The sequence below is a fragment of the Engystomops pustulosus genome, chromosome 4 (assembly GCF_040894005.1).
Source record: "Engystomops pustulosus chromosome 4, aEngPut4.maternal, whole genome shotgun sequence".
NCBI lineage: Eukaryota > Metazoa > Chordata > Amphibia > Anura > Leptodactylidae > Engystomops > Engystomops pustulosus.
Window position 1 is genome coordinate 215,931,849 of NC_092414.1, and position 116,518 is coordinate 216,048,366.

Genomic DNA, 116,518 nt, shown 5'->3' on the forward strand with positions numbered 1-116,518 from the left:
CAGCAGCAGTGAACAGCCATACATAAAGCTACAGCAGTACAATACAGAGTTACAGGAGTAGTACACCACTATACATGGAGCTACAGTGGCAGTTAATGACCAAACAAGGAGATACAGTCACAGTACACATGGAGTATACATGGAGCAAACAGTGGTCAGGAGGTGCAGTTGCCTGACTGCTTCGTCGAGCAGCCCCACCACCTTGTCAGCATCTTACAAAAGAATAAAAGATGGTTTTCATGCTGAAAGCCAGAGATATGCTAAAAAGACCTATAGGGGATATACATATTACAGAAGAAGGTACTGTTTGCAGGCTTTGAAAAGGTTTGGTGTGGTGACCAATTACCATTAATAAAATGTCCAACTGCAGCTTTCCTCACTAATAAAATGCCCAACTGCAGCCTCCCCTCACTAATAAAATGTCCAACTGCAGCTTCCCTCACTAATAAAATGTTCAACTGCAGCTTCCCTCACTAATAAAATGTCCAACTGCAGCCTCCCCTCACTAATAAAATGTCCAACTGCAGCTTCCCTCACTAATAAAATGTTCAACTGCAGCTTCCCTCACTAATAAAATGTCCAACTGCAGCCTCCCCTCACTAAAAAAAGTTCAACTGCAGCTTCCCTCACTAGTAAAATGTCCAACTGCAGCCACCCCTCACTAATAAAATGTCCAACTGCAGCTTTCCTCACTAATAAAATGTCCAACTGCAACTTCCCCTCACTAATAAAATGTTCAAATGCAGCCTCGCCTCACTAAAAAAAGTTCAACTGCAGCTCCCCTCACTAATAAAATGTCTAACTGCAGCTTCCCTCACTAATAAAATGTCCAACTGCAGCCTCCCCTCACTAATAAAATGTCCAACTGCAGTTTCCCTCACTAGTAAAATGTCCAACTGCAGCCTCCCCTCACTAATAAAATATCCAACTGCAGCTTCCCTCACTAATAAAATGTCCAACTGCAGTTTCCCTCACTAATAAAATGTCCAACTGCAGTTTCCCTCACTAGTAAAATGTCCAACTGCAGCCTCCCCTCACTAGTAAAATGTCCAACTGCAGCCTCCCCTCACTAATAAAATGTCCAACTGCAGCTCCCCTCACTAGTAAAATGTCCAACTGCAGCCTCCCCTCACTAATAAAATGTCTAACTGCAGCTTCCCCTCACTAATAAAATGTCCAACTGTAGCCTCCACTCACTAATAAAATGTCCAACTGTAGCCTCCACTCACTAATAAAATTTTCAACTGCAGCATCCCCTCACTAATAAAATGTCCAACTGCAGCTTCCCCTCACTAATAAAATGTCCAACTGTAGCCTCCGCTCACTAATAAAATGTTCAACTGCAGCCACCATACATTGAGCTACAACCACAGAAAAACCAAACATTGAGCTACAGCAGTAGTACACAGCCATACATTTGTGAGTAGTATTTAATTTTATTAAACCATTTTATGAAGACATTCTACATGATTGGAGTGCGTGTTTCTTCTAGTGGTCCGCTGTGGTGAACGGTGGTAACAATAGGAGGAATGAAATCTGCATCCACGTGGGTCTGAACAGTGGGCTACTCTTAAGGCTTCTTCAAAGAGATACTAATTGGGAATCTTATGGGTTAAACAGTTAACGGAGCATAAAGAAATGAAAAGGATAATTCCGAATTGCTTCTTCACAGAGAATATAAGTATTTACTGCCATGTCAGGTGTGATATCAGATCTGTATTCCTGTCTCTATTTGTGGGGTCTCTATAGGATTAAGAAAGTTTATTAACAGTCACAAGTCATCTGGTCATTTGCATTTGTTTTGGGTTTTTGTTCTACATTTAGTGGTTCTGGTATATATACGGGTTCTAGTCTGTGGCCTATACACAGTAGGTCTGGGCCTGGTCTAGATTTTATAGTTAGACCTTCTGTTCACGGAGCTGAATTAAAGAGGCAAGGTCTTGTGTCTATTAGCTGACAGGCCTGGATTTTATTTTATTTATTATTATTATTATTATTTTTATTATATTAACCTTATATACCAGAGTATAAGCTAAGGCACCTAATTTTACCATAAAAAAACTGGGAAAACTTCTTGACTGGAGTATAAGCCTGGGGTGGGAAATACAGCTGCTACTGGTAAATATTTAATAATAACAAATAAAATAGATACCAGTAACATTAAATTAATCAAGGCATCTGTAGGCAGTGACCTCCCCTCACTAATGAAATGCCCAGCAGCCTCCCCTCATAAATGAAATGTCCAGCAGTCTCCCCTCATTAATGAAATGCCCAGCAGCCTCCCATCACTAATGAAATGCCCAGCAGCCTCCCCTCATTAATGAAATGCCCAGCAGCCTCCCATCACTAATGAAATGCCCAGCAGCCTCCCCTCATAAATGAAATGTCCAGCAGTCTCCCCTCATTAATGAAATGGCCAGCAGCCTCCCATCACTAATGAAATGCCCAGCAGCCTCCCCTCATTAATGAAATGCCCAGCAGCCTCCCATCACTAATGAAATGTCCCCTAGCCTCCCATCACTAATGAAATGCCCAGCAGCCTCCCCTCATTAATGAAATGTCCAGCAGTCTCCCCTCATTAATGAAATGTCCAGCAGTCTCCCCTCATTAATGAAATGCCCAGCAGCCTCCCATCACTAATGAAATTACCAGCAGACTCCCCTCATTAATGAAATGCCCAGCAGCCCCCCTCACTATTGAAATGCCCAGCAACCTACCCTCACTATTGAAATGTCCAGCAGTCTCCCCTCATTAATGAAATGCCTAGCAGCCTCCCCTCATTAATGAAATGCCCAGCAGCCTCCCCTCATTTATTAAATACCCAGCAGCAGCCTCCCCTCATTAAAGGGAATGTCACCACACTAAGACCCACAAGCCCACAAACAGTACCTTTTACTGTAATATGTATGCCCCCATGGAGGTCTTTTTAATATATTTAGAATAAAATAAATCATCTTTTCTTCAGGCAAACCACCTCCTGGCCATTATTTGCTCTGCCAGTTGTCCTAATTGCAATGTTATGCTACTGCTAGCTGAAAATCTGGTGCATGTAAACTAGCGGATGTTCAGTGTGCATGCACAAGATCTCTGTATAGCCGCAGGGTGCCATCACAATAAGAAAGCAGGGTTGGAATGCCAGAAGTAAGGAGTGGGTAGAGCAAACAGTGGTCAGGAGGTGGAGTTGCCTGACTGCTGGCAGAGGTGGACCTCTACCATCCCCGGGCCCGGCTCACTCGAACATAAGCCCATAAGCAACATAAGCAGGGTGGGGCTTTTTCAGCAAAACAAATGTGCTGAAAAAGTTGGCTTATCATTGAGTATATACTGTAATTTAGACTTGTATTTATTTTATATATTTTAATTAAAGATTGTGATATTTGTAATAATTAAGCGCATTTAGTTTAGGTTTTATATTTAGAGGTTCTGGTTTATACTTAAGGCTTTAAAAAGTCCCAATTCCTGGCCTTTTTCTTCTCTACATCACCTCCATGACAAGTGGACGAGACAGGATGAGGAATAAAGTAGGCCGGGAATGAGGTGGAGACATATTTATAGCCTGCGCCAGGCTATAGCTCAATTCTACAGGACCTGGCATAGAATTTATCCAAGCTCACAATGGTACCAAAGACTTTTAGTGCATCGGCACTTGATAAATCCCCCCATGAGTCCAGTCTAGGTTTTACATAATAAGGTCTATATAGCACACACATTCTACACAGAGCTCCCTTGATCAGTCGCTGTCCCCATGGGGCTCACAATCTAATCAACCTACCAGTAAGTTTTAGGAGTGTGGGGAAACCCATACAAACACAGAGAGAACATGCAACATTTTTGCAGATGTTGACCTGGATGGGACTTGAACCCAGGATCCCAGTGCAGCAAGGATGTAGTGCTAACCACTGAGCCACCGTGCTGCCCAACTTTTATAGCTACAGCTTTGGGTTCTGTTTTTAGAAAGTATGATCTAGGTTCTACATTTACAAGTTAAGGCCTAGGATTAAATAGGTCTGGTCAAGTGATTGTGCAACCAACAAGATAATAGTGGAACCCTTGGTCAATAATGGACACTTAGAAGAGACTTTGAGTGGACACCTCCACAGGATCTAAAGCTTTTTGTCCAGGTTGTATCTTTACTCCTTTAAGTACCATGAATATTCTTATAGACTACATTACATTTTCAATTAGTGATTTCCAGTCATCGAAAAAGGCATTTGGGAAATGTTATTACTTTTGCACTTTTCCCTTCGACAAGAACATGACCTCAGGTGTAGAGCAATTCTGGAATATTCCATGGAGGGTTCTCCGGTGGCGGAAGAGGATAAATACATGCACTGGGTTATTCATAGTGGAGATATCGAAAATATGCTACCAGGACATGGAGAATGAGCAGTAGAGCCTAAATGTGCAGGACATTGCTGGTGACCTTGTAAGTAACCCACCGCTGATGTCAGACGAAGACTACTTTTCTCAAAATTGTATTTCAGCTCCATGTGAATAAAAGCCACCAAATACAATATTTTATATAGAAGACATAGATATTATGTTTATTCTTAGCTATATAAATGTGGAATATAGAGATGTTCATTGTAGAGAAGAACATGAAGGTTTTGACCAGGTTCTGTGTATAGACAATACTGTGTATCTTCAACCTGATATTGCTCCACAATCTTCACCTTTTAAGAAGTATTGTATGTGCATAGTATCTTCACAGGTACATTCTCAGCCAACATGCAGAAACTGACCACCTGGCTACTTCTTCAGCTCTTCATCTTCATTACATTGTCCTACAAAGACCCTCGGTGCTCACTGCCAGGGACGGAGCTTGAAGGCATCACACATCCCGGACAAGTCATGATAGGAGCCGTGTTACCACTTTGTGTTACCAGTGGAAGCCATTATGCTTCTTTCCGTGAACAACCACCCCCGACCTTGTGCACAATGTAAGTGACTCTTATGAACGGTAGGTGGATGGATGATGTGGGTGAACAGTAGAGATAGAGGGGCTGATAGCAAATATTAAAATGAGACCATCTCCAACCATAAAAGCTTAGAAATTTTTAGCTTGGTTATCCCAGGGATCTTTTTGTCATCCTTTGATAAACTTTCCATTTATCCTGAGGGTAGGTATCAAACATTAAGAAGGTCATCTTGACTGGTTGAGACTTGAGGAGGTCAGACACTTAAGATAGAAGTTGAATAAATGATTGTCGAATGGTCATTTCCAGGTGTCAATTAAGACGTTATTATACATTTTAGACCAGATTGTCCATCAGAGCCACACAAATTGGGAAAATGTGTTATTTTTATGATACCAGGTGAAGGATGACCAATGTTCATGGGGATTTTTTTGTATAATCTTCAAACCTTCAGGTTTCAATTTGATTATTATAAGCATCTCCAATCTCTAATATTTGCTGTTGAAGAAGTTAACAAGAACCCAGATATTCTCCGCAATATTACATTGGGGTTTCATTGGTTTGATTCCTGTTCTGTGCTCTCAGTAAGTGTCGCAGCTACACTACAAATAATGACCGGTGCCAATGGAGCTATCCCGAATTATCGATGTCACAATGTTCCTCTCAGTGCTTTCATTGGCTATGGCACATCCACACACTCCATATTCATGGGGCATTTCTTAGGACTGTACAGGTATGTTCAGGTGAGGAAAGTGTTACATATATAATCTTTATATTATTATCTATTTTTATATTATCTATATAGGTATCTGTATACAGGTTTGCCGGATAGATTCTACAATGAGGTGATTTTACTTCAAAGTCTCACCTAATACTGGGGCAGATTTACTTACCCGGTCCATTCGCGATCCAGCGGCGCGTTCTCTGCAGTGGATTCGGGTCTTCCGGCGATTCGCTAAGGCAGTTCCTCCGACGTCCACCGCTGCTGCGCTGAAGTCCCCCGAGGTCCGCCGGAGTGCACGATCCTATTCCTGGTGAAGGTAAGCGCGTGTCCGCTGGGTTTTCGTTCAGCCGCGCCCCCCGATTTCAGTCACGTGCACGCTGGCCTCGATGCGCCAAAATCCGATCGCGTGAGCCAAAAACCCAGGGCAGTTCAGGGAAAATCAGCGCAAATCAGAAATATTCGGGTAACACGTCGGGAAAACGCGAATCGGGCCCTTAGTAAATGACCCCCACTGTCTTTCATGCTCCCTCATAGATAATGTAGGAAACCATAAAAGGAGTATTATCTATGTATAGATAGTTGACCACTGAGAAACAGATCCAAAGTTTAATAAACAATACTTACATTCAATTTTAATTTTTTTCATGCTTACTATCTTTGACAATTCATTTTGTCTTTGCTTATCTCCACCATGAATCAGATAAGTCATTTAGCAACAAGTTCCCTCCTTAGCGATCAGATAAAGTTCCCTTCCTTCTTCCGCACTGTGCCCAGTGATACCTATCAGTCCAAGGGCTTGGCCCAGCTGGTACTGCACTTTGGATGGACTTGGGTTGGACTCCTTGCTTCAGACAGTGACTACGGCCAGCAGGGAATTCAGCTTGTCAAACAAGAGATAATTAAGGCTGGAGCGTGTGTGGCTTTCACAGAGTATATTCTCCTAGGACGTGCAGACCGCAATGCTCTGCACATAGTGAGAACCATCAAAGAGTCAACAGCAAAGGTGGTGGTGGTCTTCTCCAGTGGTCTTGATTTATTGACTGTTCTTGATGAGATGTTGAAGCAGAATGTCAAAGGAAAAACATTTGTTGCCAGTGAAGGATGGTCCACGACCACTTTAGAAGCTGTAAGGAAATTTTCCCATCTCCTTTTTGGCACGGTTGGTTTGGCTTTTTACAGTGGGATAATTCCAGGCTTCAAAGAGTTCCTCAACAAAGTCCATCCAGACAATTCCATTGGTGGAAAGTGGGTGAAGATGTTTTGGGAAAAGGCTTTTAGTTGTACTTTTACACAGCAAACAAACAAAACTGACTCATCAGTAACTTCGGGAAATCAGTGCACGGGAGAAGAGAGTCTTGAAAGTGTCCAGAACAGCTACAATGATGTCACCAACATAAGGGTGGCCTACAATATCTACACTGCAGTTCATATTGTATCACAGGCTTTAGAAGATCTGAGAACCTGCAATAAGCAAGACAAGACTTGTGGAAACATTGGACATTTTACCCCATGGCAGGTAATTGCATACATATATTTTACATAATTGTAGAAAATTTCCATAATGTAGATTCGTGTTACTGTTTCCATGCTGTGGCTACACATTACAGTTGTCCTGTGCTGTCTCCCCAGGATCCAAGGCCACTTGAAGAGATTCAAAGGGTCATTGTACCACTTTCTAAAATGTTCCTAGTCTGCTCCAAGTTGGGTCAACAACTCGTTGATATAATGTATAATCTAAGCTGGCAGTGACACAACCAAGTACCATCTGGTGCCATGATAATTAAGCTGGATTTCAGCAGACTTTACTCCCCCAAATTTGGGGAAGCCCTAGTAAAGCAAATTAAGCTCTGGTTGAGCACAGACATGAGCAGACCCTATGGTTGGGTGTGGGTTTCGGCATTTGGACTTAATGGCGGCTGAACAGCCAATCCGTAAAATTGACACCCCTAGAAACCCCCTGGTTATAATTTCTCCGGGGGCCAACCCCTGACAAGTCATACCTTCGCTAGTTACTATCTCCATCAATTGACTGTTTACCAATCTGGCAACATGTGGTGGTTAGTCAGCCACCTCCGACCATCAGGTCCTCTCATCTCTAGTTGAGGATACCCATCATTGGTATCGAGAACTTGTGATTCTATATTGTTATGGTTACTATGGTCCCAGTGGGCAGTCACTCCAACAATAAGACCTGCCCTGCATTGCATAGACAACCCAAGGAAGTTAAAGGGCTCTATAAAATGCTTATTTTTCTCTGTGGTGGCACGGCATAAATTAGGATCTATGTAAATTATGTTGCAGTTAATGTAAAGTGCACTCTTTTCCGTATCTTTACAGCTTGTCCATTACATGAAACATGTTAGAGTAACATTAAGCAATGGAAGACAACTTTACTTCAATGAGAATGGAGATCAGCCTGCAGTCTATGATATTATCAACTGGCAATTGGGCCCAGAAGATACCATACGACAAATGAAGGTTGGCAGCTATGACACCACAGTAGCAACTGATGAAGTCTTCAGTCTTAACTCAAGCATCTTATTATGGGCCTCTGGTGACTCCAAGGTGGGTTCATCATTCAATGATTCACCATGATATTGGTGTTGGCTTACCATATCCTGCATAAGGACATCATCAAAGAAAGATTCTAGATCTGAGATTTATCCTTTGAACCATAGTAAAAGCCAATTTTGTGGAACTGTATTATAAAGTAGGATGCAGGCAGGTGTCCTTAGTGAACACGAGCCTGTGAAAATAGTGGGGTCTTTAAGGCCCTCATATGATGAGTAGATATCCTGTATAGAGTGAGAGGGCCTAGACTGATATCCTTTGATGTGAATATCAGTCTGATGCTTGGATAGTAATTTATAGAATGTGTACATAACTGTGCTCATATATCTCTTTAATGTTTCTCCCTAGGTCCCTCATTCAGCCTGTAGTGATAGCTGTCAACCTGGATTCAGAATCACTACTAGAAAAGGACAACCCAACTGCTGCTACGAATGTGTTGCTTGTCCACCAGGGGAGATCTCTAACCAAACAGGTACATATTGCCTCAACATGACAATATGATATCATAACATGCACAGCAACACGAGGACTCAGGCACTGGAAGGAGTTCACTGAGGCGCCAATGACTTTATACACTAGTATCCTCCTGCTCGCACTCTGAACCACCAGAGATGTTCCTATCAACCACTTGACTGCCAAAAACCACTGGAGGTGTTTTCCTTCACTCACCAACGACCCTAGATCTCCACCTATTAAAAAAGTTAACATGTAGTATTGGAAGTAGAGTCCTAAAATTAATAAACGGTTAGAAGGTCTGGATATGCTGGTGGAAGGGGGTTACTTCCTTTTTGCACCAGGGTAAGGAAGGGCACCTCTGTATATCCAGAAAGAATATCCCTTCAGGAGGTTAAGCAAAAAATAATTTTGGTGACTTATATTTTTGGTCTTTTTTATAGATTCTTTGAATTGCTTCAAGTGTCTTTGGGATCAGTGGCCAAACCTTCAGAAATCAAGGTGTCTAGCGAAAGACATAGAGTATCTCTCCTATGAAGAACCCCTGGGAGCGACTTTAACTGCCTTGAGCGTTGTGTCTTCTCTAGTCCCGATCTTAATTCTTAGAATTTTTGCCCAGTATAAAGTGACACCAATAGTGAAGGCCAATAACTACTCTGTGAGTCGTCTTCTACTGGTGTCCTTAGTCTTGTGTTTTCTCTGTTCTTTGGCTTTTCTTGGCTATCCCCAATTCCAGACATGCCTCTTACGACAAGCGGCATTTGGCATTGTTTTCGCTTTATGTATTTCTTGCATATTAGCTAAAACCATCATGGTTGTCCTTGCATTTATGGCAACCAGGCCAGGCAGCAGCCTGAGGAAATGGACCAGTCCATGGGTTTCATACATAATTATCTTGATATGTTTCTTGATACAATTCATACTTTCTTTAAGCTGTCTGGTCATCTCTCCACCATTGCCGGAATTCGATATTAGGACCAAGCCTGGAGTCATCATTGTTGAATGTAATGAGGGATCTCCATCAGCTTTCTGGGCCATGTTGGGTTATCTCTTTCTTTTGGCCACCATCAGTTTCATTGTTGCCTTCCTGGCTCGGAGACTTCCCAACAGCTTCAATGAAGCCCAGTTCATTACCTTCAGCATGTTGGCCTTCCTCAGCGTCTGGATATCTTATATCCCAGCTTCCCTTAGTGCCCAGGGCAAGTACACAGTGGCCGTGGAGATCTTTGCCATCTTGGCTTCTAGTTGGGCTCTGGTCATCTGTATGTTCTTTCCTAAATGTTTCATCATATTGTTTAGACCTGAGATAAACTCCCGAGAGCATCTAATGAAAAGAGATAGATCACAAACTAAAAAAGTAAACAAATAAATGTAAATATAATAGCAAAAGAGCAAAGTCCAACTGATTACTTCTATATTTGGTAAAGTAATAAAAGTTACTATATTTAATAATGTTGGGTGATGATTTTTCATTCTATATTGTTGACTTTACTCTACATGTTGGATAAAAACCCTTAGAAGATGTCCTGGCAGTAAATTCATATTTTAGCTGAAATGTTGCCTATGAAGACGCGCTCCATCATCGGAAAACATAAAGTAGATGGATGAGTGAGTTGATGTTGGTAAATTTCATTCTTTACCCTGCCCTAGACCACCAAGGATGTTTTCCTTTTTTTTTTTTTTTTTTTTTTTTTATTAAAGATTTTCATTTTTACAAAATACATACTATATTATTCCATTATTAAGATTAACCCCTTAAGGACGCAGCCATTTTGTAGCTTAAGGCTCAGCCCGATTTTCTGGATTCTGACCTGCGTCGCTTTATACGGTTATAACTTTTGAACACTGTTACTTATCAAAGCGATTCTGAGATTGTTTTTTCCCCACATGTTGTACTTCATTTTAGTGGTAAATTTTGGCTGATAAGTGTTGCGTTTATTTACAAAAAAAAAGAAAATATGATAAATTTTTGGAAAAATTTGCCATTTTCGAAATTCAAAATCATTGCGTTTTCAGGCAGATCGATTTACCACCTAAATAAGTTGCTGAATAACATTTCCCATTTGTCTACTTTACATTTTCATAATTTCTGAAATGTCTGGATAATTTATTTTGATGTCACGCGGCTTACAAAAAGAATATCGCTTTTCCGGATTTTCAGAATTGACTATTTTGGGGATAAATACAGTTTGGAATGAAATTTTACATATTTAGCATCAAAACCCCCTATATAACCAACCCATTTTCAAATCTGCACCCCTCAAGCTATCAGAAACAGCTTTTACGAAGATTGTTAACCCCTTCAGATCTTCATAGTAATTGAATCAAAATGGAGGTGAAATTTAGAATGGTCATATTGTTCCCTTATACGTTCATTTAGCCCTAAAATTTACACATTTCCAAAAGATAAAAAGAGAAAACCCACCATACAATTTGTTCTGCAATTTCTCCTGAGTACAAAGACCCCCCACATGTGGCTGTGACTTGTTTTATGGGGGCACAGCGAGGCGCAGAAGGGAAGGAGGGCGCTGCAGCTGCCAGGATTTTAGTTTCCTCATTGGCCCCTTTTGAAGGCTATAAAATTTTCGCTTTTTCGTTATTTGGGCCATGTGACGGCATTTTTTTTGCGGGATGAGATGCTTTTTCCAATGTTACCATTTTGGGGTTTGTATCACCTATTGTTGAAAATTTAGGAACTTTTTTTGAGGACAGGAGTAGAAAAGCATCAATTCTGTACTGGATTTTTTACTTCTTTTTTTTTTGGTGTTCACCGTATATCCTAATAATCCTGTTATCTTTATTCTATGGGTTGATACGATTACGGGGATACCAGACATGAATATATTTTCTTACGTTTTACTAAATTTGTCAAACAAAACCCTAATGTGGGGAAAAATCTATCATTTATGTATTGCCGTCTTCCAAGTGGCATAACTTTGTTACTTTTTTGGCTACGGAGCTGGTTGATGGCTTGTTTTTTGCGGGACATGTTGTACTTTGCACCAGTATCATGTCGCAGTACATATGGTTTTTTGATCACATTTTATAGCATTTTTTGTGGGATTGAAAAGGTAAAAATCATAATTTTTGGAGGGTTTATAACAGTTTTTTTTTACGGCGTTTATCGTGCGGGTTCAATAATGATTTACTTTTATTCTACGGGTTGTTACGGACGCGGTGATACTATATATGTGGGGTTTGTCTTATGATTTAGACTTTTTTTTTGAGTTATATGTCTCTTTATATGTTTTGGGGGTTTGGGGCATTTTTAGTGATTTATAACTTTATTTTTTTATTGAATAACTTTTTTTTTTACTTTTTCACTTTTATACCATGGGACATGAAGAAGTAATCATCTGATTGCTTCTTCATGCTAATATTCTGCAATACTGATGTATTGCAGAGTATTATCAGTGTCAGCCTATGCACTTGCATAGGCTGGCACTGTGCCAGTAAGATGACGTCACAGACGCCATCTTACTGGCAATTCTTGCAGGTAACTCTGGGGTCCAGATCGGACCCCAGAGTTACTATAGCAACGATCGGCGCACCCCGAAAACGGTTCGGGGGGGCCGATCGTGGGGGAAAGATCCCCCAGATACATGTTAGATGCCGCGGTCGCGCTGACCGCGGCATTTAACGGGTTAAGCACCCGCGATCGGAGACAACTCCGATCGCGGGTGTTACACTGGGGTGCCGGCTATCAGTCACAGCCGGCACCCCGTCTTTCCCGATGCCGGTTCGGCTCAGATCTTGAGCTGAACCGGCATCAGCTCAGCGTCCGATATATCGGACGCTGAGCGCTAAGTCACTGAGCTCAGCGTCCGATATATCGGACGCTGAGCGTTAAGAGGTTAAACAAGAGGTAAACAACAATTGCATTTCCATTGTTGCATATCATACTCATTTTATACAATAGTCACTACACCGTGTAAGAGGTAGAAGATGTAAGAGAAAAGAGAAAGAAAGAAAAAGAAAAAAAGAGAATAAATAAATAAATAGATTTGTAATTAACTCACTGGTGTCACCCTCAATATGAGAGAGCTTTTATGCAGTATTCCTATCATAGCCTGGCCATGATTTCCACAGTTCATCTAAATCATTCATCTTTATAATACCTTGTTCCCCAAGGCATTTTTCCATCCTCCATGTGGAATTAACTAAAGAAATCATTTCAGTAATAGTCGGGCTGGTTTCCTCCTTCCATTTTTTAACAAGTATAACTCTAGCTGCTGTCAAGATTTTATTAATAACCCATTTAGATTTATGAATTTTTTTTTTGTAGATCCCTTGACACAATATTCAAAAGTGCCCATTCTGGTGAGAGTCCAACGGAGACCCCTGCTACCAATTCTATGATTTTTCCAACACCCTGCCAGTAGCTGCTTAGCTTGGGGCATGACCACAAAACATGGCACAGGGTAGCTTTTTTTCTACAGCGTCTCCAACATAAATCAGATTGATCAAAAAACATATTAGCAAGCCGTGCAGGAGGAGTATACCATCTCATATGAATCTTGGTTAATATCTCATAATAATTTAAGCATAACGTATTCTTATTAATCTCTCTAGTAGCATTAAGCCAGTCCGCTAACGGAAAAGGTCTCCCTATTTCCTGCTCCCATATAGTCATGTATCCAAGTTTCCCATCACTAGAGGACTCCACAAGTTCTGAATATGCTATTGATATACCACCCTTGTATTTAGCTTTTGATGTCAAAAACCTAAAAAATCTGGATGGATTTAACTCATTAATTCCAATGCACAAAACGTTTCTAACCGATCTTAAGAAGGATTTCAGCCTTGCATACACCATAAATTCTGTGGCTGGAATACCAAATTTTCCCCTTATGAGATCAAACATGCATATACCATCCTCAGTCCAAATATCAGCTAATGTTGAGACCCCCTGCCTTTTCCAGACGTTCAGATTTATATCGATTATACAGGCACTCAGAGTGGTCATTCTCATATCTGATGGTTCAAGTATTAAGTGTTTTTTAATCCTCTGCTGTATTCTACAAAATTTGATCCATACCACAAGCATTAACCTTGTGGTATCGAGAAGCTGGATATAACTTTTCTTTAGATCCAAATTAGTAGCTATGAGCAGATCTTTTAATAACTCATATGACGCAAACTCCGCCTCTATCTGCATCCAGTTTTCCGGAGGGCTCTCTATCCAGCATCTCTTGCAAGCCTCCAAGATTACCGCTTGATGATATATCAATATATTTGGGAGGCCTGCCCCTCCCCACCATCTATTCACATATAGTGTTTGGCTGGAAACTCTTGGAGGCTTGTTATTCCAGACAAACTGGATCAAAATTTTCTTAATTATCTTGAGAGTGGACTCTGGAAATGATAGGGGAATACAACGAAAATAGTATAGTATTGTAGGAAGTAGGTTACTTTTGATGGCACTTATTCTCTCAAGCCATGATAATGAGTTTGGTAGTTTTTTAATCAAAATTTTTAATTTATCTATCAAGTCCGAACTATTCAAATTGATAATTACTTCCAGAGTAGGTCCTAACATAATTCCCAAATACTTTGTACCGTTTTTTGCCCAAGCAAAAGAAAACTTTGAGCTGATTTTTTGTTTAAGATCACTAGTTTCATTTATTAAGAAAATATTACTTTTTGTTTCATTTATTTTATAATAGGATAGACTCGAGTATTTAGTAATAGTTTTCCTTATCTCCTCTAGAGAAGAGAGTGGATCCATACAAGTGATGATTATATCATCAGCATATAGCCCTATCACATGTTCTGAGTCTCTACTTTTGATCCCAGGATGTTTTCCTTACCCCTTTACTGCCCTAGACCACCAGGGATTCTTCCATAATCCTTTTACTGCTTTTGTATATCAGGGATCTTAGCTTTAGCCCTTCACTGCCCAAGAGCACCAGAGTTGTTTTTATTGGCAGGAATATATCACCCATTTGCTAGACCCCTGCTTTAGGCCACCAGGGAGGTTATCGTTAACCCTTTCCTGCCCTAGACCACCAGTGATTTTATGCCTTCAAGCCCCAGGAATGTTACCATGTCATGACTCCTTCACCACCTTATTCCACTTGTAACCCCTTCACTACCCCAGATCACTAGGGTTGTTATCATTACCCTTTTACTGCTGTAGACTACCAGGAAATTTATCAGAACCCTTTTACTGCTTTAGACCACCAGGGACAGTATCATTTACTCTTCAAAGCCAGCTCTAGGCTGTAAGGGGGCACCTACCAGTGATACTTTTCCATGACTTTATTGAGTGAGGAGTAGGCGGTCAACCAAGGCAATCACCAAATGTCTTCACTACTTTATACAGCCAAAGAAATTGGAATAACATCATTGACTTTAATGTTTATTGGGTTTCACTAACCTGTTAGAACTTCCCATGATCAGAAGTGATCATGTTGGCAAGTGGTTTGAAAGAAAAACAATTGAAAACATGGATGTAACCTTCATCTGTCTCTGAGGACCTCATTCTGTCCTCAAGTTGTTGTTTGTCCACCAGGTCCAATCCAGAATCTGCAGCTACTGGGGCCTACCATGTTAAATGTATAATATTTGAGTAGTAGAGTGGTCTATGGGTACCTTCAGGCAGGGAGATATGACTACACTGTACATCTTAACTGTGCTGAGTTTGGTTTTTCTGGGGCCCCATGAAAAGTTATGTATTATGAGATATGGGCTCTTCAGCACAAGTCAGTATACATTTAGCTGCCTCCAAATTTCACTATGGTACCTCAGTTGACTTGTTCTGTATCTGCCTTACCACTGCAGCCTGTTTGGCATACCGATGTCACCTACCAGTCTCAGCTGCGCAGAGCAGTGGCAGAGGCCTCATGGTAGAGCATGAAGCCTAGGTCTTCGTTGTCACAGTTCTTAGGGATGATTGTCAGCGTCTCTTAGGGAAGAGTCTGTGGACCCTCTGGACCACCGCAGGAGGTGATGGTACTAGCCGGCACCCAGGATCGGAGTCTAAGTGGCACCCGGTCTTCGCCAGAGCCTGCCGCAAAGCAGAATGGTCTTGCTGTGGCGGGGTGCCACCAGGTCATTCCACAGGTGCGACTAAGTCCACAGTGGCAGTCAAGGTAGTACGTAGATGCAGGACACAGTCCGAGCCTGGGATGACAGCAGGAAAGCAGCTTGGGAAGATGAGCTAAGCTCACAGCAGGAACGCAGGAGCTGGCACAGGAAACAGGCAGGCAGGGACGGACTGGCACATGGAACAGGAAAGCAGGAAATTGTACACGGAACAGGTAGCCTGGAACGGATGGCAGGAACACAGAGGAACAATGGTAACATTGGAAACACAGAGGAACACTGGAGGGCTTTCACTTAGCAGGAAATGATGCTGAAGATCCGGTGAGGCAGGAAGGGTGCCAGATTATAAGGCCAAGCCGGATTAACCAGCGCCAATCAGGAAGGCTTCCATGGAGTTGCAGCCATGGAAGACCTAGGAGAAGGGACGATGTGGATCATGGCAGGACATAGAAAACCAGATTCTCTTTGTGATGAGCTCCAACCTGAAGAGAAATTGGCTCAGTGCAGTACCGGACTAGTTTGGAAAGGGTCTGACCATCCACAAAAGAGAGGGATAGCGGATTCTTGAGAGGAACCACTGGAATGTGATGCCAGGAGACCAGAGCGGCATCCACAAAATTCCCCGCAGAACCAGAGTCCAGGAGAGAGAGCACTGACACCGAGGAGCACAGGAACCAACAGACATGGAGACACAGCATTAACACCAAGGGAAGTACCTCCCAGAAGCCCAACGTGTTGGGATCTGCTGGACGTGGGAGAACGGACAGGACAAACCCCAATGAAGTGTTCGGGGCTAGCGCAGTACAGGCATGGTCCCTCCCAACGATGTCTGGAATGTTCCTCAACGGAGAGATGAACTCTCTTGACCTGCATGTGTGGCTGGAGACTGAGGCGGCTTTTGAAAAACTGGTGCCAAGTGTGGCCGATGTGGAAGCCAGACTTGAGGTTGCTTGTGGCGCAATTCTCCATCACGTTCCGTGAATTGCAAGTCTATCTGGGTCTCATCCGGGTGAGACCACTCAGAGTAGTTGGCAGATCACGGGCAACCAGTGCGTCTTTCACCTGGGGAGACAGTCCTTGCTTGAAGTTAGCTGACAAGGCCGCATCATTCTAGGAAAACTCAGAGGCTAGAGTGCGAAACTTGACAGCATATTCGCCCACAGAAGAGTCTCCTTGGTGCAGGTTCAGCAGGGCCATTTCAGCTGAGGAGGTACCAGAGGTTTCATCAAATACAGTGCGATATTCAGCCAGAAAGGTGGTATGGGAAACCTTCACTGGGTCGCTCCTGTCCCACAGCAGAGTAGCCCAGGCCAGGGCCTTCCCGGATAGGAGGCTGAGGATGAATGCCACCTTGGAGCGTTCGGTGACAAAGTGAGGCCAAGCCGGATTAACCAGCGCCAATCAGTGGGGCGCTAGCCCCTTAAGTCTTGAAGAGCTGGCGTAAGCACGCCCTAGGAGCGGGTACGAGCATGGCCTAGTTGGACTGGAAGCAGGCTCGTGGACAGTCAAGTCCGGGGGTTGCTTTGCCACACAGAGAGGCACGGGTGTGCCAGCGATCCGCGACAAGGATCCCGGGTGCATCCGTGATTTCCATGCTTCATCTTTACCTTCAACTGTTGTCCCAGGTTGAAGGTACAGTGGAACAGTGTGAAAGACCCAAAATTCCAGGACTATGCTTTTGCATTGTAGCGAAGAAGCCTATAGTTTATGGCCAAGTGTTCATTCCCCCAGAGGAGGGAGCACCATAGGCAGTGGACGTCACTACACAGTTCTCTAGCACAGCTGGGATTCAGCATCTGCACCTAATGATCACAGATCAAACAACTACAATTACTCTACGGAGAATTCACAAGTTAACCCTTACTGGAAACAACACATCTCACTGGAGTCATCCACAAAGTACCCTATGGAGGAGACCTTCAGGAGACCGGGGGTTAATACATGCAGCTACTATATAAAGAGCAGAGAATCTCACATTGTACAGAGGACAACATTGATGAGAAGGTTAGTAGAGAGCATTATGGAGGTCTTGTTTAATGGGCAAAATATATTGATATACTTAATTCAGAAATGATGCTATTGTATCTAATAATTTCATACTTTACCTTTTGTTTTAACATTTTTACTGTTTATTTTATGCAACTTTACATGTCTCCTTTTTCAGGCTATACTACTTCACTCTGTGAACATTTTTTAAAGGTTTTTACAAGAGATAGATAGATAGATAATGTTTGGATGACCTGAAGCCCAGCCTAGTTCAATGTGCATGTGGACTCTCTTCTGCGTAGATAGAGAGATAGATAAAAGATTTTGCATGTTTTTCCGTTTTGGCTCCACATCCATTCTTTTGCATCCCCTTTTTTCAATTTTTTATGTTCACGAACTGAAGGTCTAACACTGGTTAGAAAACGCAACACCTGGTCCCCCGACCCTCCTCAGTAACCTATTACCATATAGACTTGTATTGCCGGCCACAATTCGCATGTTTGAAAAAAATAGGAGAGGTTCTAAAAAATATTTTCACTAAGGATCAGTGGAAAACATCCCAAATGTGAAAACACCCATAGAAAAGAATGACTCAGGAAAGGAGACAATCACTGAATTACAAATGTGAAAAACAATCCCAGTGTTAAAGAGCCGATAGATATATAACAATATACAAGGATAAGGAAAAGAGAGACAGACAGAGACAGACAGACAGAGATATAAATATATTATGTAGATAGATAACGATATACAAGGATAGGGGAAAGGAAGAAAGAGAGAAAGACAGACAGACAGACAGAGACAGACAGACAGAGATATAAATATATTATGTAGATAGATAACAATATACAAGGAGAGGGGAAAGGAAGAAAGAGATAGACAGACAGAGACAGACAGAGACAGACAGAGAAATAAATATATTATGTAGATAGATAACAATATACAAGGAGAGGGGAAAGGAAGAAAGAGATAGACAGACAGAGACAGACAGAGACATACAGAAATATAAATATAATAGGTAGATAGATAATGATATACAAGGATAGGGAAAAGGAAGAAAGAGAGAGAGACAGACAGAGACAGACAGACAGAGATATAAATCTATTATGTAGATGGATAATGATATACAAGGATAGAAAAAAGGAAGAAAGAGAGAGAGAGACAGATACAGTCAGACATAGATATAAATATAATATGTAAATGGATAATGATATACAAGGATAGGGGAAAGGAAGAAAGAGAGAGAGACAGACAGAGACAGACAGACAGACAGAGATATAAATATATTATGTAGATAGATAATGATATGCAAGGATAGGGGAAAGGAAGAAAGAGAGAGAGACAGACAGAGACAGACAGACAGACAGAGATATAAATATATTATGTAGATAGATAATGATATACAAGGATAGTGGAAAGGAAGAAAGAGAGAAAGACAGACAGAGACAGACAGAGATATAAATATATTATGTAGATAGAAAAAGAAATACCCCAGTCTGTAAGGAGCCGAAACGTTGCATTGGACATGCAGTAATAAAAGTACAACATTTTTTTTATATTTTGGGTGCTGCCATTTTCTTTTTGCATGTTGGTGAATGATCGAAGGCCCAATCTATCCCTTGTTTTTTCTGTTGTTTTTGCGCCTTTTCATACTGTTGCACTGTTTTTGCGCCAGTTTTTGCGCCAGTTTCAATCATCATTAGCAACCTGTTCATTTGTTATCCCCAGAAGCAGAGCTCAGCAAACACTGCAGACATTACTTGCAGCCTCTGTTTACAGTTCATGACCTTCTATTTACAAAACATTCTACGGAATCCTCAGCTCAGAGAAGGAGAGAAGAGAAGTTTGTAGGATTTTGCAGATAGTACAGAGAAGTGTCCCCCGTGTATCAGGATGACCACACTGGTGTCTGAGGAGGATACTGGACAGAATTACAGGGGTGCAGCAGGAGATCAGCACTGAAGGATCCCCTCCGGGAGAAGCCCCTGCTGAGGACATCACTGGGTGCAGGGTCACACACCTGGGTGCTGCTGTGGGGGTCATTCTCATGTTGGAGTGTGGGAGAGAGGCAGAGGAGCTTGTAGGAGGATCACATAAGTGACCGAATCTATATTGCGCCTAAAGTAAAGTGATTAATAATAATAAACCATTTATTTATATACCGCACACAGATTACGCAGCGCTGCACAGGGTTTGCCAAATCAGTCCCTGTCCCCATTGGGGCTCACAATCTACTCAACCGACTAGTATGTTTTGGAGTGTGGGAGGAAACCGGAGGACCTGAAGGAAACCCACACAAACACATAGAGAACATACAAACTCTTTGCAGATGTTGACTTGAACCCAGGTTCCCAGCGCTGTAAGCCAGTAATGCTAACCACTGAGCCACCGTGCTGCAAGGCTGTAATGCTAACCACTGAGCCACCCCCTGATTAATAAGAGTCAGAAACTCAACTCATCACAGATGGTTGCAGCTCGTGATAATTCTGGCGCAACAATGCACCAGAATTAAGGCACAACAGCGCAGAACAGTGATACATCCGGCCCCAAGTGTTTAGTCAGGGCTCTGGTCAAAACTACAGTCTGTAAGAGGCTCCTTTATCCCTGCACAATAATAACACGTTGTAGTTATACACAGTAGTAGGTAAGTATCTGTAATATGGGGCTGTAAGAGGATTTATAGGAGAGAGACAGATGATAGGGAGATAAATATGAAAAATGAGTTAGATTTATAGACACTGAAAGTAGATTATACATAGTTAGATGATAGATAATTATGAGAGAGATGGAAGATGATTGATTAATAGATAGATAGGTATAAAATATATACATAAATACATCCTTTTCCCACAAAAGTCCACATACAGGGGGCCCCTTTGGGACAGGGGGTCCAGGACAAATGCCCATTTTGCCACCCCCTAACGCCGGCCCCGATCCTTGTGCTGCTTCACTTTTAATTTTTTTTTTTACATAGATAGCCCACAAAGAACATCCAGATCAGCATCTACCCAATGAAGCGAGGGAGCCAGGCCATAAGAGAGGAGACTTATCTTTTCTCATAGTTTTTCAGCCAGTCTAGTTTTTATTTTGACTTTTTAAAATTTGTCTTAAAGGGGTTGGCATAGTAGTCATGAATATTAGATTAAGGTCAATTGCTCATGGACAATTAGAGATCACATGACCCTCCATCAGCGGCCATTTTATGGTCAGGAATCTCTGGCTGAGGAGGTAAAAGACAGGAGGCTTCACTTCACGTATCAAGAAAGCAGAACTATTAACCCCTTCTGGTCTAAGCCATTTTAGGGCTTTTGGACCAGTCCTGATTGCCCTGTGTCATTATAGGAGGTTATACATTTGTAACGGTTTAACATTTTTTAGATTTTCTTTTTCTCGTCACACATTGTACATCAAAGTAATAGAAACATTTTGATGATATATTATGTGTTTAGTTATAGCAGTAACTAAACTTGAGTAACTTTATAATTAACTTTATTTCCCAAATGTCTGTTTTATATCGGCTCGGGGTTTTTATGCATCCTCACTCTTTTTTAGGTTGAGAATTTTGGGTGCAATTTTTCTTATTTTTATGAAAATCACCAAAACCCTTAGGCACCTGCCCCATAAATTACCCCATTATAGATACTACACCCCTCAATGTGTGCAAAATCAACTTTAGAAGTTTGATGTTTCACTGGGGTTAAAACTAAATGGAGGTGTATTTTACAAGATGTAATTTTTTTTAGACAATATATTCATTTTGGTCAAAAATTAAACCGTCACAAAGTATTAAATGATGAAAAACTCCACAAAGTTTGATACCCAATTTCTCCCGAGTATGAGGTATGAAATTACATATGTGGTGGTGACTACTGTATGGGCGCACGACTGGGCATAGGACAGAAGGAGGGGTCATCCAGAGCAGATCTGCATTGTCACATTTTACAAAATGTTTATTTTTTTTTGTAATTTGGACATATGGGGGATTATTTTTTTCTGGATGAGATCCCCTTTTCAGGTAAATCATTTCCGGTGGGTTCAATGGGTAATAATCAGATTTTAGTAACTCTTCAAGGTGGCATATTTTTCCGCCCATTCACCGTAACATTAAAAATAATGTGTTATCTTTATTCTATGGGTCATCACGATTACGGAGATCCCCCCCCCCCCCATTTATATGACTTTTTTATGGTTAACTTGTTTTGCATAACATAGAACTCATTTTTTGAGAAGTTTGCTTGTTTTTGCATCAGCAAGTACTAATGGGCAGAACAGTTATATATTTTGGTTTACAGAGCTGTTTTAGAGCTTATTTTTTGTGGGACAAGCTGTACTTTTTCTTGGTATCATATCAGGGTATGTCACTTTGTGATCACTTTTTACCCTGTTTGTATGCGGTCAGATGTGTCCGACACTTCTAGAAATGAAAATAAACAGGTTCCAAGCAGCCAAACGAATGGTAAACATTTAAAAAACACATGCGTTTAAAATGGTCCAAGAATGCAACGTGTGGCAGCAACCTGACACACATTACAAAAAACATGAGGTACTGTGGCCACCCCCTTCAAGTGTCATTTCCTTGTGTGAATTAAGGCTTGTGCTTGTTACGCCAGTTTGTTTGGTGCTAGATAGACACATGTGCAACACCCCTGCAGATGCAGAGGGTTAGGTAGGAGTTGCAAAAGTGTCCCTCTCCATGTTAGAAGCTGTAACATGGAGGGCTTTGTAATTGCAGCTGTAGCCACTGCCTGGTAAGGCAAGAGTTAAAAATGTGAAATGCTGTTATCCAATGATATTCTTTATACCATTGTAAAGCAAGCTGGAAGCTGGTTGGAGGGTGCTTCCACCTGACCAGTATAAAAGTCCCTGGTGGGTGGGACCTTACGAGCAGAGTCAGAGACTCCATCTTGGAGCACATGTCAGTTCCAGTAAGCAGAGGAGAGAGCGGCACATGTTTGTGCTTCCACAGCCAGTGTCTTAATACTAGGAAGCAGAATTGTCAAGGCAAGCTGCCTGACACATTAGGGCAAGTCCGAAGACTTAAACCCCAGAGCGGAGGTCCCCAATCTGGTCTCAGCTCCACCTATACCAGCCCAGCCTGAATTTACTAAAAGGCTGAGAGCAACCTTCCTGCGGAAAAGCTATCTCCATCGACCTTCCAGCTTTCTGAATCTACTGCTACCGTTTGGCCGTTGCCTGCTGTTTAAAGTTTATAAGTTGATTTGCTCAACCTTGCTTCCGTTTATAAACAGATATGAGATATGTAAATAGATGAAAGACAGATTTGCCCGGGTACATGTCTCTGTCTTACGTTGTGGATATAAATCCATCATGTAGTATGGTGTCCTTATGGCAGTAATGATATCACTACAGCATATGTTGTCACTCATGGTATGTCCAGGTACCCACTCCATGATGCTCCCACTGCTGCACTGTCTGGTCTGGATCTTCATCCTCACCTCCCTCATCCCAACATCTTATAATGAAGACCAACAATGTGCACTGGAGGTTCTAGGACTGGAGGGGATTCACCAGCCTGGAGATATAGTCATCGGGGCTGTACTTCCGGTCCGCCTGGCAGATACTTTCCCTCAGCTTTCCTTTACTGAAACCCCCCCAAGAACATCCTGTACCACGTAAGTGAAGACTTATCCAATTGTGTGTTTGATCTAAGTTGAGGAATCAGGCGTAGTAGTTATGTCAAAAATGTACATCAGGGAGGCCATGATGTCAGAGTAGTAGATTATGATATGGGCGGTTTAGATTGCTGTCCAGGGCCAAAGGCTCCTAGGGGCACATGTCCATCCAAACCACCAACTATGTTTGCAGAAATGATAGAGGAACCCCAGCCCTGGACTCCTTAGAGTTGCCTGTTGGCCACCGACACGCATGTTTGAAGGAGCACTATAAAGAATCTCTGAAAATGCTCAAATATTCCCTAAATGGCCGAACTCAAAATCGAAAGAAAGGACCCTGAACATCTCAAAGGAAGCTGGTTCTGCTGCCAGAAGTGGAGCTATAAGTGGTGCTGATGTGGTAGTCACTACCAGGCCCTTGAAATATTAAAAACATTAGACTGGAGGATCATGAGATATAATGATTTATTAGAGGTAAATTGGGGCATGTCAATTTGTTATTAGAAGCAGGCATGGAGGTGTTAACTAGTGATAACAATGTGGGTGTTTTTCCATTTTGAAGGCCATTGTGGCTTCTCAGAACACAGACATGTCTATGCTCAGTAGAGACATTAGGAGGTAAGCTCTACTATGTCCACATTGACTAAGTCACTTTATGTCTTCTCAAGGCTCCACTTTGGTTACTTCCAACAGCTCCAAGCCCTCTTTTTTGCCATAGAAGAGATCAACAGAAATGAGAACATCTTACCCAACATAACCCTGGGATATCATTGGTACGATTCTTGTGGGGTCATGCCTGTGAACATGGCCGCCACGTTGCAAGTGTTATCAGGTGACAAGTTGGCCATCCCCAATTATCGATGTCTTCACAACGCTCCTCTAAGTGGATTCATAGGTTCCTCCTCGTCCACATTGTCCATAGCAGTTGGCCATCTCCTGGGGCTCTACAAATACCCACAGGTAAGGGCATGGGGCACGAAGGCCACCTAGATTTCTCTAGTTTTTGGATGACGGTTAATCCCATGATGGACAGGCTACAGCGTATAGTGCTAGGATTTATTACAGTTCATAGATTACACAACCCTAAAGATTTCAAGACCAGTGAACAAATTGGGCATTTACATGTAGGTTAAAGTGGTCTAGGCCATTTAATGCCCCCATCAATAATAGTGTGATACACACAAGAATTACTTCATTTTATTTGGGATTCAGCTCTGATAAGTTACCGTATATATAAGTAGAAGCGGAGGCACCGAATTTTGCCACAAAAAACTGGGAAAACTTATTGACCTGAATATAAGCCTAGGGTGGGAAATGCAGCAACTACTTTTTAATGAAATGTCCAGCCGCAGAGCCCCTTAATGTCCAGCAGCAGAGTCACCCCACCTCAACTTCTAGCAGCAGAGCCCCCCTCCAAAACTTTAAACCCAGTACTTACCTCCAGCACCCACTCCCGGCATCTCCTTTCTTCTCGTGGCTCATCTTCTCCAGCTTTCCAACATTTCGGACAGAGGCGTGTCTATACTCTCTGCTCACGTGTACACACCATAACGTAATCAGGCCGTGACATGCCACGTCATAGTGTGTGGGCAGAGAGCATAGATCTGCCTTTACCAGCACTGCCGGGGGAAGCCTGGGCGGAGGGGAAAAGACAAGCCGCGAGGAGAAGAAGACGCTGAGAGTGAGCACCAGAAGTAAATATAAGTAAATAAAAGGTTTTTTTTATAGACTCAAGTATAAGCCTAGTTGCTTTTTTTTTCAGAAAATTTTTAGTGCTAACAAACTCAGCTTATACTCGTGTATATATACTCACTGTTCCTCTGTGTTAACACATTGAGGTTTTCTGATGCAGTTTTATAGCAGGTGCGGATCCTAATGGGTGGATCCCCATGGAGATGCTGCTCCTCCCCTTATTTTTTGAGTAACTCCCGGTTTGGACATCAAAAACAGCTTTCTTTAAAAAAAAAAAAATTGTTATCTCCACATTCACATTTATCTGCCATATATTTATATTTCTCCAATTCCAATTTATGATTAAAAAAAATCTCCCACTTATAAGATAATTTCCTATAAATGCCGCCATTTTGTCCTTTAAAAACAAGATAGTTGGGCGTGCGCCACAATTCTGTTGGACTTACGAAATGAATGTGGTGCACCGGGCAAATACTCACTGGAATGCCCCTTTAGGTGCACAGTATTGCAAACCAATGCAAACACTTCATAAATGCATGCGCAGTCTACATCAGGACACTGGCACAGACTGCTTAATTAAAGGGGCCCAAAAATTTTAAATTTTTTAGAAAGAGGAACGTTGCAGAGATGAGGATGAAAGAAGGTTCTATCTCAATGACAATGACACTTCCTGTTTCCTTCCTCAGATCAGTTACTATTCCACCAGTTCTCTCCTGAGTGACCGCAGGAAGTTTCCGTCCTTCTTCAGGACTGTTCCCAGTGACATCTTCCAGTCTAAGGGACTCGCGAAGCTCGTGCTACACTTTAACTGGAGATGGGTCGGGCTCCTGGGAGTAGACAATGACTATGGACAGCAGGGAATTCAGCTCGTCAAACAAGAAATTATCAAGTCCGGGGCCTGTGTAGCCTTCACTGAGAGTATTCTGACCAGCAGACCGGACCGGAACGCGGTCCACATAGTAAAGGTGATGAAGGAGTCAACGGCAAGAGTAGTGATCATCTTCGCTACTGGACTCGACCTCATCCCCATCTTGACTGAAATGATGAGGGAGAACATCAAGGATAAGATATTTGTGGCTAGTGAAGGGTGGTCAGTGACTAGTCTACAAACCATGAGGAGTTTTTCACGTCTCTTATTCGGCACAATAGGCTTAGCTTTCTACAATGGGTTAATACCAGGATTTCAAAAATTCCTCAACAATATCCACCCAAACATGACTGTAGGAGGGGGCTTGGTAAGGACATTTTGGGAAGAAGCCTTCAACTGTTCCATGGACGGAAATTTGGAATCGCAAGGAAAGTTTTGCACAGGAGGAGAGAGACTGGACGCTATAAAGAACAGCTACAATGACGTCTCCAATCTAAGGGTTTCTTACAATATCTACACTGCAGTTCATGTTCTGGCCAAAGCAATGACAGATCTTAGAAAATGTCTATCAGGAGAAGGTCCATTTCATCAGGGCAGCTGTACACAAATCCAACATTTCTCTCCATGGCAGGTAAAAATGTTACAGTATACTCTTGTTCCTAGGGGGCAGTATTATAGTAGTTATATTCCTGTACATAGGGGGCAGTATTATAGTAGTTATATTCTTGTACATAGGGGGCAGTATTATAGTAGTTATATTCCTGTACATAGGGGGCAGTATTATAGTAGTTATATTCCTGTACATAGGGGGCAGTATTATAGTAGTTATATTCCTGTACATAGGGGGCAGTATTATAGTAGTTATATTCTTGTACATAGGGGGCAGTATTATAGTAGTTATATTCTTGTACATAGGGGGCAGTATTATAGTAGTTATATTCTTGTACATAGGGGGCAGTATTATAGTAGTTATATTCCTGTTCATAGGGGGGCAGTATTATAGTAGATATATTCTTGTACATAGGGGGCAGTATTATAGTAGTTATAGTCTTGTACATAGGGGAAAGTATTATAGTAGTTATATTCTTGTACATAGGGGGCAGTATTATAGTAGTTATATTCCTGTTCATAGGGGGCAGTATTATAGTAGATATATTCTTGTACATAGGGGGCAGGATTATAGTAGTTATAGTCTTGTACATAGGGGCAGTATTATAGTAGTTATATTCTTGTACATAGGGGGCAGTATTATAGTAGTTATATTCTTGTACATAGGGGGTAGTATTATAGAAGTTATATTCTTGTACATAGGGGGCAGTATTATAGTAGTTATATTCTTGTACATAGGGGTCAGTATTATAGTAGTTATATTCTTGTACATAGGGGGCAGTATTATAGTAGTTATATTCCTGTTCATAGGGGGGCAGTATTATAGTAGATATATTCTTGTACATAGGGGGCAGTATTATAGTAGTTATATTCTTGTACATAGGGGGCAGTATTATAGTAGTTATATTCCTGTTCATAGGGGGGCAGTATTATAGTAGATATATTCTTGTACATAGGGGGCAGTATTATAGTAGTTATAGTCTTGTACATAGGGGCAGCATTATAGTAGTTATAGTCTTGTACATAGGGGGCAGTATTATAGTAGTTATATTCTTGTACATAGGGGGCAGTATTATAGTAGTTATATTCTTGTACATAGGGGGCAGTATTATAGTAGTTATATTCCTGTTCATAGGGGGGCAGTATTATAGTAGATATATTCCTGTACATAGGGGGCAGTATTATAGTAGTTATAGTCTTGTACATAGGGGACAGTATTATAGTAGTTATATTCTTGTACATAGGGGGCAGTATTATAGTAGTTATATTCCTGTTCATAGGGGGGCAGTATTATAGTAGATATATTCTTGTACATAGGGGGCAGTATTATAGTAGTTATAGTCTTGTACATAGGGGCAGTATTATAGTAGTTATATTCTTGTACATAGGGGGCAGTATTATAGTAGTTATATTCTTGTACATAGGGGGCAGTATTATAGTAGTTATATTCTTGTACATAGGGGGCAGTATTATAGTAGCTATATTCCTGTACATAGGGGGCAGATTTATAGTAGATATATTCTTGTACATAGGGGGCAGTATTATAGTAGTTATATTCTTGTACATAAGGGGCAGTATTATAGTAGTTATATTCCTGTTCATAGGGGGGCAGTATTATAGTAGATATATTCTTGTACATAGGGGGCAGTATTATAGTAGTTATAGTCTTGTATATAGGGGCAGCATTATAGTAGTTATATTCTTGTACATAGGGGTCAGTATTCCAGTAGTTATATTCTTGTACATAGGGGTCAGTATTCTAGTAGTTATATTCTTGTACATAGGGGCAGTATTATAGTAGTTATATTCTTGTACATAGGGGGCAGTATTATAATAGTTATATTCCGGTACATAGGGGCAGTATTATAGTAGTTATATTCTTGTACATAGGGGGCAGTATTATAGTAGTTATATTCCTTTACATAGGGGGGCAGTATTATAGTAGTTATAGTCTTGTACATAGGGGGCAGTATTATAGTAGTTATATTCCTGTACATAGGGGGCAGTATTATAGCAGTTATATTCCTGTACATAGGGGGCAGTATTATAGTAGTTATATTCCTGTACAAAGGGGGCAGTATTATAGTAGTTATATTCTTGTACATAGGGGGCAGTATTATAGTAGTTATATTCTTGTACATAGGGGGCAGTATTATAGTAGTTATATTCTTGTACATAGGGGGCAGTATTATAGTAGTTGTATTCTTGTACATAGGGGGCAGTATTATAGTAGTTATATTCTTGTACATAGGGGGCAGTATTATAGTAGTTATATTCCTGTACATAGGGGGCAGTATTATAGTAGTTATATTACTGTACATAGGGGGCAGTATTATAGTAGTTATTTTCTTGTACATATGGGGCAGTATTATAGTAGTTATATTCTTGTACATAGGGAGCAGTATTATAGTAGTTATATTCTTGTACATAGGGGGCAGTATTATAGTAGTTATATTCTTGTACATAGGGGGCAGTATTATAGTAGTTATATTCTTGTACATAGGGGGCAGTATTATAGTAGTGCTATTCTTGTACATAGGGGGCAGTATTATAGTAGTTATATTCTTGTACATAGGGGGCAGTATTATAGTAGTTATATTCTTGTACATAGGGGGCAGTATTATAGTAGTTATATTCTTGTACATAGGGGGCAGTATTATAGTAGTGATATTCTTGTACATAGGGAGCAGTATTATAGTAGTTATATTCTTGTACATAGGGGGCAGTATTATAGTAGTTATATTCTTGTACATAGGGGGCAGTATTATAGTAGTTATATTCTTGAACATAGGGGGCAGTATTATAGTAGTTATATTCTTGTACATAGGGGGCAGTATTATAGTAGTAATATTCTTGTACATAGGGGGCAGTATTATAGTAGTTATATTCTTGTACATAGGGGGCAGTATTATAGTAGTTATATTCTTGTACATAGGGGGCAGTATTATAGTAGTGATATTCTTGTACATAGGGAGCAGTATTATAGTAGTTATATTATTGTACATAGGGGGCAGTATTATAGTAGTTATATTCTTGTACATATGGGGCAGTATTATAGTAGTTATATTCTTGTACATTGGAGGCAGTATTATAGTAGTTATATTCCTGTACATAGGAGGCAGTATTATAGTAGTTATATTCTTGTACATAGGGAGCAGTATTATAGCAGTTATATTCTTGTACATAGGGGGCAGTATTATAGTATTTATATTCTTGTACATAGGGAGCAGTATTATAGTAGTGATATTCTTGTACATAGGGGGAAGTATTATAGTAGTTATATTCCTGTACATAGGGGGCAGTATTATAGTAGTAATATTCTTGTACATAGGGGGCAGTATTATAGTAGTTATATTCTTGCACATAGGGGGCAGTATTATAGTAGTGATATTCTTGTACATAGGGGGCAGTATTATAGTAGTTATATTCTTGTACATAGGGGGCAGTAGTATAGTAGTTATATTCTTGTACATAGGGGGCAGTATTATAGTAGTTATATTCTTGTACATAGGGGGCAGTATTATAGTAGTGATATTCTTGTACATAGGGAGCAGTATTATAGTAGTTATATTCTTGTACATAGGGGGCAGTATTATAGTAGTTATATTCTTGTACATAGGGGGCAGTATTATAGCAGTTATATTCTTGTACATAGGGGGCAGTATTATAGTAGTTATATTCTTGTACATAGGGGGCAGTATTATAGTAGTAATATTCTTGTACATAGGGGGCAGTATTATAGTAGTTATATTCTTGTACATAGGGGGCAGTATTATAGTAGTTACATTCTTGTACATAGGGGGCAGTATTACAGTAGTGATATTCTTGTACATATGGAGCAGTATTATAGTAGTTATATTCTTGTACATAGGGGGCAGTATTATAGTTGTTATATTCTTGTACATATGGGGCAGTATCATAGTAGTTATATTCTTGTACATAGGAGGCAGTATTATAGTAGTTATATTCCTGTACATAGGGGGCAGTATTATAGTAGTTATATTCCTGTACATAGGGGGCAGTATTATAGTAGTTATATTCCTGTACATAGGGGGCAGTATTATAGTAGTTATATTCCTGTACATAGGGAGCAGTATTATAGTAGTTATATTCCTGTACATAGGAGGCAGTATTATAGTAGTTATATTCTTGTACATAGGGGGCAGTATTATAGTAGTTATATTCCTGTACATAGGAGGCAGTATTATAGTAGTTATATTCTTGTACATAGGGGGCAGTATTATAGTAGTTATATTCTTGTACATAGGGGGCAGTATTATATTAGTTATATTCTTGTACATAGGGGGCAGTATTATAGTAGTTATATTCTTGTACATAGGGGGCAGTATTATAGTAGTTATATTCTTGTACATAGGGGGCAGTATTATAGAAGTTATATTCCTGTACATAGGGGGCAGTATTATAGTAGTTATATTCTTGTACATAGGGGGCAGTATTATAGTAGTTATATTCCTGTACATAGGAGGCAGTATTATAGTAGTTATATTCTTGTACATAGGGGGCAGTATTATAGTAGTTATATTCTTGTACATAGGGGGCAGTATTATATTAGTTATATTCTTGTACATAGGGGGCAGTATTATAGTAGCTATATTCCTGTACATAGGAGGCAGTATTATAGTAGTTATATTCCTGTACATAGGGGGCAGTATTATAGTAGTTATATTCCTGTACATAGGGGGCAGTATTATAGTAGTTATATTCTTGTACATAGGAGGCAGGATTATAGTAGTTATATTCTTGTACATAGGGGGCAGTATTATAGTAGTTATATTCCTGTACATAGGGGGCAGTATTATAGTAGTTATATTCTCGTACATAGGGGGCAGTATTATAGTAGTTATATTCCTGTACATAGGGGGCAGTATTATAGCAGTTATATTCCTGTACATAGGGGGCAGTATTATAGTAGTTATATTCTTGTACATAGGGGGCAGTTTTATAGTAGTGATATTCCTGTACATAGGGGGCAGTATTATAGCAGTTATATTCCTGTACATAGGGGGCAGTATTATAGTAGTTATATTCTTGTACATAGGGGGCAGTATTATATTAGTTATATTCTTGTACATAGGGGGCAGTATTATAGTAGCTATATTCCTGTACATAGGAGGCAGTATTATAGTAGTTATATTCCTGTACATAGGGGGCAGTATTATAGTAGTTATATTCCTGTACATAGGGGGCAGTATTATAGTAGTTATATTCTTGTACATAGGAGGCAGGATTATAGTAGTTATATTCTTGTACATAGGGGGCAGTATTATAGTAGTTATATTCCTGTACATAGGGGGCAGTATTATAGTAGTTATATTCTCGTACATAGGGGGCAGTATTATAGTAGTTATATTCCTGTACATAGGGGGCAGTATTATAGCAGTTATATTCCTGTACATAGGGGGCAGTATTATAGTTGTTATATTCTTGTACATAGGGGGCAGTTTTATAGTAGTGATATTCCTGTACATAGGGGGCAGTATTATAGCAGTTATATTCCTGTACATAGGGGGCAGTATTATAGCAGTTATATTCCTGTACATAGGGGGCAGTATTATAGTAGTTATATTCTTGTACATAGGGGGCAGTATTATAGTAGTTATATTCCTGTACATAGGGGGCAGTATTATAGTAGTTATATTCCTGTACATAGGGGGCAGTATTATAGTAGTTATATTCTCGTACATAGGGGGCAGTATTATAGTAGTTATATTCCTGTACATAGGGGGCAGTATTATAGCAGTTATATTCCTGTACATAGGGGGCAGTATTATAGTTGTTATATTCTTGTACATAGGGGGCAGTTTTATAGTAGTGATATTCCTGTACATAGGGGGCAGTATTATAGCAGTTATATTCCTGTACATAGGGGGCAGTATTATAGCAGTTATATTCCTGTACATAGGGGGCAGTATTATAGTAGTTATATTCTTGTACATAGGGGGCAGTATTATAGTAGTTATATTCCTGTACATAGGGGGCAGTATTATAGCAGTTATATTCCTGTACATAGGGGGCAGTATTATAGTAGTTATATTTTTGTACATAGGGGGCAGTATTATAGTAGTTATATTCTTGTACATAGGGGGCAGTTTTATAGTAGTTATATTCTTGTACATATAGTTTTAATCTTGCAAATGGAGGGATGTATTAGAAATTATTTAACTACATAATTGTCTTCTCTCCATAGATACTGTATTATGTGAAGAAGGTGAGAGTCCCACTGAGTAATGAGATGGAACTTTACTTTGATGAGAATGGAGACCCACCTGCGGTTTATGATATTGTAAATTGGCAGCTTAGTGCAGACAACACCATACGTCATGTCAAGGTTGGCAGTTATGACACCACCACATCTTCAGGACAACGTTTTACCATCAATTCAAGTCTACTACTTTGGGCTACAGAAGACAACCAAGTACTATGAGTTATTGATGGATTCCTTCTTTAGTATTTCATTAAGAAATGCCTTAGAGTCTTCTTCATGTTCTCCCCTCTCTATTCTTGTTTTTGATTGATCTGATCTATTCTAATGTCCTTCTGTTGTAGATACCTACATCAGCTTGTACTGAAAGTTGTCCTCCAGGATTTAGGCAAGCATCCATTAGAGGACAACCTGCCTGCTGCTTCCAGTGTGTCCCCTGCCCACAAGGAGAAATCTCCAATCACACAGGTACTAAGGAAGGAACTTCATTCATATTCAAGGATATAGAATATTTCAATATCTAAAGAAACCAAGAAAGTAGATGCTAGAACTTTCCAGAAGTTCCAAACCTTTAGTAGACTACAATTGAGAAGATTTCACATGTTGGGGCAGATTTACTTACCCGGTCCATTCACGATCCAGCGGCGCGTTCTCTGCGGTGGATTCGGGTCCGGCCGGGATTCATTAAGGCAGTTCCTCCGACGTCCACCAGGTGGCGCTGCTGCGCCGAAGTCCGCTGAAATGCACTCAAGTTCACCCGCCTATTCCTAGTGAAGGTAAGTTCAAGCTCAGCGACACTTTTTTTTTTTTTTTAAATGCATCGGTTTTTCCGAATCCGTCGGGTTTTTGTTCAGCCACCACCCCGATTTCCGTCGTGTGCATGCCAGCGCCGATGCGCCACAATCCAATCACGTGCGCCAAAATCCCGGGGCAATTCAGGGGAAATCAGCGCAAATCGTAAATATTCGGGTAACACATCGGGAAAACGCGAATCGGGCCCTTAGTAAATGACCCCCATTGCATTTGATTGGCCAGGCCCTCTAGAATGCATGAGACAAACATGACCATAAATAATCCCAATCCATCCAGTTCTAAGAACATAAAATATGCAAATCACAAATTCACAATTCACAAAATCCTTTCATTTTCAGATTCTAATGACTGTCTGAAGTGCCCATGGAATCAATGGTCGAATCCAAAGAAGACCAGATGCCTTCAAAAACCCACAGACTTTCTTTCCTATGATGACCCCATGGGTGCCACCCTTACTGGTGCTTCAATCTTTTCCTCCTTCATTCCTACATTTATACTAAGGCTTTTTATCCGTTATAAATCAACCCCCATAGTAAAAGCCAACAATTACTTCCTGAGTTGTCTTCTCCTTGTTTTGCTTTCATCATGCTTCTTGAGCTCTTTAGTCTTCATCGGTTACCCCCATACAGAGAAATGTCTACTGCGTCAAGTTACTTTTGGACTGGTCTTCACCCTGTGTGTATCTTGCATTTTGGCTAAAACTATTATGGTGGTATTTGCCTTTATGGCCACTAGACCAGGTAGTAGTATGAGGAAATGGACCAACCCACAAGTGTCCTATGCAATTATTTTTACTTGTTCCTTGTTACAATTTATCTTATGTATCTCCTGGTTGTCCCTAGCGCCACCATACCAACAATACAACGTAGAAAACCAGCCAACATTGATCATTCTTGAATGTAACGAAGGATCACCCATTGCCTTCTGGACCATGTTGGGTTATCTCTTTCTTCTGGCCTTTATCAGTTTCATTGTTGCCTTCCTGGCTCGGAGACTTCCCGACAGCTTCAATGAAGCCCGGTTCATCACTTTTACCATGTTGGCCTTCCTCAGCGTCTGGATATCTTACATCCCAGCCTCTCTTAGTGCCCAGGGCAAGTACACAGTGGCTATGGAGATCTTTGCTATCTTGTCATCGAGTTGGGCTCTAGTAATCTGTATGTTTTTTCCAAAGTGTTTCATCATACTGTTCAGGCCTGATATGAACTCTAGAGAATATCTCATAAGGAAAGACAGAAAAAGATAATATATACAGTATATAAACCTTACAGGTACATAAAAACCTTAGAGAACCTTTCTATTAGCTCCGTAGGAGTAGCTTCCTTTCTGGTGGACTTGAACCTTCCATGTATTACTAAATTGCCATCATATGTGGAGGTCGAGGAGAGAATACATAGCAGTTGTAAATTATTAGAAGATTTTGGGACAGTACATGAATTGTATGAAGGCAAAGGTTGGAGAGTCATGGTCGGGCAAGGTGGTTGAACATTGCCGAGGGCCAGCATGCGCATACAGTTGAGGTTTAACAAGCTTTCCGGGAGAAGAACCAACAAGGAACCATGCAGAGCAATGCAAGGAACAGGCCACCGGTAGGACACCAAGACCAAAGGAAGAACGTGTCTACCTCTACTAGGCCAGAGGAACTTGTTTGGGTGTAGTCTTGTATTGCGATCCCTAAACTTTCTCCTGTTAAAGCAGCAACAAAGTCTCAACCCAACTGCTATGAGTCCTGTAGGGCTGGGGGGGGGGGCTCACTTTTTTATGTATATTAACATTCAATGCAGTACACATTTGGGGGTCATTTATCTTTATTTTTCTTCCTGATTTTCTGTCTTTTTTTAGACATTTTTTGGCGCATTGCAATTTTTGCGCCTTGTTGGGGACATTTTGACATTTGTTTATCATCAGTAAGACACATTTATCTACTATTCCAGATGTGCTAAATAATATTTATCATTTAAAATTGTCGAAACTTTGCAACTTTTTTGGGGGAAAAACTCTAGACAAAACGATACTTAAGGAAAACTTAGAAAATGGAAAAAAGTGACTTGAGACATTTGTGTGACATTTTTGAGACATTTGTAACAAATGTCTCAAAAAGAGATGTAGAAAAAAAATTATTTAACACAAGGAGAAAGTGAGATTGATAAATTACCAAAGAAGCAGACGGAAAAACAACCCAAAACTAGCCAAAAACACACAGAGATAAGATAAATGACCCCCATTTTATTGCTATTGATTATTGATTATTATGGAGATAATAGTAGGTTTCTATCTCACCCCAAGTGCTTTATTCTCATCATTACAGCTCAATACTTCTCTATAATGTACTATATAACCCTGTTCCTACTTGTGAGAGAGAGAGGAGAGACATAGGTTCTGCAGAGGCTTCTGGGGATAATACTAGGTTTCTATCTAACCCAAGTGCTTTATTCTTACCAGTGCAGCTCAGAACTTCTCTTTTATGCTGAATATTAGCTTTCTGATGCTTTAGAGAGTGTTGCAGAGAATCTACTCCAATACTTTCTGCATGCAGTGTATGGGAGACATCATTGCAGCTTGTCTCCTCCACCAGCTCTAAGACAACTAAGGGCTCATTCACACGAGCGTAATGGGGACCGATATGTGTCCGCACCATTTGCAGCCACATATGGGTCTCCATTGACGTCTTTGGCGCCCGGTCACTGTGCGGTGAGAACACGCTGTCTCGCTGCACGGTGACTGTGCACGGCTTAATATAGGACAGGTCCTATAGTTCGCCATGTTACGGCACCACCCACTTGCCTCTCTATGGAGAGAGCGGAGGTCTAAAAAGCACGTGGCTGTTTGTTCGCCCGTACGCACCTACATCGTGTGAATGTACCCTAAGATTTAAAGTCTACAGAAGTGAAAACTTCTACACATTGCACAATACAAATCATATAATGACCAAAATTACTGTATGGAAACAGGACTAGTGATCTAATGGACGCTCAGAAGCTATTGGCTATTGATCTCCCTGGAAAAAATAATGTACAATCATGGAACAATCCTTATTATCGTAGCCTGCGGCACTAACAGCCCTAAAATGTTATTATTTGATATCTGACATAAAATAATGGATAAATTGTTAATATTGATATCAATAAAATGATATTCTGCCATCAAAATCCATCATGATGAGCCAGAGATACTTCGTATATCCGGGCAACGTGACTGTGGTAATCTTCTTATAGTTGTTACCCATGGCCTCCATGTGACCTCCATCAGCTCAGGGCCGAGACAAGGCATTTTGGTGCCCCAGGCAGACAAGCAAAATTGTACCCCCTGTCCCAAAACATGGCTGATTTAGAGCCAATAATAACTAGAAAAATGAAATGCCCCCCTCCCCCTTTAAAGTGGCCACCTCTACATGGAGACATCTACAATAAGGCCTCCCAGCCGTGAATATAGCGTAAAAAACTGAAAAATATGTCCCTCCAGTGAAAATACCTGCGATGCTTACACCAAAAATATAAATCTGCAAAGATTGTAGCAAACACATAAATATATTCCAGCAATAAATATACCAAACACATAGATACAAATGACGCACATATACATATTTACCAGCAATGAATAAACAGTGCATAATAATATCTTGACCTTATAAATGTAGACCAAAAATGAATATACTACACACATCAATATATACCAGCATTGCATACACTACACACATCAATATATACCAGCATTGCATATACTACACACATCAATATATACCAGCATTGCATACACTACACACATCTATATATACCAGCATTACATGTCTGCAAAATTAAGAGAAAAGACTGCAACCTCTGTAGATCCTAAGAGGTAATATAGGTGGTGCACGCAGCCTGAGATCCTGGCGTGCAAGATCCAATGTCCATATAATAAGCAACATTTCGGTTCGCCATGAATCTTTGTTAAATCAAATGGAAACGTTGCTTATTTTGTGCTTGTGTGAATAAAGGTTTTTGCCTTCTTCACCTCACTGGATGCTGTGGCCTTGTCTATTTTTAGCATTACATGTCCTGCTCACCTGGGCTGCACTCGGGCACAGACATCACTTACTGATAGGCTGCAGTTGTCCCCTTCTATATCTGTCTTGGTCTCCTCCATCCCGCTCCTCATTGTTGCCAATCCTTCTCCATCAGGTAGAGAACGTCATGGAAGCTTCTTCAGGCCGTGATTTATCTCTGCAGAATTTGCTACCTGGGTGACTGTGGCCTCAGGAGAACATCTACACATTCCATCCCTAAAAAAAATCACAGTCAATATAATGTCCCCTAAATAAAAACTAAGTGCTCCACAATGTGCCCCCTGCATATACACATTATACACTGAGACCCCTCCAAATATTCTAATATATACTACTGTCGCACGCCAGCCCAGAGAGGACCCACTGGTTGTCAGCTGCGAACGGGGCTGTGTGCATCTGCACCCCCGCAGCGCTTCAGCACCTAACCATCTTTCCTTAAGGTAGGACATCCACCATTTGAGATCATTGCACATTTACTCCCGGTTTGGGAAATTCATATTGACATCTATTGTGGTTACAGATCAACCTCTTTCCTTATTAAGGGAATCTTCATAATTCCTGCACCATTCATTAGTGCAAGGTAAGAACATGTATTTACTGGATTACATTTTACCACCTACACTTTTTATAGCCATGCACATTTTAATATATGTCGGTTATACTGTTGTTTTTCATTAGGTTCGCCTTTAGGAAACCCTAACTATCCCCTGATGAGCCCAAAAGGGTGAAACAGGCCCTGTCGGGATTTGGTTGCACAAAAGCCCTTTGACATATTCTTTACTTTATCTATAAGACCATCTACTACAATTTTTGCATTTACCTGCATCTTGACTGGGACTATACCTATAGACTAGCTCCGATAACAGGGCCAGCTATCTAGGGTAAGGTTCCGGTCGGGACTGTGGCCATTTAGGGCCACAACCCCGAGGTTAGGTCATCAGGGTGTTCTAGACCTTGGATATAGGGCATTAACAGGGAGAGTGCAAACCATTCTGACCCTTGCCTCTAACGCCAACAGTCACATCACCCTGATTCTTTCTTTTCTCTGCACTCTGTATGTACATAAGGTGCCCGTAACCATCTTACTGATACTTTCTCGGCATCATAACGGATGAGCATCCAGAGACCAGAGTGTAGATATGGATCACTGACAGTACAAGATGTGTAGCCCACTAAGGTGAGCTTTCCATTTTATTTTTAGACTCATATACATCTTTGAACCTCACAAAGGGGGCCACCAGGTTCACACCTGTATTGTCTTTCTTTTTCAGATGGGTACCATGCGTTCACACAATTTACCTTGAAGCCATATTACTGTTTGTTTATTTTTAACCATTTCAGTAAAAGCAAAGTTTTAAATCACGATTTGTATTTTCCTTATATAGTTCATAGTGGTTCAGGCTTCTCTTACCTAGTACCATTTGTGTAATTACAATTTTTGTAAATAATATATACTACCATATAATGTCCCCCTCATTAATTCAGTAGCCCAAGCACATTCCCCCAGTATATATGTAGCCAAGCACAATCCCCCAGAATATAGGAAGCCCAAGCCCCCAGTGTATAACCCACCCATGCTCTGAGTATATAGCAAGAACATGACAACAGTATATAGCCAGCACATACCCCAAGTATTTATGTAGCCAAGCACACTCCCCCAGTATACAGTCAGCCAAAGCCCAGACAGTATATAGGCAGAGCATGCCCCATAGTATATGATTAGCCAACCCTATAGTATATAGCCAGCTAGCCCCATAGTATATAGCCAGCCCCATAATATAAAGCCAGCCCCATAGGATATAGCCAGCACATGCTCTCAGTAGACAGCCAGCCCTTGCCCCAGTATATAGCCAGCTAGGCCCCTGCTTCCAGTACATAGCCAGCAAGCCCCCTGCCTTCAGTATATAGCCTGCACGCCCCGTACCCCAGTAAATAGCCATCCCTATAGTATACAGCCAGCCAGCCCCCTACCTCCAGTATATAGCCATCCCCATAGTATAAATCCAGTCAGTCCCCAGTAGTATATAGCCAGCCAGCTCCATAGTATATAGCAAGCTGGCCCTCAGTAGTATATAGCAATCCCCCAGTAGTATATAGCCAGCCCCATGGTATTTAGCCAGCCCCCATAAGTATATAGCCAGCCCACAGTAGTATATAGCCATTCCCCAGTAGTATATAGCCACCATGCCCCCTGTCCAACGTATATAGCCAGTCACTGCCAGCTCCATAGTATATAGCCATCGCCCAGTAGTATATATTTAGCCCCCAGTAATATTTGGCCTGCCCCCAGTAGTGTACAGCCAGCCAGCCCCATATTATATAGCCAGCCTGCCACCTTTCTCCAGTATATACCCAGGCCCTGCAAAAAAATGTAAAATAAATGTCTGTGCTCCATGCAAACACCTGCTCTCTCCCATGTCACTGGCGTCCTCTGATTCTATGACCCAGGAGTTGCCCGTCCAGCAACCAGTAATATGTATATCTTAAGGATACACATATCACCGATCGCTATTGAGGGCCGGCATGGCTCCCCAGGGTGAAAAATAAGGGTGGTGCCCTAGGCGATCGCCTACCCTCACATACACCTCATGCAGGCCTTGCACTGAACCCAGAACACGACAACATGTTTGTAATTGGCCGATCTGAAGCATGTGATGCTCACTCAAGGTCCTATGGCCTCTCCCAATAATCCTCCTGTCATCTCTAGCTGTTCTATACTAATTCCCATGGTTACCATAAAGCTTGGCAAATGGAGGGTGGCAGCAGATCAGCACTGGAGGATCCCCTCCAGGAGAATGTGGGGGTCATTCTCATGCTGGGGTGCGGGAGAGAAGCAGAGAGGAGCTTGTAGGAGGATCACATGTAAGTGCCCCAATCTAACATTGCTCCTAAACTGCGCCTAAAGTAAAGTGATTAATAAGAGGCAGGAACTCAACTCATCACAGATGCGCCAGAATTAAGGCGGATCTATGAGTAAGTGCCCCTGGTTTATTATGATGAATTTTTATGGTAGATTTCCTTTAATAGTGTTTCTGCTCCTCAAAACGAATATAAATTAGACCCTGTCTCCTCTTCTTGACTTCTTTTCAAAGTGTCCCCGCTCTTCTTACCGACCAGTTCAATAGTGACCCCACATCTAAATATAAACCCCAAAAGTGTCTCTGTTCCTCTAAATGATCCCGCCCACTGGGGCAGATTTACTTACCCGGTCCTGTCGCAATCCCGCGTTGCGTTGTCTGACGAGGATTCGGGTCTGCCGCGATTCACTAACATCGTGCGCCCGAGTTCTTGTATCTGTCGCGTCTGCACCGAGGTCCGCCGGAGTTCACCTTCTTCTTCCTGGTGCATGTGAGTGCTTGATCTTGCGACACAATTCTTTCTTTATATTCCGTCGGGTTGTATGACGGCCACGCCACCGATTTCTGTCGCATGCAAGCCACAAGTCGATCGCATGCGCCAAAAACCTGGGGCAATTCGGCACAACACGGAAATATTCAGGAAACCCGACAAAAGTGCATCATTCAGACCCTTAGTAAATGTGCCCCACTGTCCGCCTCTGAATGATTCCCTCATTTGCCTGCTGATCTCCACCACATGACATTGACTTTGAACATACTCCACCACTCTGGTAAAATTCTTTCACATACAAAGATTTTTATAGGCCTTGCCTGATGTGAACCTATGGAGCTAAGGAACTATGTCTCTTGGTGGAAACAGTGTTGAGGGCATTGCGGCATTCAGTGGCCTCCTGAACCGGAACATTTAAGGGGGCTTAACAGGGACAGGAACAGTTGAGACATAGAAGGACCATACAAATACCATGAAGGAGAAGGTGATGAGTATTAAAAACGTACATATATATCTGTTGGGGATGCAACCCATTCAATTGGTTGGAACCATAGAAATACCATATTCACCCCTGATCACAGTAGGTGCAAACTTTGTGATCCTATTAAATTGTCGGTCCATAAATTTTCTTCTTTCCCAAATGATAAAGCCTAGATAGAGCCTATGAAAATACTTTATACCTTGTATTTTTCATCTTCTCTTTCTTGAAAATTTTCTTTGAATCAGAATCAAAATTTCCCATCTATATCTTCTAATTATTCCTGTAATTGTCGAGAAGCAACCTCCAGTCCCCGCAGAGAGCGACAATCACTGGAGCTCATTAGTGTTGTCTAGGAACCGCCATGGGCACCCTTTATAAACCAAGGATGCCAGGGATGGAGCGTTAGTGACATGATAAGGTGAGAGCGGAGCTTGGCTTCATGGGTCTGTCTCTTCGAGAGTTTTCTAAATGCAAGGAAGAAGATGTCTTCTTCACAGTCATGATTGTAGATAGCGTTGTGTTGAAATGATGGTTTCTGGATAGATCTCGAGTCCTATGACTATATATGGAGGACAGGGTTATATCTGACATGTATATCTGTAATATCAAGATATAAACAATTATAATAATCATTTCTCAATTGCTTTCATAGCTTGTGTTTGGTCGATGACAATGATAAGGCTTTATACAGTCATCTGGATCCTCCTTCTGCCTGACCTCGTTGTGGTGGCCTTGGGAATGACTTGCCACCTTGATGTTCCAGAACTTGGTGGTATAACTCAGCCAGGAGACATCTTGTTAGGAGTCGTCTTACCTCTTCATTTGGACAGTGTGCATCAAAAACTTTCCTTCACTGAAAGACCCCTTAAGACCACTTGTTCCACGTAAGTTCATAGTGATATCGATTTCTTTGGTGTTTGCAAGGAGCTGTGCAGTAATAAGTCTCGGAAACCCAAGTTTGACTCTGTCCCAAATAATATGCATTTACATTCTACAGTGCATTGTATATAACCATGATGTATATAGGTAGTATAGATCTAGACCAGTCATGGCAAACCTTTTAGACGCTGAATGCCCAAACTACAACCAAAACCCACATATTTTTTGCATAGAGTCAATGCGAAAATGTAAGCAGTAATTTATTACTTGCTTCTCAGTCACATGGTTAAATTGTATAGGCACCTGAGGACAACAATACTGTAGAAATAAGGAGAAGAAGTTTGGATTATCATTGTAACTTCCTTCTAGGGTCCTGGGCTGCCTGGGACTGCGAGAGGCCTTGAGTCCTGTCTGGCGAACTCTGCGTTGGGGTGATGGTGCGGATGCCCATAGAGAGAGTGCTGAGTGCCACCTCTGGCACCCGTGCCATAGGTTTGCCACCACTGATCTATACCTTTTATCTGTTGTAAGCCTCATGAAGAGAGATGGACTAACCTTTTATGGTCCTATCAGCTGAGCTATGGGGTGGCGAGATTTTGTGTAGGTTTCTCCAATACAACACAATTTGGTAAGCAGGGCATTGTTGAATAGGCGTTAGAAGCCAATACCAGACAATACCACTTCAGCCCTAGGTGATAAGAAGGTCCCATCATTGGTCCAACGAATAATAGGCTATAAATCTTACTATATTGGGTGTGCTCTCTTTTTCTTTTTTAATGTTTGCCCCTGATTTCTGTACTAAATGTCAAATAGACCACCTTGTTTTTCTCCCTTCTTTCTGGAAGGTTCCACCTTGAAAATTATCAGCAACTTCAGTCCATGATTTTTGCAGTTCAAGAAATCAATGAAAATACCAATATTCTTCCAAATGTCACCTTAGGTTTCCAAGCATATGATTCATGTGATGTTCTTCGTCAAGATCTTCAGGGATCCTTGCAGATACTGGCAGGATCCAACAAAGTCTTGCCAAATTATAGATGCCTTCAAAATGTGCCACTTAGTGCTATCATCGGTCCTTCAGTTTCAACACATTCCATTCTTGTAGCACATATTCTGGGACTGTATAGGTATCCACAGGTAAGACCTTCTACAGGTTGTCCATATTGCTATGGGCTATGACCAACAATATAAGCCTTACATGCACATGTCTTGACCTTCTGTCTTTGTTCAACAGATTAGCCATTTTTCAACAAGTCCTCTACTAAGTGATCGTTCAAAGTTTCCATCATTCTTCAGAACTGTATCGAATGATGTTTTCCAGTCTCAAGGACTTGCGAGGCTAGTGTTACATTTCGGTTGGACATGGGTAGGATTACTAGCTGTTGACAATGACTATGGTCAACAAGGAATTCAACTAGTGAGACAAGAGATTTTGAAAGCTGGAGCATGTGTGGCTTTTTCTGAGAACATCATCACAAGCCAGCCTGACCACAACGCTCCACATATCGTCAACGTACTGAAAACCTCATCAGCTAATATTGTGGTTGTCTTCTCACCCGCCATAAATTTGGTTCCCATCTTGGTTGAAATGTTGAGGCAAAACATCACAAAGAAACTATTTATAGCAAGTGAAGCTTGGTCCACTTCTAGTCTCTTCTCTGTGGGAAGGCTCTCGGAGGCACTATCAGGCACTATAGGATTGGCTTTCTACAGTGGAACTATTCCAAAGTTTCGAGAATTCCTCAATCATATCCATCCATTTATGACAATGGGAAAGGAATGGGTAAACTTGTTATGGGAGCAGACGTTTCATTGTTTGTTTATGGATAGAGATGCCCCAAGGTCCTTAAACATGTCAGTGAGAGAGTGTACAGGATCGGAGGACTTGAAAAGTATTACAAACAGCTTCAATGATGTTTCCAACTTAAGGGCAACCTACAATGTCTATGTTGCAGTACGTGTCGTGGCTGAAGCTTTAGAAAACCTGAAAGGCTGCAAAAATGGAGAAGGACCATTTTACAATAGAGAATGTGCTAATATTACAACATTTACACCTTGGCAGGTATTATTTGTCCTGTCCTGTCTATTGAAATAATGGGGCTCATTTACTAAGGGTCCTGCAGCCGTGATTCCGTCTGATTTTCCTGAATATATTTCCGTTTTGCGCGGAATTGCCCCGGGTTTTTGGCGCATGAGATCGGATTGGGGCGCATCGGCGCCGGCTTTCACGTGACAGAAATCGGGGGGCATAACCGTCGGACAACCCGATGGATTCGGAAAAGCTGCGGGATTTAAAAAACGATTTGTGTCGCAAGATCACGCACTTACATGCACCGTGAAGAAGGTGAACTCCGGCGGATCTCGGCACAGCAGCGACACCTGCTGGATATTGGGCGCACGACCTTAGTGGATCCCGGCAAACCCGAATCCTCGTCGGACAACGCGCCGCGGGAACGCGACTGGACCGGGTAAGTAAATGTGCCCCAATGTATTTGCATATATGTAAAAACTTCTCTTGCCCTAAAATCCATAGATAACTTTATTAGCCATGCGAACCACTCCAAATCTGCAAAAGTGAAGGGTTAAATGTTGAGTGTCTTAATTATAGTGGTTGAGGTTGTTAATCAAAACTTCTGATTCAAAATTTCATATGTCAGGCAGAAAGAATCTTTTGACTTCTCCATGGTAATAAAAAAAAAACATACATTGACCATTGTTGTCCTCCATTCTTCAGCTCTTGTATTACATTAAGAAGGCAAGAGTCACCCTGAGTTACGGAAGAGACTTCTACTTTGATGAGAATGGAGACCCACCAGCCATCTACGATATTGTCAACTGGCAGTTGAACCCAGAGGGAATCATGCAACACGTTAAGATTGGCAGCTATGATACCACAGCTTCTCTTGGTCAGGTTTTTACCATAAACACAAGTGCCATGCAATGGAGCTCTGGAAACAAGACAGTAAGTTCATCAGAGAAAATGTAGACTATTCGGTTTATATACGATGAAGGTCCGCTTGTCTCTCATAGCTATATCAGTAGAATGATAGCGTGGTTGTGTTTTCAAGAATAGTCTATCGATATTTTTTTATGTAGTATTCTTACTGCCGCGCCTCACTGATTAGCAGAAGTGTGGACTTTGGGTAGAAGAAACTAAGTAGACATCTCAAATAGACTTCATAATTTTATTTTTAGCCACCGATCTCCATCTGCAGTGAGAGTTGTCCTCCAGGCTTCAGGAAAGCATCTAGAAGAGATCAGCCCATCTGCTGTTTCCAATGTGTCCCTTGTCCTCAAGGGGAGATCTCCAATCAGACAGGTAAGAGAAGGTCATCAACAGCAATATTCAGAATGCTTTATTTTTATGGTCTTCTCCAGTTACCCAATAATCTTTGGTTGAGAACATCAAACTATATTTTGCCTATCCTTATCTATAATTATTTAATCTTGAGTAGATCAGACCAGAAGGTCATTCTCTGTAGACCTAAATGCAGTATGAAGATGTTTTGAAAGGTTTCACTTGACACACAGTTACATTATACCTGGTAATACACTGGGGGTCATTTACTAAGGGCCCGAATCACATTTTTTTCGTCGGGTCGTATTGAGGCGCATCAGTGCCGGCATGCACAAGACAGAAATTGGAGGGGCGTGCCTGTCGGCAAACCCAAAGGATTTGGAAAAAACACGGAATTTAAAAAAAAAATGCGTCGCTTGACAAGCGCTTACCTGCACCCAGCAACGGATGGTGAACTCCAGTGAACTCCGACAGACTTCAGCGCAGCAGCGACACCTGGTGGACATCGGGCGCACTACCTTAGTGAATCGCCGGAAGACCCTAATCCTCGACGGAGAACCCGCCATTGGATTGCGAATAGACTGGGTAAGTAAATCTGCCCCAATGTGTGGGATTCCACGAATTAACTTTGCATAAGCCTTGTGGTCATTGCATTTACAGACCACGATTTGATTAGGAAAACAATGCATAAAACATGGTACCTCAAGATGTTATTTAGGGAGTCCAGGTTCCAGCATCTTTCATGCTTACCATGATCCAGATCCCAACTAGTCAGAGGCCAGAAAAGGGCAGCAAAAGCTTTTTCATGTGATTTTGATTGAATATTTTATGTTGTAGACTCGGTTGACTGCATTCGATGCCCCTGGAATCAATGGCCGAACGCTCAAAAAAACACATGCCTTCAGAAGACCATAGAATATTTGTCATACGAAGAAACCATGGGTGCTACCTTGACCTCTGCAAGTTCGGTGTCCGTTCTTTTTCCTGCTCTTATTTTGCAGCTTTACATAAAGTTTAAAGTGACTCCTATAGTAAAAGCTAATAACTACTACCTCAGCTGCCTGCTGCTTGTGTCCTTGTCCCTTTGTTTCCTTTGCTCGTTACTTTTTATAGGGCTACCTAAATTCGAGACATGTTTCCTCCGACAAGCAGGATTTGGTTTAGCTTTTACACTCTGTATCTCTTGTGTCTTGGCTAAAACTATCATGGTGGTACTTGCTTTTATGGCATCAAGACCAGGGAGCAGTTTGAGGAGATGGACTAGTCCTAAAGTGTCTTATATTATCATATTCTTATGTACGTTTTTGCAGTTCATCTTATGCATTACCTGGTTGTCCATCTCACCTCCCTTCCCCCAGAACAATGCTCTAGTGAAACCAGGAGTAATTATTGTTGAGTGTAGTGAAGGTTCAACTATCGCCTTTTGGACAATGTTGGGTTATCTTTTTCTCCTGGCTACTATCAGTTTCATTGTTGCATTCTTGGCTCGGAGACTTCCCGACAACTTCAATGAAGCTCAATTCATTACCTTCAGCATGTTGGCCTTCCTCAGCGTCTGGATATCTTACATCCCAGCCACTCTCAGTGCCCAGGGCAAGTACACAGTGGCTATGGAGATCTTCGCCATCTTGGCCTCCAGTTGGGCTTTGGTCATCTGTATGTTTTTTCCTAAATGTTTTATTATATTGCTCCGACCTGAGATGAACACTAGAGAATTTCTCATGAGAAGGAATCTTAGGCAAAGCTAAGCTTTAAACCATAAGCTTTCTGTCCTACCCCTTAACCGGAATACCCTGGAAGTCTGATTGTATCCTCTTAGGTCTACCCGGCACCAACCATCCAAGGCACATGTCTCATCAACCTCCTCAGCCACTATATTCCCAGAGAAGGACAATATTGAACCTGATATAGAATATGTTCTTGCATTTCTGATTTGTAAAGTTTCTTCTATAGGCTTTGGACTGATCCACATTTGGGGGAATTTAGGAATTAAGATACATTCTATATATTGAAGTAAATATATTGCTGGTCAATAATTGATATTTAAAATGACTAAATTATTGTAAAAATAAAGTATGGAGTCAATGTTTGGCTTCTATGGTGGCAGATTGCACAGTAATAATCATTAACTCGCCAAATTCCATATGAAGCAATAACACAAAGAGAAGTTTTAATATATTGGGGCACATTTACTTACCCGGCCTGACGGAGTTCACCCGAAGTGCTTTGTTCGACCAGAATGCACTGTGCCGCGATTCACTAACATTGTGAGCCCAATTTCCAGCATGTGTCGCTTCCCTGCTCCGGTCCGCCGCAGTTCACCATCTTCTTCCTGGTGCATGTAAGTGCATTAGTTGTGACACAATTTGAATCTTAAATCCTGTGCTCAGTCTGAATCAGCCGGATCGCTCCCAGGAGTTATATTCACTACTTATATATACCAGCCTATCTGATCCTTCAGAGTGATAGAGGAAAGACCCCGGAACGGAGAGGCTGCGAGAGATAATGGTTGGCTTTCTATTTCACCCCAAGTATACCCCTGGCCAATCATAGCCATGGGTAGCTGCTAGGGGCATCAGATTGCATCAGATAGGGGCAGATTGGCTGTTCGGCCGGCAATGCGGCAATATGTCGAGATCAGGCAGCCAAACCTGAACACTGAACCGAAACCCAACCATCGGTTCCCCTCATCTCTACTGGTAAGTATATGTTACTTATAATTTTTACACCCCCTGGGGCCCATATAAGAAATCTGTTCCCAAAAAAAAACCCTTTAACCTCTTTAACCTTTAACCTCTTAATGCTCAACCCCTTTTTTGTGTCTATTTATACGGTTGTAACTTTTGAACACTTTAAGTGATTTTGAGTTTTTTCATCACATGTTGAACTTAATGTTAGTGGTAAATTGTGGTTGATAAGTTTTGTCTTTATTTAATAAAAAAAATGTAAAAAAAATATGCCATTTTCATAATTTAAAATTAGCTCCTTTGGTTAATTTATTTTGATGTCACACATATTTTAGAATTGACATTTTTGGGAACATTTCTTTTTTAATGAGCTTTATACACTCACCGGCCACTTTATTAGGTACACCATGCTAGTAACGGGTTGGACCCCCTTTTGCCTTCAGAACTGCCTCAATTCTTCGTGGCATAGATTCAACAAGGTGCTGGAAGCTCCTCAGAGATTTTGCTCCATAGTGACATGATGGCATCACACAGTTGCCGCAGATTTGTCGGCTGCACATCCATGATGCGAATCTCCCGTTCCACCACATCCCAAAGATGCTCTATTGGATTGAGATCTGGTGACTGTGGAGGCCATTTGTGTCCAGTGACCTCATTGTCATGTTCAAGAAACCAGTCTGAGATGCTTCCAGCTTTATGACATGGCGCATTATCCTGCTGAAAGTAGCCATCAGATGGGTACATTGTGGTCATAAAGGGATGGACATGGTCAGCAACAATACTCAGGTAGGCTGTGGCGTTGCAACGATGCTCAATTGGTACCAAGGGGCCCAAAGAGTGTCAAGAAAATATTCCCCACACCATGACACCACCACCACCAGCCTGAGCCGCTGATACAAGGCAGGATGGATCCATGCTTTCATGTTGTTGACGCCAAATTCTGACCCTACCATCCGAATGTTGCAGCAGAAATCGAGACTCATCTGACCAGGCAACGTTTTTCCAATCTTCTACTGTCCAATTTCGATGAGCTTGTGCAAATTGTAGCCTCAGTTTCCTGTTCTTAGCTGAAAGGAGTGGCACCCGGTGTGGTCTTCTGCTGCTGTAGCCCACCTGCCTCAAAGTTCGACGTACTGTGCATTCAGAGATGCTCTTCTGCCTACCTTGGTTGTAATGGGTGGCGATTTGAGTCACTGTTGCCTTTCTATCAGCTCGAACCAGTCTGCCCATTCTCCTCTGACCTCTGGCATCAACAAGGCATTTCTGCCCACAGAACTGCCGCTCACTGGATGTTTTTTCTTTTTCGGACCATTCTCTGTAAACCCTAGAGATGGTTGTGCGTGAAAATCCCAGTAGATCAGCAGTTTCTGAAATACTCAGACCAGCCCTTCTGGCACCAACAACCATGCCACGTTCAAAGGCACTCAAATCACCTTTCTTCCCCATACTGATGCACGGTTTGAACTGCAGGAGATTGTCTTGACCATGTCTACATGCCTAAATGCACTGAGTTGCCGCCATGTGATTGGCTGATTAGAAATTAAGTGTTAACGAGCAGTTGGACAGGTGTACCTAATAAAGTGGCCGGTGAGTGTATATATAAATATTGGAAACCACTAGTAATCACTCCATTTTAAAATCTGTACCCCCTCAAACTATAAGAAAAAGCTTTTAGGAAGATTGTTAATCCTTTGAGATCTTCATAGCGGTTGGAGGTCAAAATTTAGAATGGTCTAACTTTGTCAGTAATACATTTATTTAGCCCTAAAATTTGCACATTCCCAAAAGATAAAAAGAGAAAAACCATCTTAAAAGTTCTTATCCAATTTCTCCCGATTACAGAGACCCCCCACATGTGGCCATTACTGTTGTAGGGGCGCACAAAGAGGTGCAGAAGGGAAGGAGGGACCTGCAGCTGCCAGTTGTGTCCTACAGAATTTAGTGTTTTTCAGTTGGTTCATGGCCGCACTTTTTTGAGCTATAAAATATTTGTTTTTCCATTAATGTTGCAATGAAGGGGAAAAATCTATAATTTTTGCATCACCATATTCCAAGTGGCATAACTCTTAATTTTTGGTTTATATAGCTGGTTGAGAACTTTTTTACAATTACGACTTTACAATATTACCATTTTCGTATAGATACGTTTTTAGATCACTTTTAGAGATGAGCGAGCACTAAAATGCTCGGGTGCTCGTTATTCGAGACGAACTTTTCCAGATGCTCGAGTGCTCGTCTCGAATAACGAGCCCCATTGAAGTCAATGGGAGACCCGAGCATTTTTCAAAGGGACCATGGTTCAGGAATAAAATGTGTTATTTAATTGAAAAAGAATGTCTTCTGATAAGTGATCAGATGTATGCAAACATCTGCAATCTATTCTTCACTGTTCCGTGCGTGTATTATCTCCCGACAAGTTATCAGATGTGAAGAACAGTGAAGAATAGAATAAAAACAGTGAACACAGGATCATTTAAGTGAAAAACACAGTGAAGAATAGATTGCAGATGTTCTGCACATCTGCTTACTTGTCGGGGTGATACGCTGTCCCGGGATCGCTCCTCTTCTTCCACTGAAGTCTCCCTGTGCTGCCCGATGTCTCCCCCGTGCTGCCCGATGTCTCCCCCGTGCTGCCCGATGTCTCCCCGTGCTGCCCGATGTCTCCCCCGTGCTGGCCGATGTCTCCCCCGTGCTGGCCGATGTCTCCCCCGTGCTGCCCGATGTCTCCCCCGTGCTGCCCGATGTCTCCCCCGTGCTGCCCGATGTCTGCCCCGTGCTGCCCGATGTCTCCCCGTGCTGCCCGATGTCTCCCCCGTGCTGCCCGATGTCTTCCTGCTGCCCGATGTCTCCCCCGTGCTGCCCGATGTCTCCCCCGTGCTGCCCGATGTCTCCCCCGTGCTGCCCGATGTCTCCCCCGTGCTGCCCGATGTCTCCCCCGTGCTGGCCGATGTCTCCCCCGTGCTGCCCGATGTCTCCCCGTGCTGCCCGATGTCTCCCCCGTGCTGCCCGATGTCTCCCCCGTGCTGCCCGATGTCTGCCCCGTGCTGCCCGATGTCTCCCCGTGCTGCCCGATGTCTCCCCCGTGCTGCCCGATGTCTCCCCCGTGCTGCCCGATGTCTCCCTGCTGCCTGATGTCTCCCTGCTGCTTGATGTCTCCCTGCTGCCGTTCCGCGCGTATCTTCCAACAAGTAAGCAGATGTGCCGAACATCTGTAATCTATTCTTCACTGTGTTCTTCACTGTCTTTTTCACTTAAATGATCCTGTGTTCACTGTTTTTATTCTATTCTTCATTGTTCTTCACTGTGTTTTTTTAATTAAATGCTCGATCTCGAGCAGGGGAAATACTCGTCCGAGCAACGAGCCGTTTCGAGTACCTTAATACTCGACGAGTATACTCGCTCATCTCTAATCACTTTCTATTGCATTTTCTGTGAGACAATAGAGGCAAAATAGGACCTTGGATCAGACCCCAGGGTTTCCATACCATTGATTTTAATAGTGCAGTTGCATTGACCATTTAACAGGTTGACACCCATGATCGGAGCTCACTCTGATATTGTAAGTTACAGCTAAAACTAATTGTTTCCCAATTTCGGCATCCACTCCATGACTTCTCCATTGAGCGCTGTCTGTAAGATCTCCATGCAGTAATAATATGTCAAGGAAGGCTAACAGGTTAAGACTAGAGATGAGCGAACATGCTCGTCCGAGCTTGATGCTCGGTCGAGCATTAGCGTACTCGAAACTGCTCGTTGCTCGGACGAATACTTTGCCCGCTCGAGAAAATGGCAGCTCCCGCCGTTTTGCTTTTTGGCGGCCAGAAACAGAGCCAATCACAAGCCAGGAGACTCTGCACTCCACCCAGCATGACGTGGTACCCTTACACGTCGATAGCAGTGGTTGGCTGGCCAGATCAGGTGACCCTGGGATAGACTAGCCGCTGCCCGCGCTGCTCGGATCATTCTGTCTCTGGATGCCGCTAGGGAGAGAGCTGCTGCTGGTCAGGGAAAGCGTTAGGGTGTTCTATTAGCTTACTGTTAGGCAGGAGTGATTCTCCAAGAACCCAACAGCCCTTCTTAGGGCTACAATAACGTTATACTTTTTTTTTTTTTTATTTGCATCTAGTACCATTTTCTGAGGAATTAGCAGGGGGACTTGCTACCGTTGTGTTTAGCTCTTAGTGGCACACATATCCACCTCAAACACCAAAGTGGGAAAATTTAGTAGGGGTTGGATTTCAATTAGGCACAGTCTGCCATTTGTCCTTTTTTATTTTACGTTTATTTTGTTTCATAACTCAGTGTCATCTCATCTGGCATAGTAGTGTGCTTTCATACTTGGCTAGAAAATAGCCATAGGAGAATCCAAACGGCTTACTTGCGCCTACAGTAGCGTTATATATTTGATTTCTGGTTGATCTGCTGGTGGCTGTACTTGCTGCAGTGCATCTACTAGCCAATTGTGAGCAATTTGTAGTGAGACTTGCGACCGCTGTGTTTTGCGCTTAGTGACGCACATATCCATTGCAAAGACCGTAGTGGGAAAATTTTGTAGGGGTTGGATTTCAATTAGGCACAGTCTGCCATTTGTCCTTTTTCATTTTACGTTTATTTTGTTTAATAACTCAGTGTCATCTCATCTGGCATAGTAGTGTGCTTTCATACTTGGCTAGAAAATAGCCATAGGAGAATCCAAACGGCTTACTTGCGCCTACAGTAGCGTTATATATTTGATTTCTGGTTGATCTGCTGGTGGCTGTACTTGCTGCAGTGCATCTACTAGCCAATTGTGAGCAATTTGTAGTGAGACTTGCGACCGCTGTGTTTTGCGCTTAGTGACGCACATATCCATTGCAAAGACCGAAGTGGGAAAATTTAGTAGGGGTTGGATTTCAATTCGGCACAGTCTGCCATTTTTCCTTTTTTAGTTTACGTTTATTTTGTTTAATAACTCAGTGTCATCTCATCTGGCATAGTAGTGTGCTTTCATACTTGGCTAGAAAATAGCCATAGCTATAGGATAGCATTGTTTGTTTTTAAAAACTCAAAAACACAAAAAAAAACAAAAAACACAAAAAAAAGTTAAAAAAAAATTAAAGTTATAACTCTCATTTTAAAAATGTTTAACCCGAGGGCTAGGGGTAGAGGACGAGGGCGGGGACGTGGGCGTCCAACTACTGCAGGGGTCAGAGGCCGTGGTCCTGGGCGGGGTGAGACACCACCTGCTTATGAGGGAGCAGGGGAACGCCGCAGAGCTACACTCCCTAGGTTCATGTCTGAAGTTACTGGGACTCGTGGTAGAGCACTGTTGAGGCCAGAACAGTGCGAACAGGTGATGTCGTGGATTGCTGACAATGCTTCGAGCAATTTGTCCACCAGTCAGTCTTCCACGCAGTCCACCCATGTCACCGAAATCGCCACTCCTCCAGCTCCTGCACCTCAGCCTCCTCCCCCCCAGTCTGCCCCCTCCCAGGAAAATTTGGCATTTGAACCGGCATACTCTGAGGAACTGTTTTCTGGACCCTTCCCACAGTCACAAACCACTTGTCCGGTTGCTGCTGAGCAATTTTCCGATGCCCAGGTTTTCCACCAGTCACAGTCTGTGGGTGATGATGACCTTCTTGACGTAGTGGAAGTGTGTAAAGAGGTGTCCGATGATGAGGAGACACGGTTGTCAGACAGTGGGGAAGTTGTTGTCAGGGCAGGAAGTCCGAGGGGGGAGCAGACTGAGGGATCGGAGGATGATGAGGTGACAGACCCAAGCTGGGTTGAGAGGCCGGGTGAACACAGTGCTTCTGAGACGGAGGAGAGTCCTCGACCAGAACAGGTTGGAAGAGGCAGTGGTGGGGCCAGACGGAGAGGCAGGGCCAGAGCTGGTGCATCAGCGCCAAATGTGTCAACTAGTGAAGCTCCCGTGGCGAGGGCTCTTGCGGCGAGGGCTAGATCTTTAGAAGTCTGGAGGTTCTTTAAGGAAACACGGGATGACCGACGGACTGTGGTGTGCAACATTTGCCAAACCAGGCTCAGCAGGGGTTCCACCACTACTAGCTTAACTACCACCAGTATGCGCAGGCATATGAATGCTAAACACCCCACTCAGTGGCAACAAGCCCATTCACCTCCGGCCGTGCACACCACTGCTCCTTCCCCTGTGTCAGCTGATAGTCAGCCCCCTGCCCAGGACCCTGCCACAAAAACCCCATCGTCGCCTCCACGATCCTCCACAGCATCCACCAGCGTTCAGCTCTCCATACCCCAGACGCTGGAGCGGAAATGCAAATATAGTGCAACCCACCCGCACGCCCAAGCCCTTAATGTGCACATCTCCAGATTGCTTAGCCTGGAGATGCTGCCCTATAGGCTAGTAGAGACCGAGGCCTTTCGCAACCTCATGGCGGCGGCCGCCCCTCGGTATTCGGTCCCCAGCCGCCACTACTTTTCCCGATGTGCCGTCCCAGCCCTGCACCAGCACGTGTCAGACAACATCATCCGTGCCCTGACCAACGCCGTTTCTGACAAGGTCCACCTGACCACGGACACGTGGACGAGTGCTACAGGGCAGGGCCACTATATATCGCTGACGGCACATTGGGTTAACTTGGTGGAGGCTGGGAGCGAGTCTGACCCTGCGGCTGGTCATATACTGCCGACGCCGAGGATTGCGGGGCCTACCTCGGTCCAGGTGTTTCAGGCCTACTATGCCTCCTCCTCCTCCCACCCCTCCTCCACCTCCTCCTCCGAACTACCATCCGTGGGCACGGCGCCATCAGTCGGTAGCTCTAGGCACAGCAGCAGTGCCGTCGCTAATCGACAGCAGGCGGTGCTCAAACTGCTGAGCCTAGGCGATAAAAGGCACACCGCCCAAGAGCTATTACAGGGCATCACGGCGCAGACTGATCTGTGGCTGGCACCGCTGAACCTGAAGCCAGGCATGGTTGTGTGTGACAACGGCCGTAACCTGGTGGCGGCTCTGCAACTCGGCAGACTGACACATGTGCCATGCCTGGCCCATGTGTTAAATCTGATAGTTCAGCGTTTCCTCAAGACATACCCCAATCTGTCTGATTTGCTCACGAAGGTGCGCCGCATCTGTGCGCATTTCAGGAAGTCCAGCACAGATGCTGCCACTCTCAGGGCAGCGCAGCGCCGCCTCCAACTGCCCGCTCACCGACTGTTGTGCGACGTGCCCACGAGGTGGAATTCAACACTGACCATGTTATCCAGAGTTTACCAGCAGCGCCGAGCGATTGTAGACTGCCAGATGTCAACTTCCACCAGAACTGGTAGTCAGGTCAGTCAGCTTCCTCAAGTCTACAATGAGGAGTGGACGTGGATGTCTGATATCTGTCAGGTGCTGAGTAACTTTGAGGAGTCAACACAGATGGTCAGTGGCGATGCCGCCATCATCAGCCTCACCATCCCGCTGCTTGGCCTGTTGAAAAACTCTCTGATCAGCATGAAGTCGGAAGCTTTGCGCTCATCACAAGAGACGGGGGAAGAAGATTCCCTTGTTGATAGCCAAAGCACCCTTAGGTCTGTTTCTCAGCGCATATCGGAGGAGGTGGAGGAGGATGAGGAGGAAGAGGAGGAGAATGTTGGCGAGACACAAGAGGGGACCATTGTTGAGTCCTTCACTGTTCAGCGTGTATGGGCAGAAGAAGAGGAGTTGGAGGAGTTGGAGGAGGGAGAAATGGACAGTCAGGCCAGTGAGGGGAGTGAATTCTTACGCGTTGGTACTCTGGCGCATATGGCAGATTTCATGCTAGGCTGCCTATCCCGTGACCCTCGCGTTCAAAGAATTTATTCCAGCACCGATTACTGGGTGTTCACTCTCCTGGACCCACGGTACAAGCAAAATCTTTCCACTCTCATCCCTGCAGAGGAAAGGAGTGTGAGAATGCATGAATACCAGCAGGCCCTGGTGCACAAGCTGAAACAGTATTTCCCTTCTGACAGCGCTAGCGGCAGAGTGCGTAGTTCTGCGGGACAAGTAGCAAGGGAGAGTAGGCGAGCAGGCAGCTTGTCCAGCACTGGCAAGGGTACGCTTTACAAGGCTTTTGCCAGCTTTATGTCACCCCAGCAAGACACTGTCACCTGTCCCCAGTCTCGGCAGAGTAGGGCTGATCTTTACAGAAAGATGGTGAGGGAGTACGTAGCTGACCATACCATCGTCCTAAATGATCACACAGCTCCCTACAACTACTGGGTTTCAAAGCTGGACATGTGGCACGAACTGGCGCTGTACGCCTTGGAGGTTCTTGCCTGCCCTGCCGCTAGCGTCTTGTCCGAGCGGGTTTTCAGTGCAGCTGGTGGCATCATCACCGATAAGCGTACACGCCTGTCGACTGACAGCGCTGACAGGCTGACGCTTATTAAGATGAATAAAGCCTGGATTTCTCATAATTTCCAATCTCCACCAGGTGAAGGAAGCTCAACCTGAATAATTGATCCACTCCTCCTCCTCCTCATTTTCCTCCTTCTCCTCCTCTTTGTACAGTAAAGCAGAGGAAACTGGCTATTTTTTGACAGGGCCCACTGGCTCTAGCTATAGTACTTTATGCATTTAATTTTTCTGGAGGGCCACCGACCCGGTCCTCTGGTTTAAACAATTTTTGGGAGTGCCACATACAGGCACTCAATCTATTCCATTTTTCTGGAGGGCCACCTACCTGCTCCTCTGGTTTGAAAAATTTTTGGGACTGCCACATACAGGCACTCAATCTATTCCATTTTTCTGGAGGGCCACCTACCTGCTCCTCTGGTTTGAAAACTTTTTGGGACTGCCACATACAGGCACTCAATCTATTCCATTTTTCTGGAGGGCCACCTACCTGCTCCTCTGGTTTGAAAACTCTTTGGGACTGCCACATACAGGCACTCAATCTATTCCATTTTTCTGGAGGGCCACCTACCTGCTCCTCTGGTTTGAAAACTTTTTGGGACTGCCACATACAGGCACTCAATCTATTCCATTTTTCTGGAGGGCCACCTACCTGCTCCTCTGGTTTGAAAACTTTTTGGGACTGCCACATACAGGCACTCAATCTATTCCATTTTTCTGGAGGGCCACCTACTTGCTCCTCTGGTTTGAAAACTTTTTGGGACTGCCACATACAGGCACTCAATCTATTCCATTTTTCTGGAGGGCCACCTACCTGCTCCTCTGGTTTGAAAACTTTTTGGGACTGCCACATACAGGCACTCAATCTATTCCATTTTTCTGGAGGGCCACCTACTTGCTCCTCTGGTTTGAAAACTTTTTGGGACTGCCACATACAGGCACTCAATCTATTCCATTTTTCTGGAGGGCCACCTACCTGCTCCTCTGGTTTGAAAACTTTTTGGGACTGCCACATACAGGCACTCAATCTATTCCATTTTTCTGGAGGGCCACCTACCTGCTCCTCTGGTTTGAAAAATTTTTGGGACTGCCACATACAGGCACTATCCAAATTAAATTGTCTCCATAGCAGCCTCCACACGTTGTCTCCATTGCTACCTCCAAAAGTCGTCCATATAGCTGCCTCCATACATCGTCCCTTTATCAAACGAGGTGTGTCAGGCAGAAATTTGGGTTGTTTTCATGGATTCCACATCAAAGTTGTTAACTTTGTCGCCACCCTGCTGTGTTATCCACAAAATATACTGGCAAACTTTTATCATTTACCGATATTATTTCAGCGCTTCTTGCGCATCTGTTTACATTCCCCTCACCCGGCATATCCTAAACTTATAAGAACGCTACTACACTTGATCTTATACAAAAGGTTCTTAGAAGTGCTGTTTGGGGAGTAGCCTAGAGACAGGGGCTTGGATTGGCGAAAGCTCGCCTGGCAGCGGAGCGCCAGCTCCATGCCAAGATCCAACTAACATAGTTTTAACTGCAGCACCTTTAATCTACTACTAGTTCACTGCCTCCATACATGGTCCCCTTATCAAACGAGCTGTGTCAGGCAGAATTTTGGGTTGTTTTCATGGATTCCATGTTAACTTTGTCGCCACCCTGCTGTGTAATCCACAAAATATACTGGGAAACTTTTATCATGTAGCGATATTATTTGAGCGCTTATTGCTCACCTCCTTTGGTTCCTCTCTGCCACCCATTGGTTTGAAGCCTGAGTCCATTTAGGGTATGTCGCCATGCAACTCTCTAGCCTGCTGCCGCTGCCTCTGCATGCCGTCCCCTATAGTGTCAGGGTCAATTATTGGATGTTTTAGATGCTATCTAGCTTCATTCTGTCACTCTGTCATGGCCATGCTGTTGCCCATAATTTTGGCATAATGGTGCGATTATGCAGCCTCAGAGGCATCCATGCATGCTGCCCCTGCTGTTTCCTGTCCATTTCCGTGGTGTTTCCATCCTTTTCTGAGGTTCCCAGGTGTTTGGCCAAGCTTCCCTGTGCAGAGCCTTGGTCCCCTTGAAAAATGCTCGAGTCTCCCATTGACTTCAATGGGGTTCGTTATTCGAGACGAGCACTCGAGCATCGGGAAAAGTTCGTCTCGAATAACGAGTACCCGAGCATTTTAGTGTTCGCTCATCTCTAGTTAAGACCTTTTAAGACGATCCTATAAAAGATCTTGTTCTGATAGTATCCACAGACTATAACTTGTCGGAGAAGGTCATGGCAAAAACACACCAAGGAAAAACACATATATAGTACCTATGCTGTACCCTGACAGTACATTTGTGGTCTCTGAATCTCAAACATGCCTTTTGCTTCAAGGTTTTAGTGCCCCCAACTTGTTTAACTTAAAGCTGTTGACATGGTGAAGCCTAGGACCACCCACTGCTCAATAGAGATTCTAACCAGCATATTGGCCGAAACTAATGGCGCCGTGTGATCAAGAACAGTGGTAGAAAGGATTCATTCTTTATTGGAATTAGTAAAGCAGCTCAGGCAAAGACCACACATATGACAGTCTAATTAGATATAGAGTATTGAAACTACGCTGGTACTATGCTAAGTAGGCTCTCTCCTGCCGTGGATGGTTTTGAAACTGAGCAGACAGTCTGATCCAAAAATAACAACATTGATTGCTTCAGACTGGTAGTAACTACCAGAAAACATCAGGTCAAAAAAAATAAATATGAAACTTTGCCTTTTAATGCGATATGGAGTTGACCCCGCCACTCTTCTCATCCTCCTATTCGTCTAGTTTCTTCTCCTCCGGCTACTGCTCCGATCCTCTTCCCTCTCCTGATTCCCTGAAACAGCTGCTACGTGACCTTGTATCTCATGACTGTGTGCGGCCTCCGTCATATCTACCCCCTTCCCTTTGGTTGGGCTGAATGCTTTATGGGGAGATCTGGCCTAGGTACTATAAAGGCAAGGGGAAGACTTAAGGTATTATAGAAGATTGGACCAACCAGAATAATGTTAATGAAATTAACAAATGAAATAGTAGAATGGAAGTGTTACCCAAGTCATCTATTCTTACCCAAACTTCGTATTATTTCACAACCTTACAAATGCACATCATTACCGCTTTGACTTCAATAAGTCCTCCAGGGAGATTGACCGTTGCGCTGCCTAACACTACAAGAGTCCATTTTATTCATTACCTTCTCTGGAGCAGCATGGAACTTCCTTGGACCATCAAACAAGTGAGCGCTAAGCACTTCACTGGTGTAAGCTGTGACAGAGGCTTTATTGACTTAGTAGATTTTGACCATGGGACACTGTTAGTGATGAGCAGACCCTTGAAGGTTTGGCTGAACCTGGATGAAAAAGTTCAATTTGTCTACCTTATACCAACACCTGTGATCGGTGCTGACCTCGCTGTGCAGTGCGTTACCACTGGAGAGACTGGCAGGAAGCAGAGGCGAGAGAGAAGTGAGGATAGAGATGGATTAAGGGGGTAGCTGAGTTAAGGATAGAATGGAGGGGTGTTAGATGGGAGACCACAGAGAAGATATATTGCAATAGTCCAAGTGGGAGATGATGTGGGCATAGACTATCAATTTTGTAGATTCCTAGTTGAGGAAAGCTCAGATGCCAGAGAAGTTCGTGAGTTGGATGCTTTGTGGTAGTAAGGGCCATGGAGCAATGAATTGTGACATTAGGCCAGGTGGGAAGAATGGTAACAAAGTGACCAGATGGGGCATTTTGCTGCTTTAAAAAACAATGAAGGATCCCAGCACCACAATTAAAAATTCTTGATTTTTTAAATACATGTTAAAACAAGTAACACTAACACTAATAAGTTGCCATCGATGCTGGCTGACGCGTTTCAGGCAACTTAGACAAATTGTGTGCCCATAGTCATAGCCTGACTATTTTGTGTCCCCTTTATCTGGTCACTTTGTGACCCTTTCCAGTTCCTTCCAGTATGAGGTAGAGCTTATTTCAATACTGAATGGTTTTCGTGCCTAAATATTTTCTGACTGTTAGGCTTGCTATATGGATCTGTGCCCTTACTTATTTCCCCCCTTTCCTCTACCTTGTATTTGTAATTTCATTATTTATTTGTGTGTTTAACACATATTTTTCAATTAAAAATGGATTGATTTAAATTTTTCTTGGCAATGTGCTATTTAATGACTTCAAACACAATGGGGGTCATTTAGCTTTATTTTTCTTCCTGTCTTTTTTGCAATTTTTTTGCCACATTGCAAATTTTGTGCCTATTCGAAATGTGCACAGAAGTCTGCCGCTATTCTTTCCTGTTTGTGTTGTATGTCCCTTTAAGTGTTTTCACCTTGTCGTAGAGAGGGACCGCCTATTGTCTGTACCTTTTAGGGTTTGTCGAAGAAAGTAGGTAGGTTGAGTTTAGGGATCACTGTGCTGTTTTTTCGGGTTTGTGTCTCAGAACCTGGTGCCCACATTACTCTTTTCTAGGCACAGAACTGAAATGAGCTCTCAGAGATAATTGTAAATGGTGTTATTGGTGAATTTCTGCCACCCACCCAAAGTTTCTCCCAGATATTGGTCTACAAAATTCAAGTCTAAAAGCATAGTCCCAAGTAAGTCTGATGGAAGTCAATTTAGGGGGAGATTTATCATAAGTGTCTCAGAGCAAAACTGTTCTAGTTGCTGTTGATGAAACCATGTCTCCATCTACCCTCCCATATAGATTGGGAGCCCTCATCGGCAGGGTCCTCCTTTCCCTTTCTGTATTTTATGTTAATCTCTTACTGATTGTACAGAGCAATGGAATTAATGCTGCTCTATAAAGAAATAATAATAAATAATACACCTACCATACTTTGGGTGTCCATCAACCAACAGCCATAGCCCCATAAAAATATTAATGTGGAAAAATGATAATTCAGGATGGCCTAATAGTTTATCACAGCCCTACCACTAAAGGCCATTAGTTGGCAGACCAAAATCTACTATTGGACCTACTGCAGACCACTACGTGAAACAATGAAAGTCGATAACGAACCTACCTAACCTACACAACTAGGCTTACAATTAACCACCATGTGATCTTCTTCAAACCACTACACGATTTAAAGGAATTAGTTGACCTTCTAAAGACTGTTAGTTAATATAGTGAAGACCAAGTCTTGACCTACTTGATATACTTAAAGAATATTTGGTGAAAGATGACCACTACTTGACAAACTGAAGACCACTTCTTGATCACTTGAGATCCACTAATTTCCCTGTTCAAAAATACTATTGGAGACCATTACAGACTACTGGACCCCCTGAAGACTTTGAGGTCTCTTCTTTATAGTATGACATATATTTTTTTGTAGAGTCTATGACTATGATTTTACCCGTTCACATGTGTTAGACATCTTGATATGTTCCTCAGAGATTTCACATCTGCCTTATCATTCCTTTAATGAGCCTCCTCGGGAGAGAACTGGCCAAGGTCTGATCTACCAAGAGAATTATTTTCATGCTGGGGAGGATGGGGGGGGGGCGCTTTATATAATTAACGAGAACTAGCCCTTGTTATAAAGCTTCTGCAGGACAACGATAGCTAAGTATAAGAGTCTCGAAGAACTACGCTGCACTACGCCTACCGCTGCCGGCATCAGCCTCATTCATATACATCTCATGTCTCATACTTTAGTCACTGACTACAATTCCTTTCAAGATCCTGATCACACAACTGCAAATTCCACCATCAACGTTTGTCACATTTTGATCACATGTGGATCTACTTACCCCTTTCTCATCCCGTTTATATACGATTACAGCTCTTGATACATCCATATCCTGGACTATATCCTTATGATACACAAGTACGGTGAGGACATCTATGAGACCTACAAAGGTGTAATATCAAGAGCCAAGGTGAATGTTCGGAAATGCATTAGACATCATCTGTTACTTCTTTGAACAAAGGTGAGCTGAATTGTTTCTATCAGTGATGATACCTTATCAGAGGTAAGTCCTTCCTATGTCGTGGGACTTTACCATAATCTGCTAAGCCAACCTCGCTATGATGTGCCTGGAGTTTAGGTGGCAGCCCTATGAGCCATTGGATTTGGTAAGAGTGAGATGATATAAAAATCCAAAATCATCTGTCTCAAGGTCATGGGAAGAAGACAGAAGTCACAAACTCAGACCAAAACATGGGGTTATGACCAAAGTTTCTAACTGCTAACCATTTTGGGAGTCTCCTTCTAGCTGACGTACCGACATCTTACAACGGCAATGACGTTAGTAGAACGAGCAGCCTGTGTTCTATCATGGTTTCTTATCTCAATGTCTCAATGTCCTCAGACCTGAGAATGAAGGCCTCTGCGAGACATTACAGACACAACCAAATTCCAAGACTGTGGGGCACATTTACTTACCCGTCCTGTCGCGATCCCCAATGAGCGTTGTCCAACGAAGATTCATAGCTGCCGCGATTCACTAAGATCCTGCACCCAATTTCCTGCATGTGTCTCTTCCCCCACTCAGGTCCGCCGGAGTTCCCCATCTTCTTCCCGGGGCATGTAAGTGCATGGCTTACGACACAATTTTGAATATTAAATGCGGCGCTTAGTCCGAATCAGTCAGGTTGTCCGACGGCCACGTAGCCTGATTTGTAACACATAAATGCCAGCGCAATTGTGCCAAAATCCGATTGCGTGCGCCAAAAACCCCGGTTAAATGCGGCACACATTGCGGTGCGCTAGGAAATGTGCCCCTGTGGGTACAAGGTGGTATATGAAATATCTTCTAGCATTACAAAGAGAATATACAAACATACTGGAATATTATATATTAGCAAACTAAAAGTTACATTAATTACATCATCGGTGCAGGAAAATTGTAAGGACCTCACACAAGAAGACCTACAGTACAGAGAGACAGAAGTAGCATCAGGGATCATAGAGTACAATGTTCATGCTGGATTTTCTTGAATATTAAATGAGGTATCAGTATGAAAGTGCACACCCAGAGGTTAGGCATGGTATTACAAGTTAATAATGATTCTTTTGATGATGAATGTGAGACGCAAAGGGAAAAAATCCTACACTGTAATGTGTATACTCCACCATTTCCATTGCCTCCTTACACTTTTAGAATTCGTATAAGTAAGTTGAGCATTTTTAAGGGTCACTCCTTGAAGTATTATTATACTTAGAGATATTATTACAGTGGGTATAGAAAGTCTCCAGACCCCTCTAAATTTTTCACTCTTTATTTTATTGCAGCTAATTGGTAAGATCAGAAAAGGGTTTTTTTGCGGATTTATGTGCACTCTGCCCCCATCTTTACAGAAAAAACTGAAATGTAGATATTTTTACTACTGTATTAAACAAGAAAAACTGAAATCTCCCTTGTGATAAGTATCCGCCCCATGGTGATAAGTATTCAGCCCCCGGTGATAAGTATTCAGCCCCTGGTGATAAGTATTCAGCCCCCGGTGATGAGTATTCGGCCCCTGGTGATAAGTATTCAGCCCCCGGTGATGAGTATTCAGCCCCTGGTGATGAGTATTCAGCCCCCGGTGATGAGTATTCGCCCCCCCGGTGATGAGTATTCGGCCCCCGGTGATGAGTATTTGGCCCCCGGTGATGAGTATTTGGCCCCTTTGCTCAGTGATGTGTAGAAGCTTTGGAGCTGGTGCAGCCAGGAGTCTTCTTGGTAAGATGCTACAAGTTTCTCCCCCCTGGATTTGGGGATCCTCTGCCTCTTCCTTGTAGGTCCTCTCCAGTTCCCTCAGGATGGATGGTAAAAGTTAGTGGAGGCTATTTTTATGTCTCTCCAGAGATGCTCCATTCGTTTTAGGTACAGGCTCTGGCTGGGACAGACAGGAATGGTCACAGAGATGTTCTGAAGCCTCTGTGGTGTTATTTAGCTTGTGCTTAGGGTCATTGTCTTGTTGGAAGGTTCAGCCCAGTCTGAGGTTCGGAGCCTTTGGAAGAGATTTTCATAAAGGATATCTCTGTACTGGCCACATTCATCTTTCCTTAGATAACAATGAGTAGTCCTGTCACCCCCATAGCCTGATTCTGCCCCGACCATGTGTCACTGCTGGGATTGTATTTGGCAGGTGATGAGCAGAGCTTGGTTTTCACCACCACTTAGAATTTATACCAAAAAGTTATTAATCTCATCAGAGCAGACAAACTTATTTCTCATAGTCTGGGAGTCCTTTTATGTGTTTTTTCCACACTGTATGCAACTTTCATACGTCTTGCACTGAGGAGAGGCTTCCATCGGCAGACTCTGCCATAAAGCCCCGACTGGAGGAGGGCTGCAGTGTTAGTTCACTTTGTAAACCTCTACACCTCTGGAGCTCAGGCACAAGGATCCTGGGGTTCTATACCTCTCACACCAAGGCTTCTCTCCCCCGATTGCTTTGTTTGGCTGTATGGCCAGGTCGAGGGAGTGTTGTGGTAGTCCAAAACCTCTTCCGCCTAAGAATTATGGAGGCCTCTGTGCTCTTAGGAGCCTTGAGTGCTTCAGAAATTCTTTTGTAACCTTAGCCAGATCAGAGTCTTGTCACAATTCTGTGAGCTTCTTGGGCAGTTCCTTAGACTTCAGGATTCTCATGTGCTCTGACATGCAATGTGAGCTGTGAGGTCTTGTATAGACAGGTGTGTTCCTTACCTAATCAAGTCCAATCAGTTTAATTTAACAAAGCTGGACTCTTTTAAGGAGTAGAACGAGCTCAAGGAGGATCAGAAGGAAATGGAAAGCATGTGAGTTAAATATGAGTGTCACAGCAAAGGGTCTGAATACTTATGTTTAATAAACTGGCAAAAACATTTACATTTATGTTTTTTTCTTATCAAGATGGGGAGCAGAGTGCACATTAATGAGAACAATTACCAATTGACTATAATGAAACAAAGAGTGAGAATTTTAAAGATATCTGCATACTTTTTGTATCCACTGTACATTATACTTTTAATTCCGTCCGAATCTGGCTATGAATGGGATCCATATCATTCCTGATTGGCTTTTAATGAATCTTTCAAAATGGTGGCTTCCTAATACTATCATTCATTCAAGAGCTTTTTTTAAAAAATTTTTTAGAGGACTGGAGGGGGTTATATAGCAACTTTCCCGACAATTGCAGCAACATCATTTCAGACAAGTATAATTTGGACTCTAACCAAAGCTTTTGATACATTTGACAAAGTTTCTACAAATTTAAGCTTGGATGATCCACTCTAATTTTTATTATATTTTATTCTGCAGGATAATCACTGAAATGAGCCATTTATCAATTGTAACATGTAGTCTCATCATGTTTCATCTTATTCCTGTGATTTGGTCCATTCATGAAGGCTGTAGGTTGCAAGCAGGAGACCTTGAAGGAATATCTCAGTCTGGAGATGTTATGATTGGAGCGGTGCTACCGATTCACTTGGACAAGGTCTATCAACATGTTTCCTTTAACGCGAGACCACCAAGGACCACATGTATGATGTATGTTATATCATAATATTCAAAAGGTTTATGAGTTTCTAAAATTTAGTTCTTCTATTAACATCCATAAACTTTGATATAGAAGTCTATTCCAGTGAATAAATTAGCTAAAGGTTTGTCACCAGAATCAACTAGTGGTCGCCTTTCAACTGGTTGACCATCAGCATAGTAAAAGTCCAACTCAAGATCTGATATTTAGGAAGAAGATCTTAAATAGTAGTTCTTGGTTTGGGACTGAGAAGTTGGTGCACATTTATATCAAACAAACCATACAGTAAATAATTGTTCTTCTTCATCCTCCAGGTTCCATTTTGAGAGTTACCAACATCTCCAAGCCCTGATATTTGCCATAGAGGAGATCAATAAAAATGTTTATATTCTTCCTAACGTATCAATTGGTTTTCAAGCATTTGATTCCTGTACCACGCTCCATCAAGACTTAGAAGGGACTTTGAAAGCGTTGACAGGTTGTGAAAGGGTTATCCCAAATTACAGATGTTTAAATAATGTTCCTCTTAGCGCCGTGATCGGTCACTCAATTTCTACAAACTCAATGGCAGTGGCTCATATACTTGGTCTTTATAGATATGTGCAAGTAAGTAATATCTCAGTTTCTAAACAAAAGGGGGACTCATTTACTTACCCCGGTCCATTCGCGATCCCACTGCGCGTTGTCCGACGTTGATTCGGAGCTTGCCGGGATTCACTAAGGTCACTGCTGCGCCGAGGTCCGCCGGAGTTCACCTTCTTCTTCCTGGTGCATGTAAGTGCGTGTCAAGCTACACATTTTTTTTTAAATAATTCATTTTTTCCGAATCCGTCAGGTTTTCCGATGGCCACGTCCCCCGATTTCCATCACGTGAAACCCAGCGATGATGCAACACAAACCGATCGCGTGCACCAAAAACCCGGGGCAAAACAGCGCAAACCGGTAATTTTTGGAAAACCCAACGAAAATGAGTGATTCGGGCCCTTAGTAAATGAGCCCCAGGGTCTCTGGTGACTGGTTCTCTTTGACATAACCAAATATTCAAGACATGTCCATCAGTTTAGTTTTACGGGTCAAAAGACATCTTGAGTACTTATAATTTATTCCATTACTGTCCTTTATCATTTGTTCCTTGACACATAGGCTTCTTCTTTTCTCAAAAGTTAAGAGGATCTCAAGGATTTTTTCTTTATTGTTTGCACAGATAAGCCATTTCTCTACCAGTCCACTCCTAAGTGATCGGTCAAAGTTCCCTTCCTTCTTTAGGACAATCCCCAGTGACACCTTTCAATCTCAAGGACTGGCTCAACTTTTGCAACATTTTAACTGGACTTGGGTTGGCTTGTTGGCAGTAGACAATGATTATGGACAACATGGAATTCAACTAGTCAAAAAGGAAATAGCTAAGTATGGAGCATGTGTGGCTTTCAGTGAGACAATTCGGAGAAGTCAACCTGATCGGAATGCTCCATATATAGTGAAGGCCATGAAGATGTCAACAGCTAGTGTGGTTATTGTCTTCTCCAATGATATAGACTTTGTTCCTGTTTTGGATGAGATGTTGAGGCAAAATATCACAGGCAAGACATTGATTGCCAGCGAAGCTTGGTCTACATCTACTTTAGTGACCCTGGAGAGATTTGCTGATATTCTCTCAGGCACCCTAGGTTTTGCACTCTTTAGCGGCATTATCCATGGATTTCAGCCTTTTCTTAATAAAGTCCATCCTTCAACTTCTCTTGGAGAGGAGTGGGTGAAATTGCTCTGGGAACAAACTTTTAGCTGTAAATTTTTGAATGACTCTACTGTGAACAATTCTAGAGAAACCCAATGCACTGGAGAAGAAAGTCTAGAAGGTGTCCTAAACAGTTACAATGATGTATCAAGTTTAAGAGTCACGTTTAATGTCTACAATGCGGTCCATGTGGTGGCCAAAGCTTTGGAAGACCTCAGTAACTGTAATAGAAGAAGGAATCAAGTTTTTGATGTTAACTGTGCAAAGTTATGGAACTTCAAGCCATGGCAGGTAAATCAAAATGGAGACTTGGTTGAAGAACCAGGTCTGATATCAGACGGTTCCATATGACCTGTTTTTTAATCATTTTGAATTTTGTTGTAAGTAGCACTTTCATTACTCTACTCCGGTAATGGCCTGGCCAACCAAATTTCTAGAACATCCTATTATGGGCTGAGGTCCTGATCCCTACACTTTGGCTGTTATCAATCTCCAAAACTCTATATTTCATAAAATTAAGCATTTAACCCAAGTTTCTTCTTTTACAGCTCCTAAAGTTTATGAAGAGAGTTAGACTAACACTCAGCAGTGGAAGGGATCTCTATTTCGATGACAATGGAGACCCACCTGCAATCTATGACATTGTGAACTGGCAGTTGAGTCCAGATGGAACCTTAAAGAAGGTCAAAGTTGGCAGCTATGATGCCAACTCTACTCACGTATTCACAATCAATTCAAGTTACCTATATTGGTCTGGTGGAGGCCAACAGGTGGGACTGCAGGCATCATTACAATGTAATGTCCATTATATCTTACCATTGTAGTCAGCAGATTTATGACATACAGTTTGCGTCACAGGGAAAGTAGATAAAGTTTATTTGATTTCCATTAGGCCCCTTCTTCGGCCTGCAGTCTGAGCTGTCCTTTGGGTTATCGGAAGGTGAGCATAGAAAAGGAACCCATGTGCTGCTTTCATTGCATTCCTTGTCCTCAAGGAGAGATCTCCAATCACACAGGCAAGTATTCAGATTTGTAGCAGCAAGTAATGATAATACCATATATAGCACATGTAGCTTTAAAAGGAACAAGAAGCCTATGGGGGGATATATATCAGGGCTTCTGCACCACATCAGTGGTGTAGAAGACCTGAAATCATAGCTTATTGCTAGCACTTGCGATTATATTTCCCAGGGAGAGGAGGGGCGTGAAGAAGGCATGGTCGGCGGGGTGGGTGGGATCGCGGCTGTCGGGGAGTTGACCATCGCAGAGCGTTTCTGTCCCCCACCTGTGCACTCACTGCAGCCGGCGAATTTTCATATGTGGGCCTGGCATAGAGATAAACGCTGCACAGGATCCCGCTGGATACATCAAGACACCAAAGCCTCTTGATATATTCCGCTGTGCTGGAGCAACGACAGGCCCCCCAATGGCAGGTGAGCAGAGGCTGTAGTGCACCTGCTCCTAAGATCCATAAAGAGCTCGTGACATGTCCCTTCCCTATACAAGAAATCCTGTACTACATAGAATACTTTATAGATATGGGCCCTCATATGGGTTTTTCCACTCAAATGCAGTTCCTTCAAGTTAATTATCTGCTGAAACCAGTTAAAGGTGGATACAAAACAACATGTCCCATGTTATACAGTATGTTAAGGTAAGGCCAGCTGGGTATTTGCCTCTGTATTAATTCTGCATTTTGTGTAAAATTTTAGACTCCGCTAACTGCTATCGTTGTCCGTGGAATCAATGGCCAAATGCAGAAAGGTCGAGATGTCTTTCCAAGACCATAGAGTACCTGTCTTATGACGATGTTCTAGGCTCAACCTTGATGACTATCAGCCTTGCTTCTTCCTTGGTTCCTATTGCAATCTTAAAGCTCTACATTCAACATAAATTGAGCCCCTTAGTCAAAGCCAATAACATCTCCTTAAGTTGTCTTCTTCTCATATGCTTGTTCTTCTGCTTCATTTCAGCTGTAATTTTCATTGGTTACCCCAGTTCAGGGAAGTGTCTCCTACGCCAGATCATATTTGGAGTAGTCTTCGCTCTTTGTATTTCTTGTATTTTGGCCAAAACTCTTCTAGTGGTTTTTGCGTTCTTGGCCACCCGACCCTGTAGTAGACTTCAAACATTCTCCAAAATCAGTTTTTCTTACAGTTTGATTATTTTCTGTTTCTTTATACAGTGTGTCCTGTGTATAACATGGGTGTCCCTTGCTCCTCCATTTTCACAGTACAATATTCATGATTTTCCTGGTCTTATTGTTGTGGAGTGCAATGAGGGATCTGCATTTGCTTTCTGGACTATGTTGGGATATCTGGGTCTCTTGGCTTTCATCAGTTTCTTTGTTGCTTTTATTTCTCGGAGATTACCTGATACGTTCAATGAGGCCACCTATATCACATTCAGCATGTTGGCTTTTGTCACTGTCTGGATGTCCTATGTACCAGCTTCTCTGAGTTCACGGGGAAAATACACAGTAGCTATGGAAGTTTTTGCAATCTTGTGTTCGAGCTGGTCCCTAGTCATCTGCATGTTCATCCCCAAATGCTTCATTTTACTGTTGCGGCCAAACTTGAACACAAAAACCCATGTAAAAATAAAATTGTAATTCAGTAAACACAGAAAAATGATATTCTTTGTATGTAATGGAGCCTCCTTGTTCTGGTTCATAGCCGTTTCAAGGTTAATGAGGTTGCCCCACAACATCTTTCATACCTACGTTTGTCGGGAGGTTAGTAATGTTACTGGGAAATTTTGTGCCTTTCTGTGTTTTCTAACCCTACTGTGTGAATGAATCCCAGGTGGGCGGGTCCACTTTAGGCAAATTGGCATCTCCTATAACTGCCTTCTTCTGGATCAACACTAAAGCCTTATTTCTTAGACTTTTATCCAATCTTATCTATTTTGACCATAACCCCCCCAAAAATCAGGCCTAGTAGTAGAATTCATAGTTTATAACGGTTATAAAAATTAAGTGTCTAAAAATGTCAACTTTTTATATATATGTCAGACTCTTATTTTCAACAATTTTTATGAATATTTTAATTTCATGGTTTGTGGCCTAAGAGGACGAACATTCATCTCTACAGATCCATTCTCACCTCTCACGGAGGTGAAGGCTGTAAGTTGACGGCATCAAACGTCTCACTTACATGGGAGACTGGGCATATATTATAAGGGGAAATAATCTCCTTACATACAGGCCAAGTGACCCCAGAGATTACTTTCACATTGCCTTTCACTCAGGACATCATAAATATTAAAGTAACTGAAGGACTATAATCATCATCATGATTTACATTCCCCTTCATGACTACTACTAGTAGTTCGGCACCCCCAATCCCCAAAGCCGAGCAGACACCACCATTCGTGATTCAGAAAGGGTCAAGCTGGTTGATTGACTGATGAGCAGCCAACCAACCAGCTCACAGCCCCTTAGCAGGGATGTCCTCTGTGGGATTGGCCAGGTGGGACATTTAACTCTGCAATATAAGGTCAGGGTCACATATCCAGACTCCATTACACATAGGAGACAGAGCTAGGGAGAGGTTGCTGCTGTGCATAGGGTCAGTCTGATATGCAGGGACTTCTCAAATACCAACTATTGTCATTTTCATGGCACTTCATGGTGGGGGCAGGAAGCTGCTGTTATTAGGGACCAATGAAATAATTGCCCTTTTTAGGGCTTTGTAGAGAACTACATTGAGCTACTGATACGCTTCTATAGTCCAGGACCACACGTAGAACTATCTGCATTAACAGCATCATCTTAAGGACACAATCTCAGTAAAGTTTTCAGTTGCATCAAAATCTGAGACGTGATATTGTTTTATAGTTTGCCAGTCCATTAAAATCCAAAAGGCACTGATGCAGTATAGTTTGCAGTTCCGGCATCATTCAGTGTTCAGGTAAAATATCAGTCATAGACCTATTTGCATCAGTGTTACTTCACAGTTTTACAAGTATTTGCATCAGTGTTACCTTACACTATCACTCTTAGACCTATTTGCATATAACAGCACTGCATATATTCTCAGGTATACTGGTAGGCCAAAATAGGCCACGCAAAGTTGAGGCATTGGTCAATTACCACCACCAGCAGCACCACCACCACCATCACCAATCCTTTGCACGCCATCTGTTCAGCTTTCAATCCCCCAAATCATGGAGAGAAAGAGGAAGTTTGGGGTATCTCACTCCCAAGCTCTGGTCCTGAATAAGAGCATCCCCTAATAACTGGCCTTTGCAATACTTCAAAGCATTGGTGGAGATGGACAGCTTTAAAGTTCTGATCACACCTGCAGTCCCACAGTATGAAGTTGTTAGCCACCAGCAGACCTTTACCCTACAGGTTGTGGACAAAATTAGGTGTGCCATTAGTCCAGATGTGTACCTCACAACTGACACTGGGATGAGTAAGCATGTGCAGGAACATTACATCCATACAGGCAGGAAGGACTTTGGCTCAAAATCTGCCCCCACCTGGCGGCACTTCTTGCCTCCAGTTTTCTCCTCAAACTCCACTTCCTCCACTCGAGCTTCTTCATGCAGGAAGAGCAGCACCTGCAGCACCGGTATTATCAAAGTCATGGGGGAAATGGAAGCAGATCATGCTAAAACTCATCTGTATGGATGAAAGACCACAAACGACCAGGAACTGTAAACTGGGATCCAGAAACAGACAGACGTGTGGTTTTGCAACTTTGGTCCGAGCCAGCTTCACACATAACCCTTACTTTGTACATTTGCTGAACCTGATGGTGCAAAGGGTTCTGGTCAACAATAAAGATGTGCTTGAAGCTTTTGATTATAGTGCATGGTTTGTGATCTTCTGCACTGCAGAAGAACTTTGGCCTGGCCAGCCACTGTATGTACCAACTAGATGGAATCCCAGCATATGCTGGAAAGGGTGTGTAAGCAGCAGAAGGAAACTATTGAATCACGGTTTCAGAACACCAAGGAGCAGATTTACTTACCTGGTCCTGTCGCGATCCAGCGGCGCGTTCTTCATCGAGGATTCAGGTCTTCCGGCGATTCACTAAGGTAGTGCGCCCAATGTTTGCCAGGTGTCGCTGCTGCGCTGAAGTCCGTCGGAGTTCACCATCCTATCCTGGGTGCAGGTAAGAGCATGTCAAGCGACACATTTTTTTTAAAATAACACGGTTTTTCCGAATCCATCGGGTTTTGCAACGACCACGGCCCCCCCCCTCGATTTCCGTTGCATGCATGCCGGCGCTGATGCGCCACAATCCGATCACATGCGCCAAAAACCCGAGGCAATTCATCGCAAACCGGTAATTTTTGGGAAACCCGACGAAAAGGAGCAATTTGGGCTCTTAGTAAATGACCCCCCCAAGTGTCGAAGAAGTGACCGACAGCACTTCACCACTGACGGAGCTGCCATGAGGCTGCACTGCTTCCAATATGCCACCAATGTGATCAGCCCCTATGAAATCATCATCTGCTCTACCATTCCCATCTTTTGCTTGCTTGCTTATGTCCATGGATGTAATGGTAGCACATGAGGAAGAAGATGAGGAACAGATTTAGGGCCAGTCCACACGTGGCTGGCTGGTGGGTTGCTGGACTAGGGGTAAGGTACTCAGAAAACAAGTAGTGGCTTAGCATTCAAGAGTACAACTGGATAATGAAAAGCAGGTTCTTCTTTATTAAAGTCTTAGAAACATTACAGCAACCAACATGCTCAACGCGACTCGATGCAGAGCGTCTTAGTCATGATCTTGTAACGTGTTCATCTAAAACAGCCAGGTTGTGAAGTAGATGGAGACGCCTCTTTCCAAGGACAAACACACCTTAATCACAGTCACTCAAGGGGCCACATTTATCACTTTTGTGCGCCTAAGTGTAGTAGTTGCGCCTAAATTCGGGCGCACTGTTTTCCAGAATTATCACAAGCTACAACCATCTGTGATAAGTATATTTTCTGCCTCTTATTAATCACTTTACTTTGGCGCAGTTTAGGCGCAGTTTAGGCGCAGTTTAGGCGCAGTTTAGGCGCAATGTTAGATTCGGGCACTTACATGTGATCCTGCTACAAGCTCCTCTCTGCTTCTCCCACAGCCCAGAATGAAGATAACACTCACAGCAGCACCCAGGGGTGTGACACCCAGCACCCAGTGACCTCCTCAGCAGGGGCTTCTCCTGGAGGGGATTCCCCAGTGCTGGTCTCCTGCTGCACCCCTGTAATTCTGCACAATATCCCCCTCAGACACTGTGCAGAATTACATGGGGGACACTTGTTTGTAGTATCTGCAAACTTGTGCAAAGTTCTCCTCTCTCTTGCTGTGAGCTCAGCGTTTTGCAGAATATTTAGTAAATAGAAGGTGATGAACTGTAAATAGAGTCTGCAGCTCCTGTCTGTAATGTATCTAATTGTATCTATTATATGTACCAGTGTCTGACTGAGCTTTGCTGCTAGAAATGAGCTGTTCTGCAAAGGGGCTCAGTGGTTTCTTCTCAGATAACGCCACCTTCGAGCTGGAGTGTTTTTGCGCCCGTTTTTGCGCCTAAATGCAAAAGTCGCACGTGATGAATATCATTAGGCGCAGCAAAACATCTGGAATTGAACGATAGATGAGGGAAAGGTGGTTATTTTAGCTGCGCGGCTAATTTGACGTTTAATCGCAAAAATGGTGCAAAAACGGTGCGCCTAAACGAAAAGGCGCAAAAACAACAGAAAAAACAAGTGATAAATGTGGCCCAAGGTGTGTTCCTCCTTGGAAGGAGCTTCTTCTATCTTTGACCCAACCCGACCGTTTTAAATTGTTTTGGTTGAACCCATGTTACAAGATCATGACTAAGATGCTCTACGTTAAAATGCATTGATGGTGTGTGCATGTTGGTTGCTGTAATGTTTTTAATATTTTAATAAAGACCTAATTTTCATCTCCCAGTTGTCCTTGTGAGTGCTGAACTACTACTTGTTTTCTGCATATTAGTCCAACGTCTGGAGATTGATGCTGCATTCCCTGGAGCTAGGATTTGGAGAAAGCTAATCTGGACTGTTAGGATGAGATGGTGTTCTACATTATGGTGGTGATTCTCAACAGTGGTCCGGTACTGCATCGTCCGGCCAGGGGACACTTTTGGAGCAGGATGAAGATGCGTTTTCCTCAGAGCATGGTGACACCTGGACCATCTCACGGGCGTCAATGGAGCTGGCTAGGGAAATGTAGAGGATGAGGAGGAAGCTTTTGTGGTTTTCCTTTCCGACCCCCATTTTACAGTCATTTTTGGGTATTAAAATCCAGGCTCTGACTGACTTTAATGGATTTCATATTCAAGTCAAAGTTTTTGCCAAAGTCTTGGTCAAAAACCAAATTTTCCCTGACTGAAGTCTGGATTCATGTTTTGCAGACCCAAAATAGCAATGTTTGGTCCACACATCACTACTTTATGCTCTTTTCCAGTCAAAGGGTTTGCCCCTTACTGACTAGACAGGGGGCGTCTTGACTAGTCACATAATATATATGATATCTTTTGTTCTGCAAAACCGATTTTTCATGCAGACATTTTTTAGCAATGTATGTGCAATGCTCTATGGGGACGGAGGGGGCCAAAAAGGGGTCTCCTGGTGACAGGTTCCCTTTAAAAAAAGGCCAAACCATAAGAGACTCCATGAGGTTGACAGTAGACGCCCCACCAAAAGTTGATCTCTTCTGAGACATTACAGCATAAATAAGACTGAGCATAAGACTGGTGTAGAAGATGGGGGTCAGCAGACATATGGTGGAGCCTTCAACGTATGTGTGAACCTCAAAGCTCTGTAAAGGCAATATGTGATGTTTTCAACCAAACATATGCAACCGAAAAAATCAGAAATTATGTCTGTATTTTTATGTTTATGGTCAAGTAAAGGACAGAAGTAATGACACCTCATGTGTTTATAGACTTTTATATGAATATAACATTACATATATTTTGTATTTTCATCATAGTCCTCATAGATAAATTCTTTATACCTTACAACTCTTTATAGGATCCGGGCCCTCTGACTCTTTAATTAAAGTGCCATATCACATATGCCTAATCAGGTATAAGATAGTCTTCTACAAGCCCACATCTACACCATCATTATCATTCACATTTCTTGGTCCGTGGTGGAGGATTCTCCGTGGAAAAGAACCCCTCCACTACAATCTCTCTGCTTCTGCCGTTCTCTGTCTCTTGGACAATATGCAATTCCAACGTCAGTAGGTTTCAGGATAGAAAAAATAGTAATTCTTTTGTATCACATTAGTCAACTGTATACCAAGCCTAGCTGTCTCAGGAGGACACTCATTGTAGTGAACGCCGGGTTAATAGGAGATGGAAGGTCCCGCGATATGACCCAGGAATGGGGATGTATCCCACAAGTGATTTTTCCTCAGGGACATTTACTATTAAGAGTGGAACATCTACCTAAAGGAAGTATTTCTGGAGGACACTTATCCTAGAACACACAAAGTTACTTGGAGATTTGAGGTCCTGACACTAGAGCAGAATCAACCATAACAGCCCATTGTACAGTTCAAGTGTACACAACGACATGTAAGGTTGACTTTTTACCCCAAAAGAGTGTTCCTGAGGGGAACTTATTATAGTGCACACCAGGAGCCTGTGGATTCTATACGTTGAGACTGGATTGGATCCTCTATCTTGGGCTAGGGTTTCCACAGGACAGCTTATTGTAGCCCACAATATATTACTAGCAGATATGAAGTCCAGTACTTCTGCACGAGAGGTGGAATATTACCCTTAGGGTGTGTTTCTGTGGAGACTCTTATTCTAGTGCACAAAAGGTAGCTAGGAGTTTGGGGGTCCTGTAATATGATACTAGAGCGAGATCATCTAGTTCAGTGTTTCTAAGGGGGCACGTGTTGTGGTGCACATCAAGAGGGTAATTATAATCCACACCGGGGTACTAGGAGGTTGGTGATCCTATAATTATAAACTAAAAATAGATCGTTTACCTCAGGTCAGAGGAAAACTTTTTAAGAAGTAGGAGGTCCTGTAACTCAAAAGTGGAAACATTTACCTTAGGGTAGGATTTCTGGAGGGAATCTATTATAGGCCACACCAGATAACTAGAAGATCAGTCGTCCTGTAATCTAGAGTGGCATAATTCAGCTCAGGAAAATGTTTCTTAAGACAATCTTTCTGTACACAAATCTTCTGTCACCCACTTGTTCCTTTACGTAAAATCTACGAGGCAGTCTCACACTGCTTCTATGGGGGCATGGCCTCACCATCTACTGGACCCCTGTTTGATGACTGTGCTCTTATTGAAACGAATTGTAAGACAATGGGGCACATTTACTTACCCGTCCCATCGCAATCCCCACTGTGCGTTGTCCGATGAGGATTCGGGTCTTCCGCGATTCACATAGCTTGTGCGCCTGATTTCCTGCATCCATCGATTCCCCCACTGAGGTCCGCCGGAGTTCATCTTCTTCTTCCCGGTGCATGTAAGTGCTGATCTTGTGACACAATTTCGTTTTTTAAATTCCGTGGTTTGCCCGAATCAGTCGGGTTGTCCGACGTCCCTGCCACCCTATTTGTGTCACATGCAAGCCGGCGCCGATGTGACACAATCCGATAGCGTGCGCCAACAACCCGGGGCAATGCAGGGCAAAATGGTAAAAAGTCGGAAAACCCGATGAAAATGCGCTGTTCAGACCCTTAGTAAATGTGCCCCAATGTCTGAGCAGGGTCTAATGACCAGCAAGTGTAGAGACCATCTTTGATGACGTGAGACATGTCTCCTAAGGGTTTCTTTTATAGTAGGTTATGAGCTCAGTAAACCAGTGCTCCTGATTCTAGTGGGGGTTTTATTATTAAGTGATGAAATGGATTTGATGCTCCAAGCACTTCATCCATTTGTTCCTGTTTTGCCTTTGCCCATTAGAAATTGCTTGGAGTTCATATTGGGTCGAAATAAAATGATGAAACATTTTGGGAGGAACATACAGAATACTAGAGCCCAACTCGAAGATAAGATTGCAAAGATCTCCATGGCTATAACATATTGACCCTTAGCACTAAGAGTGGCTGGGATAAAGGACAACCATACACTGAGGAAGGCCAACATGCTAAATGTGATGAATTTTGCCTCATTGAAGCTATCGGGAAGCCTCCTAGCCAAGAAGGCTACAACAAAGCTTATCAACGATAACAAACCAAGATATCCAAGCATGAACCAAAATGCCTCAGGGGAGCCTTCGTTACACTCAGCTATAATAACATCAGGCTGGGAATTTATGTTGTATTCCGGGAATGGGGTTGAGAGAGACAACCAAACAACACAAAGCAACAATTGTAGGAGTGAACATACCAAGATTATCCCATAGGACACCGTAGGGTTTGTCCACCGACGGAGTTTGCTATTGGGCTTGGTAGCCATAAATGCAAACACAACCATTATGGTTTTGGCCAAAATAGTTGAGATACAAATTGTAAAGACCATACCAAATATGACCTGTCTCGTAAAACATTTCAGAACATCAGGATAACCAATGAAATTCAAAGAACTTAAAAAGCAAAGAAATATAGAAAACAGAAGAAGACAACTTAAAGAATAGTTGTTTGCTCTAACGATGGGGGTGTTCCGGTTGCGAAAGAAAAGGCACAATATGAAAAGTGTTATGGCTGAAGAAGAGACGGCTGCTGCAGTCAACGAGGAGCCCAGTGGTCCTTCAGTAGAGAGGAACTCTATGGTCTTCGGGATGCACTTGGTTTTTTGAGTGTTGGGCCACAAGTTCCATGGACATTTGTAGCAATCGTCTGAATCTGGGCAAGAGATGGAAAACAAGGTTAGTATTTTAGCAGAGGTCCTAAACAAATGTGGCCTTCCTACATAAATATTAACTTTAGAGGCCAGACCCCACCCCAAAAAAATCGGCAAAAATACAAAAATACAGCACCCAAACAAGGGTAATTTTAATACTTCCCTTTTCCACATCCAGTATAATACATAACCCAGATAATCTAAACAACAGACTTCAGATCAGTTCCCGCTTCAACAGACAACATACTTACTGGTCTTATTGGAGATTTCCCCATGAGGACAGGGAGCACACTGAAAACAGCAAATTGGCTCGCCCCTCTTCACCACCTTTCTGAAACCCGGAGAACAACTCTCACTACAGACAGATGTGGGAACCTGAAAAAAATGTAAAGGTGGGAAGGGTTAACATTTTACATTCAACTTATTATGCACTGTAAGTCAGGCTTCTTTTCGAAATATACCTGCCCAATGCCAGAAGGCCACAAGACAGCAGTGATATTAATGGTGAAGATATTTCCATCCATGGCCGCTGTATCATAACTTCCAACCTTGACTTTCTTCATGGTCCCATTACTCCCCGGCTGCCAGTTGACAATGTCGTAGACCGCAGGGAGGTCCCCGTTTTCATCAAAGAAGACTTCTCTCCCATCACTCAGTTTGACCTTCACATTTTGGATGTAGTGTTTCAACTGGAGCACAAAAGTATAAACCATAAGAGTTTTCTACTTATTTTTTAAAATCAAATTTGTTTTTATTTAAAGTTTTTTACATAAAATACAAAACAGAACATTATAAAACATTCCCATCCCTCCCCCTCAAGCGACTACCAAGTTTACATTGGATACAATTAACCAATTATATATCTCCTAATCACTTATCTAAGCGATTTTATTTCTTTTCTTTTTTTTAACAGAGGTTCTCAATACAGAGTTTGGTAAATAGATAAATGTACCGTATATACTCCAATATAAGCCGAGTTTTTCAGCACAAAAAATGTGCTGAAAAACCCTAACTCGGCTTATACTCCTGTCAAGAAAAAAAACTAAAAGTGTACTCCCCTTCCGACGCCCCCAGCAGGTCCTCTTCCATACATTGCGACCCCAGCATCGGCTCTGTGTCCCGGGCCCGCATCAGCACACACTATGATGTCAGCAAGCGGCTGACCTCTTGGTACCTGCGACGGACCAGGACATGAAGCCGATGCAAGGCCCGCGATGTTTAGAAGAGGACCTGCCCGGGGGCGTCAGAAGGGGAGTACACTTTTTGTTTTTTTCCTACAGGCATTATATTGAGACCAGGGGCTCGCAGGCTATATACTACAGGGGGCTGGCTGGCTATATACTACAGGGGGCTGGCAGGCTATATACTACAGGGGCTGGCTGACTATATACTACCGTGGGCTGGCAGGCTATGTAATACAGGGGGCTGACAGGCTGTATACTACAGGGGGCTGAAAGGCTATATTCTACGGGGGGCTGGCAGGCTTTATACTACAGGGGGTTGGCAGGCTTTATACTACAGGGGATTGGCAGGCTATATACTACAGGGGGTTGGCAGGCTATATACTCTAGGGGGCTGGCAGGCTATATACTAAAGGGGCTGGCAGGCTATATACTACAGGGGTTTGCTGGCTATATACTACAGGGGATGGCAGGCCATATACTACATGAGCTGGGCAGGATATATACTACAGGGGCTGTCAGGCTATATACTACAGGAGCTGGCAGGCTATATAATACAGGGTTTCTTTCTCTGATCAATGAAAAAGGTGGCAAGCCATGGGCCCAATATTGATTCAAATATACACATTTTTCCAATCGTAGGGATAAGTTAACTCTAGTAAAAAAAATTCTGACTGACATGGGGGATTTACATTTTTCCAGTGAAAGGCAATTCATTTTTTAGCTAAATATAGTAAACGTAAAATGTCAAGTGGTGACCCTCTAGTAAATTAAGATCAGCAACATATTCCAAAATGCATGTTAGAGGTAGTCTTGGAACATTAGTCGTATAAATCCTGTCAATTAGGTTGAAGATTTCCTCCCAGTATCTACGGAGTCTGGGGCAGTCCCACATTAAGTGAATCTGCATTGGCCACATCACATCTGGGACATCTATTATCTCTCCTACACTTCATCTTAAACAACTTACCGGAGTAAAGTACACCCTATGGAAATGATAAAGCCGTTGTGCCCCACTGAGCGAGACCTTCGGGAGAGAGTCTAGCACATCCTGCCATTGATCATCTCTTATCTCTCCAATATCTGTTTCCCATTTATGACGAAATCTCTCCCTAAGGTGGGAATAAAGCCCCAGGTGTCTCCTATTGTGCTTACCATGTATAGCACTGGGTTATTAGTGGCCTGTTTAATTGATATTGTGAGTTCCTGTTGTGTAATCATATGACGACATTGGAAAAATTGATAAAAACAAGACTGTGGGAAATAAAATTCTCTCTGTAGTTGTTCAAATGTCTTCAATATTGTCCCATCAAAAAGATATTTCATGTATTTATCTCCCCTACTAATCAATTCTGCAAAGGGTTCAAGTTTGCCTAGTTTTAAATACAATGGGGCACATTAACTTACCTGTCCGAGTCATGATCCCCTATCTGGACTCTCTGGCGATCCTGCACTGTGCCGCGATCCACATAGATCTTGAGCCCGATTTCCTGCTTGTGTCGCTTCTCCGCTCAGGTCCCCAGGGTTCACCTTCTTCTTCCTGGTGCATGTAAGTGCATTGTCCGTGTATAATGCGCTGTGCGGGGAGTCACAAAGATCGTGCGCCTGATATCCTGCATGTGTCGCTTCCCCGCTCAGGTCCCCGGAGTTCACCTTCTTCTTCCTGGTGCATGTAAGTGCATTGTCCGTGTATAATGCGCTGTGCGGGGAGTCACTAAGATCACGCTCCCGATATCCTGCATGTGTCACTTCCCCGCTCAGGTCCCCGGAGTTCACCTTCTTCTTCCTGGTGCATGTAAGTGCATTGTCCGTGTATAATGCGCTGTGCAGGGAGTCACAAAGATCGTGCGCCCGATATCCCGCATGTGTCGCTTCCCCGCTCAGGTCCCCGGAGTTCACCATCTTCCTCCTGGTGCATGTAAGTGCATTGTCTTGCGCCACAAATTCAAATGTTAAATCCCGCGTTCAGTCCGAATCCGTAGGATCGTCCGACGGCCCGCTCCCCCCCGATTTGTGTCGCATGAATCCGTGCGCCACAATCCCCTTTTAAACACTGCGCAAAACGGTAATTATCGGAATATCCGACAAAAGTGTGGCCGCAAGACCCTTAGTAAATGAGCCCCAATATCAATGTCCTGTCCCAAAAATGTAGACCCTATAACATGTGAGATTTTTTAAGAAAGACTTGCATGCCCCTCCTCACCCTGTACCATGTATCAGCCATCTCTGTGGCAGTCAATTCCATAGTCTCACTAATCTTAGAGTAAAGGATACATGTTGAAACCTTTAGGAGACCTAAGTCGGTCTGGGTGTTAAAAGATCATTAGAAAGATCTTCTTCCAAATATGTTTTCTAAATGGAAAAGTCTAAGGTGTGTCAACCTGATCTTGTACTTCAATCTACCCATTCCCCTAATGGTCACCATCCTCTGAATTCACTCTAGTTTCTCTATGTACTACTCATACACAGGAATTTCACGAGCCTTGGCAGCAGCCACCTGGCACCGGTGGCTAAAGCTAAATTTGCTGTTCCCTAAGATAAGTTTACAGTGGAAAAGTACATTTGAGGATATTAGTGACAGTGATGGGTCTAAAACGTTCAATGATCTTTTTTTTTTACTTACCTGCCAAGGTTGGAAGTGGTAGATGTCTGCACAGCTCCCATTATGGAAGGGTCCTGAACCTTCCAAGCAGATTCGCATATCATCAAGAGATTTTGCTATGACTTGAACCGAGGTATAGATACTCAAGGAACCTCTGAGACTAGACACATCAGTGTAGGCATTGTCCACCTTAGTGAGGTCTTCATGTCCTGTACAGATTTTGGTCCCATTAACCGGTTGGGGCAAACCATTTATCAAAAATCTGCATCCAAAAGTTTTTTCCCAAAATATTTTACTCAACGATTTCTCAGAATTCAGTGGAAAATTAGAATGTAAACTATATAAATATTCTTTAAATCCTTGTATGGTTGAGCTATGGAAGGCAAAACCAATCGTTCCTGAGAGCAACGTTGAGTATTTTTCTGCTCCCAAAATAGCTGATGTTGACCAGGCCTCGCTGGCCACCAGTACTTTTCCAGTAACATTTTGCTTCATCATCTCATCTAGCAGTGTGGCAACAAAGATATCACTGGCAAAAACAAGCACAGCTTTAGCGGTTGATGCCTTGACAACCCTTGTCACTTGCGCAATGTTTTTACCTCCATTGTTGGCCGCAATGAACTCGGTATAAGCCACACAAGCTCCGGCTTTGAGGATCTCTTCCTTCACCAGTTTGGCTCCTTGATATCCATAATCATTTCCTACAGAAACCACACCAACCCATTTCCATTCAAAGTACAAGATAAGTTGGGCCAACCCCCTTGATTGAAAAGTGTCGCTAGGAACTGTCCGGAAGAAGGAAGGAAATTGCATGCGATCGCTTAGGAGAGAGCTAGTGGAGAAGTGACTTATCTGGAGGAAAAAAACAAAATAATGGCACAAAAAAAATGTAATTGATCAAAAGCTTTACAGGTATAAGCAAAATAACTCCAGAAATTACATTACAGATGTATTTACACCTACCTGTGGATATCTGTACAATCCCAAAATGTGAGCCATGAGGATTGAAGTGGTGGACATGGAATGACCAAGTACTGCAACAAGAGGTGGATTTTTTCGGCAACAGTAATTCGGTACTGCCTTGTTAAGTCCTGTTAACATCCACAAGGTTCCCTCAAGCTCCTTACGTAAATTAGCACAGGAATCATAGGCAACCAAACCCAGTGTAAGGTTTGGGAGAAGATCTAGACGTCCATTGATTTCTTCTAAAGCAAATTTCATGGCCTGGAGCTGCTGGAACATTTCTAGTAGAAACCTGGCAAATAGGGTTTTGTTAAGATTAAGATATTAGCAACTAAAAATTAGATCCCAACCCCAAATCAACAATTACGTAAATGTAAATTTATGAAAGACCTTAAATTTTTTTTGGTTCAACATAATAAAAAAGGCTACAAGTTGTTTTCTTCTAAGACTCCATACTATAGACCAGTGGTGGCGAACCTGTGGCACGGGTGCCAGAGGCGGCACTCCAAGCTCTTTCTGTGGGCACCCGGGCCAGACAGGACACAAAGAATTTTCCTGTAGTTCCAAGCAAAGATGCTGTTATGTGATATTTTAAAGTGACTTTCTTAGCTACTTGGGACTGTCGGAAGAGGGAGAATGTGTAGAAGGTCTCCCCGCTGGCCCCATGATTCTTTTTGTACAGAGGGACACTGGAAAGAAGCTACAATGATGCAAATTTTCCCTCCTTCTTTCTACTGTGTTGGTGTCCTCAGGAAGCCAGAAAGATTGAACGTTGTTGAAGAACAGGGAGCAATGAGATACTGCTCTAATTTTGGTTGGAACCTCGCGATAAATGAAGGGGATTTGGGTCTGCAGTTTGGCACTTGGTCGCTAAAAGGTTCGCCATCACTGCTATAGACTGTAGACCACCTCATTACTTTACAGAAGACCAAGCATAAATGCTTCTCAACCTAAATTGTACAAAGGAGGTCCAAAGAGTCAGACTGAAGGACATTAAGTGAAGAATGTCCAATTTGAAGGCCAGGTTCACTATATCTAATCAACTTGACTACAAAGTAATGCAAAAAAGTCTTACATAGTGCACACGCCTTGAGAAGGTCTCTCTGTAAACGTAAACTTCTGGTATAGGTTATCGATGTGTAAAGGTAGAAGGACACCAATCAAAATATCTCCTCCAACAATGACGCCAGAGAGACTTGAAGTGCTCAACGAGCATCCAATATCACTTCCGTAGGAGACTGGGATAAGATAAGATAACAGCAGATGCCAAAGACAGTGATAGATGCGGGTGACCAACCTGATAGGAAAAGAAATGGAATCCAGTAATAAACAATCATGGTGATAACATTGTTATTAGAAAAATCCTAGTAAAAAAAACAATGAGGTTGACCATTGCTAAGAATCTGAGATGAAAGAATATTTTAGGCTATGAATATGTGATGGAGATATGTTCCTAGTGATGTTCCAGGGACATTATGCAAAATCTTTATCCAGGGTCTTCACCTACAGAAGACTCTTTGCCTTCTCCGACACTTGCCCTCTGAAGACTTACCTCATCTTGTCTCTTGCATCTTCTATCCAACTGTGTTCCTAAGCCACCATATTATTTATAGGGAATATGATGTCACCAGAGGTTACAATTCCCTATTTATTTCATGGAGAGGAACACTGGGAGTGTAATTATCTAGGTCACAATGGAGACTCTTCGAGTGATGCATCAGTTAATTGAATTTCCAGCCACTAATTCACTTTGACACGCAGCTTCTTAAGATGGACCATATTCTATGGAAATATGGCAGAGATATAATTTTGCTATATGAAAAGAGAATAAAAAGTAAAGTATAACTGCAATGGTGTGGTTATTTTAGGTAGCAGAAAGACCCTATCCCATGTGGTGGTGAGGTAGCTGTTAATGGGTAATGTTCTTACATGATTGTATGGCAAGGCCCTCGAGTGGTGGTCATCTTTATTTCATGGTTGATCCCATCAGTTGGTCTCTGATTCCTGCTTATTGTGGGAGGCTCACTGGAGTAAAGAGGCAAATTAAATACCCTTGGTACACACTCTGCTTGCATAACAGTTTCCTAGCCCAACAAGGTGAAGAGGCGTGTACGTGGTTTTAAAGAACAAAGATCAGTAAATACAGGAGAGGTGCTCGGAAATTATCTGATCAATTTACATAGAAGCTTTGTGGCTACAAATTCATTAAGATGGAGACATATAATTGATGATGAATTATAATCAGATACCTTAAATTCCAAACCACTCTGAACGTGACGGTAGTGCTATCTGCTGAACTCTCGTTGAGACACTGGTCCAGTTGGTGCACCACTGTTGTACTGAAGTGAAGTGCTTCAATCTTGAGGGCTAGAGGGAGATTATTTGGGACATTGCTCAGAACTCGAAATTGAAGAGCACCTGAGAGACCTGCTGTTGGCCTCTGATGTAGGGCTTAGCTTGTCTACCATTCATGAACTGGAAACTAATTGGATTAACAAGATCTCTGCCGGCACAAGAACCGCCAGTGGCACAAGGCTGAACAACACGGATTGCCTGGTGCAATCCCACAAGTATACCTTGGGTGGGATGTACCAAATGTAATAAGCAGCTTTCTTGGGCACCCAATTTCCATTCTGATTTAATGCAACACATTATTGACCACTTCTCCACTCTAACTCCATCTCTCTATAGTCAAGAAGTGAGGGGGTTTGAGGGATTCTGGAATTCCATTCTTGGAAACAGTGAAAGTCACAGGGATTTGGCCTCTATTGTTTAGATATCTTTATTTATCAATGGAAATGAGTTTTGATGTGTCTTTTTAATAAAACAGAGCAGGTAAATGGAAACCAGAATTAGCAGAAAGAAGAGTATTCCCAGAATATACACAGGATCCCGATATCGACCAGAGAACTGCTTGGACAACAAGAAGTGCACTTCCTTAGACCTAGTGCTATCATGTAGTATTCTGCAGTGTCTAAAAGGACATTATATAGTGGCCTGGAGACTTTATTACTACTACAGAACTTCAAGTCTTACCCCTTCTTGCGAGATTCAGAAGGATTTGGGGTGTATGGGGGTCTATGTAGCTGAACAAATATCTTTTAGCACAACCTTTTGCAGAGAAATTTTTAGATCGAACAAATACTATTCAAAGTTACTCAGACTTACCTGAATGGGTCAAAATAGAACTATTTATTAGTAGAAGTAATCTGAAAGAGTTACAGGTGAATATTATATCTAAAACTATGGTTTTTTGTTTTTCTCCATTAGATATTCTCTAGAGTTCATCTTTGGCCTTAACAACACTATAAAACATTTAGGAAAGAACATGCAGGCCACCAAGGCCCAGCTGGATGACTGGATAGCATATATCTCCATGGCCACAGTGTATTTCCCACTGGCACTAAGATAGGCTGGTATAAAGGATATGCAGACACTGAGGAAGGCCAACAGGCTGAAGGTTATGTACTTGGCCTCGTTAAAGCTGTCTGGGAGCCTCCTAGTCAAGAAGGCAACAATAAAGCTAATGGTGGCCAGGAGACCAAGATATCCCAACATGCCCCAAAAGGCAGTGGTTGATCCTTCATTACACTCAACAATGATGACTCCAGGCTTTGTGTCTATATTGTGTTCTGAAAATGAGGGTGAATCAGACATCCAAAATACACATAAGGTAAACTGCAAAAAGGTGCCGAGTATGATGATGGTGTAGGACAACCAAGGACTAGCAAACTTTTTTAATTCACTTCCTGGCTTAGTTGCCATAAAAGCAAAAACCACCACAGACGTTTTGGCTAAAATACAAGACACACAGAAAGCAAAAGTCAATCCAAATGTTGCCTGGCGTAGTAAACACTTCACTGACGCTGGATAAAAGCTAAAGAACAAAGGAAGCAAAGACAAAGAGATCCTAGAAGAAGACAGCTCAGGTAGAAATTATTGGTTCTTACAACAGGAGGCTTCTTCAAATGAAAGAAAAGTCCAAAAATACAAGCAGGTATGCTTGACGAGAAGATGCCGGTAGCTGCCAATGCAGCTCCTAGAGGTTCTTCAAAAGAGAGGAATTCTATATCTTTTTGAAGACATCTATCTTTTTGGAGATTAGGTCATTGATCCCATGGACATGTCATGCAGTCAAGTGAATCTGAAATACAATGAAAGTATATATTATTCATGGGCAACAGGTGGGAGACGACCTGGAATTCATGAACTTGACTTACCTGTTTTGTTGGAAATCTCTCCTATTTACTGTAGGAATACATTTTCTTGATAAAAATCATATCCTAACTATACATGTACATTTATCATTGTCCAAGTGTTATGTTATTTCCTTGAGTTGATTCCTCCCTACTAGTTGTTGTAGGATCTGAACCCACAATGTTTTGATGTGCACCTCAAGGCCAAGTGTGTCCTGTGTGGTCCCTCACTTCTGTCCCTCTGCCCCCCTAGTGTGTCGCCCATGCCCCTTACCTGTCCTGGCTCCAGTCTCGTTTTCCTCCGCCGTGCGTGCGCTTTCCCGACTCCCAGGGAGCCCGCGATCCGTCTTCTCTAGATTTAAAGGCCCAGCGCGCCATTAATTGACACTGACCACATATATAAGCCTGCCTCTTCCTGCACACCCTACTGGATCTTCGTGCCTTGTGCCTTAGAGAAAGCTGTGTCTGATGCCTTGTGCTGTTCCGTTCCTGAATACGCTCCTTCTTCCATCTGCCCTGACCTGTGTCTACGTCCCTGACTCTGACCCTGTGCCGCCCGTCTTGACCTCCTGCCTGTCCCCGACTACGAGATTTTCTGCCGTTTCTGTACTTCGACATTGACTGCCACCACAGACAAGTCGCACCTGTGGACCTGTGGCACCACGCTGCAGCAAGTCCAACCCGCTTTGCGGCAGGCTCTGTTGAAAACCGGGTACCACTTAGACTCCAGTCCCAGGTGTCAGCTTGTGTCATTGTCCATGGTGGTTCAGAGGATCCACTACCTCTGAGCCTGAAAAAAAGTGAAGATTCAATCCAAGAGAGGAAGCTAAAGGCTCTCTAACTTCAAATGTTTTCAGATTTTTTTTTCCAAAATGTTTCACATCCTAAAATATGCCTTCGATCTTCATTGTAAGTCATAGGCTTACTTGACTATAGTTACATTTGACCATCTGCATCAATATTGAATGTAATTCCTTCAGGCAGGGTTGTATCATAACTTCCAACCTTGACGTGATGTATAATCCCATTCTCATTAGCTTGCCAGTAAACAATATCATAAACTGCAGGCGGGTCACCATTGTCATTAAAAAAATATTTCACTGCCACTGGTCAATCTTACTCGTGTAGCCTGGATGTAGTGAGAAAGCTGCCAATGAGACAAATAGATTTTCTTAAAGTAGGGATGTTTTTGAATTCTTGACAATTCTTACTCTGAAGATAAAAACTCAATATACCTATCCCGGAAGTGGTTCATACCAGAAGGAAGAGACTGCCAAGTGCCATTGACGTTCATGATCTTCAAGCAACACCACTGGTCACATTATCATGGACCATATCATGGATCCAAATCAACTTTATGTAAATGGTCTTACCTGCCAGGATTTTTAGGTTCTGAATTTTTCCACAGCCGTGATCATTAATGAGTCCTGTTCTCTTATGACATGAGTTGAAGTCATGCAGAGCCTCAACTATAACATAAATGGCAGCAAATAAGCTGCTCCTCGTAAGCTGGAGATATCATTGAAGCTACTGTAGATACTCTTCAGTTCTTCCTTCTTTGCACACAAGTTGGTAGAACTATTGAGTAATTCAGTAACCATTTCCTGATTGAGAAGCTCGCAATCAAAATCCCAAGTATCACATAGTCCCTGGAGAGGATGGATATTGTTGAGGTATTGATGAAAATTTGCAATGACTGAGGTATGAAAGGAAAATCCAATGGATCCAGAGAGTATTGAAGCATATTTACTATCTGACAGTAATACTGATGTAGACCAAGCTTCACTGGCTACAAATACCCTCCCAGAGACATTGGGGCAGATTTACTTACCCGGTCCATTCGCGATCCAGCGGCGCTTTCTCTGCGGTGGATTCGGGTCTTCCGGCGATTCACTAAGGCAGTTCCTCCGACGTCCAACAGGTGTCGCTGCTGCGCTGAAGTCCGCCGAGGTCAGCCGGAGTTCACAATCTTATTCCTGGTGAAGGTAAGCGCGTGTCGAGCGACACTTTTTTAAAAAAAATGCGGCGGTTTCTCCGAATCCGTCGAGTTTTCATTCGGCAACGCCCCCCGATTTTCGTCACATGCCGACGCCGATGCGCCACAATCCGATCGCGTGAGCCAAAAACCCGGGGCAATTCAGGAAAAATCTAATATTTGGGTAACATGTAGGGAAAACGCGAATCAGGCCCTTAGTACATGACCCCCATTCTTCTTCAAAATTTCATTTAGGAGTGGAACCGTTTCTGCATCTATAGAGAAGACCACAACCACCTTGGCAGATGAGTCTTGAATGATTTTTGCTAGGTATGGAGCATTTCTATCTGGACGATTGGTCAAGATTAGAGATGAGCGAACATGCTCGTCCGAGCTTGATGCTCGGTCGAGCATTAGGGTACTCGAAACTGCTCGTTGCTCGGACGAATACTTCGCCCGCTCGAGAAAATGGCAGCTCCCGCCGTTTTGCTTTTTGGCGGCCAGAAACAGAGCCAATCACAAGCCAGGAGACTCTGCACTCCACCCAGCATGACGTGGTACCCTTACACGTCGATAGCAGTGGTTGGCTGGCCAGATCAGGTGACCCTGGGATAGACTAGCCGCTGCCCGCGCTGCTCGGATCATTCTGTGTCTGGATGCCGCTAGGGAGAGAGCTGCTGCTGGTCAGGGAAAGCGTTAGGGTGTTCTATTAGCTTACTGTTAGGCAGGAGTGATTCTCAAAGAACCCAACAGCCCTTCTTAGGGCTACAATAACGTTCTACTTTTTTTATTTTAATTTGCATCTAGTACCATTTTGTGAGGAATTAGCAGGGGGACTTGCTACCGTTGTGTTTAGCTCTTAGTGGCACACATATCCATAGCAAAGACCGAAGTGGGAAAATTCAGTAGGGATTGGATTTCAATTAGGCACTAACTCAGTGTCATCTCATCTGGCATAGTAGTGTGCTTTGATACTTGGCTAGAAAATAGCCATAGGAGAATACAAAGAGCTTACTTACGCCTACAGTAGCGTTCTATATATTTGATTTCTGGTTGATCTGCTGGTGGCTGTACTTTCTGCAGTGCATGTACTAGCCAATTCTGAGCAATTTGTAGTGAGACTTGCGACCGCTGTGTTCTGCGCTTAGTGACGCACATATCCATAGCAAAGACCGAAGTGGGAAAATTTAGTAGGGGTTGGATTTCAATTAGGCACTAACTCAGTGTCATCTCATCTGGCATAGTAGTGTGCTTTGATACTTGGCTAGAAAATAGCCATAGGAGAATACAAAGAGCTTACTTACGCGTACAGTAGCGTTCTATATATTTGATTTCTGGTTGATCTGCTGGTGGCTGTACTTTCTGCAGTGCATGTACTAGCCAATTCTGAGCAATTTGTAGTGAGACTTGCGACCGCTGTGTTCTGCGCTTAGTGACGCACATATCCATAGCAAAGACCGAAGTGGGAAAATTTAGTAGGGGTTGGATTTCAATTAGGCACTAACTCAGTGTCATCTCATCTGGCATAGTAGTGTGCTTCCTTTGATACTTGGCTAGAAAATAGCCATAGGAGAATACAAAGAGCTTACTTATGCCTACAGTAGCGTTCTATATATTTGATTTCTGGTTGATCTGCTGGTGGCTGTACTTTCTGCAGTGCATGTACTAGCCAATTCTGAGCAATTTGTAGTGAGACTTGCGACCGCTGTGTTCTGCGCTTAGTGACGCACATATCCATAGCAAAGACCGAAGTGGGAAAATTTAGTAGGGGTTGGATTTCTATTAGGCACTAACTCAGTGTCATCTCATCTGGCATAGTAGTGTGCTTTGATACTTGGCTAGAAAATAGCCATAGCAATAGGATAGCATTGTTTGGTTTTAAAAACTCAAAAAAAAAAAAAAAACACAAAAAAAAACAAAAAACACAAAAAAAAACAAAAAACACAAAAAAAAACAAAAAAAAGTTATAACTCTCATTTTAAAAATGTTTAACCCGAGGGCTAGGGGTAGAGGACGAGGGCGGGGACGTGGGCGTCCAACTACTGCAGGGGTCAGAGGCCGTGGTCCTGGGCGGGGTGAGACACCACCTGCTGATGAGGGAGCAGGGGAACGCCGCAGAGCTACACTCCCTAGGTTCATGTCTGAAGTTACTGGGACTCGTGGTAGAGCACTGTTGAGGCCAGAACAGTGCGAACAGGTGATGTCGTGGATTGCTGACAATGCTTCGAGCAATTTGTCCACCACCAGTCAGTCTTCCACGCAGTCCACCCATGTCACCGAAATCGCCACTCCTCCAGCTCCTGCACCTCAGCCTCCTCCCCCCCAGTCTGCCCCCTCCCAGGAAAATTTGCCATTTGAACCGGCATACTCTGAGGAACTGTTTTCTGGACCCTTCCCACAGTCACAAACCACTTGTCCGGTTGCTGCTGAGCAATTTTCCGATGCCCAGGTTTTCCACCAGTCACAGTCTGTGGGTGATGATGACCTTCTTGACGTAGTGGAAGCGTGTAAAGAGGTGTCCGACGATGAGGAGACACGGTTGTCAGACAGTGGGGAAGTTGTTGTCAGGGCAGGAAGTCCGAGGGGGGAGCAGACTGAGGGATCGGAGGATGATGAGGTGACAGACCCAAGCTGGGTTGAGAGGCCGGGTGAACACAGTGCTTCTGAGACGGAGGAGAGTCCTCGACCAGAACAGGTTGGAAGAGGCAGTGGTGGGGCCAGACGGAGAGGCAGGGCCAGAGCTGGTGCATCAGCGCCAAATGTGTCAACTAGTGAAGCTCCCGTGGCGAGGGCTCTTGCGGCGAGGGCTAGATCTTCAGAAGTCTGGAGGTTCTTTAAGGAAACACCGGATGACCGACGGACTGTGGTGTGCAACATTTGCCAAACCAGGCTCAGCAGGGGTTCCACCACTACTAGCTTAACTACCACCAGTATGCGCAGGCATATGAATGCTAAGCACCCCACTCAGTGGCAACAAGCCCGTTCACCTCCGGCCGTGCACACCACTGCTCCTTCCCCTGTGTCAGCTGCTAGTCAGCCCCCTGCCCAGGACCCTGCCACAAAAACCCCATCGTCGCCTCCACGATCCTCCACAGCATCCACCAGTGTTCAGCTCTCCATACCCCAGACGCTGGAGCGGAAACGCAAATATAGTGCAACCCACCCGCACGCCCAAGCCCTTAATGTGCACATCTCCAGATTGCTTAGCCTGGAGATGCTGCCCTATAGGCTAGTAGAGACCGAGGCCTTTCGCAACCTCATGGCGGCGGCCGCCCCTCGGTATTCGGTCCCCAGCCGCCACTACTTTTCCCGATGTGCCGTCCCAGCCCTGCACCAGCACGTGTCAGACAACATCATCCGTGCCCTGACCAACGCCGTTTCTGACAAGGTCCACCTGACCACGGACAGGTGGACGAGTGCTGCCGGGCAGGGCCACTATATATCGCTGACGGCACATTGGGTTAACTTGGTGGAGGCTGGGACCGAGTCTGACCCTGGGGCTGCTCATATACTGCCAACGCCGAGGATTGCGGGGCCTACCTTGGTCCAGGTGTTTCAGGCCTACTATGCCTCCTCCTCCTCCCACCCCTCCTCCACCTCCTCCTCCGAACTACCATCCGTGGGCACGGCGCCATCAGTCGGTAGCTCTAGGCACAGCAGCAGTGCCGTCGCTAAGCGACAGCAGGCGGTGCTCAAACTGCTGAGCCTAGGCGACAAAAGGCACACCGCCCAAGAGCTATTACAGGGCATCACGGCGCAGACTGATCTGTGGCTGGCACCGCTGAACCTCAAGCCGGGAATGGTTGTGTGTGACAACGGCCGTAACCTGGTGGCGGCTCTGCAACTCGGCAGACTGACACATGTGCCATGCCTGGCCCATGTGTTAAATCTGATAGTTCAGCGTTTCCTCAAGACATACCCCAATCTGTCTGGTTTGCTCACGAAGGTGCGCCGCATCTGTGCGCATTTCAGGAAGTCCAGCCCAGATGCTGCCACTCTCAGGGCAGCGCAGCGCCGCCTCCAACTGCCCGCTCACCGACTGTTGTGCGACGTGCCCACAAGGTGGAATTCAACACTGACCATGTTATCCAGAGTTTACCAGCAGCGCAGAGCGATTGTAGACTGCCAGATGTCAACTTCCACCAGAACTGGTAGTCAGGTCAGTCAGCTTCCTCAAGTCTACAATGAGGAGTGGACGTGGATGTCTGATATCTGTCAGGTGCTGAGTAACTTTGAGGAGTCAACACAGATGGTCAGTGGCGATGCCGCCATCATCAGCCTCACCATCCCGCTGCTTGGCCTGTTGAAAAACTCTCTGGTCAGCATGAAGTCGGAAGCTTTGCGCTCGTCACAAGAGACAGGGGAAGAATATTCCCTTGTTGATAGCCAAAGCACCCTCAGGTCTGTTTCTCAGCGCATATCGGAGGAGGTGGAGGTGGAGGAGGATGAGGAGGAAGAGGAGGAGAATGTTGGCGAGACACAAGAGGGGAGCATTGCTCAGACCTTCACTGTTCAGCGTGTATGGGCAGAAGAAGAGGAGTTGGAGGAGTTGGAGGAGGAGGAAATGGACAGTCAGGCCAGTGAGGGGAGTGAATTCTTACGCGTTGGTACTCTGGCGCATATGGCAGATTTCATGCTAGGCTGCCTATCCCATGACCCTCGCGTTCAAAGAATTTATTCCAGCACCGATTACTGGGTGTTCACTCTCCTGGACCCACGGTACAAGCAAAATCTTCCCACTCTCATCCCTGCAGAGGAAAGGAGTGTGAGAATGCATGAATACCAGCAGGCCCTGGTGCACAAGCTGAAACAGTATTTCCCTTCTGACAGCGCTAGCGGCAGAGTGCGTAGTTCTGCGGGACAAGTAGCGAGGGAGAGTAGGTGAGCAGGCAGCTTGTCCAGCACTGGCAAGGGTACGCTTTACAAGGCTTTTGCCAGCTTTATGTCACCCCAGCAAGACACTGTCACCTGTCCCCAGTCTCGGCAGAGTAGGGCTGATCTTTACAGAAAGATGGTGAGGGAGTACGTAGCTGACCATACCATCGTCCTAAATGATCACACAGCTCCCTACAACTACTGGGTTTCAAAGCTGGACATGTGGCACGAACTGGCGCTGTACGCCTTGGAGGTTCTTGCCTGCCCTGCCGCTAGCGTCTTGTCCGAGCGGGTTTTCAGTGCAGCTGGTGGGATCATCACCGATAAGCGTACACGCCTGTCGACTGACAGCGCTGACAGGCTGACGCTTATTAAAATGAATAAAGGCTGGATTTCTCAGAATTTCCAATCTCCACCAGGTGAGGGAAGCTCAACCTGAATAATTGATCCACTCCTCCTCCTCCTCCTCCTCATTTTCCTCCTTCTCCTCCTCTTTGTACAGTAAAGCAGAGGAAAATGGCTATTTTTTGACAGGGCCCACTGGCTCTTGCTATAGTACTTCATGCATTTAATTTTTCTGGAGGGCCACCTACCCGGTCCTCTGTTTGAAACAATTTTTGTGAGTGCCACATACAGGCACTCAATCTATTCCATTTTTCTGGAGGGCCACCTACCCGGTCCTCTGTTTTAAAAAATTTTTGGGACTGCCACATACAGGCACTCAATCTATTCCATTTTACTGGAGGGCCACCTACCTGCTCCTCTGGTTTGAACAATTTTTGGGACTGCCACATACAGGCACTCAATCTATTCCATTTTACTGCAGGGCCACCTACCTGCTCCTCTGGTTTGAACAATTTTTGGGACTGCCACATACAGGCACTCAATCTATTCCATTTTACTGGAGGGCCACCTACCTGCTCCTCTGGTTTGAAAAATGTTTGGGACTGCCACATACAGGCACTCAATCTATTCCATTTTACTGGAGGGCCACCTACCTGCTCCTCTGGTTTGAAACATTTTTGGGACTGCCACATACAGGCACTCAATCTATTCCATTTTACTGGAGGGCCACCTACCTGCTCCTCTGGTTTGAACAATTTTTGGGACTGCCACATACAGGCACTCAATCTATTCCATTTTACTGCAGGGCCACCTACCTGCTCCTCTGGTTTGAACAATTTTTGGGACTGCCACATACAGGCACTCAATCTATTCCATTTTACTGGAGGGCCACCTACCTGCTCCTCTGGTTTGAAAAATGTTTGGGACTGCCACATACAGGCACTCAATCTATTCCATTTTACTGGAGGGCCACCTACCTGCTCCTCTGGTTTGAAACATTTTTGGGACTGCCACATACAGGCACTCAATCTATTCCATTTTACTGGAGGGCCACCTACCTGCTCCTCTGGTTTGAACAATTTTTGGGACTGCCACATACAGGCACTCAATCTATTCCATTTTACTGGAGGGCCACCTACCTGCTCCTCTGGTTTGAACAATTTGTGGGACTGCCACATACAGGCACTCAATCTATTCCATTTTACTGGAGGGCCACCTACCTGCTCCTCTGGTTTGAAAAATGTTTGGGACTGCCACATACAGGCACTCAATCTATTCCATTTTACTGCAGGGCCACCTACCTGCTCCTCTGGTTTGAAACATTTTTGGGACTGCCACATACAGGCACTCAATCTATTCCATTTTACTGGAGGGCCACCTACCTGCTCCTCTGGTTTGAACAATTTTTGGGACTGCCACATACAGGCACTCAATCTATTCCATTTTACTGGAGGGCCACCTACCTGCTCCTCTGGTTTGAAAAATGTTTGGGACTGCCACATACAGGCACTATCCAAATTAAATTGTCTCCATAGCAGCCTCCACGCGTTGTCTCCATTGCTACCTCCAAAAGTCGTCCATATAGCTGCCTCCATACATCGTCCCTTTATCAAACGAGGTGTGTCAGGCAGAAATTTGGGTTGTTTTCATGGATTCCACATCAAAGTTGTTAACTTTGTCGCCACCCTGCTGTGTTATCCACAAAATATACTGGCAAACTTTTACCATTTACGGATATTATTTCAGCGCTTCTTGCGCATCTGTTTACATTCCCCTCACCCGGCATATCCTAAACTTATAAGAACGCTACTACACTTGATCTTATAAGGTTCTTAGAAGTGCTGTTTGGGGAGTAGCCTATAGACAGGGGCTTGGATTGGCGAAAGCTCGTCTGGCAGCGGAGCGCCAGCTCCATGCCAAGATCCAACTAACATAGTTTTAACTGCAGCACCTTTAATCTACTACTAGTTCACTGCCTCCATACATGGTCCCCTTATCAAACGAGCTGTGTCAGGCAGAATTTTGGGTTGTTTTCATGGCTTCCATGTTAACTTTGTCGCCACCCTGCTGTGTAATCCACAAAATATACTGGCAAACTTTTATCATGTACCGATATTATTTGAGCGCTTCTTGCTCACCTCCTTTGGTTCCTCTCTGCCACCCATTGGTTTGAAGCCTGAGTCCATTTAGGGTATGTCGCCATGACACTCTCTAGCCTGCTGCCGCTGCCTCTGCATGCCGTCCCCTATAGTGTCAGGGTCAATTATTGGATGTTTTAGATGCTATCTAGCTTCATTCTGTCACTCTGTCATGGCCATGCTGTTGCCCATAATTTTGGCATAATGTTGCGATTATGCAGCCTCAGAGGCATCCATGCATGCTGCCCCTGCTGTTTCCTGTCCATTTCCGTGGTGTTTCCATCCTTTTCTGAGGTTTCCAGGTGTTTGGCCAAGCTTCCCTGTGCAGAGCCTTGGTCCCCTTGAAAAATGCTCGAGTCTCCCATTGACTTCAATGGGGTTCGTTATTCGAGACGAGCACTCGAGCATCGGGAAAAGTTCGTCTCGAATAACGAGTACCCGAGCATTTTAGTGTTCGCTCATCTCTAGTCAAGATGTATTCCATAAAGGCCACGCAAGCTCCAGCCTTCAGAAGATCTTGCTTGAATGCCCTGTTGACCATAATCTTCACTCACGACTATTAATCCAACCCAAGTCCATCCAAAATGGAAAACGAGTTGGGCCAGACCCTTGGACTGGAAGACATCACTAGGGACAGTCCTGAAGAAGGAAGGGAATTGTAATCTGTCACTTAGAAGAGAGATGGTTGAGTAGTGGCTGATCTGTGATGAGAAACAAGATTATGGGGGTCATTTACTAAGGGCCCGATTCACGTTTTCCCGATGTGTTACCCGAATATTTCCGATTTGTGCCGATTTTCCCTGTATTGCCCCGGGATTTTGGCGCATGCGATCGGATTGTGGTGCATCGGCACTGGCATTCACGCGACGGAAATCGGGGGGCGTGGCTGAACGAAAAGACGGATTCGGAAAAACCGACGCATTTTTAAAAAAAAAAGTGTTGCGGAGCTTGCACTTACCTTCACTAGGAATAGGCCGGTGAACTTGAGTGCGTTCCGATGCTCTTCAGCGCAGTGGCGCCACCTGGTGGACGTTGGATCGCGAATGGACCGGGTAAGTAAATGTGCCCCATTGTGCCCATATCTACTAAGAAGCTGGAGCTGGCAATCTATAGAGCATGTGATTGCATGGTCTGAAAGGATTAAGCAGAGCTAATGAGTCTAATCAGACCCAGGTAGCACTGGCCAAGACACTTGCCCCCACAGGTGGTTGTTTAGCTTTCTTACTGGGGCTATTATAAATGCCACAGAAAAACTTGAAAAGAAAAAAATATTGGGAAAATGTCCCCCAGGGGTCTTTTATGACCTCATGAGTGACATATAAAGTATAAAAAACACACACACACAAAAAATATTCATAAATATTAAAAAATAAACAGTAATAATTCCCAAATTACAAAAAAAAAACAGCTCTCTACACAGAAAACATAAAACATTGTCAAAGTTGCCCATTTGTCCAAAACTATACATATTGGGGCACATTTACTAAAAACAGCGCAGTGTCCTGTGTAGTGTGCAGGGGGCGCCAGATTCAGGATTCTGATGCACTTTCTTCATGAATCTGGTGCACCAAATTTTTTGGGGTGCACCTTTAACATGGGGCGTGCAACACAATTCCATTGGACTCACCATGAAAAATGTGGCGCACGGTCCAACTGAGCACAGGGATGCCCCTATCAATGACGATTTCTCACCTTTAAAGTACAACCGAACCATAAAAATGTAGGCTTATCAGATAACTATTTGACGTAGCGAGCGCCATGTAACTGTGGATATCTGTACAGGCCAAGCATGTGAGCCATCAAAATTGAAAAGGTTGATATTGAGTGTCCGATAATGGCGGCCACTGATGGTCCATCCTGGCAGGAATAATTGGGGATGCCCCTTTCCAGCCCGGTCAGCAGCAGTTGAGTCCCCTCTACTTCTTGGTGGAGTCATAGACCCGGAAGCCCAAGGTTATATTTGGTAAATCTGGACTTTTATTAATTTCCTTTATAGCAATGTGTAAGGCCTGGAATTGCTGCAAAACCTCAAAGCTAAACCTGGATTTGACAAAAGGAAACGTGATTCTAGATTGTCTGGATGTTATGTAAATGAAATTGTAGAAAAAAAACTAGGCAAAAAAAATGTAACAAAAAAATTTCAAAATAATTCAGTGTCCATTGTAGAACTGGTCAAAGCCTGAGATACCCAACTTCTAAGATCAATGATGATGGTCCAGGTAATACCTGGATTAATGGATCGAGAAGGGTCTTTTTTCCCCCAAATGGCCAAAAAGAGACTTCTGGATCTATATATTCTAAGCTCTAAAATTGAATTGGTCTTCTGAGTAGCAAATTGATGAAAAAGCAAAAGTCCTTTACTCATCAATAGAATCAGAGAGCAGTATAGGAACTTCTATTTACGTCAATGGATATAACATCTGCACACTCAGATACCTGGAGATATCCAAATTATAAGCCAAAGGAGCAGTGTCACCAGAAAGGTATCTCAGGAACCAATGTTATCTTCTGACATGCCTCCATGACCTCAGGTGAGTTGCCAAATGTGATAAGATATTTCCGAGTAGGAGTTAATACTCACATTTTGCAGGACCCTTGAGGAGGACTTATTGGGGGTCATTTACTGACGGCCCGATTCGCGTTTTCCCGACGTGTTACCGGAATATTTCCAATTTGTGCCGATTTTCCCTGTATTGCACGCGATCGGATTTTGGCGCATCGATGCTGGCATGCACGCGACGGAAATCGGGGGGCGTGGCCGAACGAAAACCCGACGGATTCGGGAAAACCACCGCATTTAAAAAACAAAAACTGTCCCGGAGCTTGCACTTACCTTCACCAGGAATAGGCCGGTGTACTTGAGTGCGCTCCGATGGTCTTCAGCGCAGCAGCGCCACCTGGTGGACGTCGGAGGAACTGCCTTAATGAATCCCGGCCGGACCCGAATCCACCGCAGACAATGCGCCGCTGGATCGCGAACGGACCGGGTAAGTTAATCTGCCCCATTGTGAAGCCAATCTCTGGATATTCTTTGTCAAGATGGATTGGAAGGATGACCTCAATTAGCACATTTCCACTCTCTCGGGAGCCATTAAGTGTTAAGCTGCTCATCCTACACCCAAGCTGATGTAAATGGGAGGCCGGCATTACGTATGACATGATCAGATGCCAAAGAGACCAGTAGACGTGAAATATAAGTCTAGGATAAAGGATACTTTAGGTCAAACTCATCTCTACTTCTGTTCATCGAGCACCAAATTTTTTTCTGAGAAGGTACTAAGCACCCAAATGAAGACAAGGCTGCTCATTTCAGCTTTGAGGACAAATCAGTAAATATCTACAATCACAAATGACTAATCTCAAGGGTAACTTTTTTCTCCTGTGTGGCCTCACGAGCCAGCCTAAACATTGGCCAAATGAATAAAGGCCTCTGTCAATAACAAAAAGTCTGAGGAACATTTGATCAGTGATGCCAAAGCTTCGCACCCGCTCCTTCTTAGAAACGACTAACGCAGGATGTTCTCGTTGTTTCACAGGAAAATTTCTACCAAAATAAATTCGGAGAGTACTTCAGTTGGGTCTTACTGAATACTTGATGGTTGAGAGATATGTTTCACTTTCTCAAGCTCTTCTGCATTGCCACACAATTAAAGGGAACCTGTCAGCAGGAGAGCCATTTTTAGCACTCCCCCAGTCCCCACAGAGCATAGTACATACACTGCCAAAGTGTTTTTGTATAAAAAATAGGTTTTACAGAAAAAAAGATCTGTTATATTGTACCTTTCATTAGCATCTGCTGTGTGACTAGGCAGTTGCCAATTGGGAGGGGCTGGGAAGGAGCAGTTCCCCCCCACCCTTGGGAAACATTTGACCTTTTCAAATATATGAATAACTCCCCACACTCGGGATTGGCTGTAGAGCAGCAGGGGGCGTCGCTAAGCCCAGTGATGGGTGTTTTCATATATTTGAAAAGGTCACATGAAGAAGCTGTTTCCCAAGGGTGGGGGGGAACTGCTCCTTTCCAGACCCTCCCAATTGGCAACTGCCTAGTCACACAGCAGATGCTGATGAAAGGTACAATATAACATATCTTATTTTCTGTAAAACCTATTTTTTATACAAAAACGCTTTGGCAGTGTATGTACTATGCTCTGTGGGGACTGGGGTAGTGCTAAAAATGGCTCTCCTGGTGACAGGTTCCCTTTAAGGTCCACCTCACAGTTTATAGAAGCACTAACCTATATTGAATCTATTGCGCCTCTACACGGTTATTTAATGGGGAAGTGCTGATGACCTTCTCGATGTTGCCCACAGACAATGATGGCACATTGACTACATTCACTGATCTCAGTCAAATATCTAATGGATTTATGACTACACTTCCATCATCACATATCCATTCATATATTGGAAACATGTGACAGGCTACCTATATACTGGCAATATGTGCTGGGCTACCTACATACTGGTGACATGTGCTGGGCTACCAACATACTGGGAGCATGTGCTGGCCTACCTCTGTACAGGAAACATGTGCTAGGCTACTTACATACTGGAGGCATGTGCCAAGACTACATGTACACTGGGGGCATATGCCGTTATTAACTATATCCTGGGGGCATGTGCCAGGACTACCTATATACTAGGGCCATATGCTGGACTACCTATATCCTGGGGGCATGTGCCAGGACTACCTATATACTGGGGGCATGTGCTGGACTACCTATATCCTGGGGGCATGTGCCAGGACTACCTATATACTGGGGGCATGTGCTGGACTACCTATATACTGGGGGCATTTGCTGGACTACCTATATACCGGAAGCATTTGTGGGCTACCTTTATACTGGGAGCAGGTGCTGGGCTACCTACATACTGGTGACATGTGCTGGGCTACCAACATACTGGGGGCATGTGCTGGCCTACCTACATACTGGAAACATGTGCTGGGCTACCTACATACTGGTGACATGTGCTGGGCTACCAACATACTGGGAGCATGTGCTGGCCTACCTCTGTACAGGAAACATGTGCTAGGCTACTTACATACTGGAGGCATGTGCCAAGACTACATGTACACTGGGGGCAGGACTATCTATATACTAAGATCCATGTACTGGACTACCACATATATATTGGGGGCATTTTCTGGACTACCTATATACTGGGAGCATGTGCTGGGCTACCTACATACTGGGGGCATGTGCTGGCCTACCTACATACTGGAAACATGTGCTGGGCTACCTACATACTGCTGACATGTGCTGGGCTACCAACATACTGGGGGCATGTGATGGCCTACCTACATACTGGAAACATGTTCTGGGCTACCTACATACTGGAGGCATGTGCTGGGCTACCTATATACTGAGGGCATGTGCCAAGACTACATAGATACTGGCGGCATGTGCCGTTATTACCTGTAACCTAGGGGCATGTGCCAGGACTACCTATATACTGGGGGCATGTGCTGGACTACCTATATACTGGGGGCACTTGCTGGGCTACCTATATACTGGGAGCATGTGCTGGGCTACCTATCTACTGGGGGCATGTGCTGGGACTACCTATATACTATGGACATTTGCTTGGATAGATATACTTTGTTATACCAAAGCTTTCCACCAGCTGATTCTTATAAACAACTAACGCAGGATGTTCTCCTTGTTTCACAGGAAAATTTCTACCAGAATAAATTTGGAGAGTACTTCAGATGAATACTTGATGGTTGAGAGGTATGTTTCATTTTCTCAAGCTCTTGTGGGGTGCCACACCATTAAGGTCCACCTCACAGTTTTAGAAGCACTAACCTATATTGAATCTATTGCGCCTCTACACGGATTTTTTTAAAGGGGAAAATGCTGATGACCTTCTCGATGTTGCCCACAGACAATGATGGCACATTGACTACATTCAATGATCTCAGTCAAATATCTAATGGATTTATGACTACACTTCCATCATCCCATATCCATCCATATATTGGAAACATGTGACAGGCTACCTATATACTGGCAATATGTGCTGGGCTACCTACATACTGGTGACATGTGCTGGGCTACCAACATACTGGGGGCATGTGCTGGCCTACCTACATCCTGGGAGCATGTGCTGGCCTACCTCTGTACAGGAAACATGTGCTAGGCTACTTACATTCTAGAGGCATGTGCCAAGACTACATTTACACTGGCGGCATGTGCCGTTATTAACTATATCCTGTGGGCATGTGCCAGGACTACCTATATACTAGGGCCATGTGCTGGACTATCTATATACTGGGGGCATTTGCTGGACTACCTACATACTGGAAACATGTGCTGGGCTACCTATAGACTGGGGGCATGTGCTGGGCTACCAACATACTGGGGGCATGTGCTGGCCTACCTATATACTGGGGGCATGTGCTGGCCTACCTATATACTGGGAGCATGTGCTGGGCTACCTACATACTGGTGACATGTGCTGGGCTACCTACATACTGGAGGCATGTGCTGGGCTACCTATATACTGGAGTCATGTGCCAAGACTACATAGATACGGGTGGCATGTGCCGTTATTACCTATAACCTAGGGGCATGTGCCAGGACTACCTATATACTGGGGGCATGTACTGGACTACCTATATACTGGGGGCACTTGCTGGGCTACCTATATACTGAAAGCATGTGTTGGGCTACCTATATACTGGGAGCATGTGCTGGGACTACCTATATACTATGGACATTTGCTTGGATAGATATACTTAGATTTTCTGCTTGTAGACCTAATTGTAAATGATCCCATAGCCTTTTTTAATGGGGAGGAAGTCATTTAATTCCCCTCCTCCGCCGGATCAGCCCAGATTCTACTGCGTTTTTGCTTCAATGTTGCAAGGCAAAAATGCTGTGTCCTGGACCTGGTGACAAGACATTGGGGCACATTTACTTACAAGGTCACTGGAGTTCACTAAAAGTGCATTGTCTTTCTATAATGCTGGGTGCGGCGATTCACTAAGATCGTGCACCAGAAATCATGAATCTTTCTCTTCCACGCCCTGGTCCGACAGAGTTCACCATCTTTTTTGTGGTGCATCTTTAACATAGGGCGTGTGACACAATTTCCAAATTAGTTGGACCGGCCGACATCACGCCCCCTAATTTGTGTGGCATGGAGGCAGCACAGCTGCGCCACAAAAGGGTCGCATGCAACACAATCCCAGTGCACACACTTGGTAAATACCTGTGCAAGCTGTTTTAGCCATGAAGAACGTGAACAGTCCAACAAAAGTGCAAACCCTTAGTAAATGAGCCCCATTGTGCACTTACCAGCAGTATCCAGCATCAACCACTCATCAAGATAGGAGACAGGGCCTCGATATAGGCTCCAGGTGATGCCATTGTGATCAGTGAGGCATGACCCACATGTTCAGGATGGGACCATTCATCCATTAGTGACTAATAGTTAGATCTAATCCAAAACTGAGAACCCAACTTCTCAACCTCACCTGCGCCTTACTGTGGATTGCAACTATTGAATTGGGCAGTGACCCGTTGGATCGGGTTATATTCCTAAATGTGCCTCCATAGAGATGTGTAACTGTCAGGATTGGGACAAGGCATTTTTCTGCCCTAAGCAGACAAGAAAATCTCCCACCATAAAATCAATTCATAATGATAACGTCATCGGTGCAGGATCAAAGGGAACCTCACGAGGGTCCAACCATGGGCATAATGATATACAAATGGACTCCCCATTCTAACCATGTGTATCTGAGATCTCACTGCGTTTCAGAGAAAACATAGATTTATATTTCTGTGGAGAATAGTTTTTTCGTTTTTCACAAATTGTAAGACACCTCATATTCATTGTCTATCAGCAAAGAGAGGAGAACCTGCTGACAGGATCCCTTTAATGGGAATGTCACTGTTGGTCTATGTAAGTCATTGGTGAATGGGCATATTTATTACACTAGTACCTGTGTCTGGAGATTAATCACCTTCTCAGCATTGAGCGCCTCCTGTATTCCCACCGCAGTTCCACAAGTTTGGGGCAGGAGCCAAGGGCGGAGATCTTCTTCAAAGACAGAATACCCAATGTCTGTCTATTCCGAAGAGCCTGCCCCATCGTATTGTAATTTACCTGTGATAATGTGGATGATAACATGGTCTTTACATCATCGCAGGTCCTTAAACTTTATTAGTAAATTGTATCTACACATAGATGTTATTTCTCCCTGGGTTGAAGGACCTGCATGATGAAGTCATTTTGGGTCTTTCTACCAAGAGAAATGATTTTGCCACGAATTGCGCCGAAAACACAGCTAAGGAGCTCATCCTGGCCCTGTTAACTGCAAAGATCTGTCCACTCCTATAGAGAGAATGGACATGTTTGGGAGCTAACCCGCAGTAATTCGGCACAACCACAACACATAAAGCATTGCTGTGTTTCCAACCTAGTTCTTTGTTTTGGTTGGCCATTGGAGGTCGTCTCGAACCTCAAACTTCTGTTGATCTGATATTCCTGAATAACGAATCAAAATCTATTGCCCAGAAAAAACAGAACATATATTATGTTGCACCAGGGATTTGAGAGCGTTGGAGGACAACTCAACAATAACATCAGGATCCCAGTGGTACAAACAATGAGCCTTCATGATACCATTAGGCTTGGCTTATACTAGTGATGTGTTTTACTTTACTATAATTGTTCTGGATTGGCCAAAACCACTCTCTAAATTAACTTTGTGGGACTGAAGAAGCAATGGGGAGCTCTAGCTGAGACGGTTTAGGACCATGTGGGTTGTTCAGTTCTTGTTCCCCCATCATTTAGGAACCATGGCCTGCATTTGTCCCCTCTTTAGATACCTAAACAAGAAGAGTAGCCACCACTGATATCATTGAAGTTGGTATAACATTACCAACACATGGGGGCATATTTGTTAGGATCTCTGCGCCACGCCAGCTTATTGCTAACACTTGCGAATATTTGCCCCAATCCGTCACCTTCACACCAGTGGGTTTGACGGGGCGTAAAGAGCACGGAGTGGAGGGCACGGCCGGGAGGGAGTGGGCCGGCGCAGGGCATTACTTTCCCCGTGCCAGCGCACTCGCTGCCATTGGTGACTTTTCATAGGCTGCCCTAATACATTAAGAGGCTTCCGTCTCTTGATGTATGCCGCTGTGAATATGCAGCGGCGGGGCTTTCATGCGCTGGGTCACGAGCGCTAGCATATGATAAATATGCCCCATGATCTTGACTCTAATGGGCTCATTTACTAAGGGTCGCACGCGCACTTCAGTCAGACTGTGCACCGTTTTCGGGGCTAGAATGGCTTGCACAGATATTTAAGAAATGTGTGCAACCAGCTGCGCTGGTTTCCTTCCAACACAAGTCAGGGGGCGTGACATCGGACAGTCGGACTGATTCGGACTGAGCGCGGGAATAGACTTTCAAAATGTGTTGCAAGCTTAAGCACTTAGATGCACTTAGATGTTGAACTCTGTCAGACCTGAGCGGGGAAGCGACACATGCAAGATATCGGGCGCACGATCTTTGTGAATCACCGCACAGCCCATTATACATGGACAATGCACTCTGTGAACTCCGGTGACCATGTAAGTAAACGAGCCCCAATGAGACTTACATTGCAGCACATGTGGTTAAGCTCAAATATGAAGAAGTCAGGGTTCTGTTTGCTTGGGGTTTTTTTATATATTTTTTTTTAAATACAGCAATAAAAAAACTAATGAATTTATTGTTCTGTACTCTGAATTTTGGTTTCTGGTAATACAATCTGAATGCATTTTCACCATGTTAATTTAAAGGGATTTTAAAAGATTGTGCATGCTTATAAAACATGGCGGCTTTCTTCCAAAACACCCACCCACCTGTCCACAGGTCTTGTCTAGCATTGCAGATTAGCTCTCTAGAACTCAATGGGCCGAAGCTGTATTGCCACGTACAACTTGAGTATTGGTAGGTCACTACTATTGGAAGAGATCTCAAAGTGTTTCTAGTCTTGGACAACCCGTTAAACCAGCGGTTTTCAACCTGTGGGTTGCGTCCCCTTTGGACGACAAAAGACTGGTTCAAAGGGGTCGCCTAAGTTCATTGGAAATATGTGTGTTTGCTGATTTTATAGGAACCGAGACACCACAAGGCTGGCTCCCACATGCTCCATTTTCAGCTTCTATGCTTCGCTGATCTCCATCTTTTACACAGACTGTGAAATCACGATAGTAGATGTGATACAGGCGCTGGGTCAAAAGCAGCAGAGGCCTATGGCCAGAGATGATCCAGAGCAAGTGGACACACGTAGCCTGTACGCAGCCTCAGCATCACAGTATAGAGCAGAGAGAAAGCACAGAGAGGAACAAGGCAAGTACATTTTTTTTTCCTTTGTTACTGGGGGCATCACTGTGACTGCTGGCTACTGGGGGCATCACTGTGACTACTGGCTACTGGGGGTATCACTGTGACTGCTGGCTACTGGATGCATCCCTGTGACTACTGGCTACTGAGGGCATCACTGTGACTGCTGGTTACTGGGGGCATCACTGTGACTACTGGCTACTGGGGGCACCACTGTGACTAATGGGGGCATTACAGTATCAGCTGGGTACTAGGGGCACCACTGTTACTAGTGGCTACTGGGGGTATCACTGTGATTACCGGTTATGGGAGGCATCACTGTGACTACTGGGGGCATTACAGTGTCAGATGTGTTCTAGGGGCACCACTGTTACTAGTGGCTACTGGGGGTATCATTGTGATTACCGGTTATGGGGGGCATCACTGTGACTACTTGCTACTGAGGTGATCAATGTGAAAACCGGTTACCGGTTACAATTAAGATAAATTAAAAAAAAATTACTGTTATGAAGTAGCAACAAAAATAATTTTATGGCTGGGTGTCACCACTACATGAGGAATGTGTATTAAAGGGTCACAGCATTAGGAGAGTTGAGAACTGCTGCTATAGAGGGTCCACATAACAATAAAGAATTCAACATAGAGAGGTGAATAGTAGCTAGATACTAGAGTAATATTGCTCTTCCATGTATGAAAATTTTAGGAACTGAGAGAGGAATGACCTTGGCCTTCTACAAAAGTTGCGGAGTGTGTGTGGAAGGCTGTCAACCCTTCTGAGCAAACTTGGGTAACAGTCAGTCTTCTTCCCCGTGGGTTAGAGTACAATGGTTCCTTTATTTCTAGTATGAAAAGTGAAGGAACCAAAAGAGGGCTAAAAATCACCTTCATCCTTTACAAGCGTTGAGAAGCGAGTTGGTTAGGCTGATGACGTTTGTGTCCTAAATTAAGGTTAAGGTTGCAGTGTGACAATGTTGGCTTGTTGCCTAATTATGACTTTTTTCTTTTCCTAAGAGATGTCCTCTGGTGTTCATATGTGGTCGGAACAAAATGATAAAACATTTTGGTACAAACATACAGATTACAAGAGCCCAACTGGATGACTGGATTGCAAAGATCTCCATGGCTACTGTATACTTTCCTTGCGAGCTGAGAGATGCCGGGATGTAGGACACCCAAACACTGAGGAAGGCCAACATGCTAAACGTGATAAACTTGGCCTCATTAAAGCTATCGGGAAGCCTCCTCGCTAAGAAGGCAATAACAAAACTGATAGATGCCAAGAGACCAAGATACCCCAACATACTCCAGAAAGCGATGGGTGAGTTCTCGTTACATTCAATGACAATGATTCCAGGTTTGCTGTCAATGTTCATTTGTGGAAATGGAGGAGAAGTTGAGATCCAACTGATGCATAAGAGTAATTGAAGGAGTGAACAGCAGACTATGATCATGTAGGACACATTAGGACTTGTCCATTTCTTAAGACTACTTCCAGGTTTGGTGGCCATGAACGCAAAGACTACTGTGATGGTTTTAGCCAAGATACAGGAGATGCAAAGGGCAAACACCATGCCAAATGCTGCCTGACGTAGAAGACACTTTTCAGTTTCTGGGTAACCAATGAAGACCAAAGAGCTCATGAAGCAGAGAGTCAATGATACCAACAAGGTGCAACTGAGGGAATAATTATTGGCTTTGACCATTGGGGTGTCCTTCTTGTGATGAAAAAGTCTCAAGATGGAAACTGGAACCATAGATGAAGAAACACTGATGGCTACTAAAGTGACGCCTAGTGGCTCGTCATATGAAAGATACTCTAGGGTTTTTGCAAGACATCTGTTCTTTTGGTTGTTTGGCCACATATCCCACGGACACCTTGAACAATCTATGGAGTCTGAAAGATAACTTCAAGTTATAAGTGGTGAACATATATATCAGGACATCAAAAATAAGAGAATGGAAAAACCAGCAGCCATTCCGTAACAAAACAAAGAGGGAGGTCTTGAGTTTAGGTCTCATCCCCAACTGGGCTGTGTTCATTGCACGTTCTATTTAAAGTTCCTTATTATATTTCTCACCTGTTTGATTGGAGATCTCTCCTTGAGGGCAAGGGACACATTCAAAGCAACAAATTGGTTCCCCCTTGCGAGGAGCCTTCCTGAATCCAGCAGAGCAGCTCTCGCTACAGATAGAAATAGGAACCTGTATAGGCAACCAAAATATGAATAAAATCCAAAGGCAAAATATGTCCTTGGGGGAGTAAATCTGGGAGAGTCCCTTGTTGAGAAGGACCTGGGGGTACTAGTAGATCATAAATTGAATAACAGCATGCAATGTCAATCAGCTGCCTCTAAAGCCAGTAGGATCTTGTCATGTATCAAAAGGGGTATGGACTCAGATTAAATCAAATCAAAAGACAAGGGGGGCAAAGTCTCCATCTGGAGAAAACAAGGTTTAATCACCAGAGGCGACAGGGCTTTTTTACTATGAAAACTGTCAATCTGTGGAATAGCCTGCCTCAGGCGCTGGTCACAGCAGGGATAGCAGAGAGCTTCAAGAAGGTCTAGATGCCTTTTTACACCTAAATAACATTGATGGTTATGCTATATAGAATTGCTGCCCCTAAATCCCTTCCCCATGCAATCCCTTCCCCTCCTTGGTCAAACTTGATGGACAAGTGTCTTTTTTCAACCCTATAAACTATGATACTATGAAATTACTGTAAAGTCTGAGTTATTCTATCCATGCCCTGATTTGCAGCAGACCAGTTGACTTCCAGAACATCTACTTATTGATGTTGATTAGAATGTCTCTCGCCCCTGGCACCACCAGTAAGATATTAGGTTCTTCTCATCAAAATTCAAGGACTGTCCTATCAGTGCCTTATCATATAATAGTCCTGATTTGTCATTAATGTTATTTAAAACTGGACTTTTGTAAACCAGACAACATCATTAACCGCCAAGCCTGAAGAACTTTTTATAATTTACCTCATGACTTCCATTTGCCCAGTAGACTAAGCTTGAGTTGATGGTGAAACTATTGTTAGGTCCAACCAGAGTGTCGTAACTTCCAACCTTCACTTGGGTTATTGAACCATTGAGATTTCTCTGCCAGTTGACAATGTCGTAAGATGCTGGAGGATCCCCATTTTCATTAAAGAAAAGTTCTCTCATGTTACTTAAAGGCACTCGTACCTTCTTAAGATAGTAAAGAACCTGGGACAAGAAGAAGGCAACAAAAATGGTCAAGCTTATTGAATATCTCGGTTGAGTCTCGGCTAGAGAGCTATGCACTGGGTTGCCTGCCCAAATGCCGCCTTGTCCTGGGAATTGTTTAAAGCCTATGAACTGATATGGGAGGAGCAATAAAGTAGAAATAACAGTCTTGAAGTAGCCCCATCTACTACTTTGTAGACCATACTGGCCTTCTGATATTGATTCCTTCCAAGAATATAGGTTGTATTTAGTCTTTGGCTTTGGCCAACAACTTAAATTATTTAGGGTCAACCTCTTCATCTTCATCATGAAATTTTTCACCTTGACATTTTGGGGCCGATTTACTTACCCGGTCCATTTGCGATCCAGCGGAGCGTTCTCTGCGCTGGATTTGGGTCCGGCCGGGATTTTTTTTTTTTTAAATGCGGTGTTTTTTTCCGAATCCATCGGGTTTTCATTCTACCACGCCCCCCGATTTCCGTCGCGTGCATGCCAGCGACGATGCGCCACAATCCGATCGCGTGCGCCAAAATCCCGGGGCAATTCAGGGGAAATCGGAGCAAATCGGAAATATTCGGGTAACACGACGGGAAAACGCGAATCGGGCCCTTAGTAAATGACCCCCTTTGTGTCTCAAAACCTGGCCCTATACTTTCAATAGGAAGTCAGCCACAATTAGAGGCGTCGGTCAATATGTTAATACTGGCAGTCCCAGGGTTACATACAAGATAGGGTCCGTAGGTTTGTTCTTAAGTTGAATTTGTATGTAAGTCGAAACTGTATATTTTATAATGTAAGATCCAGACAAAAAAATTTTTTGCCCCAGTGACAATTGGTGTTTCAAAATTTTTTGCTGTTATTAGACCATGGATTATCAATAAAGCTTCATTACAGACACCTTAAAGCTGATCATTGCAGTCTGGGACTATAGTATAGCATTCAGAAAGCTTCACCAGAGGTCACAGTGGGCAGAGGGGTCCGTCTTTAACTGTGGGTCGTCTGTAAGTCGGGTGTCCATAAGTAGGGGACCGCCTGTAGTAACCTCCAGTTAAGTTGGGAGACAAAGAGATTGAACCTGCTGAATTGTACACTTCGAAAAAAAATACACAAAAGTACTAAATCAAGGAAGATGTAAGTTTATGGCCAGCTTAAAGGGAAGTTACGGGGAAGTTAAGTGGTATGAAAAGTGATTGCTCTCCTTCACTATAGACTGGACACATTCACCTATTTCCAATAGTCTTGTTAGGGATTATAGAGAGGGACATTGCATATTGTCCACCTTATAATAGGGACTTAGGGCTTCTCAAACATTGGATCCTAGAGGATGAATTGTCACTTAATGCACTAAAGATGATTTTAAATGTTATAAAAGTGGTTGTAGTGGTGCAAATGTTGGTTTTTCACCAAAAATGTAATTGCAAATTGTATAATATGAGGCTTTTTACCTGCCAAGGTTTAAACGTCTTCAAATCTGTGCACTTCCCACCTGAAAATGGACCATTCCCATGACTGCAGCGCATAAGGTCATCCAGAGCTTTGGCAATTGCATGTACAGCAGAATAGACATTGTAGGAGGTTCTTACATTGGAGGCATCATTATAAAGGTTTTGGGTGCTGGATAGGTCTTCGTATCCTGTACATAACTCTGTCTCATTATTGTGACCAATAGACATATGATCCATGGAAAATGAACATCCAAATGCTTCTTCCCAGAATATCTTGGCCCATTGGACCCCCGGAATATTGTAAGGGTTTACATTGTTCAGATATTCTTGAAACCCTTTTATATTACTGCTGTGGAAAGCAAATCCAATGGTACCTGCAAGTATGGAAGAGTATTTGTCTACTGAGAGAACATTTGATATGGACCAGGCTTCACTGGCAACAAAGATTTTTCCTGAAATACTCTGTGCCAACATCACATCCAACAATGGGATAAGATAGACGTCGGTAGTGAAAGCCACCACCACTTTAGCTGTAGACATCTTAATAACATTGGAAATGTCTTGAATGTTCTTGTAGGACACAGAAGTGTCTATGTATTGCGTGAAGGCCAAGCAGGCTCCAGATCTTGTAATTTCCTCTTTCATGACCTTGATACCTTCCCGGCCGTAATCATTATCAGCAGCAATGAGCCCAACCCATGTCCAGCCAAAATGAGTGACCATTTGAGCCAAACCCAATGACTGAAAAGCATCACTTGGGACAGTCCTGAAGAAAGCAGGAAATTGTGTCCTATCACTCAGCAAAGGGCTAGTTGAGAAAAAGCTGACCTACAATGTAGAGATGGCCATAGGTTAATCAAAGTTGTAATAGTCAGTGGACATTTGTGACCATCAGGTAGTGGCCAACCCAGCCTGAAATGACAAAGACACCATCAATGTAGTGATTGTTGACCAGTCGATCAGTCCATCAATGGTCATTCCATCAATGACCTTCAACTGAGGCGTAGGTACAAGCTTCTAGGGCTTAAAGCAAATGTTTTGTTTGGGCCCTTCTACCCTGTGCCTTATTGAGGTCAATATTTATGGTGTTCACTGTGAGAATGTCACGTTAATCTATGTCCACAACAATAAGAAATTTTCTTACATCTCCCATAATTTGTTTTATTTCCACCGGATAGGTCATATATACCTGAAAAATGTCTCCCACCTCTAGAACCCGTACCCATCTATAAACAATGGGATCTTTAGGACCTTGTTGCACATCTCATGCACATGAAAATGGGTCCTTGCATGGACACCCCTCTCAACTAACAGCCAAAGGTTTCAGGTTGGGTATTTTAATTAGAATTTTGGAAAAGAGTCGACATGACCATGAGAAAGGACTGTGGCTCATGTGGCTTAGGGACCTGGTCACAACTTCTGCTATCTCTGTAGTTGTCACACTGACCTTAACTCTTATAGAAGTCTAATACGAGGGATAGTAGACTTCTCACAATTGTCTATAAAGCATTTCAATCAAAGTTACCTGTGGGTATTTGTACAATCCCAATATATGAGCCATTAATATGGAGTATGTGGAGGCCGAGTGTCCAATGATGGCAGCCACAGGTGGGCTTTCACGGCAACAGTAATTGGGTATGGCGTGATCAAGTCCTGTCAGCATCCACAGGGTCCCCTCCAACTCCCTTTGTAGCACAGCACAGGAGTCGTAGGCATAGAAGCCTAGGGTGATATTTGGGAGAAGTTCTGGACTTCTATTAGTTTCATCAACAGCAAACCTCATGGCCTGGAGCAACTGGTAATGTTCTAAGCGGAACCTGAAATGAGGAAATCATGGACTTGATAAGATTCATCCTCTTCAGAATGTAATCAATACAGCGTCAGCTGAAGAAGAGAGGGGTCAATGAAGGACTTGTCAATGAGACCTTTGCTGAGACAGAAAACATTGGATGGACTCCATGATCTATCATCTAAAAATAAGGTAACAATCTGGTGGTATCAGAATGTCACACATCATTTGTGGACTGGGTTAGACCATCTCATCTTGTCACAGCTAAAAAAATTTCATAACATAGACATTAATGACTTACAATTCCTCCTGACAGCACCTTGGTAAACGTTCTGAATGTACAAGTGCTTCTCAATAAATTTGATTATAAGCAAAAAGCAAAAACTTCAATTCAAAAAGTAAAACTTGTATCATTATATAGAGTCATTACAAATAGAGTGAAGTTTTTTGAGTGTTTATTTATGTCAATGTTGATGATTATGGCTTAGATCCAAGGAAAACCCAAAAGTTAGTATCACAGAAAATTAGAATAATTAACCTAAACCTGCAAAGGCTTCTTAATCCTTTTAAAGGGTCCCTTAGTCTGGTTCAGTAGGTGACACAATCATGGGGAAGACTCTACTGCCTTTACCGATGTCCAGAAGGCAGCAACTGACCCTCTACAAGGAGGAGGAGCCACAAAAGTCATTACAGCAATAATTCCCAAACACCTACAAAGGCTTCACAAGTGTTTTAAAGGGTCCCTTAGTCTGGTTCAGTAGGTGACACAATCATGGGGAAGACTCTGCTGCCTTGACCGATGTCCAGAAGGCAGTCACTCCACAAGGAGGGTAAGTCAAAAAAGGTCATTGCTAAAGAATCTTCACAGAGTGCCGTATATAAATGGACAGGTGAGTGGAAGGGGAACGTATGGAAGATAAAGGTGCAAGAGACCTTGATAGGATTATTGAGAACAGCCATTTTAAAATTTGGGGGAGATTCACAAGTAGTGACTTGCTGCTAGTGTCACAAGAGCCACCACACACACATTCCATGTGTCTTTCAGATGAAAGAAGAGTTTGCATTTCATTTGGAACCCTCAAAATCATAACACCTCTGTAGCGCCATCAGCTGATCCCTCCATGACATAATTAATGGAGAAGGAGCTCCGACCAAGTATTGAGGGCGTTTACCGCACAGACTTTTCTGGTCAACATTTCTGTGTTTAAATGGTGGTGGTGGCCCAGAGATATTGGTAAGGTCAAGTAAAGTAATAGTCACACTTTGTTTCACCTGACCAGTGCGTGTATACCATAACCATCCATAAAAATCTGCCTAAATTAGCTAATGCAGACATCGGCCCAGATTGAGTCATTACACACCAGTTTATGTCACTCGTATAAGAACATAACTGGGAATCCCTACTGGATCAGTACCAGCTCATCGGATACGTCTTTCATGAGAAGAGTTGGGAAGTAAGAGTTCTCCTTACGGTGACTGCCAATTAAGGCCACCTTGTAGGCATGTGGAGTCTTATAACCATTGATGCTCCACTAGGGGATTCTGAGAAAATATGTAAAGTTTTCCAGGATGGGATAAGGAAAACCACCTTTTAGCTTCCTTGTAAGCCAGCTTTCTTGATGTCAAGAAGGCCTTATGACATGATGTGGGGTTAAAACCAAACCAATCTATCTATTCCAGAAGTAACAGACTCCCAACTGTAGACAGCGCTGTTTCGAACTGGTTGGGTCTCTTCAGTACAGTGTAGGTTTGGCGTGACAGGGCATTGACTAGGGTTGGGAAGTAAGAGTTCTCCTTAAATAGACTGCCAATTAAGGCACAGTTATGTTTATACCAGAAACACTGGATTAGGCTATAACTAGGAGGACACATATAAGACATATAGATAAGTACATGATATCATCTGTATCCTTACATTGTGCAGATATCGTCTGGTGGCTTCTCCTGGAAGGTCACCACTGGGAACAGTTTATAAATGTGAAGGGGGATTACTGCCCCTATAAGGACATCTCCATTTACCAATATCCCACTGGATGCCGGGCTGCCATCTGAGTATGAGACTGGGAACATTATGAGAAGGTGCCATAGTGTCCTGTATAGATGAGACAACAACCTGGAGACAAACATTGAGCAAAATTCATCAACAATTATAACACAATATAGGGGAGTGGTCTCCACCCTGAGGTTCTCCAGAGCACTCAAGATTTCAAGTGTAGGGTTATGGTTTGGAAAAGTGTAGGGACATTTGGTTTTCCATTTCCTTTATACTGGTAGTATACATCAGTATATCACTTCTATGCAGAGTATAAATGTATAGTCTGAGCTCATCCCTACTGTAAGTCATCATGTAGCTTGCACCTACCTCATGTTGTCCATCATCTGAGTCCTGTAAACGGCACAGGCCTATATATATGACTTAGATGTACTCCCCACTCCATCCCCCTCCCGATAATTAGACTCTACAGGTATACCCTAAAGCTATCGTGTCCCTGATCACTGAATGTTCATACAAATTAGCAGCAATTATACAAAGCCATGAGGCAAATGTCACACATAATATCTGCTCCCTACAGGGAGTGTTGTAGCGTGTCTGAAATATTTTCGATAATTCTGCTTAAAGGAAAATCTGCCATCAAAATCATGCGAGATAAACCAAGGACATTACTCATAGATCAAAAAAGTCAAATCCCAATACAAAAATTTGTGTTCAAATATATATTGCCGAAAGGAGGACCCATCACGTCAGGGTCAGTGACATACCATTCCGGAGCAACAATCATCTGGCTTTTGGTCCGTGACATTCGATATATTGTCCCAATGC

The 116,518-nt window shown here is 43.3% G+C and overlaps 6 protein-coding genes across 6 annotated transcripts; 4 read left to right on the plus strand and 2 right to left on the minus strand.

Annotated features, from left to right (window-relative positions):
- Positions 1–4,728: 4,728 nt before the first annotated feature.
- Positions 4,729–10,033, plus strand: LOC140128600 (extracellular calcium-sensing receptor-like). The gene is made up of 6 exons (XM_072150299.1): positions 4,729–4,940; positions 5,371–5,500; positions 6,341–7,156; positions 7,978–8,205; positions 8,560–8,683; positions 9,108–10,033. The coding sequence occupies exons 1-6, from the start codon at positions 4,729–4,731 to the stop codon at positions 10,031–10,033; spliced, it is 2,436 nt and encodes an 811-aa protein (XP_072006400.1).
- A 6,503-nt stretch (positions 10,034–16,536) lies between these two features.
- Positions 16,537–34,781, plus strand: LOC140128603 (extracellular calcium-sensing receptor-like). Its single transcript, XM_072150300.1, has 7 exons — positions 16,537–16,656; positions 23,893–23,948; positions 23,999–24,290; positions 25,709–26,521; positions 32,708–32,935; positions 33,067–33,190; positions 33,874–34,781. The coding sequence occupies exons 1-7, from the start codon at positions 16,537–16,539 to the stop codon at positions 34,779–34,781; spliced, it is 2,541 nt and encodes an 846-aa protein (XP_072006401.1).
- Positions 34,782–42,144: 7,363 nt separating this feature from the next.
- On the plus strand, positions 42,145–47,331 carry LOC140128604 (extracellular calcium-sensing receptor-like). The gene is made up of 6 exons (XM_072150301.1): positions 42,145–42,290; positions 43,131–43,422; positions 43,520–44,347; positions 45,020–45,247; positions 45,481–45,604; positions 46,421–47,331. The coding sequence occupies exons 1-6, from the start codon at positions 42,145–42,147 to the stop codon at positions 47,329–47,331; spliced, it is 2,529 nt and encodes an 842-aa protein (XP_072006402.1).
- An 870-nt stretch (positions 47,332–48,201) lies between these two features.
- LOC140128605 (extracellular calcium-sensing receptor-like) lies at positions 48,202–71,607 on the plus strand. The gene is made up of 6 exons (XM_072150302.1): positions 48,202–48,282; positions 67,301–68,122; positions 68,380–68,601; positions 68,724–68,847; positions 69,544–70,424; positions 71,518–71,607. Exons 1-6 carry the CDS (start codon positions 48,202–48,204, stop codon positions 71,605–71,607), a joined length of 2,220 nt encoding a protein of 739 aa, XP_072006403.1.
- A 6,089-nt stretch (positions 71,608–77,696) lies between these two features.
- Positions 77,697–89,163, minus strand: LOC140128606 (vomeronasal type-2 receptor 1-like). The gene is made up of 12 exons (XM_072150304.1): positions 89,103–89,163; positions 88,936–89,031; positions 86,668–87,160; positions 86,535–86,575; positions 85,616–85,733; positions 85,296–85,391; positions 84,442–84,663; positions 83,367–83,658; positions 82,425–83,255; positions 79,082–79,309; positions 78,872–78,995; positions 77,697–78,622 (listed from the first exon to the last, which is right to left on the minus strand). The coding sequence occupies exons 1-12, from the start codon at positions 89,161–89,163 to the stop codon at positions 77,706–77,708; spliced, it is 3,519 nt and encodes a 1,172-aa protein (XP_072006405.1). The 3' UTR covers positions 77,697–77,705.
- Positions 89,164–108,228: 19,065 nt separating this feature from the next.
- On the minus strand, positions 108,229–116,064 carry LOC140128607 (extracellular calcium-sensing receptor-like). Its single transcript, XM_072150305.1, has 6 exons — positions 116,060–116,064; positions 113,434–113,725; positions 111,909–112,736; positions 110,236–110,463; positions 109,324–109,447; positions 108,229–109,139 (listed from the first exon to the last, which is right to left on the minus strand). Exons 1-6 carry the CDS (start codon positions 116,062–116,064, stop codon positions 108,229–108,231), a joined length of 2,388 nt encoding a protein of 795 aa, XP_072006406.1.
- Between the last annotated feature and the right edge of the window lie 454 nt (positions 116,065–116,518).

What these genes read in the sequence shown, in the direction of transcription:
- LOC140128607 (XM_072150305.1), bottom strand. An exon ending in GATTGTACAAATACCCACAG is followed by an intron (nt 112,737 to 113,433) that starts GTAACTTTGATT and finishes TCTACATTGTAG; the next exon opens with GTCAGCTTTTTCTCAACTAG. An exon ending in GGGCAAATGGAAGTCATGAG is followed by an intron (nt 109,448 to 110,235) that starts GTAAATTATAAA and finishes TTGCCTATACAG; the next exon opens with GTTCCTATTTCTATCTGTAG.
- LOC140128604 (XM_072150301.1), top strand. Translation starts at nt 42,145, where the DNA reads ATGACTTGCCACCTTGATGTTCCAGAACTTGGTGGTATAACTCAGCCA. An exon ending in GACTGTATAGGTATCCACAG is followed by an intron (nt 43,423 to 43,519) that starts GTAAGACCTTCT and finishes TTTGTTCAACAG; the next exon opens with ATTAGCCATTTTTCAACAAG. An exon ending in CAACATTTACACCTTGGCAG is followed by an intron (nt 44,348 to 45,019) that starts GTATTATTTGTC and finishes TCCATTCTTCAG; the next exon opens with CTCTTGTATTACATTAAGAA.
- LOC140128606 (XM_072150304.1), bottom strand. Translation starts at nt 89,163, where the DNA reads ATGGTTACTGAATTACTCAATAGTTCTACCAACTTGTGTGCAAAGAAG. An exon ending in GATTGTACAGATATCCACAG is followed by an intron (nt 83,256 to 83,366) that starts GTAGGTGTAAAT and finishes TTTTTCCTCCAG; the next exon opens with ATAAGTCACTTCTCCACTAG. An exon ending in GGCCTTCTGGCATTGGGCAG is followed by an intron (nt 78,996 to 79,081) that starts GTATATTTCGAA and finishes CATTTTTTTCAG; the next exon opens with GTTCCCACATCTGTCTGTAG.
- LOC140128603 (XM_072150300.1), top strand. Translation starts at nt 16,537, where the DNA reads ATGTCTGGAATGTTCCTCAACGGAGAGATGAACTCTCTTGACCTGCAT. An exon ending in ATGTGGAAGCCAGACTTGAG is followed by an intron (nt 16,657 to 23,892) that starts GTTGCTTGTGGC and finishes TCCATTTTGAAG; the next exon opens with GCCATTGTGGCTTCTCAGAA. An exon ending in AACATTTCTCTCCATGGCAG is followed by an intron (nt 26,522 to 32,707) that starts GTAAAAATGTTA and finishes TTCTCTCCATAG; the next exon opens with ATACTGTATTATGTGAAGAA.
- LOC140128605 (XM_072150302.1), top strand. Translation starts at nt 48,202, where the DNA reads ATGCGGCAATATGTCGAGATCAGGCAGCCAAACCTGAACACTGAACCG. An exon ending in GGAACTTCAAGCCATGGCAG is followed by an intron (nt 68,123 to 68,379) that starts GTAAATCAAAAT and finishes CTTCTTTTACAG; the next exon opens with CTCCTAAAGTTTATGAAGAG. An exon ending in GGTCTGGTGGAGGCCAACAG is followed by an intron (nt 68,602 to 68,723) that starts GTGGGACTGCAG and finishes GATTTCCATTAG; the next exon opens with GCCCCTTCTTCGGCCTGCAG.
- LOC140128600 (XM_072150299.1), top strand. Translation starts at nt 4,729, where the DNA reads ATGCAGAAACTGACCACCTGGCTACTTCTTCAGCTCTTCATCTTCATT. An exon ending in GACATTTTACCCCATGGCAG is followed by an intron (nt 7,157 to 7,977) that starts GTAATTGCATAC and finishes GTATCTTTACAG; the next exon opens with CTTGTCCATTACATGAAACA. An exon ending in GGAGATCTCTAACCAAACAG is followed by an intron (nt 8,684 to 9,107) that starts GTACATATTGCC and finishes TCTTTTTTATAG; the next exon opens with ATTCTTTGAATTGCTTCAAG.